Source organism: Notothenia rossii (assembly GCF_949606895.1).
Source record: "Notothenia rossii genome assembly, chromosome: 6".
NCBI lineage: Eukaryota > Metazoa > Chordata > Actinopteri > Perciformes > Nototheniidae > Notothenia > Notothenia rossii.
Genome location: NC_136909.1, coordinates 82,683,261 through 82,809,008, shown reverse-complemented (window position 1 = coordinate 82,809,008; position 125,748 = coordinate 82,683,261). Strand labels below are relative to the sequence as shown.

General features: G+C 40.2%; 3 protein-coding genes and 2 long non-coding RNA genes across 12 annotated transcripts; all 5 read right to left on the bottom strand.

Annotated features, from left to right (window-relative positions):
* Positions 1 to 18,561: 18,561 nt before the first annotated feature.
* Positions 18,562 to 111,767, bottom strand: LOC307043872 (uncharacterized protein). 3 transcript variants are annotated; one of them, XM_079688791.1, is made up of 9 exons: positions 111,505 to 111,767; positions 108,648 to 108,699; positions 107,178 to 107,305; positions 106,340 to 106,456; positions 106,131 to 106,158; positions 22,317 to 22,337; positions 22,179 to 22,238; positions 21,135 to 21,234; positions 18,562 to 21,042 (listed from the first exon to the last, which is right to left on the bottom strand). In XM_079688791.1, exons 1-9 carry the CDS (start codon positions 111,694 to 111,696, stop codon positions 21,003 to 21,005), a joined length of 738 nt encoding a protein of 245 aa, XP_079544917.1. In that variant the 5' UTR covers positions 111,697 to 111,767; the 3' UTR covers positions 18,562 to 21,002. The 3 variants fall into 3 exon arrangements, with proteins under 3 accessions (XP_079544917.1, XP_079544918.1, XP_079544919.1); XM_079688792.1 differs by lacking the exons at positions 18,562 to 21,042; positions 21,135 to 21,234; positions 22,179 to 22,238; positions 22,317 to 22,337 and adding exons at positions 102,528 to 104,652; positions 104,744 to 104,859; positions 105,816 to 105,875; positions 105,954 to 105,974; XM_079688793.1 differs by lacking the exons at positions 18,562 to 21,042; positions 21,135 to 21,234; positions 22,179 to 22,238; positions 22,317 to 22,337 and adding exons at positions 102,528 to 102,935; positions 104,744 to 104,859; positions 105,816 to 105,875; positions 105,954 to 105,974.
* On the bottom strand, positions 26,343 to 27,955 carry LOC307044109. Its single transcript, XR_013809528.1, has 3 exons — positions 27,761 to 27,955; positions 27,374 to 27,645; positions 26,343 to 26,527 (listed from the first exon to the last, which is right to left on the bottom strand). It is a non-coding gene; the product is annotated as an uncharacterized lncRNA (long non-coding RNA).
* On the bottom strand, positions 59,935 to 61,689 carry LOC307045231. Its single transcript, XR_013809828.1, has 3 exons — positions 61,487 to 61,689; positions 61,316 to 61,388; positions 59,935 to 60,970 (listed from the first exon to the last, which is right to left on the bottom strand). It is a non-coding gene; the product is annotated as an uncharacterized lncRNA (long non-coding RNA).
* On the bottom strand, positions 67,416 to 75,931 carry LOC307045286 (uncharacterized protein). Its single transcript, XM_079690832.1, has 8 exons — positions 75,754 to 75,931; positions 74,268 to 74,395; positions 70,388 to 70,504; positions 70,179 to 70,206; positions 69,999 to 70,019; positions 69,861 to 69,920; positions 68,820 to 68,919; positions 67,416 to 68,727 (listed from the first exon to the last, which is right to left on the bottom strand). The coding sequence occupies exons 1-8, from the start codon at positions 75,809 to 75,811 to the stop codon at positions 68,688 to 68,690; spliced, it is 552 nt and encodes a 183-aa protein (XP_079546958.1). The 5' UTR covers positions 75,812 to 75,931; the 3' UTR covers positions 67,416 to 68,687.
* Positions 111,768 to 111,804: 37 nt separating the features above from the next.
* Positions 111,805 to 120,795, bottom strand: LOC307043871 (protein FAM161A). Of its 6 annotated transcripts, none has more exons than XM_079688790.1 (7): positions 120,395 to 120,795; positions 118,594 to 118,648; positions 117,940 to 118,011; positions 116,490 to 116,690; positions 114,615 to 114,886; positions 113,682 to 113,843; positions 111,805 to 112,856 (listed from the first exon to the last, which is right to left on the bottom strand). In XM_079688790.1, exons 4-7 carry the CDS (start codon positions 116,595 to 116,597, stop codon positions 112,106 to 112,108), a joined length of 1,293 nt encoding a protein of 430 aa, XP_079544916.1. In that variant the 5' UTR covers positions 116,598 to 116,690; positions 117,940 to 118,011; positions 118,594 to 118,648; positions 120,395 to 120,795; the 3' UTR covers positions 111,805 to 112,105. The 6 variants fall into 6 exon arrangements, with proteins under 6 accessions (XP_079544916.1, XP_079544912.1, XP_079544911.1 ...); XM_079688786.1 differs by having other exon boundaries at positions 113,682 to 113,846; positions 116,490 to 116,693; positions 120,395 to 120,793; XM_079688785.1 differs by having other exon boundaries at positions 113,682 to 113,846; positions 120,395 to 120,793.
* Positions 120,796 to 125,748: the final 4,953 nt, after the last annotated feature.

Below are 125,748 nucleotides of genomic sequence, written 5' to 3'. Positions count from 1 at the left end.
TACATACAGCCGTAACACCCCCACCCTTAAAAGAATGAATAAATGGAAAACTAACACCATACTATTCTATTCATTGAAATGAATGTGGCATTTCGGTGACTTTTATCAAGGCTGTATGCAGGCATACACTTAAGTACACCATACTTAATATATCAATATGAAATGAATGCATTAGATTAGACAACAGATTAAGGACTGCTGACAAAAGGTGTCAACCTGGGTCAAATGTGGAACAAGATATATTCAAACTCTAAAACAGGGCCAACTAAGATGCTCCCACACAGAATGAGCAGCAACCACACTAGTAGCCAAATCAATGAAACAAAATCGCTACCACCATGAGGTAACAAACTACAAAGCCAAACCAAGTTACTGCGTTTACCAACACACAAACCGTAACAGACATGTCCAACACAGTGTGGAGTGCAACAGCCACAGACCTAAAAGGATCACCACAAGTAGACCAACTACAAAGTTGCTGCCATTCACTAATAGCAACACTATGATCCAACACGAGTGAACTGCCACTACCACAACACAAAAATGGACACCATGTGATCTTCCAACCACATACACAAGTTACTGTGATGGATGCAGGAAACCAGCAACACAAGCTCACTTGAACCGGTATGAACACCAAACTACTAATTTGCTACAATTAAATACATGACAGCAACAACACACAAGTGACCACCAACAAGTGGACTGCAACAACCACAACACACATGGTCACACTGTAGTAAACTACACACAACTGTTGCCTACTTACACCCAAGCAGCAACCCGAAATGTACCCAACTAATGTGGACTGCATATACCACCACCTAAAGTCACATACCACAGGTTACTGAACGTGCATTTAGTATAGCTCCACAGTCAGTGGCCAAACAAAAAGTGGAGTCAAAAGTTGCTGTACAAAAACTGGGAAAACAAGCAGTAGTGAGGAACCCCAACCCTGAGCTGTTGATGGAGATGGCTAACTAACCTAGCTAGTCTTCAGTGGCTTGCCGAGCTCGAGGCGACTTTAAACGCTGAACTCAGTGCATCACCGAAGACCATAGATATAGCCTAAAGCAATACACTGAAGCGTACCAAAAATAAGAAAGGCAAAACAAAAGTGGCAAGATCTTCAAACCTGCCCGGTGACTAACTATTCAGGGTGCTCAACACTGAAATTGCAAGCTGGTGAAACAATTACATGCCCAACTAAACAAACAGCAACAACCACACATTAACTCAAACACAATGTCTCCACAAAGCAAACGGCCACTAGATACAAATGCTTACAAATTGACCTTACCTCATGGACATTCTATCCCGGACGAGCCCCTATTTGTTACACCCCACCCTTAGAATGGCCCTATGGGGCTAACAAAATTCCACCACTGACCCAAATAGAACACGAAAGACACCTTTAAAATCATCAAATCCATAGGATTTATTATAACCAACACATCAAATGTTTAACTATCCATCCTAGGATGAGAGGCAGAATCACAGCAGTCCCCACACCAGAGGCCTCTCTCTTCTGCTGCTGCACTGGAGCTTTTAAGCACTTCCTTCTCCAGGTGCACCTCGTCTGAACCTCGTTACAGAAATGCAGCACACCTGGGTAGAGGAACCAAAGGGAAAAAGAAACTGGGAATACATACAGCCGTAACACCCCCACCCTTAAAACAATGAATAAATAGAAAACTAGACTGTCGGGGGACTACTTACTTCTTCCTTCTCTCTGTCTGTACCTACTCTCATGTTCCGAATAACCCAGCTTCCCCCAAATTACTTTTGGTGTCTATCTACGCCGGGATCCTGAGTCGTGGCTGATCCTGTTGGTGCGGTCCTGTGTCCTGGATCCTGAATCATGTGTCCTGGATCCTGCATCCTGAGTCCTGACTCCTGAGTCCTAGATCTGAGTCCTGGATTTCGAGTCGTGGCTGAACCTATCTCTGCGGTCCTGCCTGACTCTCATCATACTACTTCCCTGATTAGTTTTTTCCTTCTTTGGAAGTGTTTCCTTGTACGATGTGAGGGTCTAAGGACAGGGGGTGTCATATTTTCATACTGATATTCTTTACAAACTTTGAAGTCCACTGAGACAAATGTAACATTTGTGATATTGGGCTATATAAATAAAGATTGATTGATTGATTGATTGATTGATTGATTGTCATAGCAACCAGCCACTTCCTTTTCCAGAGAAAACCCACAGACGTTAGATGTTGGGCCTGAGTGTATATTAGGAAAACAAATCCATGACTAAGGTCTGTTCATACACTGCTACGTGACAGTTCATTAATGCTGCATGCTATTTCAGTAAATTCTTCTCGTGATAACTACCTCTGCACTGCTGGCAAAGACGCACTTCCTCTTTCACCTCTATTGCTCTTACTACCTTTTCCATAAGGCCATCCTGAGGCACAGATAAGGTACAGGTTTATCATTTAGTTTGTTTGCTTTATGTACACAGTCAAATCTGGAGTGTTGATTTAACCCTCTGAGATAAGGACTATATGTTCACCATGGCTCAGTGTTAAAAGGACTCTAAGTGTTAAATGAACACGGTCAGGAAGTGGGCGGTGTTAACATATGGTCCTTATCTCAGAGTGTTAAATTAATACTCCAGATTTTATGCCATTGTGAATAGGAGGGCAAAAACCTGAACCGTTGACTTTAATTAAATGTATTATGTCAACAGATTTCACCTAACTGTATTAGGTTAGTTGAAAGCAATACTATTAATCTGAACTATATATACACAAGAGGAGCAGCAGGTGAAAGGAACCCGGCAAATTGGCTGGAAAACACAGAAGCAGTAAGGAAAAGAAAACAAGACACATGGACCAAATACCTTGCAAAATATAATCCAAAACAACACCAGGATTGGACGCCTGTTACATTTGTGCTCTTGGGAAATTCCAGTGTCCAACATCGGATTGTCCTACGTACTTTCCCCTTGATACAGTGTGTGTTTTTGAGTGTGTGCTCTTGTACTTAAAATGTTCTGAGGACAAGACTGGACATTTCCCTTTTGGAAAGTGAGGAAAAATAGGACATTAATAGAAAACGGATCACATCCCCACCACGGAAAGGAAGTGTTAACTCAGTGTGTTAGTCAAAAAGGCCTCATATTTAAAACCTCAATGTAATTTTTTGGAGTAAAAGTGTGTAATAACAGTAGCTGGATATTTTAGTTTCACGGTTCTGGTTATCTGCGTTTGATTCAAAACCAGTCTTGACACTTTTGCACAAACACTTCCTCTCTCAACCTTTGTTTGCCTCTGTAACTTGAGTGATTTGTATTTTGTGGTCACTGTGTGGGTGTTTAAGCGAAGATAAGGTGTGATAATCAGCACAGACAGGAGATGTTACAAAATGTGAGGACAGTAAGATACTTCCTGTGAGGTGTTATCTTTAAGTTTTGAGATTTGTTTAGCATGTCTGCAAACAGCTCCTTTTCAACAACGTTCCTCTTTAAGATAATTTAATCATTTTTTGAAAACCATCAGTCAGACATTAAGAAAACAGTCATATAACATGCGAGAGAAAAAGCCACAACCACTGAGGAAACCATTACATTAATAATGAAAGGCATGTTATAGTTAGTCTTGTCGATAAACAGGAAAAGAAAGAATCAGACTCCATTATCTCTCACTGAAAAGGAGAAGGCATTAAGATAACACAAACACTTGTATAACTTGCTCTCCAGTTCTCATGGAGTTTAGCTTTGGTTAACCACCTGAAGCTGTAATATACAGGAAGGGCCTGAGTCATAGTCATAATCACAGGAGCAGGGGGTTTCCTTTAGTTGTCTTGCTCACCGTGTTGGGTAATGGCCATTGAAAAAGATTGCAGCGGCTAATAGTCAGCAAAATGTCAGAACACACAATAAGTCATCATGGAACATTAGTGCATTATTATTGGGTTTCATCTCTTTAGATGCATATGTGTTATGTTACTGTGTCCACAGCTGGAGAATGCAAATCATACGCTCACTGGAATAGACAGAATTTTAACAACATTAATTGTGCAGAATATTTATTCTGAACGTTTTATTTTATCATGCAAAAGCTCTCCACTTTATTAGAGATGCCAGGGGTCAATGGAGGATATTGTTTTGTGGTGACAGCGAGGAGGAAATATAAACAGAGCTTGGAAGTTAAATGGGCCCTGTTATGCTCATTGTCATGCTCATATCAGTGTCTCTACTTTAAAGAGTCCTCTCCTGCTGATGTTCAGGTGTATATCAGTATGTAGTGTCTCTACTTTAAAGAGTCCTCTCCTGCTGATGTTCAGGTGTATATCCGTATGTAGTGTCTCTACTTTAAAGAGTCCTCTCCTGCTGATGTTCAGGTGTATATCAATATGTAGTGTCTCTACTTTAAAGAGTCCTCTCCTGCTGATGTTCAGGTGTATATCAGTATGTAGTGTCTCTACTTTAAAGAGTCCTCTCCTGCTGATGTTCAGGTGTATATCAGTATGTAGTGTCTCTACTTTAAAGAGTCCTCTCCTGCTGATGTTCAGGTGTATATCAGTATGTAGTGTCTCTACTTTAAAGAGTCCTCTCCTGCTGATGTTCAGGTGTATATCAGTATGTAGTGTCTCTACTTTAAAGAGTCCTCTCCTGCTGATGTTCAGGTGCATATCAGTATGTAGTGTCTCTACTTTAAAGAGTCCTCTCATGCTGTTCAGGTGTATATCAGTATGTAGTGTTTCTACTTTAAAGAGTCCTCTCCTGCTGATGTTCAGGTGTATATCAGTATGTAGTGTCTCTACTTTAAAGAGTCCTCTCCTGCTGATGTTCAGGTGTATATCAGTATGTAGTGTCTCTACTTTAAAGAGTCCTCTCCTGCTGATGTTCAGATGTATATCAGTATGTAGTGTCTCTACTTTAAAGAGTCCTCTCCTGCTGATGTTCAGGTGTATATCAGTATGTAGTGTCTCTACTTTAAAGAGTCCTCTCCTGCTGATGTTCAGGTGTATATCAGTATGTAGTGTCTCTACTTTAAAGAGTCCTCTCCTGCTGATGTTCAGGTGTATATCAGTATGTAGTGTCTCTACTTTAAAGAGTCCTCTCCTGCTGATGTTCAGGTGTATATCAGTATGTAGTGTCTCTTCTTTAAAGAGTCCTCTCCTGCTGATGTTCAGGTGTATATCAGTATGTAGTGTCTCTACTTTAAAGAGTGTCTAAGAAGTTGAGCCACAAAGGGAGAATATTCAACCTTCCCAGGAGCAGCAAAACAAATGGGTTAGTGTAAGATAACTTATCGTAAAATTATAAATCTTAATCTTACATTTATGTGAGTTAAGAGACAGCAACCTCTTTCTAATAAGGTACATAACAGTAATTTAACAAGCATGAAAATGGGGAAATATAGTCAAAATATCGTAAGTATAACTAATACAGGATATGAAATCAAATATGAAACAGAAACAATCAAGAAAGGACACAATCTTTATTCACTTGGATATTTTTAGGCAAGCTTAGTCATGCAAGGAATGACTCTGTTTCCACACACACCCACACACAATCAAAGATGTGCAGGGGAAGAAAGTTGTATTAGCAGCAGCTGTTTGAGAGAGGTTCATGTGGCTGTAGAATCACATGGTCTGCAGATTGTTCTGAAATTGGTCCTCTGTCCTGAGAATTCACTTTTTGCCCCTTTATGTTCATACTGTCACAGTTTCCACATTTAATAAACATGTGCATCTTACCAGCCTCTTCTAATTTGTTGTCACTGTGCGGGCCATTTTTGTTGATTTTGGCTACGATCCCAGATCCCAGAGCACAAAGCCCTTTTTATTTCAGACGGTACGCCTGGGGGGGAAGTAGCTGGAGGATGAGTGGTTACTTCTTCTTGTGAAACAGAAAGATAAATAGATTTTCTGTCGATAGGATAACTCTCATATCAGCTCTAAATACGTTTAAACTCTGTTATCTTTCCGTAGATCAAGAGACTGTTAGAGTTCATCCTTGTCCTTTCTTTTTTTCCTTTGTTTACAACTAGTTGTTAGTGTTTAGTGTGGCACAGTGGATAGAGCGCTGGTGTTGGGATCAGGGGGTCACAGGTTCAAACCCCACTGCAGTCAGCATGTCGTTGTGTCCCTGAGACACTTCACCCCAAATTGATCCTGTGGGGATTGCCCACAGTATTGAGAATGTAAGTTGATTTGGTTAAAAGCGTCTAACATGAAAGGTAATGTAGTGTGGTGGAAATCCTACACTTAATCTTCTGGTAAGAAAAGAACAAAGATACAAGCTTCAACCAAAGTTGTCATTTCATAAAGAGTTATAGCATTTAACAGAAACTATCTATTTCCAGGAAGGACAGATAACCTGCATCTCTGATGTGATGCAAAGATCTTTCATTTGCATTACAGTCTTAAGAAAGGTGGGGGGAAGAAGGGGAAGTACAGCATGGTAATTACAACCCTAACATCCATATGATAATTTCCTGGTTAGGAAACTATATATATATTGAATTATTATTAATTCCCATGACATTTAGATAACAATAGGAATTCTACATATTAGATATTAATATCTCTTTAGGTTTTGCTTGAAACTGTTGGTTGGTGGGAATGAGATAACTTGCTTGTACTTTCTCAATAAAGAGTGGAATTGTTTGTTATGACTCAGACATGGAAATAGGCTTGACTTCTTGAAGAGTGAAAGCATTACACTGCAACAAGACCGCACACTTCCTTATCTCTTTTACACAAACACACACACAGACACACCTTTTTTCCACAAGTAACAAAGAAAAAATAAATAATTGCTTTGACTCATCGCGCTGTGCAGTTCCCATTAGTCTGTTTGAACTATTTTGGTGAATGAGCCCTGTTTTTTTCACCCAATAGGTTTCCTTTGAAGGATATGCTGACCTTTAGGCCCAATTACAGTCTGACCCCTACACCCCAACCCACTTCCACTCCGTCTGTGCGTTCACATGGAGGGTCTGGCAAACTAAGTGCCCTTCCAAACCAACAAGAGTGAGAATTAGTTGTCTGCATCGGTCCTGACTTAACCTGCTGACCTCACTGATTATGTGCAGCGCTGCTTGTGTCTGTCATAAAAGCGTACAAATAGATCTGTGCAAACATTTACTGACAAACGGGAAATGGAAATTAGAGAATATTGTTTTACGGTTGTCAACTTGAAGGTTACATTGTATTTCTTTACAATGTAACCTTCAAGTTTATCTAACTATATTTTATTACATTGTCCTTAAAGATTTTTTGTTTTATATTTTATGTCTGCACCATGACATCAAGTCAAATTCCTCGTATGTGTGAACCTATTTCCCATTCCCATTTCTGATTCTGATCTGATTCTGATTCTGAAGTTTACTTTTTGAGTTTTTGAGATGCTGATTTGAAACAGGCATTTCCTGTTTCAGAGAGAGGGGAGTTCGTCCCCATTATTGCCGCTGTATTTACACCCTCCACACAAAAGAAGGGAGCCCTGTTTAGCTCTGAGTGTGACTCTGAGTTCACTCCATCACAAAGTAGGAGTGCATGGTGGTTGTCTTAAATATACTTAAACCTTCCCTTTCACAAAATAAATAACACACACCAAACACCAATGACGTTTTTTTCTATTAAACTCATCAAGTTCTTCAGGAGGTTAAGAGAAATATGCGTCCCAACAATAAACTGTTGCTTGTTTTTTTTCTTTCTTAACATTGACTCACCCAACGGAAAAATTCCCTCCAAGTATAGGAATGTGTTCCTACTGTATTGGTGTTGACCTGACGTAACCTCAATCAGTCTCTCCTCTCCACCACTTCCTCTATGTTTTCTTTCTTCCAGGTGCCTGAGTGGCCGTCAGTAATCACCCCACAGAGGGACAAACCCCCTCACCAGCAATTGGCCGAGAAATATCATTACATTGAAGACACACCTCTGACAATACAAAACAACTTTAAACAGGTAAAGGAACTATATGTTGTCTTGCAACAAATCAGAATGACATATAATAATGTAGATAAAAGTTAACATTATTGCATTAGGCAGATAGAGTGGACAGATTTAATGGACAATTAATTTGCTGATTTGAAACTGTTGTTACGACAGTTCCTGTTTCTGCTGGAAAGAGGGGAGTTTGTCTCAAAGCTTGCTGCTGAATTTAAAGCCTCCAACTGAGCCTCATCCAGCTGTGAGTGAGACTACAGAGTACGCAGTGAAAGTGCATGTGAGTCGGTTTGAAATATGTCCAGGTTCAGACAACAGAACATATCCAAGAACAACACAGACGCAGCTGTGGAGATTTCCCTGTCTTGAAGCTATAAATATGTTTATGTACCTCGTCTGAAATGAATGAATGACTCCTAGCTGAGCGCACACACCCCTCCATCACAAACTTCCTGTCACAAGACAGCCCAAACCAGAAGAGTGAAAACACTTCACCAGTTCTCACTGGCAGATAAGAGTCATCAGATAATAACACCTCTACAGTAGTATGTTTTTAGTTATGTAGAATACAAAAATACTCATTCTTAAATAAAAGTGTTTTGTTTATCTGTGACAACACAAGCCCATAAGGCCCACAGATGAAATAGCTGTGAAAGTGAAACATGGTAAAGGGAAACATCATTTGATTAGGCAGGCAGAGTTTACACTTAATGGATATTTAATTTTAGACTATAAGAAATACAATGTCTGGACATTATCCCTTCACAATGCAATGCAATCAAACACACGACATACATAGTCCCTCTATAACACAAACACAACCAGCAGCTGGCACTTCCATTATTGAGTTACATTGCATTGACACTCCATTGTAGCCACCCCTGTGAAGTTTAATTGTTAAAAAATTATAAAACACCTGAATTAATATGAGTTTAATATAGGCTTAAACACAAGTTAGATATTAAAGATCACTTTGCAAATGTATGACCTAAAGCAGGGGTCTGCAACCTTTTTGACCAAAAGAGCCATTTTGCTCCTTTTTCCAAAACATTTTTTTGTCTGGAGCCGCAAAACATATTTCATAGTTTGATAGCTAATAAAGTTGTATTTATTGTTATACCAGACAAAAACTACATTTCTTTGGCATTTATTAGGCTATTTATTACATTATATAAAACTGTTAACCTCTAATAAGAAACAAAGAACTCCTATAAGGAGAATTAGAAATAATACACAGGCCTACTTTAAAATAAATTAAACACAGCACTTGAGGAGTCATCTGCACATTTGAAGGGGAAAAAAATATTATTAAAATGGGCCCACTTTGAAATAAATAAAACATATAGCTGCACCCTAAAAAGAGTTAAAGGTAGGGTAGGTAGAATGGAGAAACCAGCTCGAGTGCGCTAGAATTTGAAAATACACAACCGGAACAAATATGCCTCTTCCTTCAGACTTTCTCACAGAGTCCCTCCTCCAACACACACCAACGCGCACATGACCAATGAGGGCACGAGATAAGTTTGTGCACAGATGGAAGGCTGACAGGCAGGTAGGCCATCCAATCATTTTAGCCCGGCCGGCTAAAATTATTGGTCGTGCTTTTTACAGCGCTACAGCTTCCACAGATTAATTTGTTTATGTATTTATTGTCAAAGCATTTAATATATTCATTGCTATCGGGACGTTAAGAGCATTCCATGGAATATAACAAAAACTGTTTTCTGAAATAAATTACATACCCCATTGAATTATGACTGAAGATCGTCAGCTGTCTTCCTCTCCCGTGTTGTTCCTCGACACGTAAAGGCTGCAGCACCTTTGACAACTTCTCTCCACATATCAAACATACCGGTAAACCAGCATCGTTTGCTGTGAAAGCATATAACTCTGTCCGCACAGAATTAAATCCTGTGTTCCTCCGGTACTTTTCTTTGATTTATCCATAGTTCGCTCATCGAGCCGGGGTTCAGGTTATTCGCCTCCAAGAAGAGGCGCTCGCGCGGGACCGTAACAGGATGTGACGCATATTTTAGTTGACCTAATTAAAACCGTTTTGTTTTTTATTTATGTGTCACAGTATCACCTCAAAATACAAGATACGAAACATTTTCAACCATGCAACAAAATATAAATAGTCCTACAAATACTTTTATTTTATTTCCTTCTTATTTTTGTCTAAACTCAAGGGAGCCAGAGCAGAGGGCTTAAAGGGCCGCATGCGGCCCAAGGGCCGCGGGTTGCCGAACCCTGACCTAAAGTAACCTCATGATAAGTACAGCATACCTTCCAAATATGGTCATGTGTACAGTGCGTTTCCTGATGGTAGACCCACAATTCATTCTGATCACAAACACATGACCAACCACAATCCCTCCTGTTTCTTTAATATGACAATACACTTCACTTTTACCAGATCTGACTTTAGAGTCATGTGACGTTTTGACTGTGTGATGCCAGTAATCACCCCACAGGAACACAACCCCCCTCACCAGCTCTCATTGGCAGACACATATCATCAGATCATAGAAAACACCTCTGCTGATTTTCAAGAATGTACAATTAAAACAACTCTCCACATTAAATAAAAGGGGTTTATTTATGTTTTCTTTAACAACAGAAGCAAATTACAATGGAATTATATTTCCAGAAGCACAAAATCAGCCTTGAAGTTTCTTTAAATAAGACTTAGAAATGTGTCACAAACTATGGAAGGATACTTTTCGAATATGATCAAATGTATAGCATGCCTACTGTAGGTCCTTTTAAAGTAAAGAAGCAAATAAATAATTACAACTTCTTCTGTTTTTCCTTTAACATGACACAAATTTTACATTAGACATTGTAGGTTCGCAACCGAGTGTGAAGTGGCTGGGAACTGCTACCTCCGCGACCCGACCACGGATAAGCGGGAGAAGAAGATGGATTAGATGTAGGTTTTCACAGAAGCTCTTTGAGCATAGCTGACCTTGAAGACGTGTCACTCTGTTAACATGCAGCTGTCTTGTTTGTCTCTGCCATTCAAACCCCCATCTGGATTTGCTTTATTGTCTAACTGCACGCTCAGGATTTCACTTTCGTTTTTGGCCGGTTGTAACCGGTTGTAACCCTAGCATGGCTCAGACCTTATGATGACCAATGGAGGAGCCATATTACAGTCACTTTCAGGAAAGGGACATCCCGAAAAGCATAATAAGGCCTCTATAAATATCCCAGGGGACAACTGCTCTGTACCAACTATTAAAATACTTTAAAAACCACTAACACAGGCTAGTGTAGAAAATACTTAACATAAATCCTATCATCAGCGTTCATGTGAGAGCAAATTGTGCAAGAGGAAAAAACAGTAGAGAGGGATTGCTTGACAGAATAAAATATGTTTTAATCCTTTTAGTTTGTGAATAAAAGTTTGAAATGTAATTTATTACCAGATATTTAGGCAAAACGATTAGGTTTTAGGGTTTCTTTAGAACAAGTATTGAAATCTGACACTTGTGGACATTTTCACTGGCAGTTTTAACCTTTCGTGATTCATCTTCCTCGAATGCAGAGTGTGTGGGGAAGCTTAGTTTCTTATCTCCTCTCCTCAAACTCAAACACGTGGTGTGTGCACAAGTTAAACAATAAACGTAGTTGTAGGTAACATGTGAGTACTACTTGAGACAAACCATTATGTTTTGTGTGAGCATCATTTGAACAGACATTCATTGTTGCAATCTAATAAATCCTAATGCAATGGACAGCTTGATATTCCAGCTAACTCTAGTCTAGTCAGTAAATGTGTTCAGCTTGTCATGGGCTATATGTCGACACACAAACTGAGGTGTAAACACAAATGCTTTAACATTACACACTTCTTTAACCTGATCATAAATAAGATGCTTTTTATCTGCTTGAACACATGTTACTACACTGGAAAAAAAAGGCTGTTGGATTCACATGATTTTAACATGGACATCGGTTGCACATATTAAAAACATGTGTACTCAAACTATTCCATTATGTTAAAGACACACAACTATGTTATGTCAAAGAAACATGAATTGTTATGTTAATGTGAATATTTCCTTTAATATTAGTTATATTCATCTACCCTATGTTTAACCAACATGACTTTCTATGTTCATTTTAGGCTTTTAATATACTCTATAGTATATTTCATTTGTACCTGTTAAAGCCACATTAGTGTTTTGTTTAAACTACATGCTATAGTTTTCTGTTTAATCTACCTAGTGCTCGAGGGGTACATAAGATTATTTATTTCATGTGAATAGAGGCATGTCGTACATTCTTCATAACATTTATCATAACATTTTAAAACAAATAGTCAATAAAGACAAACACATTTCTTTAAACAACATACATGTATTTTTCTCAAAAAATAAAACAATATTAACAACCACCACACATCCAGATGAGCTTTTGGTTTTTCCATCATGCAGCCCCAGGAGAATTAACAAATACATTGAAAATAAAGAAATAGAAGAAATAGAAAAAGTTTGTGATGCATGTACATACATTATTGTGTTAGAACACAGCAAGGAAGCTTAAAGGAAACTATTCTCCCAACCAAAATAAAGGTTTATTGGGCCAAATGAAAAAGAAAGGCTTATTTTTGTAACTCATTCATAGTAAACAATTAACAGAAAATGTCAACGCCTAGCCGAAATAAGGAAATTATATTGCAAATCCATTATTTAAATAGTAACCTGCTAATATGAAAGGGCACTTTAATGCAAAAAAGCAATGGCATTGCTTTGGAAAAATACATGAAAGTATAATAATGGCCTGGTTTCTCACCACATATGCACTAAAGAAAGTATTACAAATAAAAACAAGAACGGACATTTTGAAGTAGCGCAATTAGTACATTCTGAAACACATGACAAGTGGTACATTCTGAAAACACATGACCCCAGGAAAAACCCACATTTCTGAAACATGCAAATCAAGCAAAAAGCATGAGCAAAGGAAGTGCAAGACAGTTGTATCGATGAAAGTCCAGTATGAATGCTGTAAAAGTGCACAATGGTCCATGGCAACAGCTCACTCAAACAGTTTGTTTTTAAACGCTTGGGCTTTCTTGGAGAGTATATGTTGCCGCCTAGCTCCATTAACATTTGCTGGAGCCCTTTGAACGTGCACTTCAGTTTAGGGGGGTAGTTCAGGTTCATTGCATACATTAGTCCAAACAGCATGGTAGCAGCTAATGCAATTTTGTCCACATCAGTTAGTACCTGTTGGCCTTCCAGGACAATCTGTCCTCTGGTCTCATCTGTCCTCTGCTCTCATCTGTCCTCTGGTCTCATGGTGGATATGTGTTTGATGACATAAAGTCCCACTGTAATCCCCTGAATGGACTGCAGAATGACGTCTTCATCTTCTGCCTGCAGAGTGCACAGTCACAAAAGGAACAGAGTGAGATCTAACAAATCAATACATGTATATACCCATTACTAAGTCCCTGTGTTCAACAAGTACATTTGGTCAGATTTCAGTACTTTTAAGCCACCTTGTTATCTGATATACTCCTTTCTGACCTGATAAAAAATGTTTCATTTCCTGTATCCGTTTTAAATTAAAAGCCCTCTAGCTTTTCAGTGTAGTCTGGCTATTAAACAAAAAACAGGGATGTTCACATACTTTAGGCTATATACTATGTGGTGTTTAAATAAATACATATTTTAACGCCCAACAAAAAAATCAAAAGGTCAAATATTAATTCTACTGACCACAAACTCTCTCATTGAGCTACGCACACAGCCCCTTGAGAAGACAATCCCGCCCTAAATCGACATCATCAACCTAAGTGAAGGGGAATAAGAAAATAAAGCATCTGTTTTGCTCAATGAAATGTGTACACTATTGACTCGATGTATAATTTCCTTAAAATGAATTCTTACTTGAGTCATGTTTGACATAATACAGTTCAGACGCTGGCCTATCTGTCCTCCTCTATTCTCAAAAACCTTCAGAAGTTTGTCAGATAGCACATCCAGCTGAGAGAGAAATCTTGATTGGAGGGGCAGGGTTGTTATACGCGTAAACTCCGCATTTATCAAAGAAAACAAAATATCACAGTCATAAAAATCATGAAATCGTTTAATTTTCTAATGATGTTATGATGATTGTAGTTGTGTGCTTGCCTCAAAACGATGCTGAGAAACTAGTCCATGCATTTGTTACTTCAAGGCTAGCTTATTGTAACTCTTTATTATCAGGGTGTACCAAAAACTCAGTTAAGTTGCTTCAGCTGATTCAAAATGCATCGACCAGAGCACGGAAAAGGGACCACATTACTCCTGTTTTGGCTCCATAGTGAGAATAACTTTTTATATCAAGTACGAACAACCAGGTTAGACTACATTACATTTAATTTAGTTTACGTTTTTTTCCAAAGCGACTTAAAATAAGTATTACTGTAATATAAGACTACATATAAGAAACACCCTTATAGCCATTTCAACAAAAAAAACATTATCACTTTTGTGAAGGAGGCTTTATCGCAGAATGTTTGGCTTTTGCCTCTCACTTTCTGAATAACTTTTGCCTAATAAATCAGAAAATGTGTATATCCCTGCACTGTTTGCAGTATGTAAATGTTATGAATAAATATTCAGAAATTGTCAGACTAATACCAGTTTTCAATTAGTTAAAGATCAAGTTTAAGTTAGTCAAGTAAATCACACAAAACATTTGAATACTCACCATTTACTACAGAGCCTTTGGAACAATGTTCAAAGCAAGATCTTCTCCACACCAATTAGGTAACATGTGAGTACTACTTGAGACAAACCATTATGTTTTGTGTGAGCATCATTTGAACAGACATTCATTGTTTCAATCTAATAAATCCTAATGCAATGGACAGCTTGATATTCCAGCTAACTCTAGTCTAGTCAGTAAATGTGTTCAGCTTGTCATGGAGCAACCCAGTCTCATGGCATTTCGTGTTCACCAACACGATTTTTAATCTATTGATTCGTGTTCACCAACACGATTTTCTCCTTTTTTTCTTGTTGCACAGCACGATTTTAAAAGCAATGTATACTGGAAATGTGTTTCGTGCCTGCAGCACGTCTTTTTCTCCGTTCGGGTCGTGGAAGACCGGAAGCTGTGTGGTTCATTAAAACATGTTCTTACTCAATATCAAGCCACAATTATTGCTTTTATTTTAAATCGTATAATTTCGGACTTTTGTTGCCGTCTGTGAGGAAAATAAATGGGGCTCAGAGCCTCAGAACACTGAAATCTGTATTTTTAAATCTTTCCTTCTAATTTGTTATTCTTTTCAAAATAACACACTGTTATTTACTCACCAATAACACACAATTATCCTTGCTTTTATTTATTGGTTTAATTCCATAATCTCTGTTTTTTTTGGCGTCCGTCAGGAACTGAATTTCAAAATAAAAATAACCGGAAACAGACGTAGGCCTCTAGGAGTTTAGGATGGCCGAAGACACTACACTACCCATAATCCCCAGCTATCGTTTAGGACTACAGTCCCCGTGATTAATCTTCAAGCGCTGGGATTGGATGTTGGAGTGGCAGTGCGCCAAGGTTACGCCGAGAGTCAAACAGCTGTTTGAAATGGAACAAAACCACGCCAGACTATCCAAAACTGGAATCGAACGCCCCCCCCGCCCAGAACTACACATGCTGGCTATTGTGTTTCGCAAAATGTTCCATGGGACGTCTCTACTGAACGTTTTTGTTTTTCCCACAATTAGAAGTTGCCAGTATTAAACACATTGGTGTTATCAAATGTAAAACATATAATTAATAAATGGGTGAAAATCGCTTGTGTCCATAATGCGCAGCATTAATATATACCCACGTGACAGCTCATTGTTACTTTGTAATTCTACTCCACAATACAGAGGTTAACCTGATTGCCAAGTGCCAACAATCAGGAGAGATATTTGATAGTTGGTGCTTGAGAAGACTAAACATTTATCTGCAATTGACATGAATGGAAACGAGTAATAAAGTATATTCATTACTCGTTATTCTCTACTAATAGTTAATTAAAGACTGTATAATGGCTATTTTGCACATCCCTTTCAAGATTTCAAGATTTTCAAAGGTTATTGACTTATCATATACACAACTACGGTGTATGCAATGAAGGAAAATCTTGGGTCACAGGTTCCTCAACTGCACATTACAAGACATCTATCAATATGTGTTTGTACTTCCACCATTAAACTGTCATATTCTGCACATTTCTTATACTATCTACATACATAAGAGTATAATTCATATGTATAATATCAGATAAAATAAGTGCTTCAACACAGTTAACATTGCAGGAAAGCAATATATTAGACGTTAAGTACTTTGTCAGGCTTAATATTTATCTGTAGATATCCCCAAAGTTTTTTTCTTATTTAAAAGAGGACCTTAATCTAAAGTATTATTTAATGTTTAAATAAAGGTTAATTCGTTTTTCTGTTTTGCACCTCCTCCTATTAATATCTTTGTACATCCTGCTCTAAACTGTTTTATTGTAGAGATCACTTACAGTATCTTCTTGATTTTTTATATTCTATATTTCTATCATTGACCTTCTACTTTCCCCCTATGAAAGTATGTACTCTTAATATTTTTTTAATCAAATATAACACATAAAAACAATAATTTTTAATTTTCGTTCCTACTATGGTCATGAAGGATGGGTCATGACCGAAAGAACGAGATCGCGGGTACAAGCGGCCGAGATGGGTTTTCTCCGCAGGGTGGCTGGTGTCTCCATTAGGGATAAGGTGAGAAGTTCGGTCATCCGGGAGGGATTCGAAGTTGAACCGCTCCTCCTTCGCGTCGAAAGGAGCCAGTTGAGGTGGTTCGGGCACCTAGTTAGGATGCCACCTGGGCGCCTCCCGGGAGGTGTTCCAGGCACGTCCAGCTGGGAAGAGACCAAGGGGTAGACCTAGAACCAGATGGAGGGATTATATCTCTTCTCTGGCCTGGGAGCGCCTTGGGACCCCCCAGTCAGAGCTGGTTGATGTGGCCAGGGAAAATAAAGTTTGGGGCTCTCTGCTGGAACTGCTACCTCCGCAACTCGACCACGGATAAGCGGGAGAAGATGGATGGATGGATTAAAAACAATAATTAAATAACGTGCTTTAACCACTAGGCGGTGCACACAAAGTGCACACAGCCATAATAACTTTGTATTATTAGTGTAGGACACTTATGTACAACATCTGAAGATGTGTAGTTTTATGCATGTTTTCACATAATTGTATAGCATATTGCTATACTATTTCAGACTCAGTATTTACATTCTTATATTCAAAGAAAATCAAAGTCCTTTTATATCAGCTGTGCACCGTTATGGTGTAAATATAACCTATCTACGAATTAGATCAAATATAAAAGTCAGCCGAATTAAGGTTGATACTGCAAGGAGACGTATTGTGTGAAGAGAAATTGAAGATGTTGTTTAATTGTTGATATATTTATGATCCACGTTAAGTATTCAGTTTCGGCGGCATTTCTTCCAGTTTTTCCAAAGGTCTTCTCATCAGGGCTCTATAAATAAAGAACTACGGCAGATCCGTAATATGTAATACAGCCGAACCGTGTATTACAATGCCGTTATGTGATGACTTTCAAAGAGAAAAGCAAGAACACTCGGAATTAAGTATTATTTATTCTTTTAAAATGTTTTCCGGATTTCATATCATATAAACACCAAATCCCAGCATGCATTGCGGCTAAACCATCCAATCAACGAGCTTAAACCATAGCTGAGGATTTTGGGTAATCGCTCGAAATGCCTACGTCTGTTTCCGGTTATTTTTATTTTGAAATTCAGTTCCTGAAGGACGCCAAAAAAGCCCGAGTTTTTATGGAATTAAACCAATAAATAAAAGCAAGGATAATTGTGTGTTATTGGTGAGTAAATAACAGTGTGTTATTTTGAAAAGAATAACAAATTAGAAGAAAAAAGATTTAAAAAATAGAGATTTCAGTGTTCTGAGGCTCTGAGCCCCATTTATTTTCCTCACAGACGGAAACAAAAGTCCGAAATTATACGATTTAAAATAAAAGCAATAATTGTGGCTTGATATTGGGTAAGAACATGTTTTAATGAACCACACAGCTTCCGGTCTTCCACGACCCGAACGGAGAAAAAGACGTGCTGCAGGCACGAAACACATTACCAGTAGAAATACATTGCTTTTAAAATCGTGCTGTGCAACATGAAAAAAAGGGGAAAATCGTGTTGGTGAACACGAATCAATAGATTAAAAATCGTGTTGGTGAACACGAAATGCCATGAGACTGGGTTGCTATATGTCGACACACAAACTGAGGTGTAAACACAAATGCTTTAACATTACACACTTCTTTAACCTGATCAATAATCATAAATAAGATCCTTTTTATAGTAAATCCCACACTTTAAGGCTGCTGTTTGCTGGAACACATGTTACTACAGTAAACTTAGTTTCCTTTTTTACATTTAGCATTCAAATGAAAAACTGCAGGAAACATATTTGGTATTTCTCTAGAAAAGGACTCGGATGACCTCCTGTCACAAGACAACTTACCACAGAAGTACAACCCCTTCACTTGTTTTACTGGCAGAGACACACCTTCAGACAATCAAACACTAACACGAACAAAAAACAACTCTCATTCTTAAGTAAAGCAAGTTTAATTTCTTTTGACAACACAAGCAAATCACAAATGAAAGAGATGTTAAAGTGCTAAAAGAATGTAACATACATAAGACAGACAGAGTTTAAAGACTTATAATGGAAACTTAAGACTAAAGAACAAACAAAGGCTGGATATAATCATTTTACATTATAATGCAATCCAACATACAACAAACAACAAGCCCTTTTAGCAGTGGATGACATTACATTGTACACTTCAATGTATCCAACCCTTGTAGTGTATGAATACAGTACAGAGGCTACAGTATAAAGCATCTAAATATATCCTTATATTAAGTTTAGTATATGCTATTATATAAGTTAGATATTACCTTATTATTCGACGATACTATATGTAACAATTACATTTGATCATTATAGCTTAGAATTGCTGTGTGAACACAATTGTAACACAACTTGAAAAGAGACACTGACCTTTGGAACTGATTTATATTATAAGGATTTACATCCTTGGTCTTGTCTATTTTGATCTCCATTAGAGCGCCAACAGTATGCAATAATAGCTAACGAAGCAAAATACAGTTGAGTGGATAATGTCAGCTAATTTGTTGATACTCCTGGGGCTGATCTGGCGGGTAAATTGGCTAGCTTGGTCTTTGCATTTCACTTTACCGGCTAATGTATGAAAACAACAGCAGCCAGATCCATGCTGCTGGCTGTCTAACCTTAGCTTTCTTGCTCACTTTATTGCTAGCTAAATATCATCTAAATTTATATAGTAGTTGGCCACATGGTCAAATACTTTATCAGCTAATTACGAAACATCAGCCAGAGTTTTGTAGCAATGTAGTTAGGTGTTTAACCTTAGATTGCTTGTTCACTTTATTGCTAGCTACATTTTTAAATCTAAAGGAATCACTTTAACAGATAATGTTAAACAACAACAGTCTAATTTATGCAGCGTAGCTAAATGATAGCTAGCTGTCTAACCTTGGCTTGGTTGGCTAGCTTGCCAAATTACGTAGTTACTAGTTACTTTACTAGCTAATATGACGACTAACTTCAACGATGGATATCAATGTCAAAGAAAAAGATTTCTGAAAGTTACATATAGTACCTTTAGGTATCATTATCAAATGATTCAAGATGGTCTTTCTATATTGAGTGGAAAACCCAAAAGTATAATTAATTACAATAATAATACACTGTTGTCCATAAAGTTAGAATCATTTTGTTTGAGACAAATTCCTCTTTTTATTCCTATTTATACGCACAATCATTTAATGAGAAGAGGTTATAAATGTGTTATTCCAACTTGTAACAACAGTGTAAATACAAATACATATGTAATATTTATATAATTTATATAATATATATAATATAATATCACCCTACTCGAATAATACTATTTATTTAAAGAGATGTGTAAATATCTACATAGTGAAGCATTAGCAAAAGAGAAGACTACGGTTTGTTAAGGCTTTAGGTTGAGGTTTAATGGTTCGCTGTAATGCTAAAACACACAGAAAGCGCACGCGCTGGTGCTCCAGTACAAGTAAATAGCTTCCACAGCTTCAGTTCAACTTTACTCAAATGTTTGGTCCCTGAGGCAACTTTGTGATGATAATTGGAAATAAAAAGTAAACCATTTGAATCCTTACTCTTTTAATAGAGTCCTTAAATAAAGCAATAAACGTTTTGTGCTTCTCTGTTGTAACAGCAGAAATGGTCTAAGTTTTATAACAAAATTAATCTGATATCAGTGCTTTTTCATAATTTAACCCTAAATAACAGAACCAGCTGTATAGAATAACTAATGCTATGTAACCCAAAGAAAGATAAGTAGCCGTGGGTTCTCAAAGTGCACTCACTGGTGCCCCAGAGAGTTTTCCAGCTTCCACAGCTTTTTCAACTTTGATACCACATGTGCGATTTTCATGACTAAGTATAATATTTGTGTATTTTAAGCAATATAAATTTTAATACTCTGATTTATTAAAGTGAAAAAAGGAAATATCAGAGACATGTTCCCCCCTAAATATAACACTGCGAAATATTATGTCAAAACAGAAAAAGAGCAAGAAGTATTTAGCTTTAAAAACATCTGGAGACTGGTTTTGGCTTTAGCTGGAATGTAGTAGGAATACTGAAAGAGAAAACAGAGCTTATAGTAGTAGATATTTAGCATTGTGTATGATAACATCTGTCTCACAAGGGTTTACTCGCACCATATTATTTAAAGAAAATCACAAATAATTTACATGATTGCCATGAGCTGATTAAATTCATAGAGCGAAGACAACAGCATAGAAATATATAGTATGTAAGCTGTGTTTCTTCATACAGTTAAGGCACTGGAGTGTTGTGGTGCAGCAACCTTATTAAAAAGGAATTGGCCTTAAGAGATACTTTTACAAAAATGCCAAAAAAGTTAAAAAACCTGATGTTCCTAAACTATTAAAAGGCAGAGTCGTTGCTCCCGCTCTCAGAAATGCACCTGCAGCATACCAACAACAAGAACAGAGCATTAGAAAACATGTCAGATTATGGCAGAGAAACTCATTAAAACAAAGAGATGATTTTAAATACCTGGAATTATGATATTTGTAACATAAGGTGAGAAGCAGCAGCAGCACAAGAACAAAGAGGATAACAGGTACCATCAGCATCCAGTGGTGGCGGGGAGTCGCTGTCAAGAGATGAGTGTTGTTTGACAGTTAATCCACCGACAGGCAACATTTATATTTCAATGTCCAATACATCATTAAATGTAACATCACGTAGGCTACTTAAGATTAAAAACACTTAAGTAGCCTACAGGTAAAACTACACATTTGTTCAAACATATTCAAAAAAGGTTTAGGGTTACTACGCAAAGATTTGACTTTCTTAGATGACTGTAACTTCAACCCCCACTAGGATTTATGAATGAAAAGAGATTTGAGGCCAACATCCGTGATATAACAATAATCATTTCACCGCATTCGGCTATATTGAGTCAACAGGAAGTCATGAAACATTATGTAACTTTACAACAACAGTGTTTCAGGTTTTACAAACAGTGTGAGAGAACGTCATAGATTTCCTTCACACTCAATGCCTTCTGCTCAGTTCAAAACATTGTTTATACCTGAATCTTATCTCTTTTTTCAGATAACTGTTATCAGATACTTGTAATGTGGTATATATTCTTGTGTCAGGTTAAAGAGTGTTGCAAATATAGCATTAACAGCCACAACAATGGAAAGCATTATTTATTGTGGGCCATGGACATGTCTCGACATGTCTCGACATGTCTCAACATGTCTGGTTGCAATACTTTAGTTAATGGGGCCCTATTATACTTATGGGGGGTTCTGCTTACTGTAGGTACATAGGTTTTTGTGCATGTAAATGGTCTGCAAAGGCCTAAATTCCAGGTTGCTTATGAGTGATTGTTGTGTGAATTGATGACTACTGAGTGAGAAATTACTCATCTTATTTAGAGTGCAGTTAGGTGGAGAAGTCAAATCTATTCTTGAGACAATCTTCTGACTACATATACATATCTCTCAGTTTTGTCTTTTGGTTTTCCCGATACCATTTTACATATTAACTTATCATGTTATTTTGAAGAAACAATAAAGTTTGTACCGTTGTCGTTAGCAGACTTTGGAGGGTCATTCTCCATCTCATGTTGATCGCCTACACCTTCTAACAGAGGACAGGAATATTTAGATGCAGCATACAAGTGTTGCATTCAAATGTATTTTATTTTTTGTAGTTCCATACTTTCTTTCCTGCTGCAGTCCGCTGTAAAAAGAAGATATTGTTATGACAGAACATTGCGGGCAATACATTTAAAGATTGAACTTTAGACTAAAGCATGTTTTAAAATGTCAGTAGTTTGTAAATATACACAAACACCCTTTAGATATGACACAAAGTCTGACAGGTAATGAGACTTACTGGTGCAGAACGCTGTGTTTTGTTCCGTCTATGAAAGAAAAAGGTCATTAGTTCTCATTTTAGGTACTTATGCTGAAAAAGTCATAACAATACAGTGCTCCAATGTGTTATGTAAACATGACGCGTCAACACACAATTCAGAGTATTTAACTCTACTTTGCATACTTAATAAGATGTGTGTGCATTTAATGGTTTTTAGAGTGTCATACCTCAGAGAGGCAGGTGCATGAGAAGTTCAGCTGCGTGTGGCAGACTTCGGAAGAAAAAGTCCACTCGCTTTGCTCCTTCGTTTCATTTTCCGGACTGAGATGTTTCAGATTGTTCCCCTTTATATGGAAGAAAACAAAACATGACAGCTTTACAAACAACTTCAAAATGACTATTCATATAAAAAACACTTAACTTTGGTCACATATCTTTCCATTACATGAATCCAGAAAAAAGATTACAAATCTTTTTTCTACCCTCTTTTACTATGCTATGTTTATTTAAGTGGTAAACTTTATTTAAAGAGATGCTCTGTGTTATATAATAATAGTATTATATTATATATTATTATATAATTATTATTATTATAATCCCTATTCAGTAAAATCTAGGTGTAATGTTAAAGTGTGTAGATTAGATTAGATAGAATTGTATTAATCCCGAAGGAAAATCTTTTTGCCAGGTTGCTCCAAAATACAGATACATCTTAATAAAAGTATGCAATATACAATAGCTCAATATACAATACACAAAGTTTTAAAGTAACGTATTACAGTGCCCCAGTAGAGAATAGGTAGCAGCCTGTGACAGTGACAAGTCATTTGGTGACAAATCTCATCGTACTAAATAAAATGAGGTTAAATATTAAAACAGCAAATGTTATGAGATTATGAGATTAGCCTAATATTGCACATGGTGTTATAGTTTAATTATCCTTCCTGCAGAAGGAGGAGGAGTTATAAAGTGTGCTGGCCACAGGAAGAAAAGACCTCCTGTGGCGTTCTGTGGTGCTCCTCGGTGCTCGCAGTCTACTGCTAAAGGTGCTCTGATATGCTTCCAGAGTGGCATGCATGGGGTGAGAGTGTACAGCCTAAGCCTAAATGCTGCATGATACTGTGTGAGTGATTCCTGGGTCCTACAGAGGGACATATCCACAGTATGCATGATGATGCGTTAGGGGGGAAGGGAGGAGGGGTGTGCAGAGCATCTGCAGCTCAGCAGAGCGTCGAGGAAAGGGGGGGAGACAAAGAGAGCTGAGGGAATTTCCACCTGACTGCTAGGGCAGAGAAACAGTGTCAGGAGAACTTTGTGACTTTGTGCACCATCTGAGTGATCGTATTGGATTGTGCCATATTTCACATTGGGACTCACTTGTGCACTCAAAGCAGCAGATGTACAGAAGTACACAGGTATAACATCAATAATGGCTGAAGTATATTCAGTATGTTCAATAGAGTTTTGCAGAGGGATGGCTTTAACATAGGAAACATGTGTCATGTCAGAAAAAAACAAACTCTGATTAGAGATGAGCTATCTGGGCTTGTCTTACTCACATTGGGATCGGTCCAATAGACTTCACAGCTGGTTGCTTTGTACTTTGGGACAGTGTATATGGTCGAACCATTCGACTCTTTGACTGTGCAGAGAAGTTCCTTGGCGCTGCAATGTTTTTGGAGGAGGACTGGGAAAGACAGAGAAAAAGACAAATGCATTAAAAATACTACTAAAGTTGTTAATTACATGTGGGGGAGTAAACAGTACAATACTTGCTGCCAAATTGCATGGGTGTGGATCAGTGCGCGGGCTCAATACGGTCAGCATGCTGCTGAGTTCTTAGGACACACACTCCTGTGCATCTAACAAGTTACATCTAATCTAATCTAAAAATTGTAGAAGAGTGGAAGTACGAAGTAGCAAAACAAACATATTTAATGACAAAATAATACGCTATTATTTTCTACTCTTTACTTATTTTTGGCATGATGATGATGTGGTGAGTTTTCAACAGAGTTCAACACATTGCAGTTTTGACCCAGCCACCAATAGATCTGTTAGGATACAGACAGTGTGTGTGTGTTTGTGTTTTTGCTCTCTTTTACACACACACACACACACACACACACACACACACACACACACACACACACACACACACACACACACACACACACACACACACACACACACACACACACACACACACACACACACGGTTGCTGCGTGTTTGGTGGGGTCTTTGGTGGCTGAACCTGAGTTCCCGTAATCCCGTGTTTGTGTGTGTGCTCCGTGTGTGTGTGTGTGTGTGTGTGTGTGTGTGTGTGTGTGTGTGTGTGTGTGTGTGTGTGTGTGTGTGTGTGTGTGTGTGTGTGTGTGTGTGTGTGTGTGTGTGTGTGTGTGTGTGTGTATCTTTAAGTTAGAAGATAACATAAAGTAGACTAAACATAAGGGTTGATTGTATATGTAAAGAATACAATAACAACGGACTCCGTGCATGACATAATTAATCTGTTTTGTAGATTTGACAAGAAATGTCCTAGACATTTCAGTTGCTTTTTAAAGAACTCAAATTAATGCGGAAGTGTTGATTCAGCCGCCGGTACACGTGCAAGCTTCAGGACAATAACACAGCGGCTAAACCGGCAGAACACTACTTTAAACATATCGATACGCAAGCAAATAAGAGGCGAGCACCCCGACAATGTTTTAATCTTTACGGTATAGGCTAGGATTTACACATTCACGGTAGCTTTGAGGAGTAGCAGGATAGCGGTGATGTCCACTATTGCATCAAAGAGCTGTAATTGCATCATGCATTAAAGAGGCATTTTAAATCATCTGTGCTAATGACAACCATATTTCACTTCACTTTCTCATTAGATAACATAACCTCTGCTGTAATGTTGTTATTACCGACTTATAAACCAACCACAGTCTCATTCATGAACTCAAGGCACTTAGGCGGTCTGCCACAAATGGGTAGCAGTTATGTAGCGTTCACCATGTGATGGTTTATAAAGCCCGGTGTTGTAGAAATACCGATGCAACAAGTAACCATAACTACTGTTAATGCTATGCAGGAAAAAGGTTTAGTTACTTACATGTGAAGGTACTCCACAGGTACACGATCTGCATGGTCATCCCCATGCTGCGCATCTCTGAAAATAACACACGCAATACTTGTTATCAGCTCTCTGTATACTGTCTGTCGGCAAAGAGCTATGAAACGGCGTAATATGGCTGTTTATTCGTCTTCGGTGGCGGGTTTTCATACAGGACCATCTAAGGTGGTGGGAGAGGTCAGTAGGTGCAATCACTTGTTAGGTGACAGCTTTACGCACGATAAATAGACCCCCTTAAAGTTAAGAGTGGTGTATTACCGCACCCTTAACCACAAGAAGTAAACCCGACTGTTAAAAAAAACAAAGACCACTAACCTATGGTCCCTAACGGTATTAGTAATTACTTTGCATTTCAGTTTTCCGCAAAAAAATGTAATACCCAAAACTACTTAAAATAAGTGCCATCAACCGAGAAGACCCAGTGAAACAACGAAGTTAAATTCCACTGACTATTGAAGAAGAGTGGATGCCTATACTAGGATGAAGTGCCGACTGCAGAGACGAGGAGGAATAGGTCCGTCGCAGTAAAGAGCCGGAAGAGTTATGAATTTGACTGAGAGCACGCGTAGGTCTGAATCAGCTGGCACCGCCCATGAATCAGTGTAATAATGCATAAAGGGATATGATTGGCTTTTATGGTGGGATGATCAAGAGGGGTACACTTGTGATAAATTAAACAGTTTACATGTTAGGATTTAGTGCGAACCAGTTCATAAAACTAACCAACCAAAGAGCCCACATGACTTCTTTTATCAGGGAGAAAGTGTACATTTTTAATGACACATTTGTTTTAACTATACACACACCCTGTAAAAGAGTTGGAAAAACCCTAATACATTACAATTTCAAATAAATAAATTGATTGAGTCGTGGAAGTCCAGCTCCTCCTGGGAATTGATCCTCTGGAGTTTCCTGACAGGGCCACTGCTTGAATATCAGGAAGGAGGAGGCATTAATTCTCCTGCCACTTGACTCCAAAATAACTTCCTAAACAAAGTCTTGTGCAGTCTGACCTACATTTGTTTGTAGGTCAGACTGCCTGAACAGTACTACTACATCAATACAATATCAAATATGCTCTAAAGTGTTAGATTGAACGTCATTGTTAAATAGGTATTATAGGTACATTTTTAATTTTTGATGCAGAGTCACCATCCCGACCTTTGACCTTAAAAAAAACTGATAAACACATTATCAAATGGATGCCTGTTTAGATGCACTGCATGTATGTTCCCCAAAGAGTGTTGATACTCCTGACACAATAGTGCAACCTTAAGGTAAGAATAAGACATGTGCATATTATTTGGCTTTCTTTATTTCTCCAAAAAAAAGTGTGATAAAAGCCAATAAAATCACAGTTAAAAGGAGAAGTGTATTTACAGGGTGTACTTTAACTTCACATTATACTGTTCGTGCATTCGCTTCTGAGAGTACATATCAATTATTCATTCCTCGCCCCGCGGTAGAATATATCAGCCATCCAATTTACTTACGGCCTCCTGCAATCACATCAATTGTTGCTTATGAAATCACCACCTATGTTAAATAGTTAAATCCTTTCTGAGGCCATGAGTCATGATGACACAAAGCTGCACAGTAAGCATCATTCTTGGTAAATAGCAAGTGAAAACATACATCTGGAATGTGTCTACACTGGGCTATATTTGTTTGAAAGGTTTTGTTTTTTTTATTCTGTAGTTATACATAACATCAACTCAATAGCTACATTTCAGTGTAATGCCAAAGCGACTAAAAAAGTCAAAAAGGTCTAACCTGATAGACAGTCTGTCCTCTCTGTTGGTTCTTCCTCCATCCTCTTCCTCCTCTGCAGGACTCTCCCTATGCTGGCCGATGTACATCCTCTCCAGCTCGGCCATGTTCTTCAGGTGTGCACTCTTCAGCTCCTCCAGCCTCTTGTAGTACTCCTGGTTTGAGAAGTAGATGTGCGGCTCTCTTTGCAGACCGTAGATCTCCACAAACAGAGACCTGCGGACGCTCCGGCCCCCTCTCCCCTCCTCGCTGCACACTGAATCCTGATCAAACTCCTGAAACGTCAGAAACAATCAATCGATCAATATTTACATTAGTCTCAGAGGGCTTTACAGTGACAACAGCAACCTTCTGTCCTTAGACCCTCATAGCGGACAAGTACTAACTCACAGAGACACCCCACAAATAAGTCAAAAAGAGGAAGTTGTTGACATGGAAGTATGAGGTTCTGTTTGTAAAGCAGACGTCACTAACTCAAGTGTGACCCGAGGTTTGATCATTGGACTGTAATCTTCAGCCTCACATTGAAACATTGAGTAAGAGATGTATCATCACTGAGGATAATGCATTGAGTTAATGATCAGCTGGCAAGAGCAGACACATCTTCACGCACAGTTTTGACGGTTAATTGTTGTAAATCTGAAAAATGTAGATTGACAGGAGCAACTGTGCAACCCGCTAGTGATCTACAGTCAACAAGGTTATGTTTTCTTATTGAAACAGATGCATTGTTTGTCTTTTATATACTCAGTCTTGTAATGCTGCACTGCAAACCAGTCATTTCCTGTTCAGAGAAACCTACAGACTGTGACCCTGTTTACCTCAACGTTTTATATTCAATCAATTCAAAAAGATAATAGGACTCTCCTCTGAAGGGAAAGAGAGATATATTTTAGACTTAATGGTATGAGGTTCTGATTTTAAAGTTTTCTGAAGTAAACAGGGTTGTGTCTTCTTTGTCATTTCAATCACAGGCATAGATTGACTTTCATGTGGTTTACACACGCCCTTACAGTAACTTGATGCAATACATCACCTATTTTTCACAGCCTTCAAGGTTTCCGCGTAGTATGACTCATATTCTGAAAACAGAGTGTTAGAAAGAAACCATACGAAATGTGATGCTCTCTATGTGAAATTGAAATAGTCTGCAAGAGTTCTTTATCTGTTGTGGTTGCTATTTTATCAGACCGTGTTTGTTAACATTCCAGGAAATCTTTGAATATTTTTTTTGTAATTTCAGGCATAGATTGACTTTCTGTTGTTTACACGTTCTTAACTTGAGGCAATGGATACATTCATTTTCCTATTTAGTCACAGCCTTTGACCTTTAAATGTCCCATGTCATGCTTTTCCGGTTATTACCCGTCCCCTTCTGTGTTATGAAGGTTTTTCTGCATGTAAACGGTCTGCAGAGTCACAAACCCTCAAAGTACACCCTGTAGCGAGCACAACTCTAAAGGCCCGGACACACCAATCTGACCACAAAGAACTGACACAGACGGACCCTGACTGTTGCGTCGCCTCGCGTCTCTGCGTTTTGGCCATGTGTCGCACTACGTGGTGTGTTCACTACTGGAACACAACGCAAAGACTTCAGCCGACGGCCAAGAAGCACGTACGAACTGCGCATGTGTGAGTGGCAATAACTGTCCTTACCAGCAGGTGGCGGTAGTGTGTATTCGTCATTTAAAAGAGGCAATAACCGGAAGACAGACTACGTGATAACCGAGAGAAGGAGAACAGACTGCGTGATATAAACAAACAACAAATAGCGTGTTCCATTTTCCCTCTACAGCGAGAAGCTCACGGGGCTTTCCCAAACCTGTGTCGAGAGCTGGAGTTAAATTAAATCTCAGATTTGCCTTCTTAATAGTTTGTTTGGGTCCCTCACTTCCGTTTCCCTTCTCATGCACTGATTCGCTAGCTGAACAACCAATCAGAGTGATTTCTTTCGCCGGCTGCCTTTGGCCGACTGTCGACTGGGTTCTCGGCCGAAAAGGCGTTGGGTCGGCTGAAAAGACCAGACGGTGCGGGACACACCAATCCGAGTAGGGCGTGTCGACGCTCATCGTCGGCCTGACGCCCACCAACGCCGATAATCGGGTTGGTGTGTCCATACCTTAACACAGAAGAGACCTGTCTATGCTGCCCCAGAACACCTCGTTGGAGATTTCTCTTTTTTCATTGTTTTCTTCCTGGGTACAGTGACGTGCCCATACCCAAATTGACCCATTGGTCCAAATGGACAAATCCGTGGAGCTCCTCACACACACACACACTCTCTCAGCGGCAAAACTGTGGCGCGCTGTATGTGCGCCGCGTTTGGGGGGGGGGGGGGGGGGGGGGCGTCCATTCGCGATGTCTCGCTGTCTCGCAGATCCCACGCAGCAAGCAGGAAGCGTGAATACACATACTATACAGAGATGCTGAGAAACCAATGTGAGTTTGGAAAAGTGCACAATATAAATCAATTCTAGTATACCTCAACAATGGAATTATGATTATTAGAAATGGCCATGACATGGGACCTTTAAGGTTCCTGCGTATTATGAAATTATGACTCATACTGTATTCTGAAAACAGAGCGTTGGAAAGGAACAAATACAACAGTGTGAATTTCTCTATGTGAAGATGATACAGCCTGCAAGAGTTATATTTCAGTCAGACAACTCACGTGTTTCTTAATATGTTTATTAGAAGCAGCATATAGTTTGAGTTTGGCGTCTAGGCTCGGGCCTCATCACTCCACAGATTTACAAAGAGCATTGAGTGATGATTAGATAACTATCCCCCGAGCCTACAGGTGGAAGCTGGGGTGGAGCTGGGGTGGTGGTGGGGCAGGCAAGCAGCAGCAACATGAAACACAGCAGCAGGAACATGAACGTAGCAATAGCAAGTGAACACAGCAGCAGCATAGCGAGGCAGGAAGACCTGGCAGCTTAAATAGATCGGCATGTTTAGGAGAATGTGTTTGGTTGGTCGTAAGAGGGACGAGGTGCGTCACGTGTTAATGTATCATTGGTGCTCGAGTTGACTGCGTGAACTAGCTCGCACGCTTCGCCCCATATCTGTTATATATATATATATATATATATATATATATATATATATATATATATATATTGTAGTGCCGAGAGATAGGAGTCGGAGGCGGTGCATCGAAGGTGCAAAAGTTGACTTTATTGAGCAGATTAGCACATGTTGTCCGGTTGCAGTCTGGGAAGAGTTGAGCAAGAAGCCAGGAGGGCACACAATATAACAGTTAACAACACATATGTCCGTGCGGAAACAATACCCCCAAACTGTAGTTCCATGAGTGAATTATGTAATACAGTGGTAACCACACAAGCCCCCCCAGAATTCAAACATGGCACAATCCTCGCGTCCGGGAGGAAGCACCATAGGGGCCGAGGAGGGTGGGGTTGCAGGTGAAGGCCGGGCCATGGAACGAGCCGTCGTAAGGGGGCCGCAGGGGGGCCTCGGTAGGCGCTGAGGCGAACGAAGAACACACCCGCCAATCGGAGAAAGCTGGGTCGCTAAGCCGAGACGTGGGGATGGATGTGAATATCCCGGTGGTCCCCAGCAGAAAGGAGCGCTGCCCGGCCGCAGACGAGGGCACAGCGGCGGCGGGCACGAAGTCCTCGGGAGGAAGGAGCGGCATCCCCGGGAGGAAGGAGCCATGGACAGGGGAGAGGCCAGACGGGGCGACGTCCGAAGCTGCCATCGAGGCGAACCGTGAGCCGCGGTTAGAGGAGAGGCCAGGCAGGGCCCAGAATTGCGCCACCCAGGCGCCGATGACAGCTTGGGCAACGTCCGAAGCTGCTGCAGAGGCGAGGGAAGAGGCCAGAAAGGGTCCCGAAGTGCGCCCTATATATGCCGTTAATAACTGTGCAATATATACCCGGCTGCTAAATCCTAAGAACTGTGACAGGTTAATTATTTTTAATGCATGTAACATATGTAACATTAAGCTGCCTGTGGCTCTTTTCTTGCTATAACGTACTGTATACAATTCCCATCTGTGGGACTAATAAAGGTGTTCTGATTCTGATTCTGATATTTTCTCTGTTGTTTCCTGATGATTCACAGTGTGACATTTGTCTGAGAGCCATTGGCCACAACCCAACATTTTGAGTAAGACACCAGAAGAAAGCATCATCCTCTGATGTCTGAATAATCTCTTTAATACTTCCCTCTTCTTTTAATATGAGCTGGAACATATTTTCTCACTGTGTGGGAACGTTTCTGTCAGGATTCTCATGATATGTCAAGCTGACTGTTGCTATCTGTAAACTATGCCGCCGAAACATAATTTCAGCCAATCAGCGTCGTCAGATCTGATGCTCAAAGGGTGCCCTTTCAGCGCCCTGGCCTGTGTGTCTGTGTCTAGACTCGTATCCAAGGTGACGCTACAGTAGGGGATGGCTGCTAGTGGATCGCCGGAGCTGTAGATTAACTTTTGCATGCTTATTGTAGTTGTAAGGGCAATGCCTGTGGCACCATGGAGCATATGTGTGGGCTGGACCTGTATTTTACAGGAAAGGAGTGATCAGAGGGTCGAGTTGTCGATTCTTGTTCAGTTTTCACACACACACACACACACACACACACACACACACACACACACACACACACACACACACACACACACACACACACACACACACACACACACACACTGTTCGTATTTAGTCTTCTGATTTTAAATGCCCTAGTATGGTTTTGTCACCATTTCCATAGCCCCACCAAAAATCTTTTCCACCAGCCGCCACTGTATGTCACGTTTGTAGTTTTGTATGTCTGGTTATGGGTGTTTTCCTCCTTGTATATTGTCTGGTCCTTCTCCCTGTGTTTTCCTCCTGTCGTTAGTTTCCCTGGTGTGTCTTGTCTGATTGTGTTCACCTGTGGCCCTTGTGTTTCCCCTCGCCTGCCCGGCTGTTTCTCGTCTTGTGATTACCCCTCCCTGTATTTAGTCTTGTCTCTTCCTGTGTTCAGTGTTGGTTCATCTTTTGTTGGTGACTAAGTTCACCGGTGAGTGTTCTGTTTTGTCCGAGTTATTTTCATTATCCTTGAAATAAAGGTTAATCAGAGGTATCTGCATTTGGATCCTGCTTCCTTCACTCAACCGTAACAGTTTCGATTTCAAAAGTGAGAGTTTTATTCACCTGCAACGATAACATCGAATATGACTCCAGATCAGCAGTAAAAATGTATTTATCTTATCATGTCCTTTTGTCTCTTTGTGTAAATAACAAAAAGTGAGCTTTAATACAAAAAAAGCTACTACAAAAACATGAAACTTAGGGGCTCAGAAGAGGTGAAATATAACAGACCCGGAAGAGCTGAGAACAACGGCAGTAGAACAGGAAGGGCTCACGAAGAAAATGTAAATCAGACAGGAAAACCAGAACAATGACAAATCAAACAACACCGGGAAGTAGGCACGTGCAGTGGATGTTGGGCCTGAGTGTATATTTGTATAACAAACCCATGACTAAGGTCTATTCAAACACTGCATGACAGTTCATTAATGCTGCATGCTATTTCAGTACATTCTTCTCATGATAACTACCTCTGCACTGCTGGCAAAGATGCACTTCATCTTTTGCCTCTATTGCTCTTACCACCTTTTCCATAAGGCCATCCTGAGGCACATAATAAGGAGTTAGACACAGGTTTGTCATTTAGTTTGTTTGCTTTATGTACACAGTCAAATCTGGAGTGTTAATTTAACACTCAAGGACCATGTTCACTGGCTCAGTGCTAAAATTGACTCTTTAAGTGTTAAATTAACACGGTCAGGACGTGGGTGGTGTATGGTCCTTATCTCAGAGTGTAACATTAACACTCCAGATTTGATGTCATTGATTTGTAAATACAAATGTTCAATAATAGGAGGGCAAAAACCTGAACCGTTGACTTTAATTAAATGTATTATGTCAACAGATTTCACCTAACTTTATTAGGTTAGTTGAAAGCAATACTATTCAGTTGAACCATACATAAATCTGGTATCATACCTTGTGTTATTATTACATGTTATTGCATTTGTCCAGCAGGGGGCAAACTCACTCTTGGTATTAAAAGAGCCTGTTGTACATGTTCCCACGAGGAAGTCCCGGAAGCATGTTACCAAAGTAAACCAGTAAAATCTACTCCTACGTTGTGGACATACAATTATTGATGACAAGATACAACAATAAACAAGAGGGGCAGCAGGTGACAGGAATCAGACAAATTGGCTGGAAAACACAGAAGCAGTAAGTAAAAGAAGACAAGACACATGGACCAAATACCTTGCAAAATATAACAACACCAGGATTGGACTCCTTTTACATTTCTGCTCTTGGGAAATTCCAGTGTCCAACATCGGATTGTCCTACGTACTTTCCCCTTGAATTGATGCAGTTTGGGTTTTTGTGTGTGTGCTCTTGTACTTAAAATGTTCTGTGGAGAAGACTGGACGTTTCCCTTATATTTAAAAATATAAGGCCTCATATTTAAAACCTCAATGTAATTTGTTAAAAGTAAAAGTGTGTAATAACAGTTGCTTGATATTTTTGTTTCACGGTTCTGGTTATCTGCGTTTGATTGAAAACCAGTCTTGACACTTTTGCACTAAATATGTCACAAAGGTCAGCCAGAAAGCCAGTTTGTGCATGTTTATATATCAATATTTGTTGTTGTGCTTCTTAAATATTATTGGAGTGCGGTGCTTTTGTTTAGGTTTTCTGTGTGCTTCACCTGGGCCCTTTCTCATTTCTCTAACTCCCCTCCTCGACTCCTATCCTCGACTCCTATCCTCGAGACTTAGTCCCGCCCACAGGAGATGCGAGCGGAGCAGCCGAGGAGGGGAACCGAGGAGAGAGGAGGGGAAGCAGCAGGCGGTTAGAGAAATGAGAACTCCTCTCCTCTGAGCGGTCATTTTAAAGAGACGTCCATTAATGATGACAGGAGGCACAGCAGCCCTCTGTCTGATGGACAGATGTGTTCATGACCACTTATATATTTACTTTTAATTCATTCACAGTGCGGTATAATGAGACAATAACAGGCTACAGATGTGGACACACACACACACACACACACACACACACACACACACACACACACACACACACACATATATATGTATATATTTTATATAAATATATACAATTTCAGAATCAAACAGAGCACTCTCATAATAACGTAACACTATCAGAGACTGGATATAGCCCCCCATTCCCCCCCCCCCCCCCTCTCTGGTCGCTACAAGAGGCTCCTCGACGCTCGATCCTCGGTCCTCGAAGTGCATTTAGAGAAATGAGATGTCCTTCAACATGGCGCGCTGAAATTCATTTCCGGGTCACTACCGGAGGACCGAGGAGTCGAGGAGGGGGATTTGATGAAATGAGAAAGGGCCCTGGCAGGCTACTTGGACACTAATGATGCAGCTGGGGACGCACCGTCCTGAAGTGCATCGCGTAATTAGGTAAGAATGAACAAAAGGACACCGGACAGAGGAGAAGGAGACGTGTGTTCTAATATTCATTAGAAATAAATCAAAGTGTATTTTTGCTACTGCATGTTTTAAACCTTATAAAATACATTTTTAAAAAACAAATAACTTGTCTCTGTGTGTATCAAAACTGGGATATTTAAAGTATCTTAGTGTCTACTTTGTGACAAATATTTTCTCTCAGCCTTTGTTTCCTCTGTAAACTCAAGGGATTCAAGTGTATTGTAACTTGAGTCATTTGCATATTGTGGTCACTGTGTGTAAGCAAAGATAAATCAGCAAAGACAAGAGATGGGAGGACACTTCCTGTGAGGTGTTTTCTTTAAGGTTTGAGATTATAGATCTCTGCCAACTGCTCCTTTTCATCATCGTTCCTCTCTAAGATAATCTAATCGTTTTTTTAAAACCATCACTCAGACATTAAGAGACAGTCATATAAAAAAAGCCACAACCACTGAGGAAACCACTAATAATGAAAAGCATGTTATATTTAGTCTTGTCGATAAACAGGAAAAGAAAGAATGAATAAGACTCCATTATCTCTCACTGAAAAGGAGAAGGCATTAAGATAACACAAACACTTGTATAACTTGCTCTCCAGTTGTCATGGAGTTTAGCATTTGAGTAACAACCTAAAATGAAGCTGTAATAAACATGAAGGGCCTGAGTCAGTGATAATCAGAAGAGCAGGGGGTTTTCTTTAGTTGTCTTGCTCACCGTGTTGGGTTATGGCCATTGAGCAATCTGGGAGAGGTGTTGTGGTGGAAGAATACAGGTATACAGCTGGGAGTGCATCTCTCTCTCTCTCTCTCTCTCTCTCTCTCTCTCTCTCTCTCTCTCTCTCTCTCTCTCTCTCTCTCTCTCTCTCTCTCTCTCTCTCTCTCTCTCTGATTGTCAGAAAACATTTTGAGCCACACAGTCTCACACACACGATTATCCCGAAAACCCTGCAGCATACAGGCATATAAAAAGAAGGGCTGCAACTAACACATTTTTCATTATCTTAACATGGACTGTTTTCAGCAACAAAACAAAAGGGGTTATATTTTATGTACCTTTCATTTTAATGTGACACCACCATGAGGTTTTAAGGGGTAGTTTTCAGTGAAATGTTTCAACAGCTAGTGTTGCCAGGAAATGTGATACCAACATTGAAACTGCAGCCTCCAGACCACTATAACTGCCATGCTAATTGAGTGTCTTTCCTGTAATGAAAACAATCAGTGTGAAATACAGCAGATACATTAAGATCACATTTTGTTGAGCCACAAAGGGACAATATTCAACCACACATGGTCTGTAGATTTTTCTGAAATTGGTGCTCTGTCCTGAGCATTCACTTTTTGCCCCTTTATGTTCATACTGTCACAGTTTCCACATTTAATAAACATGTGCATCTTACCAGCCTCTTCTAATTTGTTGTCACTGTGCGGGCAATTTTTGTTGATTTTGGCTACGATCCCAGATCCCAGAGCACAAAGCCCTTTTTATTTCAGACGGTACGCCTGGGGGGGAAGTAGCTGGAGGATGAGTGGTTACTTCTTCTTGTGAAACAGAAAGATAAATAGATTTTCTGTCGATAGGATAACTCTCATATCAGCTCTAAACACGTTTAAACTCTGTTATCTTTCCGTAGATCAAGAGACTGTTAGAGTCACAGGTGTTCCTTCATCCTCGCCCTTTTTTTCGTTTGTTTACAACTAGTTGGAATTGTTTAGTGTGGCGCAGTGGATAGAGCGCTGGTGTTGGGATCAGGGGGTCACAGGTTCAAACCCCACTGCAGTCAGCATGTCGTTGTGTCCCTGAGACACTTCACCCCAAATTGATCCTGTGGGGATTGTCCACAGTTTTGAGTATTTAAGTTGATTTGGTTAAAAGCGTCTAACATGTAATGTAATGTAGTGTGGTGGAAATCCCACACTTAATCTTCTGGTAAGAAAAGAACAAAGATACAAGCTTAAACCAAAGTTGTCATTTCATAAAGAGTTATAGCATTTAACAGAAACTATCTATTTCCAGGAAGGACAGATAACCTGCATCACTGATACAAAGATCTGACCAAGTTACACAGCAAAGGGAAGAGGATTAATTCAGCTAGGTCATTTACATTACAGTCTTAAGAAAGGTGGGGGGAAGAAGGGGAAGCACAGCATGGTAATTACAACCCTAACATCCATATGATAATTCCCTGGTTAGGAAACTATATATATTGAATTATTATAAATTCCCATGACATTTAGATAACAATAGGAATTCTACTTAGATATTAATATCTCTTTAGGTTTTGCTTGAAACTGTTGGTTGGTGGGAATGAGATAACTTGCTTATACTTTCTCAATAAAGAGTGGAATTGCTTGTTATGACTTAGACATGGAAATAGGCTTGACTTCTTGAAGAGTGAAAGCATTACACTGCAACAAGGCCGCACACTTCTTTATCTCTTTTACACAAACACACACACACACACACACACACACACACACACACACACACACACACACACACACACACACACACACACACACACACACACACACACACACACACACACACACACACACACACACACGTTCCACTAGTAACAAAGAAAAAAAACTGCTTTGACTCATCGCCTTGTGCAGTTCCCGTTAGTCTGTTTGAACTATTTTGGTGAATGAGCCCAGTTTTTTTCAACCAATAGGTTTAATTTGAAGGATATGCTGATCTTTAGGCCCAATTACAAACCTTCAAGTTTACATTTGGAGTTTTTGAGATGCTGATTTGAAACGGGCATTTCCTGTTGCTGCCAGAGAGAGGGGAGTTCGTCAGATAATAACACCTCTACAGTAGTGTGTTTTTAGTTTTGTAGAATACAAAAATACTCATTCTTAAATAAAAGTGTTTTTGTATTAAAGTGATCCATAGGAAAAAATATTTGATAGGCAGGCAGAGTTTACAGACTTAATGGATATTTAATTTCAGACTATAAGACATACAATGTCTGGACATTATCCCTTCACAATGCAATGCAATCAAACAAACTAAATACATAGTCCCTCTATAACACAAACACAACCAGCAGCTGGCACTTCCATTATTGAGTTACATTGCATTGAAACTCCATTGTAGCCACCCCTGTGAAGTTTAAATGTTAAAACATTATAAAACACCTGAATTAATATGAGTTTAATATAGGCTTAAACATAAGTTAAATATTAAAGATCACTTTGCAAAATGTATGACCTAAAGTAACCTCATGATAAGTACAGCATACCTTCCAAATATGGTCATGTGTACAGTGCGTTTCCTTATATGGTAGACCCACAATTCATTCAGGTCACAAACACATGACCAATCACAATCCCTCCTGTTTCTTTAATATGACAATACACTTCACTTTTAACAGGTCTGACATTAGAGTCTTGTGACGTTTTGGCTGTGTGATGCCAGTAATCACCCCACAGGATCACCAGCTCTCATTCGCAGAAAGATCATCATCAGATCATAGAAAACACCTCTGCTGTCATGGCCTGGCTCTTGGCCATGACAGAGAATGTGGAGAAGACAGGGCAGCTTCACTGGGAGAAGAAGTCTTTCTGCTGCAGATCGAGTGAACAGATAGTGGGGCTGACGTGCCCCTGGATGACTCACCTCCTGTCACACAAGACAACTTACCACAGAAGTATAATCTCTTCACTTTTGCTTACTGGCAGAGAAACACCTTCAGACAATCAAACACTAACACGAACAAAAAACAACTCTCATTCTTAAGTAAAGCAAGTTTTATTTCTTTTGACAACACAAGCAAATCACAAATGAAAGAGATGTTAAAGTGCTAAAAGAATGTAACATACATATTTTCAGAAGACAGACAGAGTTTAAAGACTTATAATGGAAACTTAAGACTAAAGAACAAACAAAGGCTGGATATAATCCTCTTAACTATAATGCAATCCAACATACAACAAACAACAAGCCCTTTTAGCAGTGGATGACATTACATTGTACACTTCAATGTATCCAACCCTTGTAGTGTATGAATACAGTACACAGGCTACAGTATAAAGCATCTAAATATATCCTTATATTAAGTTTAGTATATGCTATTATATAAGTTAGATATTACCTTATTATTCGAAGGTACTATAATGTAACAATTACATTTGATCATTATAGCTTAGAATTGCTGATGTGTGAACACAATTGTAACACAACTTGAAAAGAGACTCTAACCTTTGGACCTGATTTATATTATAAGGACTCAGTTGATTTACATCCTTGGTCTTGTCGATTTTGATACAGCCTAATTTATGCAGCGTAGCTAAGTTATAGCTAGCTGTTTAACTTTAGCTTGCTTGCTAACGTTATGCTGGCAAAATTCCATTAAGTGGATAGACCTATATTTGTTTGCTGGATGGCACATGACTTTATCAGCTAACATTACAAAACAAAAGCCAGATGTTTGCAGGGTTGTTATGTTACAGTTAAGCATTTAATCTAAGCGTACTTGTTTATTTTGTCACTAGCAAAAATCGATCCAAGTGGATAGTTGGGTGGATGGCAAATTACTGTAACAGCTCGTGTAACGCGTAGCTAAATAATAGCTAGCTGTCTAACCTTGGCTTGGTTGGCTAGCTTGCCAAATTACGTAGTTACTAGTTACTTTACTAGCTAATATGACGGCTAACGTCAACGATGGCTATCAATGTCATAGAAAAAGATTTCTGAAAGTTACATATAGTACCTTTAGGTATCATTATCAAATGATTCAAGATTGTCTTTCTATATTGAGTTGAAAACCCAAAAGTATAATTAAGTACATGTAATAATACACTGTTTTGTTTGAGACAAATTCCTCTTTTTATTCCTATTTATACACACAATCATTTAATGAGAAGAGGTTATAAATGTGTTATTCCAACTTGTAACAACAGTGTAAATACAAATAAATATGTAATATTTATATCATTTAAATAATATATATAATATAATATCACCCTACTCGAATAATACTATTTATTTAAAGAGATATGTAAATATCTAAATAGTGGAGCATTAGCAAAAGAGAAGACTATGGTTTGTTAAGGCTTTAGGTTGAGGTTTAATGGTTCGCTGTAATGCTAAAACACACAGAAAGCGCACGCGCTGGTGCTCCAGTACAAGTCAATAGCTTCCACAGCTTCAGTTCAACGTTACTCAAATGTTTGGTCCCTGAGGCAACTTTGTGATAATAATTGGAAATAAAAAGTAAACGATTTGAACCCTTACTCTTTTAATAGAGTCCTTAAATAAAAATAAATACAAAAATAAGTGCTACATTTAATTGGACATAAACGTTTTGTGCTTCTCTGTTATAACAGCAGAAATTGTCTAAATTTTATAACAAAAATAATCTGATATCAGTGCTTTTTCATAATTTAACCCTAAATAACAGAACCAGCTGCATAGAATCACTAATGCTAAGTAACCCAAAGAAAGATAAGTATCCTTGGGTTGTCAACTTTGATACCACATGTGCAATTTTCATTACTAAGTATAATATTAGTACATTTTAAGCAATATAAATCTTACAACTCTGATTTAGTAAATTGATAAAAAAGGAAATATCAGATAAATACGTTCTCGCTAAACATAACACTGCTAAATATTATATCAAAACAGAAAAAGTGCAAGAAGTATTTAGCTTTAAAAACATCTGGAGACTGGTTTTGGCTTTAGCTGGAATGTAGTAGGAATACTGAAAGAGAAAACAGAGCTTATAGTAGTAGATATTTAGCATTGTGTATGATAACATCTGTCTCACAAGGGTTTACTCGCACCATATTTCAGGGCGACTGTGGCTGTGAGGGAGTGCGGTCGTCTTTCAAACAGAAGGTTGTGGGTTCGATCCCAGCCCATGCAGTCAACATGTCGATGTATCCTCAAGATACTTAACCCTGAGTTGCTCCCGATGGCATGGCCAACGGTGTGTGAATGTGTGTGAATGTTAGGTCCTAGAGCAAGTGGTACTGCTCTGTATGAATGGGTGAATGACATGTAGTATGTAAAGCGCTTTGAGGGGTCGTAAAGACTGGATAAAGTGCTATATAAGTACAGTCCATGGACCATATTATTTGTGTAAAGGAAATCATAAATAATTTACATGATTGTTGTGAGCTGATTAAATTCATAGAGCATAGAAATACATAGTATGTAAGCCGTGTTTCTTCATACAGTTAAGGCACTTGAGTGTTGTGGTGCAACAACCTTCTCAAAAAGGAATTGGCCTTAAGAGATACTTTTACAAAAATGCCATATAAAAGTAAAAAAAACCTGATGTTCCTAAACTATTACACAGGCAGAGTCGTTGCTCCCGCTCTCAGAAATGCACCTGCAGCATACCAACAACAAGAACAGAGCATTAGAAAACATGTCAGATTATGACAGAGAAACTCATAAAAACAAAGAGATGATTTTAAATACCTGGAATTATGATCTTTGTAACAGAAGGTGAGAAGCAGCAGCAGCAGCAGCAGCAGCAGCACAAGAACAAAGAGGATACCAGATAACATCAGCATCGAGTGGTGGCGGGGAGTCGCTGTCAAGAGATGAGTGTTGTTTGACAGTTAATCCACCGACAGGCAACATTTATATTTCAATGTCCAATACATCATTAAATGTAACATCACGTAGGCTACTTAAGATTAAAAACACTTAAGCAGCCTACAGGTAAAACTACACATTTGTTCAAACATATTCAAAAAAGGTTTAGGGTTACTACGCAAAGATTTGACTTTCTTAGATAACTGTAACTTCAACCCCCACTAGGATTTATGAATGAAAAGAGATTTGAGGCCAACATCCGTGATATAACAATAATCATTTCACCGCATTCGGCTATATTGAGTCAACAGGAAGTCATGAAACATTATGTAACTTTACAACAACAGTGTCTCAGGTTTTACAAACAGTGTGAGAGAACGTCATAGATTTCCTTCACACTTAATGCCTTCTGCTCAGTTCAAAACATTGTTTATACCTGAATCTTATCTCTTTTTTCAGATAACTGTTATCAGATACTTGTAATGTGGTATATATTCTTGTGTCAGGTTAAAGAGTGTTGCAAATATAGCATTAACAGCCACAACAATGGAAGGCATTAAGCATTATTTAGTCTGGGGCATAGACATGTCTCGACATGTCTCAACATGTCTCAACATGTCTGGTTGCAATACTTGAGTTAATGGGGCCCTATTATACTTATGGGGGGTTCTGCTTACTGTAGGTACATAGGTGTTTGTGCATGTAAATGGTCTGCAAAGGCCTAAATCCCAGGTTGCTTATGAGTGATTGTTGTGTGAATTGATGACTACTGAGTGAGAAATTACTCATCTCATTTAGAGTGCAGTTAGGTGGAGAAGTCAAATCTATTCTTGAGACAATCTTCTGACTACATATACATATCTCTCAGTTTTGTCTTTTGGTTTTCCCGATACCATTTTACATATTAACTTATCATGTTATTTTGAAGAAACAATAAAGTTTATACCGTTGTCGTTAGCAGACTTTGTAGGGTCATTCTTCATCTCATGTTGATCACCTACACCTTCTAACAGAGGACAGGAATATTTAGATGCAGCATACAAGTGTTGCATTCAAATGTATTTTATTTATTGTAGTTCCTTACTTTTTTTCCTGCTGCAGTCCGCTGTAAAAAGAAGATATTGTTATGACAGAACATTGCGGGCAATACATTTAAAGATTGAACTTTAGACTAAAGCATATTTTAAAATGTCAGTAGTTTGTAAATATACACAAATACCCTTTAGATATGACACAAAGTCTGACAGGTAATGAGACTTACTGGTGCAGTTTGCTGTGTTTTGTTCCATCTATGAAAGAAAAAGGTCATTAGTTCTCATTTTAGGTACTTATGCTGAAAAAGTCATAACAATACAGTGCTCCAATGTGTTATGTAAACATGACGCGTCAACACATAATTCAGAGTATTTAAATCTACTTTGCATACTTAATAAGATGTGTGTGCATTTAATGGTTTTTAGAGTGTCATACCTCAGAGAGGCAGGTGCATGAGAAGTTCAGCTGCGTGTGGCAGTCTTTGAAAGAAAAAGTCCACTCGCTTTGCTCCTTCATTTCATTTTCCGGATTGAGATGTTTCAGATTGTTCCCCTTTATATGGAAGAAAACAAAACATGACAGCTTTACAAACAACTTCAAAATGACTGTTCATATAAAAAACACTTAACTTTGGTCACATATCTTTCCATTACATGAATCCAGAAAAAAGATACAAATCTTTTTTCTACCCTCTTTTACTATGCTATGTTTATTTAAGTGGTAAACTTTATTTAAAGAGATACTCTGAGTTATATAATAATAGTATTATATTATATATTATTATATAATTATTATTATTATAATCCCTATTCAGTAAAATCTAGGTGTAATGTTAAAGTGTGTAGATTAGATTAGATAGAATTGTATTAATCCCGAAGGAAAATCTTTTTGCCAGGTTGCTCCAAAATACAGATACATCTTAATAAAAGTATGCAATATACAATAGCTCAATATACAATACACAAAGTTTTAAAGTAACATATTACAGTGCCCCAGTAGAGAATAGGTAGCAGCCTGTGACAGTGACAAGTCATTTGGTGACAAATCTCATCGTACTAAATAAAATGAGGTTAAATATTAAAACAGCAAATGTTATGAGATTATGACATTAGCCTAATATTGCACATGGTTTTATAGTTTAATTATCCTTCCTGCAGAAGGAGGAGGAGTTATAAAGTGTGCTGGCCACAGGAAGAAAAGACCTCCTGTGGCGTTCTGTGGTGCTCCTCGGTGCTCGCAGTCTACTGCTAAAGGTGCTCTGATATGCTTCCAGAGTGGCATGCATGGGGTGAGAGTGTACAGCCTAAGCCTAAATGCTGCATGATACTGTGTGAGTGATTGCTGGGTCCTACAGAGGGACATGTCCACAGTATGCATGATGATGCTATTCGTTAGGGGGGAAGGGAGGAGGGGTGTGCAGAGCATCTGCAGCTCAGCAGAGCGTCGAGGAAAGGGGGGGAGACAAAGAGAGCTGAGGGAATTTCCACCTGACTGCTAGGGCAGAGAAACAGTGTCAGGAGAACTTTGTGACTTTGTGCACCATCTGAGTGATCATATTGCATTGTGCATTATTTCACATTGGGACTCACTTGTGCACTCAAAGCAGCAGATGTACAGAAGTACACAGGTATAACATCAATAATGGCTGAAGTATATTCAGTATGTTCAATAGAGTTTTGCAGAGGGATGGCTTTAACATAGGAAACATGTGTCATGTCAGAAAAAAAAAAACTCTGATTAGAGATGAGCTATCTTGGCTTGTCTTACTCACATTGGGATCGGTCAAATAGACTTCACAGCCGGTTGCTTTGTACTTTGGGACAGTGTATATGGTCGAACCATTCGACTCTTTGACTGTGCAGAGAAGTTCCTTGGTGTTGCAATGCTTTTGGAGGAGGACTGGGAAAGACAGAGAAAAAGACAAATGCATTAAAAATACTACTAATAGATTTGTTAGGATACAGACAGTTTGTGTTTTTGCTCACACACACACACACACACACACACACACACACACACACACACACACACACACACACACACACACACACAGGATGCAGTTGGTTGCTGCGTGTTTGGTGGGGTCTCTGGTGGCTGAACCTGAGATCCAAGTGTGTGTGCAGAGCTGAGGTGTGTGTGTGTGTGTGTGTGTGTGTGTGTGTGTGTGTGTGTGTGTGTATCTTTAAGTTAGAAGATAACATAAAGTAGACTAAACATAAGGGTTGATTGTATATGTAAAGAATAAAATAACAACGGACTCCGTGCATGACATAATTAATCTGTTTTGTAGATTTGACAAGAAATGTCCTAGACATTTCAGTTGCTTTTTAAAGAACTCAAATTAATGCGGAAGTGTTGATTCAGCCGCCGGTACACGTGCAAGCTTCAGGACAATAACACAGCGGCTAAACCGGCAGAACACTACTTTAAACATATCGATACGCAAGCAAATAAGAGGCGAGCACCCCGACAATGTTTTAATCTTTACGGTATAGGCTAGGATTTACACATTCACGGTAGCTTTGAGGAGTAGCAGGATAGCGGTGATGTCCACTATTGCATCAAAGAGCTGTAATTGCATCATGCATTAAAGAGGCATTTTAAATCATCTGTGCTAATGACAACCATATTTCACTTCACTTTCTCATTAGATAACATAACCTCTGCTGTAATGTTGTTATTACCGACTTATAAACCAACCACAGTCTCATTCATGAACTCAAGGCACTTAGGCGGTCTGCCACAAATGGGTAGCAGTTATGTAGCGTTCACCATGTGATGGTTTATAAAGCCCGGTGTTGTAGAAATACCGATGCAACAAGTAACCATAACTACTGTTAATGCTATGCAGGAAAAAGGTTTAGTTACTTACATGTGAAGGTACTCCACAGGTACACGATCTGCATGGTCATCCCCATGCTGCGCATCTCTGAAAATAACACACGCAATACTTGTTATCAGCTCTCTGTATACTGTCTGTCGGCAAAGAGCTATGAAACGGCGTAATATGGCTGTTTATTCGTCTTCGGTGGCGGGTTTTCATACAGGACCATCTAAGGTGGTGGGAGAGGTCAGTAGGTGCAATCACTTGTTAGGTGACAGCTTTACGCACGACAAATAGACCCCCTTAAAGTTAAGAGCGGTGTATTACCGCACCCTTAACCACAAGAAGTAAACCCGACTGTTAAAAAAAACAAAGACCACTAACCTATGGTCCCTAACGGTATTAGTAATTACTTTGCATTTCAGTTTTCCGCAAAAAAATGTAATACCCAAAACTACTTAAAATAAGTGGCATCAACCGAGAAGACCCAGTGAAACAACGAAGTTAAATTCCACTGACTATTGAAGAAGAGTGGATGCCGATACTAGGATGAAGTGCCGACTGCAGAGACGAGGAGGAATAGGTCCGTCGCAGTAAAGAGCCGGAAGAGTTATGAATTTGACTGAGAGCACGCGTAGGTCTGAATCAGCTGGCACCGCCCATGAATCAGTGTAATAATGCATAATGCATATGATTGGCTTTTATGGTGGGATGATCAAGAGGGGTACACTTGTGATAAATTAAACAGTTTACATGTTAGGATTTAGTGCGAACCAGTTCATAAAACTAACCAACCAAAGAGCCCACATGACTTCTTTTATCAGGGAGAAAGTGTACATTTTTAATGACACATTTGTTTTAACTATACACACACCCTGTAAAAGAGTTGGAAAAACCCTAATACATTACAATTTCAAATAAATAAATTGATTGAGTCGTGGAAGTCCAGCTCCTCCTGGGAATTGATCCTCTGGAGTTTCCTGACAGGGCCACTGCTTGAATATCAGGAAGGAGGAGGCATTAATTCTCCTGCCACTTGACTCCAAAATAACTTCCTAAACAAAGTCTTGTGCAGTCTGACCTACATTTGTTTGTAGGTCAGACTGCCTGAACAGTACTACTACATCAATACAATATCAAATATGCTCTAAAGTGTTAGATTGAACGTCATTGTTAAATAGGTTTTATAGGTACATTTTTAATTTTTTATGCAGACCTTTGACCTTAAAAAAAACTAATAAACACATTATCAAATGGATGCCTGTTTAGATGCACTGCATGTATGTTCCCCAAAGAGTGTTGATACTCCTGACACAATAGTGCCACCTTAAGGTAAGAATAAGACATGTGCATATTATTTGGCTTTCTTTATTTCTCCAAAAAAAAGTGTGATAAAAGCCAATAAAAACACAGTTAAAAGGAGAAGTGTATTTACAGGGTGTACTTTAACTTCACATTATACTGTACGTGCATTCGCTTCTGAGAGTACATATAAATAATTCATTCCTCGCCCAGCGGTAGAATATATCAGCCATCCAATTTACTTACGGCCTCCTGCACTCACATCAATTGTTGCTTTTGAAATCACCACCTATGTTAAATAGTTAAATCCTTTCTGAGGCCATGAGTCATGACGACACAAAGCTGCACAGTAAGCATCATTCTTGGTAAATAGCAGGTGAAAACATACATCTGGAATGTGTCTACACTGGGCTATATTTGTTTGAAACGTTTTTTTTTTTTTATTCTGTAGTTATACATAACATCAACTCAATGGCTACATTTCAGTGTAATGCCAAAGCGACTAAAAAAGTCAAAAATGTCTAACCTGATAGACAGTCTGTCCTCTCTGTTGGTTCTTCCTCCATCCTCTTCCTCCTCTGCAGGACTCTCCCTATGCTGGCCGATGTACATCCTCTCCAGCTCGGCCATGTTCTTCAGGTGTGCGCTCTTCAGCTCCTCCAGCCTCTTGTAGTACTCCTGGTTTGAGAAGTAGATGTGCGGCTCTCTTTGCAGACCGTAGATCTCCACAAACAGAGACCTGGGGACGCTCCGGCCCCCTCTCCCCTCCTCGCTGCACACTGAATCCTGATCAAACTCCTGAAACGTCAAAAACAATCAATCGATCAATATTTACATTAGTCTCAGAGGGCTTTACAGTGACAACAGCAACCTTCTGTCCTTAGACCCTCACAGCGGACAAGTACTAACTCACAGAGACAACCCACAAATAAGTCAAAAAGAGGAAGTTGTCGACATGGAAGTATGAGGTTCTGTTTGTAAAGCAGACGTCACTAACTCAAGTGTGACCCGAGGTTTGATCATTGGACTGTACTCTTCAGCCTCACATTGAGACATTGAGTAAGAGATGTATCATCACTGAGGATAATGCATTGAGTTAATGATCAGCTGGCAAGAGCAGACACATCTTCACGCACAGTTTTGACGGTTAATTGTTGTAAATCTGAAAAATGTAGACTGACAGGAGCAACTGTGCAACCCGCTAGTGATCTACAGTCAACAAGGTTATGTTTTCTTATTGAAACAGATGCATTGTTTGTCTTTTATATACTCAGTCTTGTAACGCTGCACTGCAAACCAGTCATTTCCTGTTCAGAGAAACCTACAGACTGTGACCCTGTTTACCTCAACGTTTTATATTCAATCGATTCAAAAAGATAATAGGACTCTCCTCTGAAGGGAAAGAGAGATATATTTTAGACTTAATGGTATGAGGTTCTGTTTTTGAAGTTGTCTGTAGTAAACAGGGTTGTGTCTTCTTTGTCATTTCAATCACAGGCATAGATTGACTTTCATGTGGTTTACACACGCCCTTACAGTAACTTGATGCAATACATTCACCTATACATCACCTATTTTTCACAGCCTTCAAGGTTTCTGCGTAGTATGACTCATATTCTGAAAACAGAGTGTTAGAAAGAAACCATACGAAATGTGATGCTCTCTATGTGAAATTGAAACAGTCTGCAAGAGTTCTTTATCTGTTGTGGTTGCTATTTTGTCAGACCGTGTTTGTTAACATTCCAGGAAATCTTTGAATATTTTTTTTGTAATTTCAGGCATAGATTGACTTTCTGTTGTTTACACGTTCTTAACTTGAGGCAATGGATACATTCATTTTCCTATTTAGCTTTGACCTTTAAAGGTCCCATGTCATGCTTTTCCGGTTATTACCTGTCCCCTTCTGTGTTATGAAGGTTTTTCTGCATGTAAACGGTCTGCAGAGTCACAAACCCTCAAAGTACACCCTGTAGGGAGTAAAACTCTAAAGGCCCGGACACACCAATCTGACCACAAAGAACTGACACAGACGGACCCTGACTGTTGCGTCGCCTCGCGTCTCTGCGTTTTGGCCATGTGTCGCACTACGTGGTGTGTTCACTACTGGAACACAACGCAAAGACTTCAGCCGACGGCCAAGAAGCACGTACGAACTGCGCATGTGTGAGTGGCAATAACTCTCCTTACCAGCAGGCGGCGGTAGTGTGTATTCGTCATTCAAAAGAGGCAACAACCGGAAGACAGACTACGTGATAACCGAGAGAAGGAGAACAGACTGCGTGATATAAACAAACAACAAATAGCGTGTTCCATTTTCCCTCTACAGCGAGAAGCTCACGGGGCTTTCCCAAACCTGTGTCGAGAGCTGGAGTTAAATTAAATCTCAGATTTGCCTTCTTAATAGTTTGTTTGGGTCCCTCACTTCCGTTTCCCTTCTCATGCACTGATTCGCTAGCTGAACAACCAATCAGAGTGATTTCTTTCGCCGGCTGCCTTTGGCCGACTGTCGACTGGGTTCTCGGCCGAAAAGGCGTTGGGTCGGCTGAAAAGACCAGACGGTGCGGGACACACCAATCCGAGTAGGGCGTGTCGACGCTCATCGTCGGCCTGACGCCCACCAACGCCGATAATCGGGTTGGTGTGTCCATACCTTAACACAGAAGAGACCTGTCTTTGCTGCCCCAGAACACCTCGTTGGAGATTTCTCTTTTTTCATTGTTTTCTTCCTGGGTACAGTGACGTGCCCATACCCAAATGGACCCATTGGTCCAAATGGACAAATCCGTGGAGCTCCTCACACACACACACACACACTCTCTCAGCGGCAAAGCTGTGGCGCGCTGTATGTGCGCCGCGTTTGAGGGGGGGGGGGGGGGGGGGGCGTCCATTCGCGATGTCTCGCTGTCTCGCAGATCCCACGCAGCAAGCAGGAAGCGTGAATACACATACTATACAGAGATGCTGAGAAACCAATGTGAGTTTGGAAAAGTGCACAATATAAATCAATTCTAGTATACCTCAACAATGGAATTATGATTATTAGAAATGGCCATGACATGGGACCTTTAAGGTTCCTGCGTATTATGAAATTATGACTCATACTGTATTCTGAAAACAGAGCGTTGGAAAGGAACAAATACAACAGTGTGAATTTCTCTATGTGAAGATGATACAGCCTGCAAGAGTTATATTTCAGTCAGACAACTCACGTGTTTCTAAATATGTTTATTAGAAGCAGCACATAGTTTGAGTTTGGCGTCTAGGCTCGGGCCTCATCACTCCACAGATTTACAAAGAACATTGAGTGATGATTAGATAACTATCCCCCGAGCCTACAGGTGGAAGCTGAGGTAGAAGCTGGGGTGGAGCTGGGGTGGTGGTGGGGCAGGCAAGCAGCAGCAACATGAAACACAGCAGAAGGAACATGAACGTAGCAATAGCAAGTGAACACAGCAGCAGCATAGCGAGGCAGGGGCAGGAAGACCTGGCAGCTTAAATAGAGCAGCATGTTTAGGAGAATGTGTTTGGTTGGTTGTAAGAGGGACGAGGTGCGTCACGTGTTAATGTATCATTGGTGCTCGAGTTGACTGCCTGAACTAGCTTGCACGCTTCGCCCCATATCTGTTATATATATATATATATATATATATATATATATTGTAGTGCCGAGAGATAGGAGTCGGAGGCGGTGCATCGAAGGTGCAAAAGTTGACTTTATTGAGCAGATTAGCACATGTTGTCCGGTTGCAGTCTGGGAAGAGAAGAGCAAGAACCAGGAGGGCACACAATATAACAGTTAACAACACATATGTCCGTGCGGAAACAATACCCCCAAACTGTAGTTCCATGAGTGAATTATGTAATACAGTGGTAACCACACAAGCCCCCCCAGAATTCAAACATGGCACAATCCTCGCGTCCGGGAGGAAGCACCATGGGGGCCGAGGAGGGTGGGGTTGCAGGTGAAGGCCGGGCCATGGAACGAGCCGTCGTAAGGGGGCCGCAGGGGGGCCTCGGTAGGCGCTGAGGCGAACGAAGAACACACCCGCCAATCGGAGAAAGCTGGGTCGCTAAGCCGAGACGTGGGGATGGATGTGAATATCCCGGTGGTCCCCAGCAGAAAGGAGCGCTGCCCGGCCGCAGGCGAGGGCACAGCGGCGGCGGGCACGAAGTTCTCGGGAGGAAGGAGCGGCATCCCCGGGAGGAAGGAGCCGTGGACAGGGGAGAGGCCAGACGGGGCGACGTCCGAAGCTGCCATCGAGGCGAACCGTGAGCCGCGGTTAGAGGAGAGGCCAGGCAGGGCCCAGAATTGCGCCACCCAGGCGCCGATGACAGCGTGGGCGACGTCCGAAGCTGTTGCAGAGGCGAGGGAAGAGGCCAGACAGGGTCCCGAAGTGCGCCACCCACAGGCCGATGAAAGCATGGGCGACGTCCGAAACTGCCGAGGCGAGACGTGACAGTGTCCACACGAGGTCAACCGGCTGGTCGAACCTCCTCTCAGGCATCGGAAAAAGCTCAAAAAAGGGACGCACTGTCCACGGTCAAAAACAGGTGGTGAAATTGTGAGAGGATCCACACAAGGTCAACCAGGCCTGGTCGAACCTCCTCTCCGGCACCACCAAAAAAATGTTAACAGTCAGATGTTAACACGTGGAAGCAGTCAGCCGTCAGTTGCTAGCCGTTAGCTGTCCACGTTAGCTGCTAGTTGTCATTAGCTGTTAGCCGTTGTTAGCTGATAGCTGTCGTTGTTAGCCGTCGGTAGCTGCTAGCCGTTAGCTGTCGTGGTTAGCTGTTAGCTGGTGTCGACGGCCGCTAGCCGTAAGCCGGCAGCCATTAGTCGATGTCGACGGCCCCGGAAGCCTCTGTTAGGCGGCGTGCCTCCACCAGGGAAGGTGCCGCTGCGTGTAGTGGCCAGCACCTCAGGGGTAAATTGCTGGGCGGCCAGGAAGAACCGGCTAGCTTCTTCGGCTAAAGCGCGGGGCTCAACACTAGCCGTGTTAGCTAGCGCAGCCTGGACATGCAGCCGCATATCCCAAAGAAACAGTTCCATGAGGTAGAAGTCGGGTTCTTCCGTACTTAGAAGGTCGTGCATCGTCTCCTTGTAGTCGGAAGGCTTGCTGTTTTCCAGTGCCGAGAAAATGCGGGAATGGCGAGCGACGTCCTCAGCCATTCCGTGGGGGGCGCACCGAGCCTCAGTCCGTGTGCACGTGGCAGCCACGGACGTCTCCAAAAATCTCCGGCATATCGAGAAAAACAGCGTTTTTTGCCTTGTTCGGTTCAGTCACGGATACTTCTGCGAGGCTTATGTCAGGGTCACCAATGTAGTGTCGAGAGATAGGAGGCGGAGGCGGTGCATCGAAGGTACAAAAGTTGACTTTCTTGAGCAGATTCGCACATGTTGTCTGGTTGCAGTCCGGGAAGAGAAGAGCAAGAAGCCAGGAGGGCACACAAAACAACTCCATCAGACTTGATTCATCTTTCAACCTGTTACCAGCATAATGTTAATAAACCAAGACAAGTTTCTGACCTTAGTTAAATAAAAAGGTGGAAGAAGTACTCGGATCTTAAAGCTTGGAAACACGTCACAGTAGAGGAACAAAATGCAGATATGAAACCTGAGAATGAGCTTATAGTATGTCCTCTCTTATGTTCTTTAATAGTTTTTGATTTACTGTTTATATTTTCCAGATGTGGACATACTGTATTAACATAACAAATGTTTCTTTGCAAGCCTTCGAACTAGATGTTAAACCAAATTATAACAACACTTGTTAATCTGTTTGCTTTATCAAATGGTAAATAGACTGTATTTATATAGCATTTTATCAGATTTTTACGACCGCTCAAAGCTTTTTGCATAAATCCATTCACACCTCATTCACACAGAGCAGTGCACCTTGCTCTAGGAACTAACATTCACACACTGTTGGCCATCGGGAGCAACTCAGGGTTCAGTATCAAGGATGCTATTATCAGCATTTACTTAAATATCCGATACATCCGTTACACAATTTACAAAATACACATCTTGTAACAGTTCTAAATCCTCCTCTAAGAACTGTTACAAGATGTGTATTTTGTCAATTGTGTAACTTGCTGTTAAATACCATCCAACTATGTGCAATATGTGCAATATATATATATATATATATATGCCGTTAATAACTGTGCAATATATACCCGTTTCTGTCAGGATTCTTATGATATGTCAAGCTGACTATTGCTATCTGGAAACTATGCCGCCAATCAGCGTCGTCAGATCTGATGCTCAAAGGGTGCCCTTTCAGCGCCCTGGCATGTGTGTCTGTGTCTAGACTCGTATCCAAGGTGACGCTACAGTAGGGGATGGCTGCTAGTGGATCGCCGGAGCTGTAGATTAACTTTTGCATGCTTATTGTAGTTGTAAGGGCAATGCCTGTGGCACCATGGAGCATACTGTATGTGTGGGCTGGACCTGTATTTTACAGGAAAGGAGTGATCAGAGGGTCGAGTTGTCGATTCTTGTTCAGTTTTCACACACACACACACACACACACACACACACACACACACACACACACACACACACACACACACACACACACACACACACACACACACACACTGTTCGTATTTAGTCTTCTGATTTTAAATGCCCTATGGTTTTGTCACCATTTCCATAGCCCCACCAAAAATATTTTCCACCAGCCGCCACTGTATGTCACGTTTGTAGTTTTGTATGTCTGGTTATGGGTGTTTTCCTCCTTGTATATTGTCTGGTCCTTCTCCCTGTGTTTTCCTCCTGTCGTTAGTTTCCCTGGTGTGTCTTGTCTGATTGTGTTCACCTGTGGCCCTTGTGTTTCCCCTCGCCTGCCCGGCTGTTTCTCGTCTTGTGATTACCCCTCCCTGTATTTAGTCTTGTCTCTTCCTGTGTTCAGTGTTGGTTCATCTTTTGTTGGTGACTAAGTTCACCGGTGAGTGTTCTGTTTTGTCCGAGTTATTTTCATTATCTTTGAAATAAAGGTTAATCAGAGGTATCTGCATTTGGATCCTGCTTCCTTCACTCAACCGTAACAGCTCCGATTTCAAAAGTGAGAGTTTTATTCACCTGCAACGATAACATCGAATATGACTCTAGATCAGCAGTAAAAATGTATTTATCTTATCATGTCCTTTTGTCTCTTTGTGTAAATAACAAAAAGTGAGCTTTAATACAAAAAAAGCTACTACAAAAACATGAAACTTAGGGGCTCAGAAGAGGTGAAATATAACAGACCCGGAAGAGCTGAGAACAACGGCAGTAGAACAGGAAGGGCTCACGAAGAAAATGTAAATCAGACAGGAAAACCAGAACAATGACAAATCAAACAACACCGGGAAGTAGGCACGTGCAGTGGATGTTGGGCCTGAGTGTATATTTGTATAACAAACCCATGACTAAGGTCTATTCAAACACTGCATGACAGTTCATTAATGCTGCATGCTATTTCAGTAAATTCTTCTCATGATAACTACCTCTGCACTGCTGGCAAAGATGCACTTCATCTTTTGCCTCTATTGCTCTTACCACCTTTTCCATAAGGCCATCCTGAGGCACATAATAAGGAGTTAGACACAGGTTTGTCATTTAGTTTGTTTGCTTTATGTACACAGTCAAATCTGGAGTGTTAATTTAACACTCAAGGACCATGTTAACTGGCTCAGTGCTAAAATTGACTCTTTAAGTGTTAAATTAACACGGTCAGGACGTGGGTGGTGTATGGTCCTTATCTCAGAGTGTAACATTAACACTCCAGATTTGATGTCATTGATTTGTAAATACAAATGTTCAATAATAGGAGGGCAAAAACCTGAACCGTTGACTTTAATTAAATGTATTATTTCAACAGATTTCACCTAACTTTATTAGGTTAGTTGAGAGCAATATTATTCAGTTGAACCATACATAAATCTGGTATCATACCTTGTGTTATTATTACATGTTATTGCATTTGTCCAGCAGGGGGCAAACTCACTCTTGGTATTAAAAGAGCCTGTTGTACATGTTCCCACGAGGATGTCCCGGAAGCATGTTACCAAAGTAAACCAGTTAAATCTACTCCTACGTTGTGGACATACAATTATTGATGACAAGATACAACAATAAACAAGAGGGGCAGCAGGTGAAAGGAATCAGACAAATTGGCTGGAAAACACAGAAACAGTAAGTAAAAGAAGACAAGATGGATGGATATACTCGTGGATTCATCTTCCTATTATACACACATGCATTTCCAAACATTTGGACTACCTATGTTGCAAATGTATTATCTTTTCAATTTACACACGGCATCTATTGCACGTCTGTCCGTCCTGGGAGAGGGATCCCTCCTCTGTTGCTCTCCCTGAGGTTTCTCCCATTTTTCCCTTTAAACTGTGGGTTTTCTCTGGAAGTGTTTCCTTGTACGCTGTGAGGGTCTAAGGACAGAGGGTGTCGTATTGTCATACTGATATTCTGTACAAACTGTGAAGTCCACTGAGACAAATGTAACATTTGTGATATTGGGCTATATAAATAAACATTGATTGATTGACAAGACACATGGACCAAATACCTTGCAAAATATAACAACACCAGGATTGGACTCCTTTTACATTTCTGCTCTTGGGAAATTCCAGTGTCCAACATCGGATTGTCCTAGTACTTTCCCCTTGAATTGATGCAGTTTGGGTTTTTGTGTGTGTGCTCTTGTACTTAAAATGTTCTGTGGAGAAGACTGGACATTTCCCTTATATTAAAAAATATAAGGCCTCATATTTAAATATATATTTTTTTGTTTGTTTGTTTCACGGTTTTGTTTGTTTCACGGTTCTGGTTATCAAAACCAGTCTTGACACTTTTGCACTAAATATGTCACAAAGGTCAGCCAGAAAGCCAGTTTGTGTATGTTTATATATCAATATTTGTTGTTGTGCTTCTTAAATATTATTGGAGTGCGGTGCTTTTGTTTAGGTTTTCTGTGTGCTTCACCTGGGCCCTTTCTCATTTCTCTAACTCCCCTCCTCGACTCCTATCCTCGACTCCTATCCTCGAGACTTAGTCCCGCCCACAGGAGATGCGAGCGGAGCAGCCGAGGAGAGGAACCGAGGAGAGAGGAGGGGAAGCAGCAGGCGGTTAGAGAAATGAGAACTCCTCTCCTCTGAGCGGTCATTTTAAAGAGACGTCCATTAATGATGACAGGAGGCACAGCACTCTGTCTGATGGACAGATGTGTTCATGACGACTTATATATTTACTTTTAATTAATTCACAGTGCGGTATAATGAGACAATAACAGGCTACAGATGCGCACACACACACACACACACACACACACACACACACACACACACACACACACACACACACACACACACACACACACACACACACACACACACACACACACACACACACATATATATATGTATACATTTTATATAAATATATACAATTTCAGAATCAAACAGAGCACTCTCATAATAACGTAACACTATCAGAGACTGGATATGTCCCCCCCCTCTCTGGTCGCTACAAGAGCCTCCTCGACGCTCGATCCTCGGTCCTCGAAGTGCATTTAGAGAAATGTTGTCCTTCAACATGGCGCGCTGAAATTCATTTCCGGGTCACTACCGGAGGACCGAGGAGTCGAGGAGGGGGATTTGATGAAATGAGAAAGGGCCCTGGCAGGCTATTTGGACACTAATGATGCAGCTGGGGACGCACCGTCCTGGAGTGCATCGCGTAATTAGGTAAGAATTAACAAAAGGACACCGGACAGAGGAGAAGGAGACGTGTGTTCTAATATTCATTAGAAATAAATCAAAGTGTATTTTTGCTACTGCATGTTTTAAAAGTTATAAAATACATTTTTAAAAAAGAAATAACTTGTCTCTGTGTGTATCAAAACTGGGATATTTAAAGTATCTTAGTGTCTACTTTGTGACAAATATTTTCTCTCAGCCTTTGTTTCCTCTGTAAACTCAAGGGTATCAAGTGTATTGTAACTTGAGTCATTTGCATATTGTGGTCACTGTGTGTAAGCAAAGATAAATCAGCAAAGACAAGAGATGGGAGGACACTTCCTGTGAGGTGTTTTCTTTAAGGTTTGAGATTATAGATCTCTGCCAACTGCTCCTTTTCATCATCGTTCCTCTCTAAGATAATCTAATCGTTTTTTTAAAACCATCACTCAGACATTAAGAGACAGTCATATAAAAAAAGCCACAACCACTGAGGAAACCACTAATAATGAAAAGCATGTTATATTTAGTCTTGTCGATAAACAGGAAAAGAAAGAATGAATAAGACTCCATTATCTCTCACTGAAAAGGAGAAGGCATTAAGATAACACAAACACTTGTATAACTTGCTCTCCAGTTGTCATGGAATTTAGCATTTGAGTAACAACCTAAAATGAAGCTGTAATAAACATGAAGGGCCTGAGTCAGTGATAATCAGAAGAGCAGGGGGGTTTCTTTAGTTGTCTTGCTCACCGTGTTGGGTTATGGCCAATGAGCAATCTGGGAGAGGTGTTGTGGTGGAGGACTACAGGTATACACCTGGGAGTGCACTAGTCTCTCTCTCTCTCTCTCTCTCTCTCTCTCTCTCTCTCTCTCTCTCTCTCTCTCTCTCTCTCTCTCTCTCTCTCTCTCTCTCTCTCTCTCTCTCTGATTGTCAGAAAACATTTTGAGCCACACAGTCTCACACACACGATTATCCCGAAAACCCTGCAGCATACAGGCATATAAAAAGAAGGGCTGCAACTAACACATTTTTCATTATCTTAACATGGACTGTTTTCAGCAACAAAACAAAAGGGGTTATATTTTATGTACCTTTCATTTTAATGTGACACCACCATGAGGTTTTAAGGGGTAGTTTTCAGTGAAATGTTTCAACAGCTAGTGTTGCCAGGAAATGTGATACCAACATTGAAACTGCAGCCTCCAGACCACTATAACTGCCATGCTAATTGAGTGTCTTTCCTGTAATGAAAACAATCAGTGTGAAATACAGCAGATACATTAAGATCACATTTTGTTGAGCCACAAAGGGACAATATTCAACCACACATGGTCTGTAGATTGTTCTGAAATTGGTCCTCTGTCCTGAGCATTCACTTTTTGCCCCTTTATGTTCATACTGTCACAGTTTCCACATTTAATAAACATGTGCATCTTACCAGCCTCTTCTAATTTGTTGTCACTGTGCGGGAAATTTTTGTTGATTTTGGCTACGATCCCAGATCCCAGAGCACAAACCCTTTTTATTTCAGACGGTACGCTTGGGGGGAAGTAGCTGATCACAAACACATGACCAACCACAATCCCTCCTGTTTCTTTAATATGACAATACACTTCACTTTTACCAGATCTGACTTTAGAGTCATGTGACGTTTTGACTGTGTGATGCCAGTAATCACCCCACAGGAACACAACCCCCCTCACCAGCTCTCATTGGCAGACACATATCATCAGATCATAGAAAACACCTCTGCTGATTTTCAAGAATGTACAATTAAAACAACTCTCCACATTAAATAAAAGGGGTTTATTTATGTTTTCTTTAACAACAGAAGCAAATTACAATGGAATTATATTTCCAGAAGCACAAAATCAGCCTTGAAGTTTCTTTAAATAAGACTTAGAAATGTGTCACAAACTATGGAAGGATACTTTTCGAATATGATCAAATGTATAGCATGCCTACTGTAGGTCCTTTTAAAGTAAAGAAGCAAATAAATAATTACAACTTCTTCTGTTTTTCCTTTAACATGACACAAATTTTACATTAGACATTGTAGGTTCGCAACCGAGTGTGAAGTGGCTGGGAACTGCTACCTCCGCGACCCGACCACGGATAAGCGGGAGAAGAAGATGGATTAGATGTAGGTTTTCACAGAAGCTCTTTGAGCATAGCTGACCTTGAAGACGTGTCACTCTGTTAACATGCAGCTGTCTTGTTTGTCTCTGCCATTCAAACCCCCATCTGGATTTGCTTTATTGTCTAACTGCACGCTCAGGATTTCACTTTCGTTTTTGGCCGGTTGTAACCGGTTGTAACCCTAGCATGGCTCAGACCTTATGATGACCAATGGAGGAGCCATATTACAGTCACTTTCAGGAAAGGGACATCCCGAAAAGCATAATAAGGCCTCTATAAATATCCCAGGGGACAACTGCTCTGTACCAACTATTAAGATACTTTAAAAACCACTAACACAGGCTAGTGTAGAAAATACTTAACATAAATCCTATCATCAGCGTTCATGTGAGAGCAAATTGTGCAAGAGGAAAAAACAGTAGAGAGGGATTGCTTGACAGAATAAAATATGTTTTAATCCTTTTAGTTTGTGAATAAAAGTTTGAAATGTAATTTATTACCAGATATTTAGGCAAAACGATTAGGTTTTAGGGTTTCTTTAGAACAAGTATTGAAATCTGACACTTGTGGACATTTTCACTGGCAGTTTTAACCTTTCGTGATTCATCTTCCTCGAATGCAGAGTGTGTGGGGAAGCTTAGTTTCTTATCTCCTCTCCTCAAACTCAAACACGTGGTGTGTGCACAAGTTAAACAATAAACGTAGTTGTAGGTAACATGTGAGTACTACTTGAGACAAACCATTATGTTTTGTGTGAGCATCATTTGAACAGACATTCATTGTTGCAATCTAATAAATCCTAATGCAATGGACAGCTTGATATTCCAGCTAACTCTAGTCTAGTCAGTAAATGTGTTCAGCTTGTCATGGGCTATATGTCGACACACAAACTGAGGTGTAAACACAAATGCTTTAACATTACACACTTCTTTAACCTGATCATAAATAAGATGCTTTTTATCTGCTTGAACACATGTTACTACACTGGAAAAAAAAGGCTGTTGGATTCACATGATTTTAACATGGACATCGGTTGCACATATTAAAAACATGTGTACTCAAACTATTCCATTATGTTAAAGACACACAACTATGTTATGTCAAAGAAACATGAATTGTTATGTTAATGTGAATATTTCCTTTAATATTAGTTATATTCATCTACCCTATGTTTAACCAACATGACTTTCTATGTTCATTTTAGGCTTTTAATATACTCTATAGTATATTTCATTTGTACCTGTTAAAGCCACATTAGTGTTTTGTTTAAACTACATGCTATAGTTTTCTGTTTAATCTACCTAGTGCTCGAGGGGTACATAAGATTATTTATTTCATGTGAATAGAGGCATGTCGTACATTCTTCTACAGGATCTATCCTAATCTCTTATATATCTACAGCATTTATCATAACATTTTAAAACAAATAGTCAATAAAGACAAACACATTTCTTTAAACAACATACATGTATTTTTCTCAAAAAATAAAACAATATTAACAACCACCACACATCCAGATGAGCTTTTGGTTTTTCCATCATGCAGCCCCAGGAGAATTAACAAATACATTGAAAATAAAGAAATAGAAGAAATAGAAAAAGTTTGTGATGCATGTACATACATTATTGTGTTAGAACACAGCAAGGAAGCTTAAAGGAAACTATTCTCCCAACCAAAATAAAGGTTTATTGGGCCAAATGAAAAAGAAAGGCTTATTTTTGTAACTCATTCATAGTAAACAATTAACAGAAAATGTCAACGCCTAGCCGAAATAAGGAAATTATATTGCAAATCCATTATTTAAATAGTAACCTGCTAATATGAAAGGGCACTTTAATGCAAAAAAGCAATGGCATTGCTTTGGAAAAATACATGAAAGTATAATAATGGCCTGGTTTCTCACCACATATGCACTAAAGAAAGTATTACAAATAAAAACAAGAACGGACATTTTGAAGTAGCGCAATTAGTACATTCTGAAACACATGACAAGTGGTACATTCTGAAAACACATGACCCCAGGAAAAACCCACATTTCTGAAACATGCAAATCAAGCAAAAAGCATGAGCAAAGGAAGTGCAAGACAGTTGTATCGATGAAAGTCCAGTATGAATGCTGTAAAAGTGCACAATGGTCCATGGCAACAGCTCACTCAAACAGTTTGTTTTTAAACGCTTGGGCTTTCTTGGAGAGTATATGTTGCCGCCTAGCTCCATTAACATTTGCTGGAGCCCTTTGAACGTGCACTTCAGTTTAGGGGGGTAGTTCAGGTTCATTGCATACATTAGTCCAAACAGCATGGTAGCAGCTAATGCAATTTTGTCCACATCAGTTAGTACCTGTTGGCCTTCCAGGACAATCTGTCCTCTGGTCTCATCTGTCCTCTGCTCTCATCTGTCCTCTGGTCTCATGGTGGATATGTGTTTGATGACATAAAGTCCCACTGTAATCCCCTGAATGGACCGCAGAATGACGTCTTCATCTTCTGCCTGCAGAGTGCACAGTCACAAAAGGAACAGAGTGAGATCTAACAAATCAATACATGTATATACCCATTACTAAGTCCCTGTGTTCAACAAGTACATTTGGTCAGATTTCAGTACTTTTAAGCCACCTTGTTATCTGATATACTCCTTTCTGACCTGATAAAAAATGTTTCATTTCCTGTATCCGTTTTAAATTAAAAGCCCTCTAGCTTTTCAGTGTAGTCTGGCTATTAAACAAAAAACAGGGATGTTCACATACTTTAGGCTATATACTATGTGGTGTTTAAATAAATACATATTTTAACGCCCAACAAAAAAATCAAAAGGTCAAATATTAATTCTACTGACCACAAACTCTCTCATTGAGGTACGCACACAGCCCCTTGAGAAGACAATCCCGCCCTAAATCGACATCATCAACCTAAGTGAAGGGGAATAAGAAAATAAAGCATCTGTTTTGCTCAATGAAATGTGTACACTATTGACTCGATGTATAATTTCCTTAAAATGAATTCTTACTTGAGTCATGTTTGACATAATACAGTTCAGACGCTGGCCTATCTGTCCTCCTCTATTCTCAAAAACCTTCAGAAGTTTGTCAGATAGCACATCCAGCTGAGAGAGAAATCTTGATTGGAGGGGCAGGGTTGTTATACGCGTAAACTCCGCATTTATCAAAGAAAACAAAATATCACAGTCATAAAAATCATGAAATCGTTTAATTTTCTAATGATGTTATGATGATTGTAGTTGTGTGCTTGCCTCAAAACGATGCTGAGAAACTAGTCCATGCATTTGTTACTTCAAGGCTAGCTTATTGTAACTCTTTATTATCAGGGTGTACCAAAAACTCAGTTAAGTTGCTTCAGCTGATTCAAAATGCATCGACCAGAGCACGGAAAAGGGACCACATTACTCCTGTTTTGGCTCCATAGTGAGAATAACTTTTTATATCAAGTACGAACAACCAGGTTAGACTACATTACATTTAATTTAGTTTACGTTTTTTTCCAAAGCGACTTAAAATAAGTATTACTGTAATATAAGACTACATATAAGAAACACCCTTATAGCCATTTCAACAAAAAAAACATTATCACTTTTGTGAAGGAGGCTTTATCGCAGAATGTTTGGCTTTTGCCTCTCACTTTCTGAATAACTTTTGCCTAATAAATCAGAAAAAGTGTATATCCCTGCACTGTTTGCAGTATGTAAATGTTATGAATAAATATTCAGAAATTGTCAGACTAATACCAGTTTTCAATTAGTTAAAGATCAAGTTTAAGTTAGTCAAGTAAATCACACAAAACATTTGAATACTCACCATTTACTACAGAGCCTTTGGAACAATGTTCAAAGCAAGATCTTCTCCACACCAATTAGGTAACATGTGAGTACTACTTGAGACAAACCATTATGTTTTGTGTGAGCATCATTTGAACAGACATTCATTGTTTCAATCTAATAAATCCTAATGCAATGGACAGCTTGATATTCCAGCTAACTCTAGTCTAGTCAGTAAATGTGTTCAGCTTGTCATGGGCTATATGCAACCCAGTCTCATGGCATTTCGTGTTCACCAACACGATTTTTAATCTATTGATTCGTGTTCACCAACACGATTTTTAATCTATTGATTCGTGTTCACCAACACGATTTTCTCCTTTTTTTCTTGTTGCACAGCACGATTTTAAAAGCAATGTATACTGGAAATGTGTTTCGTGCCTGCAGCACGTCTTTTTCTCCGTTCGGGTCGTGGAAGACCGGAAGCTGTGTGGTTCATTAAAACATGTTCTTACTCAATATCAAGCCACAATTATTGCTTTTATTTTAAATCGTATAATTTCGGACTTTTGTTTCCGTCTGTGAGGAAAATAAATGGGGCTCAGAGCCTCAGAACACTGAAATCTGTATTTTTAAATCTTTCCTTCTAATTTGTTATTCTTTTCAAAATAACACACTGTTATTTACTCACCAATAACACACAATTATCCTTGCTTTTATTTATTGGTTTAATTCCATAATCTCTGTTTTTTTTGGCGTCCGTCAGGAACTGAATTTCAAAATAAAAATAACCGGAAACAGACGTAGGCCTCTAGGAGTTTAGGATGGCCGAAGACACTACACTACCCATAATCCCCAGCTATCGTTTAGGACTACAGTCCCCGTGATTAATCTTCAAGCGCTGGGATTGGATGTTGGAGTGGCAGTGCGCCAAGGTTACGCCGAGCGTCAAACAGCTGTTTGAAATGGAACAAAACCACGCCAGACTATCCCAAACTGGAATCGAACGCCCCCCCCGCCCAGAACTACACATGCTGGCTATTGTGTTTCGCAAAATGTTCCATGGGACGTCTCTACTGAACGTTTTTGTTTTTCCCACAATTAGAAGTTGCCAGTATTAAACACATTGGTGTTATCAAATGTAAAACATATAATTAATAAATGGGTGAAAATCGCTTGTGTCCATAATGCGCAGCATTAATATATACCCACGTGACAGCTCATTGTTACTTTGTAATTCTACTCCACAATTCAGAGGTTAACCTGATTGCCAAGTGCCAACAATCAGGAGAGATATTTGATAGTTGGTGCTTGAGAAGACTAAACATTTATCTGCAATTGACATGAATGGAAACGAGTAATAAAGTATATTCATTACTCGTTATTCTCTACTAATAGTTAATTAAAGACTGTATAATGGCTATTTTGCACATCCCTTTCAAGATTTCAAGATTTTCAAAGGTTATTGACTTATCATATACACAACTACGGTGTATGCAATGAAGGAAAATCTTGGGTCACAGGTTCCTCAACAGCACATTACAAGACATCTATCAATATGTGTTTGTACTTCCACCATTAAACTGTCATATTCTGCACATTTCTTATACTATCTACATACATAAGAGTATAATTCATATGTATAATATCAGATAAAATAAGTGCTTCAACATAGTTAACATTGCAGGAAAGCAATATATTAGACGTTAAGTACTTTGTCAGGCTTAATATTTATCTGTAGATATCCCCAAAGTTTTTTTCTTATTTAAAAGAGGACCTTAATCTAAAGTATTATTTAATGTTTAAATAAAGGTTAATTCGTTTTTCTGTTTTGCACCTCCTCCTATTAATATCTTTGTACATCCTGCTCTAAACTGTTTTATTGTAGAGATCACTTACAGTATCTTCTTGATTTTTTATATTCTATATTTCTATCATTGACCTTCTACTTTCCCCCTATGAAAGTATGTACTCTTAATATTTTTTTAATCAAATATAACACATAAAAACAATAATTTTTAATTTTCGTTCCTACTATGGTCATGAAGGATGGGTCATGACCGAAAGAACGAGATCGCGGGTACAAGCGGCCGAGATGGGTTTTCTCCGCAGGGTGGCTGGTGTCTCCCTTAGGGATAAGGTGAGAAGTTCGGTCATCCGGGAGGGACTCGAAGTTGAACCGCTCCTCCTTCGCGTCGAAAGGAGCCAGTTGAGGTGGTTCGGGCACCTAGTTAGGATGCCACCTGGGCGCCTCCCGGGAGGTGTTCCAGGCACGTCCAGCTGGGAAGAGACCAAGGGGTAGACCTAGAACCAGATGGAGGGATTATATCTCTTCTCTGGCCTGGGAGCGCCTTGGGACCCCCCAGTCAGAGCTGGTTGATGTGGCCAGGGAAAATAAAGTTTGGGGCTCTCTGCTGGAACTGCTACCTCCGCAACTCGACCACGGAAAAGCGGGAGAAGATGGATGGATGGATTAAAAACAATAATTAAATAACGTGCTTTAACCACTAGGCGGTGCACACAAAGTGCACACAGCCATAATAACTTTGTATTATTAGTGTAGGACACTTATGTACAACATCTGAAGATGTGTAGTTTTATGCATGTTTTCACATAATTGTATAGCATATTGCTATACTATTTCAGACTCAGTATTTACATTCTTATATTCAAAGAAAATCAAAGTCCTTTTATATCAGCTGTGCACCGTTATGGTGTAAATATAACCTATCTACGAATTAGATCAAATATAAAAGTCAGCCGAATTAAGGTTGATACTGCAAGGAGACGTATTGTGTGAAGAGAAATTGAAGATGTTGTTTAATTGTTGATATATTTATGATCCACGTTAAGTATTCAGTTTCGGCGGCATTTCTTCCAGTTTTTCCAAAGGTCTTCTCATCAGGGCTCTATAAATAAAGAACTACGGCAGATCCGTAATATGTAATACAGCCGAACCGTGTATTACAATGCCGTTATGTGATGACTTTCAAAGAGAAAAGCAAGAACACTCGGAATTAAGTATTATTTATTCTTTTAAAATGTTTTCCGGATTTCATATCATATAAACACCAAATCCCAGCATGCATTGCGGCTAAACCATCCAATCAACGAGCTTAAACCATAGCTGAGGATCTTGGGTAATCGCTCGAAATGCCTACGTCTGTTTCCGGTTATTTTTATTTTGAAATTCAGTTCCTGAAGGACGCCAAAAAAGCCCGAGATTATGGAATTAAACCAATAAATAAAAGCAAGGATAATTGTGTGTTATCGGTGAGCAAAATAACAGTGTGTTATTTTGAAAAGAATAACAAATTAGAAGAAAAAAGATTTAAAAAATAGAGATTTCAGTGTTCTGAGGCTCTGAGCCCCATTTATTTTCCTCACAGACGGAAACAAAAGTCCGAAATTATACGATTTAAAATAAAAGCAATAATTGTGGCTTGATATTGGGTAAGAATATGTTTTAATGAACCACACAGCTTCCGGTCTTCCACGACCCGAACGGAGAAAAAGACGTGCTGCAGGCACGAAACACATTACCAGTAGAAATACATTGCTTTTAAAATCGTGCTGTGCAACATGAAAAAAAGGGGAAAATCTTGTTGGTGAACACGAATCAATAGATTAAAAATCGTGTTGGTGAACACGAAATGCCATGAGACTGGGTTGCTATATGTCGACACACAAACTGAGGTGTGAACACAAATGCTTTAACATTACACACTTCTTTAACCTGATCAATAATCATAAATAAGATCCTTTTTATAGTAAATCACACACTTTAAGGCTGCTGTTTGCTGGAACACATGTTACTACAGTAAACTTAGTTTCCTTTTTTACATTTAGCATTAAAATGAAAAACTGCAGGAAACATATTTGGTATTTCTCTAGAAAAGGACTCGGATGACCTCCTGTCACAAGACAACTTACCACAGAAGTACAACCCCTTCACTTGTTTTACTGGCAGAGAAACACCTTCAGACAATCAAACACTAACACGAACAAAAAACAACTCCCATTCTTAAGTAAAGCAAGTTTAATTTCTTTTGACAACACAAGCAAATCACAAATGAAAGAGATGTTAAAGTGCTAAAAGAATGTAACATACATAAGACAGACAGAGTTTAAAGACTTATAATGGAAACTTAAGACTAAAGAACAAACAAAGGCTGGATATAATCATTTTACATTATAATGCAATCCAACATACAACAAACAACAAGCCCTTTTAGCAGTGGATGACATTACATTGTACACTTCAATGTATCCAACCCTTGTAGTGTATGAATACAGTACACAGGCTACAGTATAAAGCATCTAAATATATCCTTATATTAAGTTTAGTATATGCTATTATATAAGTTAGATATTACCTTATTATTCGACGATACTATATGTAACAATTACATTTGATCATTATAGCTTAGAATTGCTGTGTGAACACAATTGTAACACAACTTGAAAAGAGACTCTGACCTTTGGACCTGATTTATATTATAAGTACTCAGTTGATTTACATCCTTGGTCTTGTCTATTTTGATCTCCATTAGAGCGCCAACAGTATGCAACAATAGCTAACAAAGCAAAATACAGTTGAGTGGATAATGTCAGCTAATTTGTTGATACTCCTGGGGCTGATCTGGCGGGTAAATTGGCTAGCTTGGTCTTTGCATTTCACTTTACCGGCTAATGTATGAAAACAACAGCAGCCAGATCCATGCTGCTGGCTGTCTAACCTTAGCTTTCTTGCTCACTTTATTGCTAGCTAAATATCATCTAAATGTATAAAGTAGTTGGCCACATGGTCAACTACTTTATCAGCTAATTACGAAACATCAGCCAGAGTTTTGTACCAATGTAGTTAGGTGTTTAACCTTAGATTGCTTGTTCACTTTATTGCTAGCTACATTTTTAAATCTAAAGGAATCACTTTAACAGATAATGTTAAACAACAACAGTCTAATTTATGCTGCGTAGCTAAATGATAGCTAGCTGTCTAACCTTGGCTTGGTTGGCTAGCTTGCCAAATTACGTAGTTACTAGTTACTTTACTAGCTAATATGACGACTAACGTCAACGATGGCTATCAATGTCATAGAAAAAGATTTCTGAAAGTTACATATAGTACCTTTAGGTATCATTATGATTCAAGATTGTCTTTCTATATTGAGTTGAAAACCCAAAAGTATAATTAATTACAATAATAATACACTGTTGTCCATAAAGTTAGAATCATTTTGTTTGATACAAATTCCTCTTTTTATTCCTATTTACACGCACAATCATTTAATGAGAAGAGGTTATAAATGTGTTATTCCAACTTGTAACAACAGTGTAAATACAAATACATATGTAATATTTATATAATTTATATAATATATATAATATAATATCACCCTACTCGAATAATACTATTTATTTAAAGAGATGTGTAAATATTTACATAGTGGAGCATTAGCAAAAGAGAAGACTACGGTTTGTTAAGGCTTTAGGTTGAGGTTTAATGGTTCGCTGTAATGCTAAAACACACAGAAAGCGCACGCGCTGGTGCTCCAGTACAAGTCAATACCTTCCACAGCTTCAGTTCAACTTTACTCAAATGTTTGGTCCCTGAGGCAACTTTGTGATGATAATTGGAAATAAAAAGTAAACCATTTGAACCCTTACTCTTTTAATAGAGTCCTTAAATAAAAATAAATACAAAAATAAATGCTACATTTAATTGGACATAAACGTTTTGTGCTTCTCTGTTATAACAGCAGAAATGGTTTAAGATTTATAACGAAATTAATCTGATATCAGTGCTTTTTCATAATTTAACCCTAAATAACAGAACCAGCTGCATAGAATCACTAATGCTAAGTAACCCAAAGAAAGATAAGTATCCTTGGGTTGTCAACTTTGATACCACATGTGCAATTTTCATTACTAAGTATAATATTAGTACATTTTAAGCAATATAAATCTTACAACTCTGATAAAGAGGAAATATCAGATACATACGTTCTCGCTAAACATAACACTGCTAAATATTATATCAAAACAGAAAAAGTGCAAGAAGTATTTAGCTTTAAAAACATCTGGAGACTAGTTTTGGCTTTAGCTGGAATGTAGTAGGAATACTGAAAGAGAAAACAGAGCTTATAGTAGTAGATATTTAGCATTGTGTATGATAACATCTGTCTCACAAGGGTTTACTCGCACCATATTATTTAAAGAAAATCACAAATAATTTACATGATTGTCATGAGCTGATTAAATTCATAGAGCGAAGACAACAGCATAGAAATATATAGTATGTAAGCCGTGTTTCTTCATACAGTTAAGGCACTGGAGTGTTGTGGTGCAGCAACCTTATTAAAAAGGAATTGGCCTTAAGAGATACTTTTACAAAAATGCCAAAAAAGTAAAAAAACCTGATGTTCCTAAACTATTAAAAGGCAGAGTCGTTGCTCCCGCTCTCAGAAATGCACCTGCAGCATACCAACAACAAGAACAGAGCATTAGAAAACATGTCAGATTATGGCAGAGAAACTCATTAAAACAAAGAGATGATTTTAAATACCTGGAATTATGATCTTTGTAACAGAAGGCGAGAAGCAGCAGCAGCACAAGAACAAAGAGGATAACAGGTACCATCAGCACCCAGTGGTGGCGGGGAGTCGCTGTCAAGAGATGAGTGTTGTTTGACAGTTAATCCACCGACAGGCAACATTTATATTTCAATGTCCAATACATCATTAAATGTAACATCACGTAGGCTACTTAAGATTAAAAACACTTAAGTAGCCTACAGGTAAAACTACAGATTTTTTCAAACGTATTCAAAAAAGGTTTAGGGTTACTACGCAAAGATTTGACTTTCTTAGATGACTGTAACTTCAACCCCCACTAGGATTTATGAATGAAAAGAGATTTGAGGCCAACATCCGTGATATAACAATAATCATTTCACCGCATTCGGCTATATTGAGTCAACAGGAAGTCAAGAAACATTATGTAACTTTACAACAACAGTGTCTCAGGTTATACAAACAGTGTGAGAGAACATCATAGATTTCCTTCACACTCAATGCCTTCTGCTCAGTTCAAAACATGGTTTATACCTGAATCTTATCTCTTTTTTCAGATAACTGTTATCAGATACTTGTAATGTGGTATATATTCTTGCGTCAGGTTAAAGAGTGTTGCAAATATAGCATTAACAGCCACAACAATGGAAGGCATTAAGCATTATTTAGTCTGGGGCATAGACATGTCTCGACATGTCTCAACATGTCTGGTTGCAATACTTGAGTTAAAGGGGCCCTATTATACTTATGGGGGGTTCTGCTTACTGTAGGTACATAGGTTGTTGTGCATGTAAATGGTCTGCAAAGGCCTAAATCCCAGGTTGCTTATGAGTGATTGTTGTGTGAATTGATGACTACTGAGTGAGAAATTACTCATCTTATTTAGAGTGCAGTTAGGTGGAGAAGTCAAATCTATTCTTGAGACAATCTTCTGACTACATATACATATCTCTTAGTTTTGTCTTTTGGTTTTCCCGATACCATTTTACATATTAACTTATCATGTTATTTTGAAGAAACAATAAAGTTTATACCGTTGTCGTTAGCAGACTTTGTAGGGTCATTCTTCATCTCTTGTTGATCACCTTCACCTTCTAACAGAGGACAGGAATATTTAGATGCAGCATACAAGTGTTGCATTCAAATTTATTTTATTTATTGTAGTTCCTTACTTTTTTTCCTGCTGCAGTCCGCTGTAAAAAGAAGATATTGTTATGACAGAACATACAAAGATACAATACATTTAAAGATTGAACTTTAGACTAAAGCATGTTTTAAAATGTCAGTAGTTTGTAAATATACACAAATACCCTTTAGATATGACACAAAGTCTGACAGGTAATGAGACTTACTGGTGCAGTTTGCTGTGTTGTGTTGCCCCTATGGAAGAAAAAGGTAATTAGTTCTCAGTTTAAGTACTTATGCTGAAACATTCATAACAATACAGTGCTCCAATGTGTTATGTAAACATGACGCGTCAACACATAATTCAGAGTTTTTAACTCTACTTTGCATACTTAATAAGATGTGCGTGCATTTAATGGTTTTGAGAGTGTCATACCTCAGGGAAGCAGGTGCATGAGAAGTTCAGCTGGTTGTAGCAGATTTCTAAAGGAAAAGTCCACTCGCTTTGCCCCTTCATTTCATTTTCCAAATTTTCAATTTTGAGATTGTTCCCCTTTATATGGAAGAAAACAAAACATGACAGCTTTACAAACAACTTCAAAATGACTGTTCATATAAAAAACACTTAACTTTGGTCACATATCTTTCCATTACATGAATCCAGAAAAAAGATTACAAATCTTTTATCTACCCTCTTTTATTATGCTATCTTTATTTAAGTGGTAAACTTTATTTAAAGAGATGCTCTGTGTTATATAATAATATTATTATATTAAATATGATTATGTAATATTATATAATTATTATTATAATCCCTATTTAGTCAAATCTAGGTGTAATGTTAAGGTGTGTAGATTAGATTAGATTAGATTGGATAGAACTTTATTAATCCCGAAGGAAAATCTTTTTGCCAGGTTGCTCCAAAATACAGATACATCTTAATAAAAGTATGCAATATACAATAGCTCAATATACAATACACAACGTTTTAAAGTAACATATTACAGTGCCCCAGTAGAGAATAGGTAGCAGCCTGTGACAGTGACAAGTCATTTGGTGACAAGTCCAGTGGTTAATTTGAGCCGGATCCTGCCGGAACAGGATCCGGCACCTCTTCATTTTGGCCACCCTGTGTTCCGGCACCTATTTGGGCAGATCCGGTACCTCTCACAAAAAATAAAAATAAAAAATGGTTGAAATGAAATAAAATATGCAGATATTAATTTACAGAAAAAATCCCAAGAATTTCATGTCGTTTATTAAGATTAAGATTTGAAAGAGTCGGAGATCTGTGTTGACGCACTGAAAAGCTCGACCAACGGACAAACGTCTTTCACTTTTGAAATTCGCCACATGAGGAGCACGTCGCAGAGAGGAAGAAAAGGTGATTCAATGCAAGCATGTCAAAAAGACAGTTACATTTACTGTCTTTCTTCAAAAAGAAGGAAGAGGTAATAGACACTTCAAAACGAGTCAGAAAAGCCTCCACAAGCAGCGACGAGGGCAGCTGCAGCGGTCATGTTGATGGTCAAAACCAGGAGGAGGTTAGTGCCGCAACAGCTAGCCAGCTAGCTAACCGACAGCTAGCCAAGCCCGGGCAGCGGGTCAGGTTCACCGCCAGCCGGAACAGGAGCCAACTACCGTCCGCCAGGTGGACCACCAACAGCAAAGGGTGGGTACCCTGGCATCAACTAGCCCGGTACAACAGCCGGAGCAAGAGGCGAGCGGAACCGCGACATCAGCTGGCTTACAGCAGGAAGATTCAGTAGGAGAGGAGAGCGCATTGAGCGTAGAAGAGTGTGGGACGTCCAGCGACAGGTCAGTTTTTTCTAACTGTGGCCAAGAACTTGGAGGACCGTATGTTATCTCAAGGAGGCCGGATGCCAGATAAAACTGGATATAACAAGTTCATTGAGGAGTTGAAGGTGCTTTACGCACAATACTGGCCCGAGGACGCAGGTGCGCTGTATGGAGAGACTGAGGTCGAGTCACTGTGTCAGCGCTTCAACATTGCCAACCCGCGCGCAGTCATACGGGCCTACAGAACGTACAGAGACTCAGATGGTAAAGACACCCCCGATGAGCTGATGGAGTTACTTGTTGCTGTCAACAGCATTCCCATTGCAAGTGCTGAATGTGAGCGCGGATTTTCTCAAATGAACTTGATTTGCACTCCCAACCGTAGCTCTTTGCTCACATCTACCATGTCATCTTTACTCTTCCTAAATCTTGTTGGACCCCCCCTGGCTAAATTCAATCCAGTCCCGTACGTGAGGTCCTGGGTGGCCAAAGGACACAGAACTGCCACAGACACACGCAGTAAAAGCAGAAAAAAAGAGATAGAGGACAATCCGGACATGCTCGTGATGTGGGGTGTTTTAAACAACTAAATATGGTGAGCAAACATACTGTCTATTAATAGGCCGCCGTGCCAATCTTTGAATAGGCCTAATAAATATTTTTTTTACACGTTAAACCTGTTGAGAAATTAATTGCTGGCTGTATACTGAAGTCCCACCTGTGGTGATGTGGGCCTATGTTGTGCGTACTAGCCTAAAAAATTATAAATTATCGTCATAACATTTATACCATGGATACTATTTGAAATTGAGGCTTGTAAGTCCCACAGCGTTGCAAGTGGACATTTTCATGTTGTTTTCAGCACCTTTTCTGTATACGTTCCGGAACCTGTACGCGTCTCGTCATCCCTGAGCTGTCATATGTACTTTGCGTTCCGGCACCTTATGATTTACAAATTAAGCACTGGACAAGTCATATTGCACATTCAAGTAAAATACTAAATATCAAATACTAAAAACAACTTACTAATTTCTAATTTCTCATCGTACTAAATAAAATGAGGTTAAATATTAAAACAGCAAATGTTATGAGATTATGACATTAGCCTAATATTGCACATGGTGATATAGTTTAATTATCCTTCCTGCAGAAGGAGGAGGAGTTATAAAGTGTGCTGGCCACAGGAAGAAAAGACCTCCTGTGGCGTTCTGTGGTGCTCCTCGGTGCTCGCGGTCTACTGCTAAAGGTGCTCTGATATGCTTCCAGAGTGGCATGCATGGGGTGAGAGTAGTGCTGCGTACCGGTACGCCGGACCGGTACTGGACTTGTAAAAAGTTTCGGTTCAAGTCCGGTTAAAACCGGAACGTCGGGAACCGGTACTTACGTAAATTCTCCTTTTTGTTCTAAACCATCTAAAACCTTCCATAGATCGAGAAATTTGCGCTGAGAAAAGACGAAAAAACATTGTTTTGGTTTCTGATATGGCGGCCATTACTGAACTTACGAAGTCTCGCAAAATATCGCAACTGCTCGCGAGATCTGTGTGACGTCAAGGGAAGCTGGCTTAGACATAGTGGACACTGACAGCGTGGGATACTGGTTGCCATATTTGGTAGTGTAGCTAAGCTAACTCCTTTGTATGTATGGTGATATAGTGTCTACCGAAAGAGCAACACTTCACCCAGACAATGTCAATATGCTGTTGTTCTTGAACAAGAACACATAGACTTGTACTCTTGCATATTGATTCTTGTATGTACATCACTATGTATGTAGTTGTGTTGTGTAGTTAGTAACACATGTAGAGTTCTAGAAAAGACATGGTGTAGACACAAGTTGGAAAGGGGCACAATAAACCTGACGAGTTTGAATTTGAGTTGATTATGAGTTTATTTTCAATTGATAATTAGCTCACAATAAGTTCACTTTAGTTACTCACACAACTTGACACAAGTCCGGACTTATAAGTCCGGACCTGAACCTGAACCTCTGGACCTGAGTCCGGACCTGAACCTGAATGTGAGTCCAGGTACACAGCACTAGGTGAGAGTGTACAGCCTAAGCCTAAATGCTGCATGATACTGTGTGAGTGATTGCTGGGTCCTACAGAGGGACATATCCACAGTATGCATGATGATGCTATTCGTTAGGGGGGAAGGGAGGAGGGGTGTACAGAGCATCTGCAGCTCAGCAGAGCGTTGAGGAAAGGGGGGGAGACAAAGAGAGCTGAGGGAATTTCCACCTGACTGCTAGGGCAGAGAAACAGTGTCAGGAGAACTTTGTGCACCATCTGAGTGATCATATTGCATTGTGCCATATTTCACATTGGGACTCACTTGTGCACTCAAAACAGCAGATGTACGAGTAGACAGGTATAACATCAATAATGGCTGAAGTATATTCAGTATGTTCAATAGAGTTTTGTTGAGGGATGGCTTTAACATAGGAAACATGTGTCATGTCAGAAAAAAACAAACTCTGATTAGAGATGAGCTATCTGGGCTTGTCTTACTCACATTGGGATCGGTCCAATAGCAAACGCAGCCGGTTGCTTTGTACTTTGGGACAGTGTACGTGGGCAAGCCATTCGACTCTTTGACTGTGCAATCAAGTTCCTCGGCGCTGCAATGCTTTTGGAGGAGGACTGGGAAAGACAGAGAAAAAGACAAATGCATTAAAAATAAAATAACTTTGAATGACATTTTTTTTAATGCTGTAGGTTTTCAATAATGAGCCAAGATACAAATACTTTATATATTAGTAAAATGTACATTATTTGCCAATGAAATGACTTGCTGTACTGCCAGGTATCTAATCAAGTACTTCTTAATTCATTAGTCAATTACATTTTTGTATGAATAACATGATCCTGAAAGTTACTAGCTAACGTTGTTAAATACATGTGGGGGAGTAAACATTTGTATGGGTGTGGCTCAGTAGCTGGTTCAATACGGTCAGCATGCTGCTGAGTTCTTGGGACTCACTCCTGTGGGGATTGCCCAACTCGCTTTGGGTAAAAGCATCTAACAAGTGACATCTAATCTAATCTAAAAATTGTAGAAGAGTGGAAGTACGAAGTAGCACAACAAAAGTATTCAATGACAAAATAAGACTCAAGTTGATGAATTGTACTTTCCACCACTGCTGATTTTCAAACGTTATTGTTTTAGTGATTTTTGTTCTACTTTTTACTTATTTTTGGCATGATGATGATGATGTGGTGAGCTTTTCCACAGAGTTCAACACAGGGTTTATTGTATAAGTAAGGAATAAAATAAAGACGGAATCCGCGCATGGAATAATTAGTCGGTGTTGTTGATTTGACAAGAAATATCCTAGACATGTCAGTTCTTTTCAAATAACTCCAATGAATGCGGAAGTATTCCATGAGCCGCCCATACATCGATGGAGCCTCCGCCGGGTCACGTGAGGGGGGCTGGGTTGCAGCGTCAGCGTGGGGATTACCAAGCAAGCTGACTACACGTGCAAACTGGAGGACAATAAGTAACACAGTGGCTAAACCGGCAGAAAACTATTTTAAACATGTCGATCATACGCAAGCAAATAAGAGACGAGCGCCCCGACACATTTGTAATCTTTACGGTATAGGCTAGGATTTACACATTTACGATAGCTTTGAGGAGTAGCAGGATAGCGTTGATTTCCTCATCAAAGAGCTGTCATTGCGTCATGCATTAAAGAGGCATTTAAAATAATCTGTGCTAATTACAACCATATTTCACTTCACTTTCTCATTAGATAACATAACCTCTGCTGTAATGTTGTTATTACAGACTTATAAACTAACCACAGTCTCATTCATGAACTCAAGGCATTATACCGCTGCACTTATGGCGTCTGCAACAAATGAGTAGCCAGCTACAGTAGGCTATGTAGCGTTTACCATGTGGTGTTAAAGCCCTGTGGTGTAGAAATACCGATGCAAGTAATAATAACTACTCTTAATGCTATGCAGAAAAAACGTTCTGTTTAGATACTTACATGTGAAGACAATCAACAGGTGCACGATCTGCATGGCCATCCCCACGTCGCTGCGCATCTCTGAAAATAACACACGCAATACTTATTATCCAGCAGCTCTCTGTCTGTACTGTCTGTCGACAAAGAGCTATGAAACGGCGTTTATTCCTCTTCGGTGGCGCTGGGTGAAGCCATCAGGTGTCACGTGACAGCGTTATGACAAATTGACCGCCGTTAAAGTTAAGAGTGGTGACCGCACCCCTACCCAAAAGCACCTGACTGTTAAAAAAAAACAGGACCTCTAAGCTATGTTCCCTAATGATACTACTAATTACATTGCATTTCAGTTATCCGGGAAAAAAAGAATACCCAAAACGACTTAAAACAAGTTCCATCAACCGTGAGGATATACCCAGATTTTTGCTAAATGAAATGCAAGTGCAGCCACGCAGTTCAATTCCACTTACTATTGAAGATGGAAGCGTCCCTCGTAGTAAACAGCCGGAGGGGTTATGATTTTCACTGTCTGTGCGCAGTAGGCTTGTCTGAATCTGTTGAGTCAGCGCGTAATTATGCATAAAGGGATGGGATTGTCTTTAAGGGTGGTTTTTAGGATCAAGGAGGAGCATGATACACTTATGATAAGTAAAACAGTGTACATATTAGGATTTAGTGCGAACATAAAACTAAAGAACCAAAGAGCCCACATGACTTTTGCTATCAGGGGGAAAGTGTACATCATTTGAATGACACATTTTACATAGAAGAAGAAAAAGAAGAAGAAGAAGAAGAAGAAGAAGAAGAAGAAGAAGAAGAAGAAGAAGAAGAAGAAGAAGAAGAAGAAGAAGAAGAAGAAGAAGAAGCTACAACATGCAAAAATAAATAAAAACCTATAATCACCCATTATGTGTCAATATGTCAGGATCACATACTCTTCCTTCCCATCTTCACTTTCTCTTTGTTTTCATTTCACCACGGAGAGATTCCCCCGGCGCTGATTCTCTTTGAATTACCTGCAGCTGAAGACGAGCTGCAAATCCTTGTTTCCTTTGTCCCGTCCATTTGTATTTCTGAGTGTATTTATTTAGCGTCATGCTCTCTCTTTGATCTCCAACAATATTCAATCTGTATTCTCACAATGATATCATTAAATCTCATATTATTTATATTTTAGCATGGTCCCCCATGTTTAATCTGTAAAGTCCACTGAGACAAATGTATTTTGTGATATTGGGCTATATGAATAAACTTTGATTTGATTATATAAAGCATTAAGCGTATTTCCTTTTCTCTCTTTCTAGGTTTCAGGCTGCTTCACTTTTTGATTACATTGTATCCCAAATGTACGCACAACCACATTGTGTACACTATGTGGTTGTGTTTCCTAAAGTTTGCTCAAAGAAAGTAGGGACATCTACTGGTTTAAGACTCGGCAGACTAGAAACAGAGCAAAGGTCATACTTTTATACACATTATATCCATTAGACACAAGGTGGCAGCATTGGATAATTTACTTCAAATGGAATTGTAAGAGAAATACAACCACTAGGGCAATGAGATCATATAAGACTTTTTCACACACAGTTTTGACGGATTATTGTTTTAATCTAAACACTGTAGATTGACTGGAGCAAATATGCAACCCGCTAGTGATCTACAGTCAACAAAGTTGTTTTTTCTTTGTTAATTCAATACATCTGATCAAAATAGATGCATTGTCTTTCACGTACATGGGGCGAAGCCTGCGAGCTAGTTCAGGCAGTCAACTCGAGCACCAATGATACACACGTAACGCACCTCATCCCTTTTACAACCAACCAAAACACCTGTGTTTTAAACATTTAAATACTTAAGTAAAGTACAAGTATCTAAAAATTGTACCCAAGTATAGTACTTGTTGAGTTTATGAACTTAGTTACACCAGTGGCTATAAAGATAGAAAGACTAAGCCTTGCACAGAGGCATACAAATACATTTTCAAAATGCTCAACAGTGCTGCCAAAATTATAAACTGACTGCTACACAATTAAAATAAATGCTTTCATATATTTCTATTAGATGTGACTCTTTAGCGTTTCTGTTATTATTACAACTGCTGCTTTAGTTGTTCTGACTGCTAAAATCCTCTGTTATTCCTAATTTTAATGCCGATATTCCGTGGGGTCGGGGGATCGGATCCTTGACAGCTTTTTCATACCTGATGAGTTTGCATCCCTGCTGTCTATCTGCTGTCTGTCTGTCTGTCTGTCTGTCTGTCTGTCTGTCTGTCTGTCTGTCTGTCTGTCTGTTTTTGTAATTTGTCTCTTCATCTGTTAATTCCCCTTTTCCTTATTTCTTTCTCTCTTTAGGTGAAGTTGAATCTGTCTTCAAAGAGAAGACAGAGGCGGAGATCAAGGGCTATACGCCAGAAACTCTCCAATTTGGCGAAGATCATCAAAAGGAAAACATTTATTAAAAAAAAAAAATTGTTCGGCCACGTTAGGCCATTATGTTTTTTCATGCAATATTGTATGTTCTGTAGTATAAATAAAAAATGATAATGTTGAGTCCTTGTATTATTTGTATTTGCCTCGGTCCATTATTTTTATTTGATATAGCCTAGTATTGTACATTCTACAGTATCTACAGTTTAGTACACTATATGACACAAATACAAGAACATATGTATTTACCATGGCAATTGTTATGGTGCCAGGGGTAGTGGGTTATCAAGCCCTCCAACAGCCATATGAAATGTTACCATAGTACTCGTACCATAGTAGTACCATGGTATATTTACCACAGTATTTTTTGACAGATAGTACCATGGTATATTTTATAGTACCATGGTATTTGTTCCATAGCACATATAGTAGGCTAATGTACCATGGTCACATTTCTTATGGGCATTCTCCTAAACATGCCGCTGTGGTGACCACGTATTGATACACTGGTTCATAATTCACACATGGAACTACAATTGGGGGTTTGTTTCCACACGGACCTGTTGTGTGTTCCTTATATATATTGTGTGCCCTCCTGGCTCTTCCTCTTGTCGTCCCGGGCTGCGACCCGACAACATGTCCTTTGCAGCTCTCTATTAAAGACAACTTTGCACCTTCGATGCACCGCCTCTGACTCCCTATCTCTCGGCACTACATTGGTGACCCTGACATATAAGTCTCGCAGAAGTTTCCGAGACAGACCCGAACACGGCAAAGGAAACTCAGGTTTCTTTCTCGAAATGCCGGGGATTTTTGGAATCGTCCGTTGCTGCCACCGGCACGCGGACTGAGGCTCGGTGCACGCCTCGCAGAATGGCTGGGGACGTTGCTCGCCATTCCCGCATCGGTCTTCCAACCAACAGGGAGACGATGCACGACCCGCTGGGTAGGGATGAACCCGATTGCTACCTCCTGGGGCTGTTTTCTTCTGCTCGTGCGGCTGCACGTCCAGGCTGCGCTATTCTTCGACGACTAGCAGCTAACCTCGTTAGCTAACGGCTACGGCTAGCGGCTAACGGCTAGCTGCTAACGGCTATCGACCTTTTTTTTTTTTCTTTTTTTTTTCTTCCCCTGGTGCCTGAGAGGAGGTTCGACCATGTCTGGTCGGCCTCGTGTGGATCCTCTCACGATTTCACCTACCTTTTTTGGACCGTGGACAGTACGGCCCTTTTTGAGCTTTTTCTGGTGCCTGAGAGGAGGTTCGACCATGTCTGGTCGGCCTCGTGTGGAGGCTCTCGCCGTTTCATCACCTCGACGGCGGCTTCTGACGCCACCCGCGCTCTCATCGGCGCCTGGGTGGCACGCTTCTGGACCCCGTCTCGCCTCGGCGGTTTCGGACGTCGCCCATGCCTTTATTGGCCCGTGGGTGGCGCGCTCCGGGACCCTGCCTGGCCTCTTCCTTCGCCTCGGCGGTTTCGGACGTCGCCCATGCCTTCATTGGCCCGTGGGTGGCGCGCTCCGGGACCCTGCCTGGCCTCTCCTCTTACCGCGGCTCACGGTTGGCCTCGACGGCAGCTTCGGACGGCGCTCCGTCTGGCTTCTCCCCTGTCCACGGCTCCTTCCTCCCGGGGTGACTGCTCCTGCCTTCCTGGGATTCCGCTCCGTCCTTCCGGAGGTTTCATGCCCGCCGTGCCTTCGCCTGCGGCCGGGCAGCGTTTTTTCCTGCTGGGTTCGCCACGACACCTACTGCAGCCCCCTTACAACGGCCCGTTCCGGCCCGCCCCCGGTGGGGGTGCCCTCGCCCTCGTTAGGGTCCCTACCCTCTCATGCGGCCTCCTTTCGTCGGCCCGTTCCATGGCCCGGTCCTCAATTGCGACCCCGCCCTCCTCGGCCCCTGTGGTGCTTCCTCCACGGACGCGAGGATTTATTTTGCCATATTTGAATTCTGGGGGGGCTTGTGTGGTGACCACGTATTGATACACTGGTTCATAATTCACACATGGAACTACAATTGGGGTTTTGTTTCCACACGGACCTGTTGTGTGTTCCTTATATATATTGTGTGCCCTCCTGGCTCTTCCTCTTGTCGTCCCGGGCTGCGACCCGACAACATGTCCTTTGCAGCTCTCTATTAAAGACAACTTTGCACCTTCGATGCACCGCCTCTGACTCCCTATCTCTCGGCACTACACCGCTCTATTTAAGCTGCCAGGTCTTCCTGCCTCTGCCTCGCTATGCTGCTGCTGCTGCCACTGCTGTCTTCACTTGCTATTGCTGCGTTCATGTTCCTGCTGCTGTGTTTCATGTTGCTGCTGCTCGCCGAAGTTCTGATCGGCTGGCAAGAGCAGACACATTTTCACACACAGTTTTGATGGTTAATTGTTGTAAATCTGATAACTGTAGGTTGAGAGGAGCAACTGTGCAACCAGCTAGTGATCTACAGTAGACAAGGTTGTGTTTTCTTTGTCATTTCAAAAAGTCTGATTGAAGCAGATGCATTGTTTGTCTTTTATATATACTCAGTCTTGTCATGCTCCACTGCGAACCAGTCATTTCCGATTCAGATAAACCTACAGACTGTGACCCTGTTTACTTCACCGTTTTATATTCAATCCTTTAACAAGATAATTGGACTCTCCTCTGAAATAAAGGTATTCAAGCACAGGCATAGATTGACTTACTGTACATTTTAAATGGTTTACACACGCCTGTATACATTTGTGATGCCCCTGTGGGTGCATCAGTAGAGAGGAGGTGGCTGTGCTGTCTGTGCTGTGGTGATTGGTGCTTGCATTGATTGCAGTAAACTCAGGGCACCTGGGTCTGGTGCCCTGCAGCTATTTAAAGCCTCTCTGCTCCTCTCTCTGCTTCTCCCTGCAGGCACCCTGGTTTTTGTTGAGTATATTATGAGTGTCTTCAGTTGTTTTACTTTATGCACTTCAACACTCTCACACACATACATGTCCATACAATCCTCACCCTGTATTTACACTACTGATACCACTGACATCCACACCTCATACTTTACTGGTTTTGATTTGATTTGTTTGTCAGAAATAAACGTATTTTGTTAACCGTCGACATGGTGTGTCTCCTCTTTGTTGTGGCCTTTTGAGCAGGGTCCTAAAAAATGGGGGCTCGTCCTACGGGTTATTTGGTTAAAAGTTTGTGTAGTGCTCAGAGCACATGGTGTCATTGAGCAGTTCATTAGTTGATGTGGTCCAGCTGTGTGCTAGCGCGGCGCTGCTTTTTGGGGGACACATCATGTGTTTTGGGTTTCAGGTATTTTTAGTGTCATCAGGTTTTGTGTGCCAATCAGAAGGTAAGATGTTGCTGCTTGTTACGCTTTTGTAAAGAGTTTTCCCCGCTAGGCTTAAGTGGCGTTTCCCCTTGGGTTGCTTCTGTTTTTTTCATAGTGTTGTGGCGACGTGGTTAGTGTCAGCTTTTTTAGGACAGCTGTCTCGGGGGCACGCCCGCATGATTTTTTGGTGTTACCTGCGTGCAGGTCGCTCCATAACTCCGCCGGGTTCCAGTGCGTAATTACCAAGCAAGCCACATGAAGACTAGGTGAGATTAGTACGATTTTGGTTGGGCAGTTAGGGGGAAAATTCTCTGTTGGATTTTGTCTTTTGCCCATGCGTGTTGACAGTTTAATACTTTGCTTTCTGATTGGGTATAGGCAATATATTATGGCTTCTTTGTTGGCGTTTGTGGATGCGCCCTCAGTGTCTTTCTTAGATTGCCGTTATGTACTGTGCAGGTCCCTCCATTAAGGAGGCTTGTGTTAAATTACAGGCTGTTTTTAACATTATTCAGACTCAGCTCGCTGAGCTTAAGCTTCTTTTAAATGTTGATAAAACCAAGGTATTGCTATTTTCAAAAGCTAAAAAGACACCAGAGCCTGTTTTAGATATTGTTACGCAAGGACAAGTACTTGAAGTGGTTACCTGTTATAAATACCTAGGTATCTGGCTTGATGATTGTCTTGTCATGTCAATAACCTGCTTAAAAAGCTGAGGGTTAGACAAGGTTTCTTTTTTAGAAACGAGTCCTATTTCTCACTTGAGGCCAGGAAAAAGCTAGTCACTGTGACCTTTTTACCTGTGCTGGACTATGGTGATCTGGTCTATGAATGCACCTGCCTATTAACTGAACAAGTTAGATGCCGCCTATCACAGCGCACTGAGATTTGTCACAAATTGTAAAGCACTTGCTCATCACTGTACCCTGTATGCCAAGGCAGGTTTGCCATCACTTACTGTAAAAAGGCTCATTCACTGGTACACATTTATTTATAAAGCTTTGTTGGGTAAACTCCCGTACTATATCTGCTCTCTGATAACACAGAGTAGCAAGCAGCTATTGTCTGAGATCGCAGGATGTAGTATTGTTGGATGTGCCAAGAGCAAGGACTGTCTTAGGTAAGTCAGCTTTTATGTGTGCAGCTCCACTTGCTTGGAACAATCTTCAGCAAGAATTGAAAATGAGCAATCTCATTCCTCTGCATGTTTATAAAGCTAGGCTAAATGAAATGCTCGTTGATACTATGGGCACTTGTAAATGTCTATAACTATGTAAATGTATTCTGTAAATATAATGTATGATGTCCTTTATTGTTTTATGTTTCATGTGGAACCTATATTCTGCAGGTCTCCCTTGAAAAAGAGATCTATGATCTCAATGGGACCAATCTGGTTAAATAAAGGTTTGAAATGAAAATGAAATAATTGCCAGAAGGCGCAGTTGGTCGAAATAGCAGAGCATTATGAAATTGCTGTTGTAGGGAGCAAGCGGAAACATGAGATTAAAGCTGTCATCGTGTCATCTTTGTTTGAGCAGGGGGTGTTGAGAAGGGTCAGTCTGGTGCCGCGGCAGGGGTCGGGCCGGAAGTGGTTCAGACAGCTGGTTTGACGTTCGAGCAGCAAAAGGAGCTTTTGGCCATGCAGTATAACCAGGAGAAGTTGAGGTTGGAGCAGAAGAACTTGCAGTGGAGCTGGAGAAGTTGAGGTTGGAGGAGGACAGGTTGGAGTTGAGGGGTCAGCAGCAGGAGGCAGAGAAGCATTTAAAGGTGGAGAAGGTGCTGGAGGTGGAAAAGATGAAATATGAGCTGGAATATGCTAGATTAGGGCTAATTGGAGAGGGCAAGCTTTCTCCGGTGGAGGATGGTTCTGATAGGTCGGCATCAGGAAATGGCGATATTATTTCTTACTTGCGGTTAGTGCCAAAGTTTAATGAGCGTGACCCTGACGTATTTTTTACTCTATTTCAACGCATAGCAGAGGCAAGAAACTGCTCAGATTTGGACAGAGTGCTGTTACTTCAGTGTGTACTCACTGGGCGAGCACAGGAGGCCTATTCAGCGGTTTGTGGCGAAAATGCTTTGGACTATGCTGGAGTAAAATCAGCAGTGTTAAAATCATACGAACTGGTTCCTGAAGCGTATTGTCAAAAGTTCAGAAGTTGGGTCAAGGGGGATAAGCAGACACATGTGGAGTTTATCCGTGATTTGACTTCTCATTTTCAGCGGTGGTGCGCGGCAGCAAAGGTTGCCAGTTTTGACGGTCTTTGTGAACTCATTGTATTGGAACAATTTAAAAATGTTATCCCTCAGCGTGTGGCCACTTATGTAAATGAGCAGAAACCTTCCACCGTGCTCAGAGCTGCTGAATTATCGGATTATTTTTTTTGTTGACACATAAGGGCAGTTTTACAGAGAAGTGGTCTAGGGGTGATTGGAGAAGATGGTGGCTATTCCTGCGGTGGTGCTAAGTTTTCACCAGGCTCCTCCCGTAGATTTCTCAGGTCCGGGGCGATCCGAGGGCGCCAGAGTGGGCCAATGTCATTATTGCAGAGAAGAGGGTCATTGGAAGGAGCAGTGTCCGTTGCTGGAACCTGAGGGGAAGCCTCGTTCTTCATCACATGCTCCAGCCATGTGGTGTTCTGCCGTTTTGTTTAAAAAGCCGCAGGGTGTAGGATCGGGCATGGTGCCTGATAAGAAGCTGGTTTGTGCCGACTTGGATGTGGGTTCTGTTTTTAATCCGTTCATAACGGAAGCCGTTGTATCAATAGTCGGTAGTAACAAGTATGTTCCGATTAAGTTGTTGCGTGACACAGCAGCTAGACACTCATTTATTGTTGAGTCAGTATTGCCTTTTTCGACAGAGACTGGGGATTTTGTGCTGATGAGGGGCATGGAGATGGGCTTGATTCCTGTGCGACGTCATACATTAGTGTTGGATTGTGAGCTGGTACGGGGAGTTGTGTCTATCGGCGTGCGTCCCGCGTTGCCACTTGATGGGGTACAGATGATTTTGGGCAACGATCTTGCTGGTAGTGCTGTGTGGGCGGGTGTGCCACCGCCTGTGGTGGTTTCCAGGCCGTTGGCATCTGTAGAGCCAGATGAGAGCGGTTTGTAATTTCCAAGTGTGTTTCCAGTTTATACTGTTACGCGTGCGCTGAGCCGTAGGATGTCGACTGACCTACCTGTTTCGGAGTCTAGAAAAAGTGGTCAAGCACGGTCCTTCGACTTTGAGATCGAGACAAAGAAGGAGAAGACAGTCAAAGTGGTGAAGGAGAAGAAAGAGAGGAGACCCCGCAAAGAGAAGAAGAGGAGGCCGAAGGAGGTCGGCGCGGCCAAGAGGCCGATGAGCGCCTACATGCTGTGGCTCAACGCCAGCCAACCCAAGGAGGAGTTGGACATAAAGGCAGTGGAGGCAAAGAAGCAGTACGAAATCGCAAGGCAAGAGCTCAAAGACAGCGGCTGAGGAGGAGCGTCCTCCAGTCCTAAGAAGGAAAGTAAAAAAGCTGGAGTTAAGAAGGAGGTTGGGTTGTCGTGGATCCCTTTGGGGCCCCGTCTTAAGGGGGGGGGGGGGCTGTGATGCCCCTGTGGGTGCATCAGTAGAGAGGAGGTGGCTGTCCTGTCTGTGGTGATAGGTGCTTGCAGTAAACTCAGGGCACCTGGGTCTGGTGCCCTACAGCTATTTAAAGCCTCTCTGTGCTCTCAGGCACCCCGGTTTTTGTTGAGTACATTATGAGTTTCTTCAGTTGCTTTAGGCCCATTCCCAAACCGCCCCCTACACCCTACCCCTCCGTTTGCGCGTTCACGCGGAGGGTCCGCCATGTTGAGGGCTGTTCCAAAGCAACGTGTGTGGAGCGGTGTGGAGGGGGGGGGGTGGGCTATCAAGCCCTCAAACAGCGAGTCTGCAGCGGTGCTGACTTGAGACCGGTCTCTACCTGACCGGAGTCACGCTGTGTGTGTCCGTCAGGAAACATGCTGTTTACAAGTAGTTCCAGCAAACATCCACTGATAAACTGCGATGTTAACAACCTCATGATAACCTCAGATTTTTTAACTTAGGATCATACCTGTGTTTAGTCTAGAAAAAGGTAAATGTGTGCATTTTATTATAAAGGTGTGTATATTTACAGACCGTTGCAAAAACTAAGAAGCTTATAAACATCAGGTTTAAAACTAAGAGCTTTGAAACACAATGAAAGATGTTTGGAGTTTTATTTGAGTTATTCATTTAAACTTGTTGTCTAAGAGATGCTGATTTGAAACCGTTGTTACATACAGTTACGGCATTTCCTGTTTCTGCTGGAGAGAGGGGAGTTTGTCCCAAAGCTTGCCGCTATATTTACTCCCTCCATCTGACAGGAAGGAGCCTCGTTGAGCTGCGAGTGTGGCTACAGACGGAGTTCACTCCGTCACGGAGGGGTAGGGTCGAGGGAGTGTTTTGGGATTGGGCTTTACTTTATGCACTTCAACACTCTCACACACATACATGTCCATACAATCCTCACCCTGCATTTACACTACTGATACCACTGACAGTCACACATGATTTGATTTGTTTGTCCTAAATAAACATATTTTGTTAACCGTCAACATGTTGTGTCTCCTTGTGGCCTTTTGAGCCGGGTCATAACAACATTCCTTTCCCATTTAGTCGCAGCCTTTGACCTTTAAGGTTCCTGCGTATTATGACTCATACTGTATTCTGAAAACAGAGAAAGAAATACGAAAGTGTGAATTGCTAAATGATTAAGCTTATTTCCTTTTCTCTCTTTCTAGGTTTCAGGCTGCTTCACTTTTTGATTAAATGTTATCCCAAATGTACACAACAAAACAATGTGGTTGTTTCCTAAAATGTGCTCAAAGAAAGTAGGGACAGCAACTTATGACTCGGCAAACTAGAAACACAAAGCAAAGGTCCCAAAATGTTCATAATCAGCAAAAAAACATCAAACAGATATGCATACATATTTTAGATAGAAATCTAAGACACAAACATCTATATCTCCAGATTGGCAGCATTGGATCATTTAACTGGAATCTGCTACTTCAAATTGATATACCTAGAGCAATGAAATCATGACACATTTTCACACACATGCTCTTGTCAGAACCCATTATACCCTACTGTCCTAAGGCATTGCGTTCCAAGAATGCAGGGTTGTTCCTAGAGTCTAAACGTACAATGGGAGCCAGAGCCTTTTCTTATCAAGCTCCACTTTTGTGGAATCAGCACTTCCTTCTCCAGATGCAACTCGTTACAGCACACCTGGGTAGAGGAACCAAAGGGAAAAAGAAACAGGGAATACATACAGCCGTAACACCCCCACCCTTAAAAGAATGAATAAATGGAAAACTAACACCATACTATTCTATTCATTGAAATGAATGTGGCATTTCGGTGACTTTTATCAAGGCTGTATGCAGGCATACACTTAAGTACACCATACTTAATATATCAATATGAAATGAATGCATTAGATTAGACAACAGATTAAGGACTGCTGACAAAAGGTGTCAACCTGGGTCAAATGTGGAACAAGATATATTCAAACTCTAAAACAGGGCCAACTAAGATGCTCCCACACAGAATGAGCAGCAACCACACTAGTAGCCAAATCAATGAAACAAAATCGCTACCACCATGAGGTAACAAACTACAAAGCCAAATCAAGTTACTGCGTTTACCAACACACAAACCGTAACAGACATGTCCAACACAGTGTGGAGTGCAACAGCCACAGACCTAAAAGGATCACCACAAGTAGACCAACTACAAAGTTGCTGCCATTCACTAATAGCAACACTATGATCCAACAAGAGTGAACTGCCACTACCACAACACAAAAATGGACACCATGTGATCTTCCAACCACATACACAAGTTACTGTGATGGATGCAGGAAACCAGCAACACAAGCTCACTTGAACCGGTATGAACACCAAACTACTAATTTGCTACAATTAAATACATGACAGCAACAACACACAAGTGACCACCAACAAGTGGACTGCAACAACCACAACACACATGGTCACACTGTAGTAAACTACACACAACTGTTGCCTACTTACACCCAAGCAGCAACCCGAAATGTACCCAACTAATGTGGACTGCATATACCACCACCTAAAGTCACATACCACAGGTTACTGAACGTGCATTTAGTATAGCTCCACAGTCAGTGGCCAAACAAAAAGTGGAGTCAAAAGTTGCTGTACAAAAACTGGGAAAACAAGCAGTAGTGAGGAACCCCAACCCTGAGCTGTTGATGGAGATGGCTAACTAACCTAGCTAGTCTTCAGTGGCTTGCCGAGCTCGAGGCGACTTTAAACGCTGAACTCAGTGCATCACCGAAGACCATAGATATAGCCTAAAGCAATACACTGAAGCGTACCAAAAATAAGAAAGGCAAAACAAAAGTGGCAAGATCTTCAAACCTGCCCGGTGACTAACTATTCAGGGTGCTCAACACTGAAATTGCAAGCTGGTGAAACAATTACATGCCCAACTAAACAAACAGCAACAACCACACATTAACTCAAACACAATGTCTCCACAAAGCAAACGGCCACTAGATACAAATGCTTACAAATTGACCTTACCTCATGGACATTCTATCCCGGACGAGCCCCTATTTGTTACGCCCCACCCTTAGAATGGCCCTATGGGGCTAACAAAATTCCACCACTGACCCAAATAGAACACGAAAGACACCTTTAAAATCATCAAATCCATAGGATTTATTATAACCAACACATCAAATGTTTAACTATCCATCCTAGGATGAGAGGCAGAATCACAGCAGTCCCCACACCAGAGGCCTCTGTCTTCTGCTGCTGCACTGGAGCTTTTAAGCACTTCCTTCTCCAGGTGCACCTCGTCTGAACCTCGTTACAGAAATGCAGCACACCTGGGTAGAGGAACCAAAGGGAAAAAGAAACTGGGAATACATACAGCCGTAACACCCCCACCCTTAAAACAATGAATAAATAGAAAACTAGACTGTCGGGGGACTACTTACTTCTTCCTTCTCTCTGTCTGTACCTACTCTCATGTTCCGAATAACCCAGCTTCCCCCAAATTACTTTTGGTGTCTGTCTACGCCGGGATCCTGAGTCGTGGCTGATCCTGTTGGTTCGTTCCTGTGTCCTGGATCCTGAATCATGTGTCCTGGATCCTGCATCCTGAGTCCTGACTCCTGAGTCCTGACTCCTGAGTCCTAGATCTGAGTCCTGGATTTCGAGTCGTGGCTGAACCTATCTCTGCGGTCCTGCCTGACTCTCATCATACTACTTCCCTGATTAGTTTTTTCCTTCTTTGGAAGTGTTTCCTTGTACGATGTGAGGGTCTAAGGACAGGGGGTGTCATATTTTCATACTGATATTCTTTACAAACTTTGAAGTCCACTGAGACAAATGTAACATTTGTGATATTGGGCTATATAAATAAAGATTGATTGATTGATTGATTGATTGATTGTCATAGCAACCAGCCACTTCCTTTTCCAGAGAAAACCCACAGACGTTAGATGTTGGGCCTGAGTGTATATTAGGAAAACAAATCCATGACTAAGGTCTGTTCTTACACTGCTACGTGACAGTTCATTAATGCTGCATGCTATTTCAGTAAATTCTTCTCGTGATAACTACCTCTGCACTGCTGGCAAAGATGCACTTCCTCTTTCGCCTCTATTGCTCTTACTACCTTTTCCATAAGGCCATCCTGAGGCACAGATAAGGTACAGGTTTATCATTTAGTTTGTTTGCTTTATGTACACAGTCAAATCTGGAGTGTTGATTTAACACTCTGAGATAAGGACCATATGTTCACCATGGCTCAGTGTTAAAAGGACTCTAAGTGTTAAATGAACACGGTCAGGAAGTGGGCGGTGTTAACATATGGTCCTTATCTCAGAGTGTTAAATTAACACTCCAGATTTTATGCCATTGTGAATAGGAGGGCAAAAACCTGAACCGTTGACTTTAATTAAATGTATTATGTCAACAGATTTCACCTAACTTTATTAGGTTAGTTGAAAGCAATACTATTAATCTGAACCATACATAAACAAGAGGGGCCGCAGGTGAAAGGAACCCGGCAAATTGGCTGGAAAACACAGAAACAGTAAGGAAAAGAAAACAAGACACATGGACCAAATACCTTGCAAAATATAATCCAAAACAACACCAGGATTGGACGCCTGTTACATTTGTGCTCTTGGGAAATTCCAGTGTCCAACATCGGATTGTCCTACGTACTTTCCCCTTGATACAGTGTGTGTTTTTGAGTGTGTGCTCTTGTACTTAAAATGTTCTGAGGACAAGACTGGACATTTCCCTTTTGGAAAGTGAGGAAAAATAGGACATTAATAGAAAACGGATCACATCCCCACCACGGAAAGGAAGTGTTAACTCAGTGTGTTATTCAAAAAGGCCTCATATTTAAAACCTCAATGTCATTTTTTGTAGTAAAAGTGTGTAATAACAGTAGCTGGATATTTTAGTTTCACGGTTCTGGTTATCTGCGTTTGATTCAAAACCAGTCTTGACACTTTTGCACAAACACTTCCTCTCTCAACCTTTGTTTTCCTCTGTAACTTGAGTGATTTGTATATTGTGGTCACTGTGTGGGTGTTTAAGCGAAGATAAGGTGTGATAATCAGCACAGACAGGAGATGTTACAAAATGTGAGGACAGTAAGATACTTCCTGTGAGGTGTTATCTTTAAGTTTTGAGATTTGTTTAGCATGTCTGCAAACAGCTCCTTTTCAACAACGTTCCTCTTTAAGAGAATTTAATCATTTTTTGAAAACCATCAGTCAGACATTAAGAAAACAGTCATATAACATGCGAGAGAAAAAGCCACAACCACTGAGGAAACCATTACATTAATAATGAAAGGCATGTTATAGTTAGTCTTGTCGATAAACAGGAAAAGAAAGAATCAGACTCCATTATCTCTCACTGAAAAGGAGAAGGCATTAAGATAACTCAAACACTTGTATAACTTGCTCTCCAGTTCTCATGGAGTTTAGCTTTGGTTAACCACCTGAAGCTGTAATATACAGGAAGGGCCTGAGTCATAGTCATAATCAGAGGAGCAGGGGGTTTCCTTTAGTTGTCTTGCTCACCGTGTTGGGTTATGGCCATTGAAAGAGATTGCAGCGGCTAATAGTCAGCAAAATGTCAGAACACACAATAAATCATCATGGAACATTAGTGCATTATTATTGGGTTTCATCTCTTTAGATGCATATGTGTTATGTTACTGTGTCCACAGCTGGAGAATGCAAATCATACGCTCACTGGAATAGACAGAATTTTAACAACATTAATTGTGCAGAATATTTATTCTGAACATTTTATTTTATCACACAAAAGCTCTCCACTTTATTAGAGAAGCCAGGGGTCAATGGAGGAGATTGTTTTGTGGTGACAGCGAGGAGAAAATATAAACAGAGCTTGGAAGTTAAATGGGCCCTGTTATGCTCATTGTCATGCTCATATCAGTGTCTCTACTTTAAAGAGTCCTCTCCTGCTGATGTTCAGGTGTATATCAGTATGTAGTGTCTCTACTTTAAAGAGTCCTCTCCTGCTGATGTTCAGGTGTATATCAGTATGTAGTGTCTCTACTTTAAAGAGTCCTCTCCTGCTGATGTTCAGGTGTATATCAGTATGTAGTTTCTCTACTTTAAAGAGTCCTCTCCTGCTGATGTTCAGGTGTATATCAGTATGTAGTGTCTCTACTTTAAAGAGTCCTCTCCGGCTGATGTTTAGGTGTATATCAGTGTGTAGTGTCTCTACTTTAAAGAGTCCTCTTCTGCTGATGTTCAGGTGTATATCAGTATATCAGTGTCTCTACTTTAAAGAGTCCTCTCCTGCTGATGTTCAGCTGTATATCAGTATGTAGTGTCTCTACTTTAAAGAGTCCTCTCCTGCTGATGTTCAGGTGTATATCAATATGTAGTGTCTCTACTTTAAAGAGTCCTCTCCTGCTGATGTTCAGGTGTATATCAGTATGTAGTGTTTCTACTTTAAAGAGTCCTCTCCTGCTGATGTTCAGGTGTATATCAGTATGTAGTATCTCTACTTTAAAGAGTCCTCTCCTGCTGATGTTCAGGTGTATATCAGTATGTAGTGTCTCTACTTTAAAGAGTCCTCTCCTGCTGATGTTCAGGTGTATATCAGTATGTAGTGTCTCTACTTTAAAGAGTCCTCTCCTGCTGATGTTCAGGTGTATATCAGTATGTAGTGTCTCTACTTTAAAGAGTCCTCTCCTGCTGATGTTCAGGTGTATATCAGTATTTAGTGTCTCTACTTTAAAGAGTCCTCTCCTGCTGATGTTCAGGTGTATATCAATATGTAGTGTCTCTACTTTGAAGAGTCCTCTCCTGCTGATGTTCAGGTGTATATCAGTATGTAGTGTCTCTACTTTAAAGAGTCCTCCCCTGCTTATGTTCAGATGTATATCAGTATGTAGTGTCTCTACTTTAAAGAGTCCTCTCCTGCTGATGTTCAGGTGTATATCAGTATGTAGTGTCTCTACTTTAAAGAGTCCTCTCCTGCTGATGTTTAGGTGTATATCAGTATGTAGTGTCTCTACTTTAAAGAGTTCTCTCCTGCTGATGTTCAGGTGTATATCAGTATGTAGTGTCTCTACTTTAAAGAGTCCTCTCCTGCTGATGTTCAGGTGTATATCAGTATGTAGTGTCTCTACTTTAAAGAGTCCTCTCCTGCTGATGTTCAGGTGTATATCAGTATGTAGTGTCTCTACTTTAAAGAGTCCTCCCCTGCTTATGTTCAGATGTATATCAGTATGTAGTGTCTCTACTTTAAAGAGTCCTCTCCTGCTGATGTTCAGGTGTATATCAGTATGTAGTGTCTCTACTTTAAAGAGTCCTCTCCTGCTGATGTTTAGGTGTATATCAGTATGTAGTGTCTCTACTTTAAAGAGTCCTCTCCTGCTGATGTTCAGGTGTATATCAGTATGTAGTGTCTCTACTTTAAAGAGTCCTCTCCTGCTGATGTTCAGGTGTATATCAGTATGTAGTGTCTCTACTTTAAAGAGTCCTCTCCTGCTGATGTTCAGGTGTATATCAGTATGTAGTGTCTCTACTTTAAAGAGTCCTCTCCAGCTGATGTTCAGGTGTATATCAGTATGTAGTGTTTCTACTTTAAAGAGTCCTCTCCTGCTGATGTTCAGGTGTATATCAGTATGTAGTGTCTCTACTGTAAAGAGTCATCTCCTGCTGATGTTCAGGTGTATATCAGTATGTAGTGTCTCTACTTTAAAGAGTCCTCTCCTGCTGATGTTCAGGTGTATATCAGTATGTAGTGTCTCTACTTTAAAGAGTCCTCTCCTGCTGATGTTCAGGTGTATATCAGTATGTAGTGTCTCTACTTTAAAGAGTCCTCTCCTGCTGATGTTCAGGTGTATATCAGTATGTAATGTCTCTACTTTAAAGAGTCCTCTCCTGCTGATGTTCAGGTGTATATCAGTATGTAGTGTCTCTACTTTAAAGAGTCCTCTCCTGCTGATGTTCAGGTGTATATCAGTATGTAGTGTCTCTACTTTAAAGAGTCCTCTCCTGCTGATGTTCAGGTGTATATCAGTATGTAGTGTCTCTACTTTAAAGAGTCCTCTCCTGCTGATGTTCAGGTGTATATCAGTATGTAGTGTCTCTACTTTAAAGAGTCCTCTCCTGCTGATGTTCAGGTGTATATCAGTATGTAGTGTCTCTACTTTAAAGAGTCCTCTCCTGCTGATGTTCAGGTGTATATCAGTATGTAATGTCTCTACTTTAAAGAGTCCTCTCCTGCTGATGTTCAGGTGTATATCAGTATGTAGTGTCTCTACTTTAAAGATTCCTCTCCTGCTGATGTTCAGGTGTATATCAGTATGTAGTGTCTCTACTTTAAAGAGTCCTCTCCTGCTGATGTTCAGGTGTATATCAGTATGTAGTGTCTCTACTTTAAAGAGTCCTCTCCTGCTGATGTTCAGGTGTATATCAGTATGTAGTGTCTCTACTTTAAAGAGTCCTCTCCTGCTGATGTTCAGGTGTATATCAGTATGTAGTGTCTCTACTTTAAAGAGTCCTCTCCTGCTGATGTTCAGGTGTATATCAGTATGTAGTGTCTCTACTTTAAAGAGTCCTCTCCTGCTGATGTTCAGGTGTATATCAGTATGTAGTGTCTCTACTTTAAAGAGTCCTCTCCTGCTGATGTTCAGGTGTATATCAGTATGTAGTGTCTCTACTTTAAAGAGTCCTCTCCTGCTGATGTTCAGGTGTATATCAGTATGTAGTGTCTCTACTTTAAAGAGTCCTCTCCTGCTGATGTTCAGGTGTATATCAGTATGTAGTGTCTCTACTTTAAAGAGTCCTCTCCTGCTGATGTTCAGGTGTATATCAGTATGTAGTGTCTCTACTTTAAAGAGTGTCTAAGAAGTTGAGCCACAAAGGGAGAATATTCAACCATCCCAGGAGCAGCAAAACAAATGGGTTAGTGTAAGATAACTTATCGTAAAATTATAAATCTTAATCTTACATTTATGTGAGTTAAGAGACAGCAACCTCTTTCTAATAAGGTACATAACAGTAATTTAACAAGCATGAAAATGGGGAAATATAGTCAAAATATCGTAAGTATAACTAATACAGGATATGAAATCAAATATGAAACAGAAACAATCAAGAAAGGACACAATCTTTATTCACTTGGATATTTTTAGGCAAGCTTAGTCATGCAAGGAATGACTCTGTTTCCACACACACCCACACACAATCAAAGATGTGCAGGGGAAGAAAGTTGTATTAGCAGCAGCTGTTTGAGGGAGGTTCATGTGGCTGTAGAATCACATGGTCTGTAGATTGTTCTGAAATTGGTCCTCTGTCCTGAGCATTCACTTTTTGCCCCTTTATGTTCATACTGTCACAGTTTCCACATTTAATAAACATGTGCATCTTACCAGCCTCTTCTAATTTGTTGTCACTGTGCGGGCCATTTTTGTTGATTTTGGCTACGATCCCAGATCCCAGAGCACAAAGCCCTTTTTATTTCAGACGGTACGCCTGGGGGGGAAGTAGCTGGAGGATGAGTGGTTACTTCTTCTTGTGAAACAGAAAGATAAATAGATTTTCTGTCGATAGGATAACTCTCATATCAGCTCTAAACACTTTTAAACTCTGTTATCTTTCCGTAGATCAAGAGACTGTTAGAGTCACAGGTGTTCCTTCATCCTCGCCCTTTTTTTCGTTTGTTTACAACTAGTTGGAATTGTTTAGTGTGGCGCAGTGGATAGAGCGCTGGTGTTGGGATCAGGGGGTCACAGGTTCAAACCCCACTGCACTCAGCATGTCGTTGTGTCCCTGAGACACTTCACCCCAAATTGATCCTGTGGGGATTGCCCACAGTTTTGAGTATTTAAGTTGATTTGGTTAAAAGCGTCTAACATGTAATGTAATGTAGTGTGGTGGAAATCCCACACTTAATCTTCTGGTAAGAAAAGAACAAAGATACAAGCTTAAACCAAAGTTGTCATTTCATAAAGAGTTATAGCATTTAACAGAAACTATCTATTTCCAGGAAGGACAGATAACCTGCATCACTGATACAAAGATCTGACCAAGTTACACAGCAAAGGGAAGAGGATTAATTCAGCTAGGTCATTTACATTACAGTCTTAAGAAAGGTGGGGGGAAGAAGGGGAAGCACAGCATGGTAATTACAACCCTAACATCCATATGATAATTCCCTGGTTAGGAAACTATATATATTGAATTATTATAAATTCCCATGACATTTAGATAACAATAGGAATTCTACTTAGATATTAATATCTCTTTAGGTTTTGCTTGAAACTGTTGGTTGGTGGGAATGAGATAACTTGCTTATACTTTCTCAATAAAGAGTGGAATTGCTTGTTATGACTTAGACATGGAAATAGGCTTGACTTCTTGAAGAGTGAAAGCATTACACTGCAACAAGGCCGCACACTTCTTTATCTCTTTTACACAAACACACACACACACACACACACACACACACACACACACACACACACACACACACACACACACACACACACACACACACACGCACACACACACACACACACACACACACACACACACACACACACACACACACGTTCCACTAGTAACAAAGAAAAAAAACTGCTTTGACTCATCGCCTTGTGCAGTTCCCGTTAGTCTGTTTGAACTATTTTGGTGAATGAGCCCAGTTTTTTTCAACCAATAGGTTTAATTTGAAGGATATGCTGATCTTTGGGCCCAATTACAAACCTTCAAGTTTACATTTGGAGTTTTTGAGATGCTGATTTGAAACGGGCATTTCCTGTTGCTGCCAGAGAGAGGGGAGTTCGTCAGATAATAACACCTCTACAGTAGTGTGTTTTTAGTTTTGTAGAATACAAAAATACTCATTCTTAAATAAAAGTGTTTTTGTATTAAAGTGATCCATAGGAAAAAATATTTGATAGGCAGGCAGAGTTTACAGACTTAATGGATATTTAATTTCAGACTATAAGACATACAATGTCTGGACATTATCCCTTCACAATGCAATGCAATCAAACAAACTAAATACATAGTCCCTCTATAACACAAACACAACCAGCAGCTGGCACTTCCATTATTGAGTTACATTGCATTGAAACTCCATTGTAGCCAGCCCTGTGAAGTTTAATTGTTAAAACATTATAAAACACCTGAATTAATATGAGTTTAATATAGGCTTAAACATAAGTTAAATATTAAAGATCACTTTGCAAAATGTATGACCTAAAGTAACCTCATGATAAGTACAGCATACCTTCCAAATATGGTCATGTGTACAGTGCGTTTCCTTATATGGTACACCCACAATTCATTCAGGTCACAAACACATGACCAATCACAATCCCTCCTGTTTCTTTAATATGACAATACACTTCACTTTTAACAGGTCTGACATTAGAGTCTTGTGACGTTTTGGCTGTGTGATGCCAGTAATCACCCCACAGGATCACCAGCTCTCATTCGCAGAAAGATCATCATCAGATCATAGAAAACACCTCTGCTGTCATGGCCTGGCTCTTGGCCATGACAGAGAATGTGGAGAAGACAGGGCAGCTTCACTGGGAGAAGAAGTCTTTCGGCTGCAGATCGAGTGAACAGATAGCGGGGCTGACGTGCCCCTGGATGACTCACCTCCTGTCACACAAGACAACTTACCACAGAAGTATAATCTCTTCACTTTTGTTTACTGGCAGAGAAACACCTTCAGACAATCAAACACTAACACGAACAAAAAACAACTCTCATTCTTAAGTAAAGCAAGTTTTATTTCTTTTGACAACACAAGCAAATCACAAATGAAAGAGATGTTAAAGTGCTAAAAGAATGTAACATACATATTTTCAGAAGACAGACAGAGTTTAAAGACTTATAATGGAAACTTAAGACTAAAGAACAAACAAAGGCTGGATATAATCCTCTTAACTATAATGCAATCCAACATACGACAAACAACAAGTCCTTTTAACAGTGGATGACATTACATTGTACACTTCAATGTATCCAACCCTTGTAGTGTATGAATACAGTACACAGGCTACAGCAGGCCTATTCAACTGGCGGTCCGCGGGGCAGATGCGGCCCAGAACCAACTCCCGAGTGGCCCAGCCTCCCGTAGCCAAATTCCTACACTAGTACAGACCATGGACGCAACACTCCACGTTGCATAGAAACCACCAAACCACAACGCAGCACGTTTTTTGAAAGTGCCTCTAGTGGTGCATCTAGTGGTGCATAGGACGGTGGTCCTATGATAGCAACCCAAAAACATGTCTCTCTCAACTCTGAAGCGTAAACAGAGACAAAACGGTCATTGATCTTGTGGAGCAGATCCAGGTCAAGCTGGACCTTTTCGCGACCGACTTGAGCACGGGTCGGATGCTGTATTTTCCGACGCTCCCCAAACACATCACATCTCCGGCACAAATCACGGATGTGATGACAGATTTCATTGCAAGGTTGAAAGAGAACTTTGCCGGTCGATTGGATGGACTTGCTCTGCCCACAGAGGGGATGATGGGCTTTGCCAGAGACCCCTTCACTATTGCGGGTAGGTAGGGGGGGACGTATCAACCAGAGCAAAGGAAGTGGTCCCCTCCCCTGCATCGACAAGGGGAAATATACACTGGAACTTATTGACATGCAGCGCACCAACGGGCCAGCGAAGTTTTGGAGTGATGTCAAAAAACAGCAGTTCCCTAACGTTCAGAAAGTAGCGATCTGTGTGCTCAGTATGTTTGGATCAACATACACATGTGAATCAAGCTTTTCACACATGAACTCAATCAAAAGTAGCACTCGCTGCTCCCTGACTGACAGCACTCTTCACCAATGTCTTACGGCCCGTCTACACTACAGGCATGAAAAAATCTTGAAGCTGGGCGTGTCTGAAGCTTGGCGATTTTTTGCGAGCAACCAATCACATGAATCTCCCGCCCCCGACATACAAAGCAATAGAGAGGCGAAGTCCCTCCCCTTCCGGGAGCCTCCATGGGACCCCGGAAGCGGAAAATTATACATTGAATTCAATGGAGAGAGAAAACGTATCTTTTGATCCCGTTTGAATTGTGCCACAAATGACACATATGATGTTTGTCAATTTAAAAGAACATTTTGCAAGTCCAAAAAATTTAAATGTGTCGTAAAACTGTGAAGTAACACATTTTTTTGTGTTAAGCCGCTCAGTGAACTACATGTCTCTGGTCCCGCACAATACGCGTCACCAACACAAAGATGGCCGTCACGTTGGCACATTTCACCTCATTCTTTCAGAATGAGAATAAAAGTATAAAACGAGGTGAAAATCACTACAAGTCTGGGCACGTTGAGAGCTGTACATACACGAAAGGGGAGTTAGTCGGTTCTGTAAGAGCCAGCATGCGGGACTGGCTTTACAAGGTTTCGGTGAGTAATATGAGTGCAATGTTAACAGATTAATGTCAGTCAATAAGGAGGAGAATGAAAAAGAAGATGATGAACCACAGACCCGGCATATAATGACTGCAGTGTGCAGGGCTTTGTTAATTTATGTTACTGTTATCAATAGCATTAGTTGACTGAGAAAACCGTCAAGAAAAAAAGTTTAGGGATGTTACGAGTCGACAAGCATAATATGAACCACGGCTGTGATTGACAAACTGGACAGCCAGTCAGAAGCTAGAATGCCAACCTAGAGAGCCAATCAGAACCTAGAACGGGTGTACTGTATACGGGTGTGTATGCTGTGGATAACATTAGTGTTCACAAGAACAAGGTATACTCCCGTGTTTTGTTTTAGTTGCTCTTCAGATTGAAGCGGCCAGTTTTATATCGACTATATGTGTGATCTCCCTTTTACATCTCGTTGTGTCATTTGAGTTTATTTGCTGTGTGTAGATTCAAGGATTTTGGTTATCTTGTCAATTTGTTTGGTTATCTAGGCACAGCTGTGTGTGACTCCCTCTGGTACACTGGTATGTGTTTTCCTAATGTAGAGAGCATTGATTAATTCATAAACTAAACACTGAGTCTAGATCCTGACCAAAAATTCTTTTTTTGTTGATCAAATGTTTTTCAAAAATGTAATGCACATTTAAAAAAATTCAATGTACAATCACAACCAATACAACACAAATTACAAAAAAATCAGAAAAAACAAACAATAACAACAATCAGACAAGAGGACAAAACTATGGAAAAATAAACCCTCCCACCCCCAGATCTGGACCATCCTTGTATTGCTCATTCAATCTATTATAGCATGTTAACAAACATGGTACTTACTTTATTTGTACAGATCTACATGGGAGAGGATGGCGCGATGCAGAGCGCTGTCTGTGGTTGTGCACGGAGGATGTACAAATGCAGCCACGCTGCAGCATTGGCAATATTTGCCATGTGGCAGATCAGCTCCACAGAAGTTGAGTGCCAGTGGAGGAAGCCTGGCACTTCAAAAGTAGTCCAGCCGGTGTCTCAACTCTACCAACAACAAGAGGAGACCTACAACCCACTGGCCAGAGACATCGCCACTGAGGAAGTAGACTGGTTCAGGTCTGCACTGAGGGGCGCAGCGTGGCATGGCATGGCTTTTGTCACCTGAGCCGGAGCTGCAGCCTCAACATCAGGCCATTTTCACCGTGCCGGAGCTGGTGAAGGAGCATGGGGGTCGGGGGCTTGAGGCAATTCTTGCCTCAATGCGACTGAGCAGAGACCAGCAAGCTGCCATCCAGACAGCCACCGTAGGACAGCGGACAAATCCTCAGTGGCAGTTACACAGGCAGGGCAGGTTGACAGCCAGCAATTTTGGTGCTGTGCTGAGGTCGGGACTTTCATCCACTCCATGCGCGTCCCTCATGAAGAGGGTGCTTGGGGGGTACAATTTAGACGGAGTCATGGCTGTCAACTGGGGAGTTGTAAACGAGGTGTGTTTGGCCTTTTAAGTGTGACACATATGTAGTGATAAATGCTTCACCTGACCACTGTTCCTAAATAAAAAAAGTTTTCTGCATCGTCAGTCATTTTTTCCAAATAATTACCAATATTTCACAAATTCTTCATGTCAACTTAAGAGCACAGCTTTGTGTCAGCTTTGCTTGGTTCATTTTACTGGGGGGCAGCTACATGGATGTTGGTGCAGTCCACAATCATTTTGCAGTTGAAGGCAGAATGAATTTATTATTGACTCAGAATGAAGCACAACTTCATGTCATACAGGTCATTGACTTTATTTGTAATTGTGTAAAAAAATAAAGCATTGATTAGCAAGCAGGACCTGCAGGAACAGAGAACGGTGATGGATGGAGCTGGGAAGAGAGAAGAATAAAGAAAACAGATCAACTTTATTATCGGATATTAAAAATTCAATTTCAAAACAAGTTGCCGCTCCTACAGTTTTCTAGTATGTAAAGATGATTTCACATGACCAATGCAAAATATCACACTCAATACATGTGTGTCTCTGGGGGGTGCATTGTGCCTTTGATGTATATAAATAATATACCATAACCAAATACTATTACGTACAGTGGAAATCAGGTTGCCAGAGCAGGTCAGTGTGCATGTTCCTCAGGGTCTCAGCAGTTACAGGTGAGGTAAAGAAAATAAAAGAGAAAAAGGTCAGTAACAACACTTTAAAGTAACAACACTGAATAATTATCTCTTTTAATAATTTTCTCTCAGTAATCACTCAACTACTGTCTTTCCAACCAACAGATTGACTCACTCTCACTATCATCACAATGACACATGTCCAGAAGAATGTCATTCAAAGCTCCCTGCCTGCCTGCCTTCCTTCGACTCTCCCTGAACTGCTTCCTTAGTAGCCTACCCGGTGGAGGGCGCAGTAGGCTACTCTTCAAATGTTTCACGAAATACTTACCATGATGACTACTCTTACTGTTTAACATTTTGGTGTACTTCATGTAATAAAATAATAACTTCATGGTAAGGCTACTAAAAAATGACAAGGCTAAGTAATATAATGCTAACTAACGTGCTCACTACTAGCTAGGTCGCTAACTTGATTATGTTCCATCCACAACATGTATATTACCTATGATATTACCTGATATGTCTGATCCAGCGACTCCTGGTCCTTTCATAAGACGGGAAGCGATAGAACGAGCAAGTGGTATGATCACTTTTGTGATTACAACATGGTACAAAGCACACAGGCATCTTATAAAAGTGAATTTATTGGAGCAATCTCTTATATTTATTGGAGGGAATAAATCAGTTATGAAATCTTCTTCTTCGCTTTAATTACGATTCGCAACCACTTGGAGCATTATCGCCTGTGACATCACATGCGTGACCCAGAATGGGATTTGGGATTTGTAGTCTTTGTAGTCGCGTATTTTTCATAGTCTTATATTTCAACAGTTTTCAACAAAATGTGACTTTTTTGACATGGAAATGATTGTTTAAGATTGACAAACATCATATGCGTAGTTCGTGGCACAATTCAAACGGGATCAAAAGATACGTTTTCTCTCTCCATTGAATTCAATGTATAATTTTTCGCTTCCGGGGTCCCATGGACCGGAAGTAGATGGGCGTGACTTCGCCTCTCTATAGCAATGTTAAAACGAAGTAAACTGGATATAAACTCTCCAAACAGGCGAAAAACCTACCAGTTTCACCCACTGTCTCTGCCACCTCCCTCCATGCCTGGTTCCTCCGGTTTGTATCCCGGTAAATAGTTCCGGTCGTAAAGAACCGGGTGATTTGCTACCGTAATATCTCGTTTGGAATATGAGGAAATGAACTGTGGTCTGGCTCTCCCAGCTTGCACGCGGTTTGATTGGCTACGCTTGCACTGGCGGGATTTGCATAAACGGGATTTGATTGGCTGATGCCAAGCATCGAGCCTCAAAAGTTGAACATTGTTCAACTTTTGATGCCGATAGATGCTCGTGATGCTTGCAAAGCCATGCCATGCTCCCCACAATGCAGTTCGTCGAAGATTAAAAATCTTCTACGTCACCCCATTCAAACTCTATTCTTGTTATTTTTATCAACTTTTTTGTTACTGTCATATTGTATTTTATACCTGTTTTTCATTTAGTCTCTAATGTCTCATTAATAACTATAATGATAATATCAAGGTGTGCCTTAACCTCACTGAGCTGAGGTTATTTGAGCCTCTCAGGAGAGAGCTCTCTTCCACCTGGTTGTAGAAAAGAACAGATCGCCATTGTGCTTACAACTAAAGACAGCCACGCAAACACTGCGGTGTGTACTGCTCCTTATGGGTACTGCAATATTTGAAGAGCTGGAGCGGCGTTCCGGTGCTCTCCGTCAGCACTCTAGTCCAGAGGTTCTCAATTGTTTTTCAGCCAAGGACCCCTTACAAGATAGAGAATACACCAAGGACCCCCTCATTCTGTTTTGTGATTTTGGGCTATATAAATAAAAATTGACTTGACTTGACATGTATGTCCCTTGGAATAATCTGACGGAGCCTATTTTTTAGACTTCTATAGTCTTAGTTATGTGAAAGAACAACACAAGAGCAATGTATTAGAAATATATTAGATATGTATTAAAAATATTTGCACAATCTCAACACAGAATACCCATAAAACAATCAATCAATTAGCTGCAAGTAACACAGTATTTCAGAACACACACACACACACACACACACACACACACACACACACACACACACACACACACACACACACACACACGACAGATCAAGTGTTTCACTCTTAGTTCAAATTAAATGATTTATAAAAGTCTAATAAAAAAATAAATGCAGGCTATAAACAATTGAACACATGCCTGCATTGCAACATATATCAAGTAAATTGCAAAACAACTGCAATTGCATTGTTACAATCCCAAACCACTACTTGTAATGGCAGCCAGCTCTGGACACTATTGGAGTGATGCAAGGCAGTCCATGAAGCTGATTGCTTCTCTCTGCAAGTGAAGACACACATATCAAACTAAATCAATAAATGCAACATACAGTATCTGACATTTCTGTTGCTCACACACATAGCCACGCACACACACGCGCACACACACACACACACACACACACACACACACACACACACACACACACACACACACACACACACACACACACACACACACACACACACACACACACACACACACACACACACACACACGGGTTAAAGCGTTCCGGCACCTTCGATTAATAAGTAAATAAATCTGATTGGCAGTTTCATACATAATAATGTCAAGCGAGTTCACAGGGCTGCCAACTCTCACACAATTGACACACGCTCTCAGCCACAAGTCCATTTTCTCAAGCAGTGAAAAACAAATGTCATAACTGATAATGTCATGGTGCGAAAAGAGGACACTACTGCACATTGCGCAACAGCAGCACCAGGCAGCAGACCATCTGAATAGCGAGAAATATACACAAATGTATTATATTCTAAATTATTCCCATGCATGTTGCTCAAAGTAATCTCAGTCAGTCTCACTTCTGCGGCTCTCCCTCTCCTCTCGCGCCAGTGCGATGAGCCGCGCAGAGCCGGACACATCAGTGGACTCATCCAATTGAACCGCGAATTTAGACCCTCTCAGTCTTTCCAGCATTTGTGATTTGATATCAGCAGACATGTCCTAAATTCGTCGTCTGCTCTTTAGCAGAAACAGACGTAACGTTAACCATCCGTCGTTGTTGCTGGCGGTAGTCCTCGCCCTTCCTCTCAAAAAAAGCCCGGTCTTTTTTTACATAATCTGGATGCTTGGTCTCGAGGTGCCTCTTCAATTTGGCAGACTTCATCGCCTCATTGGCAAGACACCGCAGGCATATCAGACATTTCAGTTTCCCTTCCACTTCAATAAATCCATATTGGAGATACTCCTCCTCGTATTTCCTTACTTTTGTTTTTTGTTTTTCATTTACTTCATTTGTAGCCGTAACCGGTCGTTTTAAAAATCTGTCCATCTTCGTAGTATGCTAGCCGTGTTATATCTCTATGATGCTAGCAGTGGCGCTCTCTGACTGACGTACCAGTTATTGTTGTTTCCATGGTAACGGGTGACACGCTTGATTTTTAAATGTATAGATTTGTTAGATTAGAACGTAATCTATGAACTATTTTAGATTAAAAAAATAAAATATTATTTGTTGAACAATTAAGCCTTTTGTAAAAAGGCTTAATTGGGGGTCGCGGACCCCACTTTGAGAACCACTGCGTGTAGTCTACACTCCTTTCCGACGAGACATACCACGTGAAGACACATTACGCTCGTGTTGTGTTCAAGGAACCTGCCCTTGGCCAGGAAAAACAGGCACTCGCTTGTTTAATTATTTTGCGGTCTAGATTTCTTCTTCTTTTTTGAAGTGAAAAGTTGTCCGTTAGTCGGATGGGCGGACGGACGGAAGGACCCCCCCCTCCCCCCAAAAAAAACGAAAACTCTTCGGTTCTCCGCGAATTACACAAGTCACCCAAATCAGCGTTAAAAAAGCGGGAGGTGCCGTGTTTCTTCATACAGTTAAGGCACTTGAGTGTTATGGTGCAACAACCTTACCAAAAAGGAATTGGCCTTAAGAGACACTTTTACAAAAATGCCATATAAAAGTTAAAAACCCTGATGTTCCTAAACTATTACACAGGCAGAGTCGTTGCTCCCGCTCTCAGAAATGCACCTGCAGCATACCAACAACAAGAACAGAGCATTAGAAACATGTCAGATTATGGCAGAGAAACTCATTAAAACAAATAGATGATTTTAAATACCTGGAATTATGAATAATGATCTTTGTAACAGAAGGTGAGAAGCAGCAGCAGCAGCACAAGAACAAGAACAAAGAGGATACCAGATCCCATCAGCATCCAGTGGTGGCGGCGAGTCGCTGTCAAGAGATGAGTGTTGTTTGACAGTTAATCCACCAACAGGCAACATTTATATTTCAATGTCCAATACATCATTAAATGTACAGTAACATCACGTAGGCTACTTAAGATTAAAAACACTTAAGCAGCCTACAGGTAAAACTACAAATTTGTTCAAACATATTCAAAAAAGGTTTAGGGTTACTACGCAAAGATTTGACTTTCTTAGATAACTGTAACTTCAACCCACGCTAGGATTTATGAATGAAAAGAGATTTGAGGCCAACATCCGTGATATAACAATAATCATTTCACCGCATTCGGCTATATTGAGTCAACAGGAAGTCAAGAAACATTATGTAACTTTACAACAACAGTGTCTCAGGTTTTACAAACAGTGTGAGAGAACGTCATAGATTTCCTTCACACTTAATGCCTTCTGCTCAGTTCAAAACATTGTTTATACCTGAATCTTATCTCTTTTTTCAGATAACTGTTATCAGATACTTGTAATGTGGTATATATTCTTGTGTCAGGTTAAAGAGTGTTGCAAATATAGCATTAACAGCCACAACAATGGAAGGCATTAAGCATTATTTATTGTGGGCCATGGACATGTCTCGACATGTCTCGACATGTCTCAACATGTCTGGTTGCAATACTTGAGTTAAAGGGGCCCTATTATACTTATGGGGGGTTCTGCTTACTGTAGGTACATAGGTGTTTGTGCATGTAAATGGTCTGCAAAGGCCTAAATCCCAGGTTGCTTATGAGTGATTGTTGTGTGAAGTGATGACTACTGAGTGAGAAATTACTCATCTCATTTAGAGTGCAGTTAGGTGGAGAAGTCAAATCTATTCTTGAGACAATCTTCTGACTACATATACATATCTTTTAGTTTTGTCTTTTGGTTTTCCCGATACCATCTTACATATTAACTTATCATGTTATTTTGAAGAAACAATAAAGTTTGTACCGTTGTAATTAGCAGACTTTGTAGGGTCATTCTCCATCTCATGTTGATCACCTTCACCTTCTAACAGAGGACAGGAATATTTAGATGCAGCATACAAGTGTTGCATTCAAATGTATTTTATTTTTTGTAGTTCCTTACTTTTTTTCCTGCTGCAGTCCGCTGTAAAAAGAAGATATTGTTATGACAGAACATTGCGGGCAATACATTTAAAGATTGAACTTTAGACTAAAGCATGTTTTAAAATGTAAGTAGTTTGTAAATATACACAAATACCCTTTAGATATGACACAAAGTCTGACAGGTAATGAGACTTACTGGTGCAGAACGCTTCATTGCGTTGCCCCTACGAAAGAAAAAGGTCATTAGTTCTCAGTTTAAGTACTTATGCTGAAACAGTCATAACAATACAGTGCTCCAATGTGTTATGTAAACATGACGCGTCAACACATAATTCAGAGTTTTTAACTCTACTTTGCATACTTAATAAGATGTGTGTGCATTTAATGGTTTTTAGAGTGTAATACCTCAGAGAGGCAGGTGCATGAGAAGTTCAGCTGGTTGTAGCAGTCTTTGGAATCAAAAGTCCAGTCGCTTTGCCCCTCTGTTTCATTTACCGAATCTTGATTTTTCAGCACTTTCCCCTTTAGTCGATATATGGAAGAAAACAAAAACATGACAGCTTTACAAACAACTTCAAAATGACTGTTCATATAAAAAACACTTAACTTTGGGCATTCCATTAAATGAATCTAGAAAAAATATTCAAAATCTTTTATCTACCCTCTTTTACTATGCTATCTTTCTTTAAGTGGTACACTTTATTTAAAGAGGTGCTCTGTGTTACATAATAATAGTATAATCCCTATTCAGTAAGATCTAGGTGTAATGTTAAGGTGTGTACAGCCTAAGCCTAAATGCTGCATGATACTGTATGAGTGATTGCTGGGTCCTACAGAGGGACATATCCACAGTCTGCATGATGATGCGTTAGGGGGGAAGGGAGGAGGGGTGTGCAGAGCATCTGCAGCTCAGCAGAGCGTCGAGGAAAGGGGGGGAGACAAAGAGAGCTGAGGGAATTTCCACCTGACTGCTAGGGCAGAAAAACAGTGTCAGGAGAACTTTGTGACTTTGTGCACCATCTGAGTGATCGTATTGCATTGTGCCATATTTCACATTGGGACTCACTTGTGCACTCAAAGCAGCAGATGTACAGAAGTACACAGGTATAACATCAATAATGGCTGAAGTATATTCAGTATGTTCAATAGAGTTTTGCAGAGGGATGGCTTTAACATAGGAAACATGTGTCATGTCAGAAAAAAAAAACATTAGAGATGAGCTATCTTGGCTTGTCTTACTCACATTGGAATCGGTCCAGGAGAAATGGCAGCCGGTTGCTTTGTCCTTTGGGATAGTGAAATTGTTGAAACCATTCCACTCTCCCGCTGTGCAGTGAAGTTCCTCGGCGCTGCAACGCTTTTGGAGGAGGACTGGGAAAGACAGAGAAAAAGACAAATGCATTAAAAATAAAATAACTTTGAATGAAAAAAAATGCAATGCTGCGTAGGTTTTCAATAATGAGCCAAGGTACAAATACTTGATATTTTAGTAAAATGTACATTATTTGCCAATGAAATTACTTGTTATACTGCCAGGTATCTAATCAAGTACTTCTTAATTCATTTACTTTTGCAGTTTTTACCCAGCCACCAATAGATCTGTTAGGATACAGACTGTGTGTGTGTGTGTGTGTGTGTGTGTGTGTGTGTGTGTGTGTGTGTGTGTGTGTGTGTGTGTGTGTGTGTGTGTGTGTGTGTGTGTGTGTGTGTGTGTGTGTGTGTGTGTGTGTGTGTGTGTGTGTGTGTGTGTGTGTGTGTGTGTGTGTGTGTGTGTGTGTGTGTGTGTGTGTGTGCTTTCCTTCATTCATTTGAGTTCTTGTGTGCATACTGTATGTGTGGGTGTGGGTGTGTGTTGCATGTAAATCAGAAAAAGCAACACACCCACACATACAGTATGCACACAAGAACTCAAATGAATGAACGAAAACTCATCTCTTTCGACTCCACTTCGAGCGATAGAATTACTAACAAAGAATTGCCAACAAAGCACTTATATACTAATAAAGGACTAGCTTATCTAAAGCCAGTTGAGTAGCACTTGAAATGTTTTAGCTCTATGAAACCTGATGTACTTATATGATTCTGTTTTCCTCAAGTTTGTATCTTGTTGCTCGAAGTCGCTTTGGATAAAAGCGTCAGCTAAATGCAATGTAATGTACATAGACTGTATATAGAAATGTAATGTAATGAATGCGGAAGTGTGTATTCAGCCGCTACACGTGCAAGCTGGAGCCAGGACAATAACACAGGGGCTAAACCGGCAGAAAACTATTTTAAACATGTCGATACGCAAGCAAATAAGAGACGAGCACCGCGACAAAGTTGTAATCTTTACAGTATAGGCTAGGATTTACACATTTACGATAGCTTTGAGGAGCAGCAGGATAGCGTTGATTTCCTCATCAAAGAGCTGTCATTGCGTCGTGCATTCCAGGCATTTTAAATCATCTGTCCTAATGATTGATAACCATATTTCCCTTCACTTTCTCATTAGATAACATAACCTCTGCTGTAATGTTGTTATTACCTACTTATAAACCAACCACAGTCTCATTCATAAACCGCTGCACTTAAGGGCGGTTTGCCACTGATGTGTAGCCTAGTACAGTTATGTAGCGTTTACCATGTGGTGGTTTGGTGTATAAATACCGATGCAAGTAATAATAACTAGCCTACTCTTAATGCTCTGCAGAAAAAACGTTTAGATACTTACATGTGGAGACAATCAACAGGTGCACGATCTGCATAGCCATCCCCACGTCGTTCTGAAAATAACACACGCAATACTTGTTGTCCAGCAGCTCACTGCGGTCAAGCCAGCCTCCACTTCGGAAAACACAGTCAAGCCAGCATCCGCGTTGTTTTGCGGTGAGCGAATATCCTATGCATTACGGTAGCGGCCTGGAAAAACTGCCTTCAAAATACAAGTGCTTACTCGGTCTGTCAAACGACAAAAATGATACCAAACATACTAAAATATGTACTATAGGCCTAATGTGGTCAATAATAATGTAAGACAAACTACGTATAACTACCACATTATAACTGAGTGAATGTAAAACTTAGAGAGTTTCAAAATAAAGACTTTGAAGTCTCATATATGAGCTATCATCCCTCTGTTTTTAGATAAGAATAAAACAAAAACCCTCCAGTATCAAATACGTATTGCACTTCAGGGTGATAGCAGGACACCCCATCTAGTCACTCAGAGGAAATCAGGACAATCTGATGTACAGTTTCAAAATAAAAGACCTTTGAAGTCTCATTATGAGCTATCATCCCTCTGTTTTTAGATGAGAATAAAACAAAAACTGTCCAGTATCAAATACTAATATCACTTCAGGGTGATAGCAGGACACCCCATCTAGTCACTCAAAGAAAATCAGGACAATCTGATGTACAGTTTCAAAATAAAAGACCTTTGAAGTCTCATATATGAGCTATCACCCGGAAAAGAAGTTGGAAAAAATATAGTGTAAAATAGAAGAGAAATAAAGGTTGAAGCAAAAATATCCATATTCACTGTAAAATAAGAATATCTACATCTAAATGCACACTATAGAACAGACAAGAATACATATAAAATTCTCAAAAGTATGCACTGCATGTACGATGTAAGTACAATGTAGCAGACGGATCAAACAATGTATGGTGCTCGGCGTTATCTGCCGGCCAGGGATGACGAGTTGTAGAGGGTTATTGCTTTAGAAATGTTTTGAAATACAGTCTATGCTTGGCACCCTTTAATATGCATTTGATGTCAGTTTCAGCTCATGGAAGATAGTGCATTCTAGGAACTGGAGGGACTCCACACCCATATTTTTTTCAAAAATTAAAAGATTCAAAAGTGTTTTGTCATGTGTGCATAACAACATACTCCGCCTTATGTCCTATACCATTAGATATATCTTTAGGGGCACTGATATGATATGTTAACTTCCTATTCTTGAATACACTTGCAACAAATATATGTGTATTTGATACACTACACTTACAGTACAAGAACATTTACAATATTTTTAGTATCACTGATAATAATATGAACCTGTCTACATCAAATGAATTGTTAAGCCTTCATGATTGCCTATTTTGCCTCAAGCGCCTTGGACAAGTTGTTGTGTCAGCTGTTAAAATGTTTCCTACTTAACAATTAAACAGAGGCAGAAATAAGAAAATTGATGATGCGGCCTTCGTTAATTATGCCCCAAAGCTGTGGAACATGATACCGTTAGACATCAGGGAAGCCTGCTCGGTCTAAATATTAAAAAAAAGGCTAAAGCTTTAGATAGCTACTTGGTTTTCTTTTATTATCCTGAATTTTGAATCTATGTTTTACTCAATGTCTATTCTATTCTAATTTTATTTATATTTGTATGTCTTTTAACCCTTTCATATGTGATATTATTGTTCTTGTTAACTGTATTTGATTTGATATCCATTTTCTTAAACTCTATCTTATGAGACTGTGAAGCACTTTGGACTGCAACTCCTATATGAAAGGTGCTATACAAATAAAGGTTATTGTTAATATTATTATTATTATTATTATACTCTACATCAAGAAAAACATGTTCTGTCTTTTACTGATCGCAGTGGGTGTCAGCGTATTCGTCTTGTATTTTATTTTTTTATATTTCTGTGTTTTTGTATTTTCCCTTTTCTGAAATACAAAAAGGCTTTTAAATTGGAGTGGGCACAGACAGTCACAAGGCCCCATACCATACTTCTGAACTTTAATAATCATATCATCTTGAACAAATAAATACACACAAACACACACAAATTGGTGAAACAGACAAGATGATAACATATCATTTTTTTAGGTAAGCATTTTCTCATCTATCACACATTAATTTGGAAAGGATTCAAGTTTATGTTTTTTACAGCATCGGCACTCTATCCTTGGTGCTTACTCTGCTTCACAAATTCTTCCCATGATTGCTGATGCTGTTTCAATTGTTACCATCTGCTAGTTTGTAATAGGCTGTTAACTAAGATTCGAATGTACACCATTATCGTGCATCCATTTGTGGTCACTAAACTTGGCAATGTAAAAAAAATTCACATTCACACGTTTTTCCAGGACTCTACCGTAATGTATAGGATATTCGTGCACCGCCATATCACGTGCGGGCTGGCTTGATCAGGTTTTCCCGAGTGGAGGTTGGCTTGACCGCAGTAGCAGCTCTCTGTCTGTACTGTCTGTCGGCAGAGATCTATGAAACGGCGTAATATGGCTGTTTATTCGTTTTCGGTGGCGTGATTTGCATACAGGACCATCTAAGGCGCTGGGTGGTGCCATCAGGTGTCAGGTGCTTTACGATAAATTGACCCCCCTTAAAGTTACGAGCGGTGACCGCACCGCACCCTTACCCACAAGTACCAGACTATTACAAAACCAGGACCTCTAAGCTATGTTCCCTAAGATGCTACTAATTACATTGCATTTCAGTTATCCGAATTTTTAAAACCCAAAACTATTTAAAACAAGTGCCATCAACCGTGAGGATATACCCAGATGTTTGCTAAATTGAAAAGCAATTGAAGCCACGCAGTTCGTTTACACTTACTGTTGTAGAAGAGTGGATGCCAATGCCGATACGAGGATGTACTGCCGACTGTACACAGCAGAAAGGAAAAGCCGCTTCGTTCCAAGTAGGTGGGGTTATGATTGTCACTGTCTGTGTCTGAATCTGCCGAGTCAGCGCGTAATTATGCATAAAGGGATTCGTGGGGTGGGTTTTAGGATCAAGGAGGAGCATGATACACTTATGATAAGTGAAAGAGTTTACACGTTAGGATTTAGTGCGAACCAGTTCATAAAACTAACCAACAAAAGAGCCCACATGACTCCTTTTATCAACGGGAAAGTGTACATAATTTTAATGACAGATTTGTACATTGACACATTTTACATACACAGAAAGAAGAAGAAGATGACAGTAATAATTGATCCCATCTTTAGGGAAACCGTGCAGTGTGTCATTCCACTTTGTCAGCTACAACATGCAAAAATAAATAATAACCTATAATCACCCACTATGTGCAGAAGACCCCCCCCCTTATGTCTTATATTTATGAACACAGTCTATGATAGTGATACAGTCAGTCCTAACGCGCTCAGCCGTCCCTGGCTGCAGAGGTCAATACATGTTTTTGGCTTTAAGCGAGTCAATCTGACACCACTCCCTCTCCTTTCACCATCTCAATGGAAACCTCTATCTGCTTCTTCACTGGCTTTGAGGAGGGCCATGTCTTAGGCTTACAGGAGTCAGGAGAGGCGTCAGAGTTTGGGTCCCTTTGACCCTCCGTGTGCAGATGTGTGCAGATGTCTGTAAACTGGCGGCTTGTGGTCTTGATGTTCGCCTTGTGTTTGCTTCCATACACCGAGCTGGGCATGGGTCTCGCCTTAAAGGCCTGTCGTTCCTCTTTCAGCCCCAGGTTCCCCAGCTCTGCAACAATCTTTGCCTCCCTCTTCGTCCTCTCCCTCTCCAGGAAATGGAAAGGCTGTGGAGAAGCATCGGCAATGCTCTGGTTCCTGTTCGTGTTTTTTCTGCTTCCTTTGCTGCGGGTGGATCGCTGGCTGAGACGACGGCTGATCACTTCGTAGAGCGGCTGATGGATGTGCGCCGGTGCTGGTGACGCCCTGAACTTTTTCTGACACTCTTGGAGCTCCTCAAGCTCCCGTTTCAGCAAAGTGTTCTCCAGCTGGATCTCCGAGCGAGTGCGCACCTTGTGCCTCTTCCTCTCCTCCTCTCTCAGCATCATCTGGAAGGGTTTGGGCACGGTGACGTTGAAGTTGGACCTGACCCTGACCCCAGTTGGACGTGAAATTCTCCCCTTTGGATTCGGACAGGAGGCCTTGGGCTTAAACCGAAACTGCTTCTGGGTCGTCATTTCTTCTGGGCTCAGTAGGAAGTCTCTGGGAGAAGAGAGAAGTGAGTTAAATGTGATCATGTATTTAAATGACAGCAAAGTATCAACCAGAAGACTGAAAAGATTTACTTTCCACCCCTTTTAGTACTATCGTATCTTATCTTTTAAATAAAGTTATCAATGTTAACGGGTTAATGCTCGCAATCAATCTGGAAACCTTAACACGGAAAAAATCCAACATAAAACAAGTGCAAAACAAATCTTCTTATTGGTCTTCTGGCCCGCTTTATAAACCAAAGTTTTATGTGAGAACAGTTTAGTATGGGTCCACAGCACATAGAAACTGCCGGATGCTAACTTGCATGTTGGGCAATTTGCACAATTAACTTCAAAATGTCTTGGCCGATTTGGACAATATTCAAGTGATTTTAGGGTTATTGAGGATGGGTGATCCAGTCGATCAAGTGTCCTTATAAACTTCAATCAAAATCAGCCAGGAGTTGAGAAATGGCCAGTTTCGAGTTAAAACTGCCATTCACAATCCTTAAAAGGTCCGAAATGAATACAGCATCATCAATTAACCACAAGATCAGTCCAATATTGTCAAGTTGGCCAAGCCATTTTTTACCCATATAGGCCATAGTGGTTATTACTGCTAAATAATGACATTAATGCTAATTGCCCCACATATGCAAGTTAACATTTGGCAGTTTCTAAATGCTGGGGACCAAGACTATGCATTTCTTACATAAAACTTTGAGGTACTCAACATTTCCGAGTTCACAATAGGACTCTGGCAGCTAGACTGAATCTACGTTTTCCCCCCAAGAATCCCCAGATTTGAGGATTTGTCTCCGTATACTTCACCAACCTCTCAAAGGTTCGGTCCTGGCCAGCTGTTCTGGGGTTTTCCAGCTCCAGATCCCCCGTGCTGCTCGCTCCGTAAAGCTCTGATTGGTCCGAACCGCTCGATGAGTCGTGGAAGTCCAGCTCCTCCTGGGAATTGATCCTCTGGAGTTTCCTGACAGGGCCACTGCTTGATTATCAGGAAGGAGGAGGCATTAATTCTCCTGCCACTTGACTCCAAAATAACTTCCTAAACAAATTCTCAGACTCCCTGAACAGTACTACTACATCAATAAAATATCAAATATGCACTAAAGTGTTAGATGGAGCAGTGTTGAATAGGTTTAATGGGTACATTTTTTGTTTTTGAGGCCGAGTCACCATCTTGACCTTTGAACTTAAAAAAACACTCATTACATAAAATGGAGGACTAATAAACACATTATCAAATGGATGCCTGTTTAGATGTGTCTGTTCACTAACGACTGTATTGAAACTCAATATTGCCACCTTCAGGTAACAATAGGTTAAAAGGAGAAGTGTATTTACAGTGTGTAGTTTATCTTCACATTATACTGTAAGTGCATTCGCTGTATGATTTCAAAGAAAGCTTCTGAGAGTATAATATAATCAATAATTCATGATACATTGTTCCTCGCCCCACGGTAGAATATATCAGCCATCCAATCAATTTATTTTACTTACAGCCTCCTGCACTCAGATCAAATGTTACCAATGCAGTTACCACCCATATTAAATCCTCTCTGAGGCCATGACACAAAGCTGCCCAGTAAGCATCATTCTTGGTAAATAGCAGGTGAAAACATATTTCTGGATGCATCTAAAATGGGCTATATTTGTTTGAAAAGTTTTTATTCTGTAGTTATACATAACATCAACTCAATGGCTACATTTCAGTGTAATGCCAAAGCGACTAAAAAAGTCAAAAAGGTCTAACCTGATAGACAGTCTGTCCTCTCTGTTGGTTTTTCCTCCATCCTCTTCCTCCTCTGCAGGACTCTCCCTATGCTGGCCGATGTACATCCTCTCCAGCTCGGCCATGTTCTTCAGGTGTGCGCTCTTCAGCTCCTCCAGCCTCTTGTAGTACTCCTGGTTTGAGAAGTAGATGTGCGGCTCTCTTTGCAGACCGTAGATCTCCACAAACAGAGACCTGCGGATGCTCCGGCCCCCTCTCCCCTCCTCGCTGCACACTGAATCCTGATCAAACTCCTGAAAGGTCAGAAACAATCAATCGATCAATATTTACATTAGTCTCAGAGGGCTTTACCGTGACAACAGCAACCTTCTGTCCTTAGACCCTCACAGCGGACAAGTACTAACTCACAGAGACACCCCACAAATAAGTCAAAAAGAGGAAGTTGTCGACATTTTGCAGATGTTATCTCAACAATAAAGAGTACTGTATTAACACTTTGCTGTTGGATTAATTAGTGTAATCATCCAATTAGAGTTGAACATTTTTCTTTTCACTCTGGTAAACATCTAATTGGAATAATCAAATAACAGAATTACTGTTAAAGGCAACATATTCTGCTCATTTTCAGGTTCATATCAGTATGTGTATGTAGTGTCCTGTGACACATGTCTCCATGCTCTAATGTTCAAAAAGCCCTTTATTGTTCTCATACTGCCTGTGCTGCAGCACCTCTTTTCACACTCTGTCTGAAACCAGAGCCCAGTCTGCTCTGATTGGTCAACTGCTTTGCTCTGTTGTCATTGGCCAACCATGTTATACATAGTGACATCACTATGTTACAGAAGTAAACAAAGGAGTTTAATGGAGGCGTTTCAGGCAGGGGGGGAGTGTGTGGGAGAGAAACTTCCTCTGGAGGGAACACAGGGATTTCAGCCTTTGCAGACCATTTACATGCACAAAAACCTAAATGACCCACTACAGGAGAGGGAGAACTGAAAAAAGCAGAATGGAGCATCTTTGAATATGGCTTGAGTAATAATGGGAGGGGTATTAAATAATCATAATAACTGACAACCTGTAATTAAACAGTGGGTTTTTACAACACACTTCATGCATTGCATTGATTTCATGCAACACGTGCGGTTTCAAAGAACTCAAAAGGCAAGAGACCTGGGGTGAGGATGTGGGTTAACAAAAGGAAGCAAACGAGGGGATTTCTGTCTCGTCTTTTCTTTTCAATGCACATGAATAGAATTAAGCAAACAAATCATATTTTATTTCTGTAACTGCACCACAAAGGTCTAGTGCCTTGTAATACATATGATATACTGCATCACTTTCAACCACTGCAATAATATAAAAAGTATACCTTCAACTATAAATCTGTTCTGCATCTATCCCATTTTGCATTGAACCCATAAGCCCTACAATAAAACTCACTGGAGACGTTGGAAAAAAGTTGTTAAGATCATAATTAAAATCAATATGATCAGCTGAACACCTTCATCTGTTTATACGTTTACAGCTCACATTTATACGTATTATTACAATAAGCGTTTTTTTCATTCCACTTCAGTGTATTATTCAAGAATTGTGTTTTTATTTTATGTCGTATATAGTTTACTTATTTTTACATTAACTTGCATATTTTTGACTTGCAATATTCTCTTATATTTTCTTATAATCTCGCGCTATTTCTATTGTTTTATGCCTATGTAGATTAATGTTGCATTGTTAGAGGAGCCTGGGACATACTACGTAACAATAACTTCTTAAATCTTTTAATCTTGAGCTTGCTTTACTACAAATCTTGCAAAAGCCTTGTAGAGCTTTCAATATTAACAGGCTGTTTTTAAAAAATGTACTAAAGTAATCATGTAGTTTTGAAAGCCTCACCTCACTGCGACAGTCCTCATCTGTGACAAAGTAATTGTCTTTTTCCCGTTCGAACAGAGACATTTCTTCAGTGTTTTCCAGAGAGGATGACCGAAACACCGCCGCCATTCTTCCTCCTTATTCTCAGAATAAAAACAGAAAGCTCGCAACCTGCCCGAAGCAGAGCAGTGTGTCCTCGGTGGCCTCGCTCTGCACACTGACCTGCTAAACAAATAGAGCAGGACGCAAAAATAGATTAGAAAAACCCTCAGCAATACACACACACACACACACACACACACACACACACACACACACACACACACACACACACACACACACACACACACACACACACACACACACACACACACACACACACACACACACACACACACACACACACACACACACACACACACACACACACACACACACACACACACACACACACACACACACACACACACACACACACACACGCTTATCCTCTTATCATCAGGAGTCGTGATTGTACAGTCGGAGGGGGGAGGGGGGAGGGGGGGCAGATGGTCCATATGGTGCGGTGGATTTTCACTTGAAGACATGATTTAAAGTCAGATATTCATCTGAGGAGAGGAACCCAATCTGATTTACAGATTAACTTTCCTAAATACTGAGGCCTGATACACAGCATGCTGCACCTGTTGCTGTTTGCAAGAAGGTCAGCAGGAGTGAGGGTAAAGTAATGAAAAGACAACTAAAGCTGGAAGAAGCTGAACGGCATCAAAGCAACCCAACGAGGAATTAAGCTACAAAAAAAGGCTTGTAAAAAAGTTGAATTACAGAGAAAATGCCTCTCAGTTAAGGTTCTAAAAACGTTTTTAACTGCAAATATGAATATAGTCTTCCATATAATAAATATACTTGTTATATATCACTTTAGGACAATAACCTTATTTCATATCATGTGGCAGCTGGTGGCTAAAAAATAAGAGCAGCATGTAAAAACAATCTGAATGTCCCCCATAAAAGTGTATAATGATGATATACTAATGCATCCATTATGCATTCTTCTTATTAGTATAGTTTCCAGGAAGCCTGTAGATGCAGCTCAAACCCCGAATGGCCACTTCTACAGAGGCTGATTTGTGTTTGTTTATGGCAGCTGCAGGGAGGATGAAGAGCCTTACAGTAATCACAATGATCTCTGTGCACCTCTATCCTGCAGCATATCATCGTTTGTATTGATCAGTGTCACATTGTGTTTCAGTCAGCTGACCCATTTATCCAAAGTGAATTCAATCAGTGTCCATTTGCACTGCTTACTTTCCCCAAGTGGCTTCATTGGAAAACTTCCAGCAGGGAATATTTCGGGGGATTGATAGATGAGGCTGCAGAGCGAGGAAACACATCGCAGCCACCTGTGTGTTAATTGGTTTACTTAAGTTTCTCATTACAGTAACATTAGTACAAATCTTCATGTCCTCACCGTCTGCCACAGCACCTCTCCCCATCTGTCTCCTGTCTGCCTCCATTTCATCTCCCTCCATCTCACTAAGACCTGAAAGAATAGGAAGAACAAGAATAAGAAGAGTTAAGTTCCTTAAGTTAGGAACCATTGCTTTTGCGGAAAATCCATGGAAATGCTAGTATGGTATATCATTTGTGATCACTATGAAGTCAATTTATAATGCTAAAGAAATGTTACAACCTTAAAGATAATACAGTAGAAGGACAGAAAAGATGCAAACTCACATAAGCAGTATTTTTAAATATATGCATCGAATTCTGTCTCCTGCAATACAGCTATGATAATGCTCAAGGCCTCTTATTGATAGGTACTTATGTATCTTGTGCAAGTTAGATTTTTACCGGCTTTTAGCCTGAGGATTGTGTCAAAACTTAAAAGGTCAGCCTTAATGTTATGAGAGTCCCTTAATAGTTGGATTTCCTATTTTTCGAATTTGTGTTGTACAAACACAAAAATAATCTCTTTGGATAAATGTATACGGACCACCCACTTAAAAGCACATTGGATCAACTCTTCCTTTCGTAGATCAATCCTATGTGTTCATTATCTTTTCTACATGCTATCATCAATGTCATAATTCAAAAAGATATCTCATCCTTTCATTTCATGTACCACCACATCTTTCCACAAGGTGGCGCTGCTGCACTTTTCTCTTCTGTTTCCAGACCTGTAAGGCAACAAGAGGTTAGTTCAGTCCAGTTTGTTTATTTGAAGTAAATCACATGACACTTCCTTTCATTTCAAATTCAACATCAATACAGTATGTGCATAAATGTGGGATGTTATGATCATTTTGAGAATCGGTCATGAAGTATTATTCCATTTTAACTGTGTAAGTTGAGATATTTTAAAGAATGTGTTTAGTGGTTTTACAGTAGGGTTTTACCCCTCTTGTGTTGCAGTTTCTGGCATCATGTGTCTGGTGTTTCTCTTTAGACCCTTTTTTTAGACTTCCTGTAGTTCTCAGAACACCTCGCTCTCGTCGACGGTTCCGCCACATCCTCCCAGGTACAGACTCCCCTTTGTGTGTGTGTGTGTGTGTGTGTGTGTGTGTGTGTGTGTGTGTGTGTGTGTGTGTGTGTGTGTGTGTGTGTGTGTGTGTGTGTGTGTGTGTGTGTGTGTGTGTGTGTGTGTGTGTGTGTGTGTGTGTGTGTGTGTGTGTGTGTGTGTGTGTGTGTGTGTGTGTGTGTGTTCTCTAACTCTACCTGTTGAGGGTCACTGGTAGAAAACATCTCTCACATTATCAGATTTTCACTTATTGATTATTGTGGCCCAGGGACCAACATTAGAACAAAAAATAATAATATTTTTGAAAGGTTTATCCATTTATATAAGATCATTTTTAATCCTTAATATCTTAGTTTCTTCTTTTCAAAGGTTAAATTGTTCTTCTGTCTAACATAATTAAGTAAAAGTTCTTATTGTTGTTTCTTCTTTGTTTAATGGCAAAAAGTAACGGCATGTGATCAGGTTGCATTATGTGATACTCAGATTAGGTTACTAGGTTTTTACATGTGACTATTAATAATAACATTTTAAAGTAACCCGCCAAACCCTGATCAGGATGCATGTCCCAGCATGCACCTCTGAAAGGTGACCAGTCTATGGGAGGGTTAATGTATACAAACTGCATGACTCACACACAGTCAGTAACGCAACTCGGACTCTGTGGAAAGGTGCAGAAAACTCACGGCCGCGCATCAATCAATTAGTTTGGTTGCTTGATAAATAAATAAACTGTAAGAAGACTACACACACTGCCATTTACTTTGTGTGTGTGTGTGTGTGTGTCCAGTCTTCCAGCAGCCTCTCAGTGTGCTGGCGCTGGATGAATGGTGGCAGTGTTCCTCAGAGTGGGGCAGAGTAAACATCATCACAGCTCTGCCTCGCTGTGGGTTCAGAGTTCAGACTGAAGCATCAGTGATTTCATCCTGAATCACTCTGGATCTGATGCATGCAGAGTGATATTACAATGTTCCTGTCTCTCGTTATGATATTGATTGACTGCGCATCAACTTTCTTCAAGTTGTTGAACACAAAGATGTGTTTTGGCACATTTTTGTTTTTTAAACTGAAGCCCGGTTCTCCTAATATAAGTGTTTTGGGCATATTGCAGCTGTCGGCCACCGTAGATGTAGGCCTTTAAACAGAAATGTTATTTAACTGCAGAGCTTGTTCTCGTTATGAACAGATTATCAAACTTCTCACATACAATGCTCTCGTTATTCTCTAAAGGTCATTTAGTGCAAAGTGAAAGGAAACTTGTCACTGAGTCTTTCAACGTCATAGCCGTTACAGAGAACCACAATGTATCCGTGAAGCAGAGTAGGAAATCCCCTTCAACGCACCTCACCTCACCTCACCTCACAAGTTGCATAATTAGACAGAAACAAAAGTAGGTGGACTCACTCACCGTGAAGTGCCTGCTTTTAAGAAACCCATGTGGGCCCACACAGACACGATTAACCCTCGATAGGAAGACCCAGACGTGGAGAGGCTCTGGTCTGCTAGCCTCCCTCCTCCTCACAGCACCACTTCACAACCTGTTTGTGTTACAGAGGGATACTCCACCCTCTCGTCAACAAGCCCTGCTCATTACGGTTCCTCAAACCACCTCTGTTTCTGCTGTGAATGAGAGGCTGATGGCAACCTAAATATAAGACTCAGACAAACATGGCCACCGCCCTAAAGACAAATGTCATGGGATGCTATGATAGGTTCAATGTTGTGTTTTTATCTGGGCGTACAAGGAATAGATTGTTCAGTGCAGCATTTGCCCTTTCGTCATGATTTCCATTTACCTGGGAGTGTGTCTGTGTTTACTGCAGGACGTCCGAAGTGTTTTGCCCCGAGATCTAATGGAGACACTGTGTCCATTTTCTCACATATGAATCCTATGCAAAAACTGGATAAAGAGTTCAAATATCTCATGGTGCTACCGATCTTTTTTTGTATACAGTTCCAACTTCTATAGCGTCACGATTTCCCGCATTTTCTTGTAAATACTCCGATTTTTTAAAATATGTATGTCACAAACAAGTATTGTTTACTCCTAATACTTTTAGTATAATCTCCTGATTAAATGCATTTAATTATTTTTACAGTGACGTAGAGGATTGGAATACTTCTTCAACCACTGTTTTACTGAAGACAGACTGATTTTGGCACTAAACCATTCAGTGCTTTACACATCAGCATTTTAAAGTAAATTCTATTACAGACAGGCAGTAAAGACCTCAGATAATATAATTGCAGTCTCGTCAGGAACAGAAACGCAGACTGGGAACATCTCTTTGGGTGTTTGAAGGTAATTGATTATATAGTGTTGATCTTATCTGTGAAGGGTACAGGCATTCCTGACTTTTCTTTTTTTTGGGAGGAAGTGTTTGTAATTTCTGGTTTATCTCTGCTTCAATGACTCTTTTCCACTTTTCCCAGCATGCCTTTTTTCAAGCCCTCAGAGGACAAATATAGCCTAGCTGGAATTTGGGTTTCCACATGGGAGAGAGATAATCATCACGAAAGCAGATGAGGGGGCAGCTTTGAGGACAGTCTTCATTTTAGGATTCACCTCTGAAGTATGTTTTCCTTCACACAATGTTTTCTTTCATAACTTTAATGGGAAACATTTGATATTTGTGTGTCTTTCAGTTCTCCACTCTGATACACACATGTATCAAAAATAGAATTGCTATACAGTACAGGCCAGGACACAGACCTCCCTTGAGATTATTGCGTGGGAAACAAGGTCATCAAATGAAATGTAGCACGTGTAAAATATATGAGGAACAAACACACTTCTCATGCATCTCAACAACAACATTCTCACCAGAGTTAAACCACAAACGTATACGCCTGCAGTGATGTGCGAATCTCAGTTATCACAAATTAACCTCTAGTTTACAGTTTCCAAACATGACACTTCCCTTATAGTGTCAATTCATCTAATGTTTTCCCATAAGCTAAGCACATCAAAAAGCTTAAAAAATGAATACTGTCTTTTTAAGGTGATATTGCAGTCTTTCAAATGCTGCAATTTTTTTTAACATGTTTACCATTATTCTACATATATGTGTTAGGCCTATATTGCACTGGGGGCCTTGAATCCTTGAATTTCTTATTTTCTCTACATCCTTGTAAGGAGATGTTATAATAAAAGCATTGTATTGGGTAATTGCAGTTAACCTGTGCTTGTAGTTGGAGAACATATATAACAGATTGAGAAAATACACAGAAGAAATAATAAAAGACACACTATAGCTAAATGACACATTTCTTGTGTTATGTTTTTTTAAATACACAAAGGTTTATACTTTTTTATTTATATGACCTATTGGGGTGGCAGTGGCTCACTCTGTAGGGACTTGGTCTTGGAACCGAAGGGTCGCCGGTTCACGTCCCGATCAGACCAGTTCACCTCCAAGGCCACTTCCGAGATGCCCTTGACGAAGGCACCTAACCTCTAAACTGCTCCCTTGCTGCCGGGTACCTGGCAGCCTCTCTGCTCTGCCATCTCTCCTATCTGCATGTGGTGTTTGTGCATGTATATGTGTTTAAACACAACAGAGTGGGGAAAGAAATTTCCTTGAAATTTCAGAACATTTCCGGGGATTAATAAAGTGTATCTTCTTCTTCTAATATCACCATTTTCCTCATAAGGCTTCACTGTCTTTACAGCAAATGACTCTCTCTATCCCCAGACTCAATAAAAACTCCTTTAATGGACCAAAGAGCAACAGAGGAGGTAAGTCTCTCCAGGACAGGCATGTGATGGATGGTGTGTGCGAAGAAAAGACCAAATTATTATGGTATAAAAGTTCAGCATGACAATATTATGATGGATTGTAAACACATTAATATGAGGAACATGGTCTGGGAGGACTTCAGCTTTTTGGTGCTGCCAAAAAGCTGAACCCTCACACAACAAGTACTTTATGTAAAGTCTAAGAAAATTAGTCATAAAAGTTCAACAAGTAAGCAGAACAGAAGCAAAGTCACAACTCAGTGCTTGGTATAAACACGAGGGATCATTGTGATGCTTATTTTGGATCCAAAACACCAATTGAGCAAACACACACAGACAGATGCAATTGTTTACAGCTATGGAGTCTTTCAGGAATCCTTAAAGAGGACACATTCTCCTTTCATGCGATATAAAAACAGTTTTATCCCAGCAGCTATTGCACAAATTAACAAATCATAGGAGCGTCACAAAGATGCCTATTTTTATTTATTTATTTAATTGTGAATTTTGAATCTCCAAGCTTGTACTAGTGTTTTCCTTCTTAAAATGTTTCTAAAATATTTTGAGATTTGGTTGAGCAGGGTCTACTTTACTTTTACTAGTCCTTTTATTAGAGATGTGTCTGTTGTTTGTGTTTGTTTTTAGTGTCAGGATGGAACCCTTGTCTTTTTCTCTGCAAACAGAATCTACCTACGGGTACAAATAAATAACCTGAACCTGAACCTGAACCTTTTCAGGTTCATATCAGTATTTAGTGTCTCCACTGGGACGTGTCTCCACTGGGACATGTCTCCATGCTTTCAGGTTCAAAAAGCCCTTTCTTTTGTTCATACTGCCTGTGCTGCAGCACCTCTTTTCACCTTCTGCCTGAAACCAGAACCCAGTCTGCTCTGATTGGTTAGCTGGTCGGCTCTGTTGTGATTGGTCAACTGCTTAGAGATGTCCAATGTGTTGGAGCACTAGCCAATAGAATTGCAAGTGTTACATAGTGATGTCACTTTGTTCCTGAAGTAAACAATGAAAAGAGGAGCTGCAGCACAGGCAGTATGAGAAAAATAAAGGGAAACAAAATACATGTATAGCCGAGAAAGGGAGCATAATAGGGCCTCTTTAAAACCATAAGGCTTTCAATATAAAACCGTAGAATGGAAGAAAACACAGATTATTAAGAACACGTTTCTTCTTCTTGGTGAATTTGTCTTGTCTGTGTGTGATGTTCTCTGTTACTGTGAATGTGAAGTTATACAGTGCAGCTCCTCTTGTGATGTTCCTCCACAGACACACCCACAGACATGGTGATAAAACGAAAGAGAGAGAGAGAGAGAGAGAGAGAGAGAGAGAGAGAGAGAGAGAGAGAGAGAGAGAGAGAGAGAGAGAGAGGGGGGAGTCTTTGGTCTAACTGCTGCACAGGAAGTGGCCCATTAGGGGTGGAGGTTGTTTGATACAAAATTGTTCTGGGAATGTGCGTGTGTGTGTGTGTGTGTGTGTGTGTGTGTGTGTGTGTGTGTGTGTTTCCTGTGTGTGTGTGTGTGTGTGTGTGTGTGTGTGTGTGTGTGTGTGTGTGTGTGTGTGTGCGTGTGTGTGTGTGTGTGTGTGTGTGTGTGTGTGTGTGGGTGTGGGTGTGGGTGTGTGTTTGTGTATCAGTGTTGGGTGTTTTCCTGTGGGTGTTTCCTGTGTGTGTGTGTGTGTGTGTGTGTGTGTGTGTGTGTGTGTGTGTGTGTGTGTGTGTGTGTGTGTGTGTGTGTGTGTGTGTGTGTGTGTGTGTGTGTGTGTGTGGGTGGGTGTGTGGGTGTGTGGGTGTGTGTTTGTGGGTGTGGGTGTGGGTGTGTGTGTGTGTGTGTGTGGCTCTTGACAAAACGACCTTGATGTTGTTTCCAGCTCCTCTCATCTCTGCCTCTAATCTCTAAATAAAACACAATCTGACCGTTGTGTTCATGCTGTGAATCGACCGCCGAGAGCCACAGAGTCTGCACCGACGCACAACTAGAATATTACTCTGTCCCACACAGAAGTGTACGGTGTCTGGCTTGCGTACTTTTTTTTAATCTACTGGCCACCAGGAATTATAGCGTTGTTAGATGTTTGAGACAAGATGAGAAATCAAACTTTTTTCTATCTGCTTTAAAAAGATGATTCAAATCTCAGTTATACAGCGTTTTTTGTACTTTTACATGGTTGTATATTATACTTTTTATTTTTTTAGTGGTTAAATACCGAAACAACATCAATTTAAAAGCATGTATTATTGATCTATTATTATATTTCCCTATAATTAAGCAGTAGGTGCTTCAAAGTGTTGTAAGTGTGTTAATCTGATTCTGAATGTATCACAGGAAGAGGCTCTGTGGTGTGTTTTACTGTCAGTAGGACTACAGGGACAGAGAAGACTAAAAGGAAGTGAGCATCGACACGCTGCTTCAAAGCAACAAGCTGTCAGACTGAAACCTAACATGCGTTTCTGAGTAAAGACAAAGTAAAAAGTGAGTGGGTTTTGAAACAACCCAACAGGAATCAGAGAAACCACAAATTTGCTTTCTTTTCCTCAGAAACAGAGAAAATAATTATTGTCCTTTCTTTGAACACAGACAGTTAGGGACTGCATGGAAATCGGTTGAGCCTAACACAGATGTTATAACACCTGTATGTCAAGCATTAGCTAAAGTGCAGGTTTCTTGCTTCACTTGTAGGAGAAAAAAAATACAGCATTGCTTCCATATTTCAGTCGAGTAGAAGCATAATGGAATCAAATCAAATCAAATCAGGTTTTATTTATATAGCATATTTTAAAAACGATTTTTGGTCGAACCAAATTGTACATGTAGGGTTGGGTTGTAACGGAATACATGTAACGGCGTTACGTAATCAGAATACAAAAATCAACTGTATTCAGCTCGAGTAAAACGAGTAATCTGATTACAGTGACTTTCGTAAACCTGAAGTGAATACATTTTGGATTATTTATTGGAATTATTGGTGGAAAGATTTCCTCACAACATTTAATATCATTACTAAAGGTACAGCCG

Coding starts and splice junctions, on each gene's coding strand:
- LOC307045286 (XM_079690832.1), bottom strand. CDS start 75,811: ATGCGCAGCGACGTGGGGATGGCCATGCAGATCGTGCACCTGTTGATT. Junction 70,505..74,267: donor GCTATTGGACCGATCCCAAT/GTGAGTAAGACA, acceptor TTCCATATAAAG/GGGAACAATCTCAAAATTGA. Junction 70,020..70,178: donor CAACACAGCAAACTGCACCA/GTAAGTCTCATT, acceptor TTCTTTTTACAG/CGGACTGCAGCAGGAAAAAA.
- LOC307043871 (XM_079688786.1), bottom strand. CDS start 116,597: ATGGCGGCGGTGTTTCGGTCATCCTCTCTGGAAAACACTGAAGAAATG. Junction 114,887..116,489: donor ATGAGGACTGTCGCAGTGAG/GTGAGGCTTTCA, acceptor CTGACCTTTCAG/GAGTTTGATCAGGATTCAGT. Junction 112,857..113,681: donor CAGGACCGAACCTTTGAGAG/GTTGGTGAAGTA, acceptor CTCTTCTCCCAG/AGACTTCCTACTGAGCCCAG.
- LOC307043872 (XM_079688791.1), bottom strand. CDS start 111,696: ATGCTCCTCCTTGATCCTAAAACCCACCCCACGAATCCCTTTATGCAT. Junction 21,235..22,178: donor AAAGTCTGCTAACGACAACG/GTACAAACTTTA, acceptor ATCTCTTGACAG/CGACTCCCCGCCACCACTGG. Junction 21,043..21,134: donor TACAAATATCATAATTCCAG/GTATTTAAAATC, acceptor GGTATGCTGCAG/GTGCATTTCTGAGAGCGGGA.